The sequence below is a fragment of the Coturnix japonica genome, chromosome 2 (assembly GCF_054131305.1).
Source record: "Coturnix japonica strain WE chromosome 2, WE-NBRP24, whole genome shotgun sequence".
NCBI lineage: Eukaryota > Metazoa > Chordata > Aves > Galliformes > Phasianidae > Coturnix > Coturnix japonica.
The window spans coordinates 25,618,890-25,762,671 of NC_140664.1; the positions used below are offsets into that span (position 1 = coordinate 25,618,890).

Below are 143,782 nucleotides of genomic sequence, written 5' to 3' on the forward strand. Positions count from 1 at the left end.
TTAAACATGGTGGTTTTTGTAAAATTGCCTGTTCCATCTGGGATGCAAGTATTTGTAAAATTGCCTGTTCCATCTGGGATGCAAGTGTTTGTAAGATTCACAATTCCATCTGAGGTGTAGATGCCAAAATTCTGACCATACCACATCTCGTAAAAGTACCAGGCAGGTGTCTCCATCAGTATCCACCTTATTAGGCTATATATCTGCACAATTCCACAACACCAAATTATGGTGTTAATAGTTGACCAATACTTTAAGAAGATCATAATTGCTTTCAATCCCTTAAACAGAGCAACTGGGATGAAGAGTGGATTCATAGCTGGCAGGCTCTGTAAAAGTCAGAGCTAGCTAGCTTTGCTCTAAGGGAGAAAGAAATCCCTTTGTTTTCTACACAAAAGTTAGATAGCAATGCTGAGAATGTGCAGCAGCCCTTAATGTTGACAATTTGTCTGGTATTTCAAGGTCACGTTCTCTGTGAGCAGCTACGGAAAGATAACACTCCCAACACTCCCGTAACGAAGCTCTTTAAGAGCAAAGAGAGAGTTGTTCTAAAAGCTAAAAAGCTCTATGCCCGCATTCTCCACCAAAAAATCTGTCACGGGTTACTTAGATTTACCTATGCCCGTGACAGGGGAAGCCACCCCACGCCCCCCCCCCGGGGCCTGGAAAGGAGGGGGAAAAGGGGAGTGGGATAAAACAGCGACAATCTAAGGAGGAAAAACTTATTTTACTAAATATGATATCGAAATACAAGATAACACAATATAATATAATTAAGGCTAACAAATCGAACGAAACAGAGAGAGAGAGAGTCTCCGAAAACCGAGAGGCCTACTGTGAACTCTAGGCGACACGGCTGGAACGCTTCCCACTCTCCGAGAAGTTCGAGAGAAGAAAGAGGGCACTCCAGCCTGGGAACGAGATTATATAGAGTCCTGGTCCCGTGACTTATTGTTACTCCTGTTGTTCTCTGGGATATGTAGTCTTCTTCTGTGGACTGCACATTCAACAGAAGTATCCATACTTGACATGATGTTATGATGTGGAATACTGATAGCAAAATTACAAAATTACAAAACCATGACAGGGATGTAAACCTGTTTGGGAGAAGTCTAGCATGCAAGAGCTTCTCACTTCCTTCTGCGTCAAAGGTTTTGCTGTTTTCAGTTTCTTAACATGTTGTTTAGGTAAGTTGGGTATTAATAGAACCAGAGGCAGCCTCGTTGTTAAAGGGTGACCCAGAAGTGAAACAAGATTTCTCATTTCTCTTGTTTCTCAACATTTTCTGCTGTTAAAACAAACAAACAAAAATTACTAGAAATGTTAAGATGAATCAGTGAGAAAGTGAGAAAGCAATGTGGAAGAATGGGTTAATGGCCACACTGTGAAGGTGAAGGAACTTAATCTGTGCAACAGGAAGCACTGAATCACAAAGTCATCTTTGTTCATATCCCACTTTAGTTTATTCTAAGGAGATAATCTGTGGTTACAAAGTCTGGGGCATTGTGAGCTGACATGAGACCATCCTTCCTTGTCCAGTCCAGCTGATGTGTGACACTGAGGTGTGAGACCGAATATCTCCTGATCTGTCAGGGTGGCTTCTAAGGAGCCAAAACCAAAAGGCTAACTTCGAATTTTTGCTATTGAGACCCAAGGAAATGCTGACTTCAGTTGTCTATGGGCCACTGCACCCAATGAAAAGTCAGGTGTCTGCTCTCTTTCTAGTTCAGCAGTTTGAAATATGTGATTGCTTGTTAATTTCCAGCTCGAATGGTGGACACCATGGATGGGTTTTGAGAATGGGTCAGGTTTATTGAATGAAAGAAGCTGTTGGACTCTAGCTGCATTGGTAGAAGGAGCTGAAAGAAGCATAGCCAAGGAGACAGATGTTGTAATAGAGAACTGTGCTCTAGCCTTGGCTCACAGCAATCTTATACAAGCTGCTTAAATCAGACTTCTCAAAAGTTGCTGCTGGTGGTGTTTCTCTCTTCCAGACTGCCGGCTTGAGAGCTGGCTGCCTGATGTATGGAAACATTGTGGGCATTGATGACTATTTCTCAGCTGTCAGCTGTGAAATGAGAGATTCACAGCAATTCTCTTCTTCCCAGAGAGACACTGTGAAAAAGAAATTCATTTGTGTTTGTGATGTGCTTAAATAATAAGGCAGCTCTTCTGTAGCACAGCCTGGGAATTGATTATTAATTGTGCCTTCAGATCAGGGTTTCAGTAGTGTGTCATGAGCAAAGGAAGGAGGACTGAAAAGTGAAGATGGACCAGTTACTCATGGGCTGAGCCTCACCATCCCATTCCTAGTTAGGCAGAAATTCCACCCAAGCAGCATGTTCTGTGACTAGCAACTAGAATGCAAATGCACATTCTCATTTCTATCGTTATAGCCTTGCCTGTTGTTTATAAATATTTGGCTTTGCGGCCTTTAATGTTCCTTTTACTGTCTATTTTTTATTTTTATTTTTTTATGGTAGCTAGTCCTAAAGTTTTTCAAATGCATCAAAACAAAATGAACTTCCCATTTCACGAAGGAAACAGCAGCGCTATCGGTACAAGTGGCATCAGCAAATGAGATGGAGAGGAAACAAAATGAAAAAGGTAAGAATACATTCTGTCTCTTCGTAGCCAGCACTACTTTAACTCTTCTGCAAAGGGGGTTTATTCCATTTCATTTTGGTATCCTGGCTGCCTGTCCCCACTTTCAACAGCGACTCACGGCCACAGCAGAGCGATGCAGGGGAGGAGGAAATGAAACAGGGCGGTATGGCTTACAAGTGCTTTATGGCTGTAACTCATTAACGAGGAACTTGGTTTCCAGTGAGTGGAACAGCTTTAATGTTCATTTCGCCCTTGACATTCTTCTTATGCTGACACAGGCTGAAGGTAATGCCAACTATGGATTTCATTGCAAGACCGTTTCTGGTTTCTTTCCCCTTTCTATGAAGCAGGGTGTCTAGTTGTCAAGTAAGTGGCAGAAAATGGCAGATTCATCAGCTGTAAATCATTTTCAAGTTGAATCTTTGTCCAGTGAAAGAACCAAAGTAGCTGGTCCAGTTGTGTACTTGCCATGCTTGCTAATACTCTTAAAGACCTTGCAGAACCACCTCAGTTCACAAAATGCTTCAGCAGAAATGATGCATCCATTCACCTTGGAAGATCTCAAGTAGCCTGAGCTGAAGCTGATCTGTTTGCTTTTTGGTGATCTATTATCCACGTGTCTCATGTGGATGGTGAGAGCTGAAAAATAAGCAAATGCTATGCAAATAGTCACATTGCTCCTATTTTGTTAAATACTTGGAATATACATAAAAGGGAGGAATCGAGTATTAAGAAAAACACACAGTCACAAAGAAATGCATTTCAATTCACCTGGGGGCTCCTGCATCTATTCACTTCCTTTTGTATACAAGTAAACTAGATTACAAATCAAGGAACTGGAAACAGATATTTGCCCACAGACTGTAGCTAAAATGACACTTACCATTTCTAATGAGGAAATGTGAGAAAGGAATCTCTAGGAAAGAAGCCACACTGGTAAATATTTTATGGAAAATAAATAATAGTATGTTAAAACGGCAATAAGAGATGTTATTCTAAGCATTTTTCTTCTCCTAGTGCACGCTGTTTTTCAAAGTGGAGACACATATTGGATTCATCTATTTTTGACATGAACAAGATGAAAGACAGTGAGCTCTATAGCAGTGCAAGTCTTTAACAAGGCATTCTAAGGTGCACATGAGATTATCGTGGGATTTCATGGGTAATTCCGGACTTCCTTTTAATATAAATTTATCCACTAATGCAGGCTTTGCTGTAATAATCTGTTACAGTGAATTGCTGAGTGCAGTTTTGCCAGTAGTAAAACCCATGATGGTGTTTTATCCTCCAAGGCAAATGCAACTGCTCGTCTACCTGAGATGCGTAAGTGGTTACCTTGCCTGCTCGTGATGTAAAGTAAAGCAGTGGAGCTGACAGGACATCATGGGGGATCTACTGTTAGCTTTGTACAGAAGATGAGCAGTTCAGCATTTTCTTTGCATTTAAATGAAAGCACCTGGCTAAGATAGAGATACGGATGGCTACGAACAAGTGCCCCAAAGAACATAAAAGAGGAGCTGTATAATGCAGCTGATTCTGCCTGAACTGTCTTAAAGGCATATATGAGACTGCACTTGAAATAGATCATGACTTATGCCTCTTGCTGAATCCCCTGGGACCACTGCAACTTGTGTAGCTGCTGAATTGGGTTAAAGAGTTGGAAATGTCTCCTGTAAGGTGAACTTCGCTCTATTCAGCCACACTGAAATTCTTCACACACCTGAGTGCTGTGACGTCTTCAACACCGAGCTGTTATTGGAGTCCACCTTGAAATGAGCTCTGGTATGAGCCAGTTTTCCTTTTCCAGCTATGGTAATACCGTTTAAGATGACTTTGTAATTTTGGGGCTTGCGTTTCTGTTCTGCTGGCAGGAACAATACAAGTTATGAGAGATAAAGCACTAGATGAATAATGAGCTGATTGCTATCAGATTTCTTAGAAGGAGCTGAGAAATACCTGGGCACTAAAAAAAAAAAAAAAGAAAACAACAAAAAAATGAAAAAGAAACCAACAAACAGACCATATACCCAACGGCAAACCTGGGTTTTTGCTGTTTTGTTTTGTTCTTAATAACTGAATAACTGGAGGCAGATTCTCTTCAAGTGAAAGCTTCATTTTTCCCATGGTAAAGTCCTACACTGCAAATGTGGGGAAGCTGAGGATACTTAAGAAATAGTAAAGTATTCTCAAAAACACTGATAATGCAGTGCAATGGTAGTGGCTGCCCAGGGAGGTGGTGGAGCCATCATCATTGAAGGTGTTTAAGAAGCATGGAGATGTGTGACAGAGGGATGTGGTCTAGTGGGCAATATTGGTGTTAAGTGGGCGGTTGGATGGTTGATCTTAGAGGTCTTTTTCAGCCTTGATAATTCTATGATTCCAAGTAGAGGCCTCTTCTGTTCTGTGAAACTCATTTCCTCCCACATTGGAGGTCTCTTTGCTGTGTGTGTCGTGCTTCTTGCTGAGTAATAATGCCAGGTAGTGTGGGAGGTGAAGAGGAGAACCATTAGCTGGAGTTTACAGCACTAAATGGAGTGGGCTGAGAAGGTGGAAGAGACAAGAGGTGGCATTAGGAAAATGAGTAAGAAAATGAGGGAAAAGAGTAGAAGATGATAAAGAGCTAAAGAAGTGACCCCAGGTGGCTTCACCATACACTATGTGGTTTAAGTGTTTATTTTTCCTCAGTGCACTTCACTCTAGTGCCACTCCTACAAAAGTGGGATGGGAACCTCACAGAAGCTAGAATCCTGCCCCAAGGTCTGCACTGAGATAAGATGGTGCTTGTCTGTTTGGCCACCAGCCTGTGGCCAAGGGTAGTCATGGCTTCCTACAGAAACATATGCACTGGGAACCATTGCTTTACTAAGGGACAGCAATGAAGCCGCACTGTAAGGGAGCTTAATCCCTCCTGTGCTTTCATGGGAGATAAACAGGACTGACATTAAAAAACCACTCTGTTTCCAAAATGCTCCACTGAGCAGCTTGCTGAACAGGAAAATTTGCAGCGCTTACCACAGCTCCAGAGAGAGATGGGTACTTCAGCTGCAGCGTGATTGTGTTTTAGCCTGCTTTCGTGAAGAAACTGGGGTCCAGTGGGCTTCGGGTGGTGACCACAGGATGCTCACAAGACATCAGAGTGGCCCAGAAGCCGTGGTGAGACAAGCAGATATGGGAAGGAGCTGTGGGAAAGGGTGGTGGTGTCATAGGAGCCTGTTACAAGTGAGAAGTTTGGCTTTCAGGATGCAAATCTGCAGAGAAAGCAGGATTTGTTAGTTTGCTGCTTAGGGGAAACTTCTGTAAAGCTGTACTCATAGAATTTGTTGATCTTCAATGGAGGCTTCATCTTTGACGGGAAAAAGTAGCAATGATACAAACGAGTTTAAGGGCAAGGAGTCAGTACAGTGTCTGTTCCTAACCACAGCCCAATATTTTATACAGACATGAACAAGTCGCTTAATTTTTCCATGCTTTGGTCACCTTGTTTATACAATAGGAATAAAGATACCTTTTATCTCCAATTACCTTTTGTAGCTATAAATGAAATGTACTTAATGAGTGCCAAATACATGGCATCTGAAAAGTTTTAGATTACATCTTTTCCCAGGCTTAGTATCAGGTCCCTACTTTAGGAAAATAGTTTGTCTTTATGCACAGGTATTTAAAAGAATGGTGCCTAACATTGCTGTGGTTGGTTTAATGGCGTTTAAGCAGGCAGTGATAAATTAAAACAGCTCCTGACAAAGGCAGATTAGTGCAGACCCTACGATCAAAGCCAAGCACCCTTCTTTTATTCAGAGGAAGACTCCTCCCTGCAGAGATGCTGGTGATAAGGCCAGCAGCTGGAGGTGGCCAGGACCCATCCACAGACCCACAGGCAGAGATTTACCTCACAAACAGCTACTCAGAGCTGGCTCAGCCTTTCACAGGCATCACATGCAACTCGTATATCTCAAGAGGAGCCTATGGGATTAGTTCCCACAGCCTCTTAGCTCTTCCTTTTCCCTTTCTCAGTGCAGGGATTTCTCTATAATGTTACAGAGAATCATAACTCATTATTTTTCACGGTGTTTTCATTGAGGTATGCAGTGGTTTGGCTCCATCCATCTAGTCTCTGTACTGTCTCTACTGCAGTGAACAGAGACAGAGACGCATCCTTAGGCCTTCTGACTTTGTATTCATTATGTCACAAAGTGATGGTCCAATTTCAGCTCCTTGTTTCTGGACAACACCCGAGGAAATGGCTTTACTATCTTTCCAATGTGGCAAATAGGGAAACACGTTTCTTTTTTTCCTTTCCCTCAGCTTCCCCACCAGGCTTGCCAGGTTCCTCTTTCAGAATGAATAACTCTGCCTTTGGGATGGCAGAGAATTCTGTATTCTGGGAACTCCTTTTCTTTCCAGTGCCTTTCAGCTCACTTGCAAAATCTGAAACAAAGTTCAAAGCTGACTGACGTGGTTGGAGTCAGCACGAAGAAATGTGCCTGCAGATAAAACCTGCCTGTGTCTGGGAGGCTCCAGATCCAGCCAGCGACCTGCCATGTCCCAAGGTCAGCTCCATGTGCCTGTGGGGCAGGAACAGGCTGGGATCCCCGGCGAGGTGGCAGGTTGGCACAAGAGAAAGCTGCCAAGGGGAGATGCCCTCACTTCCCAATAGGGTGATCCTCTCTGTTCACCTTCCCAGATTTCCGCCCTCCAGCATTCATGGCTGCAGGGCGTGCTCTGCTAGGAACCCCTCTGCTTTCAGGTTTGGCAGCATTTCTGAGGCAGCAAAGCTTTGCAAACCTCCCTCACTCTGTCCCTGAGGCCCAGGGGAAGGAGCTCGGGTTCTGCCGTTATCCACTGCATTCTGCCTGCAGATCTCAGGGCTCTGATGCCCTGGTATCAGAACACTGACAGAAGGAGCCAACAGCCTCCTCTGGTTTGGGAGAAGGACACATTCATGAATATGCTTGCTGAGATAAGGAAAAGTGAATACGTGTCCTTTGTCTCCCCAAACCCTGTGCCAGCATTCCTTCCCTGTTCTGGCTTTTCTCATGCCATGCAGCAGGGATAGGGCAGGCTGAAATGCAGTGAGAGCGTATGCATGGCCCTTGACCCCATGTCCCGTCCTGGGTAACCTTAGGACATGCAAACATGGCTTGGATTTCGTGGTTGTGCTCACAGGATAATGACTGCACTGCAGCGTTAAGCTTCTCAGTGCTCAAGGAACACTAAGCCCACTGTAACTTGCATGGTCAAATGCTGTTTGTGCAGAGGATTAGCAGATCCCTCAGATAAATGTGTTTGTTTTGATTGCTTATCTGCCCTGAGCAGGGTAGAAGAACAACCCACATGCTTTACCCACTATTCCTACATGACATTTTCCTACTAAGTTTGTGGTTTTTGTCCATAAAGAGGCTGTTGGGTTTGGGTTTATTTTCTACTAGAGCTTCACTGGGAGTTACCTACGTTCATGTGCTGGACTTGTAATTTTTGTCAATTGATCAGTGACAGAAAAGAAAATAATTTATTCCAGGAGTCAGATCAGTATTTCCAGCATCACACATGACAGAGCTTTGCTTCTCCTGTTTGTGGCTGAGGAGTTGGGCTGCATCTGCCAAAGACACCGAGCTTGCTGAGGCTGGCATTGGCAAAATGGGTAGCTGTAGTCCTTGGCTCCCTGCTTATCTTGCTTGTGTTTGGAGATAAACCTGCTTAATGTAAGCCTGATTTATCTAGGTTCTCAGTCCCCTTGAGTCTTCTGTGTGGTGCTATGGTTTCTGAGGATTTATCCCAAGTTATCCAATGCCAAACAAAGCAGCTGCTCTGTGGCGTGATGAGGGATATCTTGCCTTCCTCCTGCCGAAGAAAGGTGTCACTTCTTGCCCTCAAACATGTTTGCTGCTTTACCAGTGCATGATCCCGCTCAGCTTTAAGCATCTGAGATGCAGCTGAGTAATTGGGGCAGCTGTTGGACATTGCAGTGATCTGTGTGTTGTGTCCTGTGTTAGAGGACAGGGAGCAGCAAGGGAACAGCAGGGCAGCTGTGGGGGCAGAGGTGGCACATCTGGATGGTGCCACAGCTACTGACTTCCCCTTCCACTGCCTTTCAAGGTGAGAACCAGTGGATGGAGATGCCTTGTGAGCACGGAATGCCAGAACATCTGCTTGTGCCTGAAATCTCCCCTGTGCTCTAGACCCCTGCTATTGGAGCACACAACCAAAGTAACACGCACCTGAGCTGAGCATGAGCAATCTGCTTTATGCAGCATGTTGAATTTTGATTAACTGAGACTGTGGACTAAACCAGCACTGATAGCTTTTGGCTCATCTTGTTTAGAAACGGAGCATAAATGATGCATTTACTGAGTGTGGGCACTACTGTTTGTTTTAACTCCAGTCTGGTAGATCTGAAAAGAATTGCATCATTATTTGAAATCTAGAGAGTTGTTTGGATGGTTGGAACTTCACAGTAGCTCAGGCATGACATGATTTTATCTGAAGCAGTGCAAAATGCCGTGGGTGGTGGCACCGACACCCACCAGAATATGAAAATGCCATTTGCAAAGTTGGTGTCTGAAAGGAGCTAAATGGTTTTTAGTTTGTGATCTTTCCATTTTTCCACAGATACACAGGGGTCTCCTCAGGTCTTCCACCTCAGTGGAGTGCACTGAGCTGCTGGTGCCAGCATGCCAATGACACTAGGTGCCAGTGACACAGGGTGCCAGCAGTAAAGCTGGCAGTCTGCATCTGAGCAGCTAAGTTCATGCTACAAATACTCCTTAGGCAACTCCTTCTCTTTAGGGTAAAAAATTCTGCTGTCTGTCTTGCTTTAAGTGCACCAGGAGTGCTGAAGGTGAGACTGATTTTGTGCTCATTCTAAAGGAGTCCTCACATGCTCCAGCTGACACAACATAGAGTCCCTTCCTTAATATGTCGCTTGCTGCTTTTTCCATCAGTCAGAAGTCTGTGGTCCCAGTTATGCCAGTCTAGGAGGTGGCTACTGGAACACTGAACAGAGGCTGTATCTTCTTCCCACAGCTCTTGATACTGAAAGAGAAAGGTCCTGGCTCCTTCTGTAGAGGCAGCATATGGAGGACTACTTATGACAAGGCATCACCAGTCCTGTCTGCTGCATCTTTTGTGGTTGCATTTCTTTTTCCCCACAGCTCAAAGCAAAACTGCTGCACAGCTGCATGCCCTGCACCCTGCCCTCATCTGGCCTCTGCAGTGTAGAGCTCAGCCAGGCAATGTGCGGTAGATACTCCAGCAGTAAATCTCCTATGGGAAGGGTGTGTTCAGCCCTGAGAGATGCTCGTGCTGCCTTTAAGGGTCCACAGACAATGCCAGTGGAGGTGTCACAGCTTGTGATCCCTTTACAGGAATGACAGAAGATGCAGTTTCCCAGGCTGCTGACATGCACACCTCACCTCCGTAGCAGTCAGTGCTGAGCCACAGGTGCCCATGCATGCCACACTGGAACACTGTCTGCATTCTGGCACTTTTTCCTCTATGCCTGGATGAGATTCCCATGACAGAGCTCCTACATCTGTGGCTGTGTCAGATTTGAACCCCGTTCTGGAGCCTATTTCTGTAAAGCTGAACATGGGAGATGGGCCTGACATTGCTGTGAGGTAAGTGTGGTGTGATGCTGATACATCTGAGGTGTCCATGGCCTTGAGGACCTCTGGCAGTGTCCAAGTATCAAGAGCTTCTATAGGAACATGTGAGTCTTGTCAGCAGGATGGCAGCTAGTCGCAGCAGGGGGATTTGTGACGGGGATCCATAAGCTGAACGGCTCACCTGGGCAGGCAGAGGGCTGAGACAGCCAAACGAGGGGAGGCAGCGACTCACCTTCTTGCCTGCTTAAGGACATGAACAGCTGAGCTTGTCTGCAAGTGAGATGTGGAGCTGTCTTTGTTCCCAGGATCCATGCAGGGCTCATGAGAAGAAACTCTTCCTCCTTTGGACTCCACATGTTTCATAGAATCATAGAATGTCCTGGGTTGAAAAGGACCACAGTGATCATGTAGTTTCAACCCCCTGCTATGTGCAGGGTCACCAGCCACCAGACCAGGCTGCCCAGAGCCACATCCAGCCTGGCCTTGAATGCCTGCAGGGATGGGGCATCCACAGCCTCCTTGGGCGACATGTTCCAGTGCATCACCCCCTCTGTGTGAAAAACTTCCTCCTAGTATCTAAGCTAACCCCCCACCCCTTGTCTCAGTTTAAAGCCATTCTAGGTTTCTCTGTGCACAGCTCAGGTGACAATCAGGAAGACCAGGGGCCTGCTTCTCTGCACTGTAGCCCTCATTTAGTAGCTAAGGACAATCAGCATGGGAGGAGGCAGCTGTTTTCTAATGGGTTGTTACAACTCAGATTCAAGGCCTTGTGTAGGCCTGTATGAAGGACCACACAGATGTAAGGGGTGGCTGTTATGTGCTCCAGCTATTCACAGCAGAGGTGCAAACACCAGGCATGTAGCTCCCTGTGTGGTGCTGGCTGCTGAATTTACTGACCCACGGAGCAGTCCCAATCTGCTCTGAATCCTACTATTTTTACTTGCTCTTGGGCATTTCTGAAGAATCAGTGGCAGCAGGTTATCAACCTCTTGTGGATAAACCTCCATAAAGTTTGATTATTTAGGCCTTATCTATCATAGAAACTCCAATGTTATACAGCTTAGGTAGCAATTCCTGCATAATAAATACAGCTGATAACAGCAAGAAGGCACAAGCATACGCTGCTTGCTGGGCTTGGTTTAAGAGCTGTAATAATCCAGCAAAATCTCCTTTTAAAAGCACTAACTGCACCCATAAACCACCTTTTGAGGGGCGATGAGGGGCAGGAGCAGGGCCTGCTGCAGGCTGCAGCACAGCGGGCCCCGAGCACTGCATTACCAGACCCTGAGCTGATTAGTCACACCACAACTTGGGCTGCATCCATGTGAGCACTTAATTAGATTGAACCCTGCTAATTTAAGAGATAACAAGATAAGGTTAGCCCAGTTAAGTTTATGTGGTGGTTTTATCTTTTATCAGCGGTAGGCTTCTCTTTTTTCCCTTGCAAGCGTTTAACAGGCAGATCTGAAGCAGCGTTTTCAGCGCTCACCTGGAATGAAAGGCCCAAGCTCTCTCCCTGCTCCGGGGAAGAGGCCTGGGTGCTTGAGCTGACTGCCTTGCAGTCCTTCAGAGGGTGACAAAGACCACTGTGCACAGCCCAGTGCACTTCACTGACACATAAATTATGCACGATACCTGCACTCCCTGTAGATGCTGACAGAGAACACAAAGATACAACACAGAATCAACTAAGTGTGAAAATACTTAATAATAATTTTGTCCCTTTTTAACTGATGCTGGCTGGTTTAAGTGGAATGGGCCTTCCAGGAAAAACTGTGTGTACCCTCATTCCTATGTTCACATATGTGGAACATGCAAATGTAAATAAGCTCTCATAGCCTTGAGACACATATGTACCTCACCTGAAGGTGATAGCTGCACAGGTTTATCAGTAGTTGCATCTGCTGTACTTGTTTGACGTGAAAAGCCAGTTGGTTTCATAATTTCTCACCTCAGACACCCCCTAATAATGAATCAGACCTCAAAACTGTTAACTAGGCTCTTAAGCATCTAATGAAGTACTGGGATGATTTGTTCTCATTTCTTTGAACCTTTGATGGTGCTTTTCAGAGTCTTTCAGTGATGATGATGACCAAACAGTTCAAAGAAAGCTGAGATTCTCATCTAATCACTTATTTTCAGGAACTGGAGACTTCAGTTAACAGGAAAAACAACACCCTCACCTCTCCCCCACCCAAATAAATAAATAAATAAACCATACAAACAAATCAGGGAGAGAGTTGGAACCTCCTATCTGTTCTTTACTGGTGGTGTTGAGATGAATAATGCAGAACCCAAGGTAAACAGTAAATGCTTGGCTGTAAGTGCCTCATTTCTGCCTGGAACTGCAGCAGAGCTGCTGTAAGAACAGTTTTGCCAAAAGCTATGTTTGTGTTTTAGGACTGCTGATTTCAATGCTGCTTCATGGTTTGAAGGCAAAACAGAGAGTAAGGATGCCAAGCTCATGAAATGCCGTTCCTGTGTCTTGTACAATAAAACACAGATGGAAGGAATTAGTGTGGATGGCAGAAAATCAATACTTAATTTGCTGATGTTGTATTTATTATATTTATGATTACTATTATAAGTATTAGGTGGTAAAAACACATCTGGAAAAAATTCCACATCTGGGCATGGCCATTTCAGGTCCAGTTATAGTGAGAAATGCAGACAGACTCCTCTCTATCCTCTCCTCTGTCTTGTAATATTATTTTGAAGCTTCAAACATAGAGCCAAGCCTCTCATTAGCTTAGCACTAAATAAATACAGAAGGGAAACCATCTTAGCACTGAAGTACCTATAAGCTGTGTATAAAGCATCCATCCCACACATCCTACCAGTATGACTTTGCTAGAAGCAACACATTCACTAAATACTTGTATTTTATTGTACAGTTTTGTCATTAGTTCAGGCTAACCTTGTGATGTCACCATGCTGGGATTCACACCGCTCTCTCAGCTCATTTAGAAACAAGTCCCACCTAAGATCAGCTGAGTACAATATTAGTTACCTGCAAATGTTGGCACCTCAGCTGTTATACATGAAATTTTTTTGCAGATCACTAACATATATGTAGCACCTCATTTTCTCGTGCTAAATCTCACTACTTGTTTCTACTTGGTTCTGTCTTTCTCAGGTTACAATGTGTAACAATGCGTGAACAGTGTAAGAATTGCTTTTTCTCACTTTCTTTAGGAACTCCTTAGCATCTATTTATTCTTACCTTTTTTCCAATGTGTTCTTTCCTTTTCCTGGAAAGCTAAGAAGACTTTGCTCATAGTAACTCACGCTATATTTAGGTTTCCTGGTCCACACCCAAAGAGCAAACTGATAGAGAGCTTGCTCACTGCTGAGCGCTCTCCATGCCCACATTGCTCACTATAGGATGCTCACAGTTTGCTCACCTATGGCCGTATTTCATGAGGGCAGCACAACCTTGGTCTGCCATACAATGACTTCTCATGTGCAACGCTGGCTCTTATCCAAAAAGGGCTATACAGCTTATCTGCCAAGTGCAGGGCTCATAACTGTGCTACAAAAGATCAGGTGAGGGAATAATATGGTGTAATATTGGTACTGGGCACAGTGTCTACTTCAGCAAAAGCAAACAGCAATTTCTGGGCCCTAGAGTGAATGCACTACTGAGTTTGGAACATGGCACAGGCAAGGTGTCCTCAGCACCAACACAGTGTGAGGAGAACCACTGAAGTAGCCATGACTCAAGGAGGACTACCACAGCACGGGACCTTTGTGGCTGATTTTAACAGAGGAAGACCAACAAGGGCTCTGGTTGCATTCCCAGACAGAAGCACACAGATCCTCTTCAAAAGGTCATCAACTCAGAGCCAGCAATGCTGGCTAGTGCAGTTCCTCCTGGCCATCTGTATCAGAAATGCTCACAAACAGTTCTGAAAATACCACATGCAGCTGCTGAGGGACAAAGTGAAGTTAAAACTATGATCTGATCTCCGCATCATGAGATGAGCACCAGCCCCTAACAGAAAGAAAACCCTTTCTTTGCTCCTCAGGCTGGAAAAGAAAACCTGAAGGCACGTTCACACATCCTACTATTCAAAATAGAGCCGTACACAAACTGTGAGGCGTGAGTAAGGGAAATGAAATCAGTAGCATGAGTCATCCCTTCAAGGCTTCTTGGACCGTGGCAGTGAGCAACATGTTCCAACATTATGCTTGCTGGGGTAAAGAAACTGTCACCACAACCTGTTTGCATCAAGTAATGCTGTGGGTACAGCCCCCAGGGAAAAACTGAGCCAAATTCATCCTGGAACTTGTGGTAGGAAATAGAAGTTAGGTAGGAGATAAAGAGGGTGGAAGGAAAACTAATCCAATGAATACCGTCCATTTCAATATGTATGAAATAATTCTTGCTCCACTATGCCTTCAGAGTAACTGAAAGCAAAACCCGTCTCTCCTCTGTTAACAGTATGAAGTGGGCAATGTTTAATTTAAAACAAAAGCGCTTATTTCTAGATGCTGCATTTCATCATGTAGCTTCGGAATGTTGGACTTCTTCAGTGAAGCCCAGAGTGCAGGTCTAAGCAGCCGGGCTTTATGGTCTGCCAGGAAAGCAGCAAAAGCATGTAAAAAGAAGAAACTGCGCACTGCTTGTCTTTGGTTTTTTGTTTGTCTCTTTAATGTCAGCTGCTAATGTCAAACAATATTGTGAACCCACAGCTTCACTCTTCCTAGGCATCATGCAGGAGTAACTTTGTTTCTGTTTGTTTAAACTGAACCCACTATTTCAATAATACTTTTGCATATCTGTGTTAGTGTTTTGGGTGAGGAATGTGCTTTGGGAACAAAGCTGTCCCCTGATGTAGGAGGCTTGGAGTCTGTCAATCCCACACTTTTCAGATTAAAATTAAAGTGAAAGCTTTTCTCCACCAGCACAGCACGTCTGATGCTCTTCAACTACAGCATGTGTTCAGTCCACTGAGCTAAACAAGCTCTTCTTAATTAACCTCCCTAAAAGGCACAGCATAGAGATGTGAAGCTTTTAGCGTGAGATGCTTCACTCTGTAGATCTACTCCTGTTACATCACATCACTCGATATGTAGGCAGGGCCTTTCCTCAGGTCACTGCAGGCTGCTTGGCCTGAAATGTTTTCTGCCTCCCATTTAAGTGGCCTGCAGCCAGCCCTCACCTTCTTCAGCATCCAGCTGACACTTTAGAAATCATCAGATGACTGCACACATACGCACACAAAAATCTCAAAGCAAAAGAAAACAAACAAAGCCCTAACCAACAAAAAGCCTCTAGAAAGCAGAAGTCCTATATGAGCAGATAGATGAGAATTAGCGAGTATTAAGTCCCCTGGCTATGAAGTAAACGGCTTATTGATTGGTAAGGAAAACATCTGAAAGACATGAGTAAATGTCTGCTTCACTTTCCCCAGGGAAAGTGAGTAATCACTAACACATCAATCTCTCTCAGCAGTCTGTTAATACAAGAATGGAAGAACATATCCTTACTACCTTGTATCAGGCCTTTACTAGATACCCATATACAATCAGAGGTTTATCAACCCACGCTTCCAAATGTCTTTGTTTCATTCTGAAAATCAGAGTTATGCATTTTGGGACTCATAGTGCTCCTGTCTCCTCCCTTGGCTGTTAGCTTCTTCTCTCCTTGACCCAGTTCTGCACAGAGAAGTAAGCCCAGGTGGAGCAGGAATGCCTTTGTACAGAGCTGTGCTGTGGGTGTGAGGTGTGTGCACAACAGATGGTGTCCTCTGGGCAAGGATGGGTGGGAAGGGCTGGCCATCCCAAACGTGGGCCCTTCAGCGTCAGGGAGGTGCTGAGCTGGTCTCCACTGCTGAGGCTAAACTGCACCGTGACGTGCTTGGAAGTAGCACTTCAGCTATCTGTGGCAGGATAAAATGGGCGATATAATGAAAGCCACCCTTGGCATTAGGAACTCCTTGGCTTAGGTGGAGCTGTGGGGTTGAACAGGTTGCAATTAATATCATTTTAGACAGATGAAGTTCAAAACTGGATACATTTCTTTGAACTCACTGCGTGTTAGGAGCAACAGAGGAGGAAGTACAGAATAATTAGTGTGTGGTAATGGATACTTCTGCCTATTTCACAATAGTTTTTCTCACCCGACTTCCTCCAGAGTCCTATTAGAGCTGGCTCTTTGTTACCATCTGTGCAAGTGAATACAAGTGAATCCTACTGCTCTGATAGAGACCATTTCAAGCTGACATCAATTAGCCTTCTACAGACAGATGGCACAGACCTCACCAAAAGCAGTGGGCAGTCAGTCTGTGTATGGTTTCTCCAGTTTGCATGGTAAGCCTTTACAGCTGTGCTAGCTAAAAATGGTGGGAGCTTACATAACACGTGGCATGAAGGACCATCAGGAACTAAAACAGCCTGATGGAATGAGTTGCAAATGCTGAGGAAAGCAGGTTGGCTGCTAGAAGTACATTAGAAGCTGAAAGCCAGGAAAAATAAGAAAAAAAGAAGTAGCAGAGAGCATTACCCTGAGACAGCTCTCCTGGAGACAGAGAATTTGGGCAAGCAGAGCTGAGAGGAAAAGCAGCCTTGGAAAGAGTGAGCAATGCAACCTTGCGCTGATTGTGTCCCAGTCATTTTGGCAACATAAGCATATATGCATTTCCCTGCAAACAAACAGGACTGAACAGCCAAGGATCACATTATACATATAATAATTTTCTCCTCCTGCTAGGCACAAACCTGCAATGCCATTCAATACAGCCTTATGAAAACAGACCAGATAATAGGAGTAAGTTGGAATGCTGCCTCCTGCTGCATCAGCCTCAGGCCGTATCTGACCCTTATGCAGAGGGACCCAGGTAAAGCAGTTGCTGTAGCAAACACATTGGGAAGTCACCAACACACCTCTTCAGCAGCATAGTAGCTCTGGAACTGGCTTCTGGTAGCACACCTGGGTCTGGGATTGTCTTAGGTAAGCAGGAAGCCACCAAGAAGCAATGTCTGAGACAGCCATACACCATTAGGGTCAACACTGAGGCTCTGGAGCCAAGCATGTGTTTTTATGGAGTGTCTCCAGTCTAAGTGAAGATTTTAGTCTTAAAAGCATGGAGCAAAGCCAAGAGGGTAATTTTCTGTGGCTCTTTGGAAATGTCATGTTTCTTTGGGGAAATGGATGGTGGAGGTGTTGTCCTTCTAAGTGTTATGATCAGCAAACTGTGGGAGACGCACAGTGATTCCTGCTGGAGGCTGAGTTTGTCTGAGTTTGCCTGCTCCAATGCATGACATGTAACATGTTTTACAACAGCCTTTTACAACAGAAGGGTGGGACCAGAAATGTAGCTAATTTAGGAATAATCTTGCTGAATTAGTGCAATGTTTTACATGATGTGCCTGTTATCATGGCAGGACTCAGCTTTTTTATTGCCCCCAAGGTTCTCTCATTGCAGTGCTTTTGTGACTAAGTCCTCTGACAGTCTACACAGCATCACCTTTTAAGACCACCTGAGCTAGCAAGATCTTGGAGGTTAGAAAACATGGAGGAAATTAAAGCTTTGTTTAAAAACAAGGGCAAAGCACTACATGCTGTATAGTCACACTGCTTGGGTTGTTTCAGGGGTGATGGTGCAAAGCGTGTGTTGGGCAACAGCTCTTGACAATCTCCAGCAAAGCATGTGGATATTCCAGTTTCTGATTCAGCAAACTGCTACAGCCTTTTTTCAGTTATGTGTTCTAAGAGAACATCACTGCCTATTTGCTTTCAATGTAACACTGAACATAACCCTTGTCATTTAGCTGTGAGTGTGTTATCTTGGGAAACTCCCAGCTGTTTCAAAGAAAATTCAAAGTAATGACCACTTGATATAATACCTTTAGGTAAGATAAATCAGGAAAAAAAAAAAACAAAGAACCCTTGGATCTTTACCTGGGACTATCTAGTCCTTCTCCAAACCAGATGTTCATTTTCCCATGGATGTCTCAAGTCATTTTCTCTCCTGCCAACCCTATTCAGTTCTATTTTGGTCAGACCTTGGCACGGTCACTTTATGCTTTGTGCTTTTCCCACCATAGCCCAACAGGGAGGAGCAGTGAGCAGCAAACTTACATCTGGCAGGCACGGCGGGGGGGACAGATTCTTAAAGTCAATGGCACAACGCAGTCCTGGTCTGTCACCTTCTGAGGGAGGACAAGTGAAATGGGATCTTGGAGAAGGACAGAGAACACTCCCCTGTCTACACACACATCTAAGGAGGACGTCTCTCTTTCACTAGATGAGCTTTGAGGAAGCAGTGTATTTTGAGCACTGCTAATGGAGGTTCTGTTCCCTGCTGGGTCCCCTGTAGAGACCCACTGACTCTTCAGATTGTTTCTGCAAGAATGATGGTTGTGGTGTTCGCTGTTCCATAAAGGTCTCTGGCGCATGCAGCAATAAATCATCTGTTTATAACATGAATAAACTCCGTTTTGTAATATGCTTCCTAATGGTACATTTATGGCAAAACGAATGACTGCTTTGGAGGATATAAAATGCTGCATGTAGTGACAGACCTGCCTGTCATTTGAAGGTCTTTGAGCAATGAAGCTGTCACCTTTAGGCTCTCATCCATCCAGTGAAATGGTGCTTGTATCAGACTTGCAGACGAGGGGTGACAAGTGGGGCTCTTGGCAGGTGGGCTTGGTCTCTTTTCATCTCTGGCTGAGGAACAAGGGGAAGAGAGAGAGAATTCATCCCTTCCTGCCAGAAGGCAGAGTGACCATAGCTCTGAAATCAATTTCGTTTCAAAACCTGATAGAAAGCAAAGCCATGGGGACCTCTAAGGCCGTGGATACAATGCCGCACCGTGGCTGGAGCCTGTTAGATCACAGTTTATCAGAGTGTTACGGGTTTAATTTGAAGTTCAGAAACAAAACAAATTATGACTGTTTGTACTGCAGGAAAAACCCTTGATCACAGGATTGCAACTCTTGATTGCAACTTGTGTATCTCGTGTAGTAAGGAAAGACAGAAAAAGGAATGGTATATTGCAGGTGATGCTAGAATTCTCATTATTAATAATGATAGGCCCGGAAGCAGAAAACACACATTCATTACCAAAGAAAAATCTAAATTCTTAGCATCACTGTTGGCCAGTCTGAGTGACAATAGCATGAGGGACATGTTGGATTTCATTGGAACAGAAACAGCAGCAACATAAGAAATGACAGAGAAATGAGAAAAGGAAGTACAGAAGGTCAAGGAAAAAAGCTCAATACGCTCCTGGTGACACATCCCATGTAAAATATGTTTTTGCCACAAAAAATGTCAAGCATGTAAGACTTGTACTGGCTTGTCAGCTGAAACAAAAACATCCTTTAGGCTGAAAGAACCTCTGCCAAAACAAATGACAACAGCGTAAAGCTTTAAGTATCTTTCTGGGCATCCTTAATGGCCACACATCCCCAGCAGAGGCCAAGAGTCTGTGTGTAGCACAGGGAAAGCTGCATTCATTAGCGAGGGAAACAAAGCTTTGATGTGGTGAACCTAACTACTGTACTGAAGGCATGACAGAGAAGATGCTTTCTGCTCTACCTTCAGAGGCGACCCACTGACTAAATAACCCAGCTGGCAGACCATCTGCCACACTATCAACAGGGATGGTGAATGATCCTCAGTGCTCAGGTCACCCATCGACAACGTCGTATGTGCTTTGGTATTGACAGAGGGTGTCACTGTACAGAGCAATTTAGACCAAGATGGTGGAAACTCTGCCTCTGTATGTTCTGAATTTTTATTCAGTTCGGCTCCAGATAGTTCAGCTTTATTTGAAGGCAAAGAGGACGAAATGCATCAGTTATACTTAGACCAGTTGCTGCCACCCGCACCTTAACAAAAAGCCCTGTGCCAAGCTGAGGGGATAGCACTGATCCTTGATGCCTTGACACAGGCAAGATGCTCTTCTTCTCTGTTCACCTGAAGACTCATTTCATACACACCTATGACACTTGAGGAAGGGTGTCACAGGAACTTTAAGCAGAAAGCCCCAAGCCAAGGGGCAGGTTTGGGGCTGCCCTGCCTGCTCCCAGGGTGTGTGGAACTGTGCTCACTCTTTCCTTTCCTCACCTGCAGCAGGACTTGAAGCTCCCAATGCATCTCCCCAGTGTAACCCTCACATGGGAAATATTAACATAATATAGAAGCTTAAGCTAAAACAGTGTAGAAGGAAATGGTGATCCGCCAGCACTACCTTGATCTGCTGTTCAAAAGCTGTTGAATCTAACAACCTTTGACACCCAAGAAGCACAGAAAGCACAAGTACTGAGTAATAAATTAAAATAAAGTTTTTACCAAACATTCTGACACACATCCAGTCAGCACCAGCTGTACATTTGTGTTTGAAGCCAGTCTTGGAAGTGAAGTAAAACCTAATCATTGTTATCCCAGAGAGGGAAGTTACATTTTGACTTACCACAAGGATTGAGAAATGCAAAGATAAGGGAAGAGCGCCCAGGAAACTGTCCAGACATAGTACAAGTGAAATACATCCTTCAGGTTTAGGTTTTCAGCCACTGTCAAAAATAAGATGTATAGCTGGGCACTGAAAGCCAAGGATCAAGAACCTTGGAACAAATAATGTATGATAAGTATGGTAGAAATGGACAACAAATCATGATGGGTTAACAGCAAGAATAATGCCTGGGGTCTCTAATGATGATCAAAATGTGTAAAGTCATTTTCCGTGAAGCTGCTTCCACTGTACTTCTGATTATCAAGTATGCGGTGAACTATATTGATTCAACACATATCTAAAGCGGTGGGAGCTAAAAGAAATGTTTCCATGCTTTGGGAATGTGGATTCTGTTAATGCAATACTAGCAAATGCCACTGTGGCATATGGGACAAAGATGGAGCAACCACAGCTTCTCTGGGCAGCTGTGCCAGTGCCTCACCACCCTCTCAGTGAAAAAGTTTCCCCCTGACATCTAACCTAAGTCCTTCCTCTTCTAGTTTAAAGCCATTCCCTCTTGTCTATCACTATCACTGTTTGGTTATGTTGGACAAATGTCAATACTTTTATTGGTGAAACTCATTTTGCTGGGAAAACTAGTGGCAGCTACTCTAATGAGATAACTCTTCTTATTTCCTTGCTTACATGGGAAGGGACTCATCTAGTTTCAACTCAGCAAACTGTTTAAATGTGAAAGCCAAAAGGAGACCTGACTAAAACTGGAGGCGTGGGAGTTCCCCTTTGGAGTGGTCATTCAGAATCATGGTTTGAATGCAAGCAGAAAGTATGAGATCGGTCCTTTTCTTCTGACCCAGCTTATAGAAAACCCACTGGACGTATCTTTCAGTTGCTGGGACCAAATAACAGCAGCTGTAAAGGTCAGAAATAGAAAGCAAACTGCAGAAGCTTTCTAATAAAGAATATTGTTGTGCCCATCTGCTGCACTTTGGGCACCTGGAAGCCAAAGCTGTTAAAATATTGCACAGACACACAGAACACAAATCCCACACTGGGAAATAAAGATGAAGCACTGTGTCATGCCTAAAGCCTCTGCAAATATCGACTTCTGAGAGGATTTATTCAGCTTCAGAATGCTGGAAGTGGTGGGGAGGTTCTCATGGAAAATACAGTCTCCACTGCAGCTCTGGTTGCTTGGAAGCCCTGGGGCCTGGCAAGTCAACCTCTCAGCTACATCTCACATCAAACCCCATCATATTAAAGCCTGAGTGCACTGTAGCAAGGTATGGACTATAACTTACCTCTGCTTTATCCGCTGCCTCTGATTTCTGCAGGGAATCCACTGCTCTGAATAGGATGACTTCTAAAGGATTTTCCAGCTTTGAAATGGATCACAGGGAGATGGGAATGGAAAAGCAGAGAAACATGACAGAAACATGCTCAGCAGTACTCACGGGACTGGAAACTGGGAAGAGGACTCACTCCTCACGCCACAGGGATGGCAGGAGAGCCAGACACTGCTGCTTCTGGGAAACAGGAGATTAAAGTGATCAGGAATGTGATAGGGCAGCAGGGCCAGGCTGAACATCAAATATGAAATACAGAGAAACGAAGGGCTTTTGTTCACAAGGATCTAATACTGTGGTTTTAGAAACAAAAGCCCAAGGAAAGGGTGTTGTAAAGAATCCTGTAAACAAAGAAAATGTAGGCAGAAGGGTTAATCTGTATGATTTTAGCATTTTCAGTTTAATAAAATCTCATATCCTTTAAGTTGCAAAAAATATTAAACCCCCTTTGGCACAGTCTTTAGGATGACTAAGCATAGAACCATAAAATTACAGAATGGCTTGGGTTGGAAGGGACCTCAAGGACCATCAAGCTCCACAGACAGGGCTGCCAAGCTCCATATCTAATACTAGACCAGGCTGCCCAGGACCCCATCCAATCTAATTATAGGATTCTTTTGGCTTTCTATGGAAGCAAAGGGTAAAAAAAAATCAACAAGAACCTGTGGCTTCAGTGCTGTAGATAGAGTGCAACTCAATTTCTGCAGACCAAAAGGCAACCAAAAAACACAGCCGGGAGCTCTGGGACACTGGTGCCTTTTTAGCACTTCTGTGAGGTGACAGAGCTGGAGAGCCCAGCCTCAGGGAATGCTCCGGATACAGAGACTGCTTTTTCTTCCAGTTGTTGCAAATGCTATAATAAAAAAATATCACTTCTTTTTCAAAATTTATGTAGAGAAATAATTGTCAGGTGGCAGAATGGGGGTGAAAGGAAGTGCAGAAAGGACACAGGAAGGGTAAGAGCTGCTTTCCACCGCACACATTCCTCCTCCCAGCTCCCCTCCATCTGTGGGTGCGTTTGACCTCGCCGCCCCCTCCCTGCAGCCGGGCAGTGCTGGGGGAGGGCCCTGCAGCAGGGCCTGGAGCTCTGGTACTGAGCTGCTTTCCATGGGAAGGGCGAGTTAATTTGTTCGCTAAACGCTCTCTTATCTCTGGCAGGCAAAATTAGGGAGTCGCCTTTACTGGAAGCCTTTCAAAGGGAACAGAATCTCAGCTCTGTTCTCTCCTAGTTTTCCTTTCATCTGAAGGCCAGCGTTGTAAAGCCGTGACTGTCTCAAGCAGAAGCAGCTCGTGTTACCTGTCTGTATGCTGCTTGATGGTACCAATACTGCCTCAGCATTTTCAACATAACTAAATCAGTCCCTTCTTTTCTCCTCTGCTGCTGTATTGCCAAGAAGAGTGCAGTCTTTTTTGTTTGTTTCTTTTAGCTATTTTACACGATAAATGGTCTTACCCGTGCAACACAACCAAAGTAATTGGAACAATTAAAACAAACCAAAGCAAAGCCTTAAGTGGAACCCACTGCCATCACTTAAAGACCTTTTACTTCTAGTAACCATGTGAAGAAAATGATGGTGATTGCAGCCAGCGCACAGTGACTGTGGAATATAATTTTTTTCATAGAACCAAGGAGTTGTGGGATCATAGAATCCTTCGAGTTCAAAGGGACCTTTGGAGGCCATCTAGTCCAACTCAGCTGTAGTGAAAAGGGACATCTTTAAGCTTCATCGCCAAATCAGGCCATAGAAGACGGACCTTCTGAGGAGCAACGTGGGTTTTTATCTGCTCATTTGTTTGCTTGGGGGGCAGCCTTCAGCTGGAGCTGCCAAACCCTCTTCTCTTGTAATTAAACGGTACGTTTGGAGCAAAAGGAAAATATGCGGCAGCTTGTTTATTCAGAAGGAAATGCTTGATATAATCTAACAGATTACATTCTTGGAAAGGAATGGGAGCAAAAATAGATCCCTGTGCCAAACTCTGCCTTTCGCTACATCTCGGAGCCCAGGTGCCTCCAGAGCCTTCAAAGTGTGGGGGCTGTACTGGGCTGAGATACAGTGCTGCTGTACTGCAGGCTGGGAGGGAGGCAGCTCCCTGCTGCAGCCAGCCAAGGCTCATCTGACACCGAGCCTGTAGCTGAGAACAGCACTGAGAAAATGCACAGGGCACCCACACCTGGGGCTGAGCATGGGAAGGTCAGGCATGCCTTCCTTCAGGGCTGGCTGGGATGCTTAAAGCCTAACGGTGCTCTTGGAGATGCTATGGATTGAGGTAACAGGCAGCTTGTTTCCTGGTGGTGTGGCCTATAAGCTCCCACAGTCCACGTTTGGTATGGCAAGGCCCATTCTGCCTTGGCTGTGGGGTAGCTCTGCAGTGCGGATGCGGACAGCTGAGCTCTGCCTGCAGTGAGGAGCACAGCTCTGCACTGCTAAACAAGCAAGGACAAGCCTCAGAAAGGGCGTAAGGTTCATAAAACATCATAAAATTTTAAAGACGTGCAGTCTGGGTGATTCTTTTTAAAGAAACAGACAGAATGTCCTGCAAGTATTACAACATCCCATCCCCTGCTCATCTCAGTTCTCAGCTCCGTGGCTCAGTGAAGGGGTGGGGACAAGGAAGTGCTCAGAACATCCGAACAACAAAGACAGAGTTTAAATGACTGCGGGACAGAGCTGCCTATTTCAGGAGTTGGGAAATTAAAAGGGGAAGGGAAATCAAAGAATTCCTGGTGTTGGTCATCTATGATACGTTGCCATGATTCAGCTTCTCCTATTTTTGGATGGATGAGGCTGATGGCAGTGGCCAGTACACCAGTGGGAACTTGGCAGCTTCCAAGGGTGCTTGTGTCTGTGCTCTGCATTTCTGTCATGGCCAGTGTTTCATCTTTTGACCTTCATCTCCATCCCTTCTTTACGAAAAGCAGAAATATACATAAAATGTTACTTTCAAGGCTTTTACTCCGAGAATCTATTTCAGGAAAGTATTTTTAATACTTGCAGCTGGTGTTTCTCCTTGTCGACTCTTCCTTCTTTAGCATCGCAGCTGCAGCTGCCTCTGGTTTTGGAGGGCTGCAGCTGTATTTACTGTGTGTACAAATGTGGAGGCGAAGGAGCTGCTGCCGCTGTTGTGCAATGGTTCTGCTGCTCCACCTGCAGGCCCGGGGCTTATCTTCATATGCACTTCATACTGGGTCAGGGACTTTCGTATTTAGAGGTGTGTTCCAACATATGCATGCCACCCCGTCTGTGGGATCCAACACTCAGTGAGAGAATAACTTTATAGTGGAGAAAGTGAAAACGTTTTGTTCAGCACCCATGAACCACGGTATTTTGAGGTCGAGCCCTTTCCTTCTATCAGTTCACAGTACTGGGCTGTTCTGGCTCCATCTGCAGTATCTGGCGTGATTTGGGAGGTGCTGCAAAGCTCCACCAGCGCTGGTTGCCCCTAAGCTGGGTTTGGTGTGGGACAGCGGTGTGGAATTGAGCACTGTTGCACATATAGGTGGGAGGTCATGGGCAGAGAGCAGGACAAGGCCAGCTAGGAAGTGTGAAACAGATCAACCCCAACACCCACACCTCATTCTGCTCAAATGGCCTTGAGATGTCCTCACCCTTGGAGGTGCTGTAGGAGACAAGAGATGGGTGGATGTGGTGCTGAGGCTGAACTTGTTGTGTGATGGCAGGATCTGATAATCTCAAAGGTCGTTTCCAACTTAAGTGATTGGAAAGCTCTAAAGAAAAGCACCCTCTAAAGTGCTTTTCTAAAAGTAAAGAAAGCTCTTGGGACATTTGACACCTGCTTGCAAACGTACCTGAGCACATCTCACCCAGATGAGTCTCAGGCTCCCTTCACTTAACCTGCTTAATTTGCAGCTAGGCAGAAATGTGATGCCAAGCAGCAGGCAGCTTGCATGCAGCCCTGATGGCAGTAGGTGCTTGTGGCAGTGCCCTCTGCTTTACCAGAGAACCCAAGCAGGACACCTGAGAAGGGCTCCCTGATTTCAGGGTGGTAGGTCTGTGCAGTGTCCTGGGGACACGATTTCCATAACAGGATGTGATGTGAGTCTTAGCATTGCCAGCTCCTGTTACTCCTCAGACCCGTACTGTTATGGGCAGAAAGTCCCTGCACAGCAGCAAAGAGAAAAAGCTGCTTGCAGCAGTTCTAAGACCTCTCCAAACACCCGCTGTTTGGATGTAAATCATTTCTGTCCACGAATTCAAATCTCTCTTTCCACAGCTGTATGTGTTACAAGTTCTTGCGCACTTACTGCTGTCTGCTCTTTTAGTGGGTGGATTTCAGTGATACTGAAATAGCATTTTTTTTTAAGCTCAGGAATGTTTTCAACTATATCTTTTTTTCAGAACAGTCTGGGTTTTCCATGTTGAATCCATTGTTTACAGAACAGCTTTTTATGAGGTATGAACTTACCTTGGCAGAGGCAATTGCTGCCCTGACAGAAGCTCAGCATGGAGACCTGCCTTGCCTGTAGCTGTCTGCTAGTGAATCATACAATTGTTTGAATTGGAAGGGACCTTTAAAGTCCATCTGGTCCAGCTCCCCTGCAGTGAACAGGAACATCTACTTCTACATCAGATTGTTCAGAGCCCTGTCCAGCCTGACCTTGAATGTCTCCAGGGACAGGGTGTTCACCACCCCTCTGGGAAACCTGGTCCTGTGCTTTGTTAGTGATATGAAAATGCCACAGCCCCTGGCTAGAAGGGGAGGCTGTGTAGAAGAGAGGCTTCAGCTTGTTCCATAGGTAGGTGTACCTGTGCCATCCATCTGCTGAACTTCTCAAGTGAGCCCACGGCATGCAGGGCTCAGCATTATCCAGTGCCCATTGCAACACTGCACATAGGAGGGGAAAATTCCCAGTGTAGTCCCCAGGAAGCAGCAAGAAGTTCCTTCCTGAATGGCTGTTGTTCAATGGAGATGCTCCATTTCATGGCAGGTAGTAGGAACCTGAAGGAAACAATTTCAAAAGCTGAAAGGACAACAACTTCATACTATTGGGAGGAGGCAGAGATGACAGAACAGATGTCAAGGGGCAGTTCCTCTTTGGGCCAAGCTCTATGTGGTAGCAGCAAGACTCCTGCCCTCAATATCCCATCAATTAAAAGAGGAGGGAAAAAGAAGCACAGCAGCCCTTGCTGCGGGCCCCACTCCTCCTCTGCTAATGTTTGCACGGGAGTACAGAGACATTAATGGGCTTTGGAGAACCATTAACTGCCCCTGCTGGGCCGGGTAACCTTGAGGTCATGGAGCAGCTGTGCAAGGCCACAGCTGCACGAGGCTGGTGGTGCTGGGGGACCCAGCTTAACTGCACTTCCAGGGAAAAATCCAGCTCTAGGTGTCCAATTGTAACTACCAGCTGCAGATATTGAACAGCACAGTCCAGTCACCTTGAGCTGTGCCTGGGCTCAACCTTCAGCTCTGCAAATCCAAATCTAGCACAACAGGTTATTCTACTCACACTTGACATGAGCAGAAAAAAGCACACTAGCCTTGAAGCAAGGCTGATGTGTTAATCTTACCACTCACAAGTTTAATCTTGTGAGTATGATACTCAGTTTGCAAGGCTTTCTCTCACCAGATTTGTTACGGCAAGGAGAATGCAGTCGGATGACGCTGCTGGCGTGCAAAGCCATGTAATTAACAGTCTGACCACTGGATGCTACTGTTGCTCCAAACATCTGCAAATGCAGGCAGAGGAGCTTCAAGTAGTGCCTACCCCTCATTTTTCAGCCCAGCTGAGTCAGCGACTGCTGGGTCATCCACTTACTGTCTGCCACCAGGCAGGAGGAAGGGATGGAAGTTGTTTAGCCTTGAGAAAAGAAGACTGAGAAGAGATCTGATCCAGGTCTATAAATATCTGAGGTGTGGGGGGCAAAGTGTCAAGGCCAGACTCTTTTCAGCAGCATGTGGAGACAGGACAAGGGGAAACGGACAGAAACTGGAGCATAAGAAGTTCTGCAGGAATGTGTGCAAGAACTTTATGGTGAGGGGGACGGAGCACTGGAACAGGCTGCCCAGGGGGGTTGTGGAGTCTCCTTCTCTGGAGATATTCAAGACCCGCCTGGATGCCTACCTGTGCGACCTGGTGTAGGGAACCTGCTTTGGCAGGGGGGTTGGACTCTATGATCTCTAGAGGTTCCTTCCAACCCCTACAATTATGTGATTCTGTGATTCTGACACAAGGCAATGTCTGCATCCAGCAACACAGAAGCAAATTATTAAATTCATGGCACTGCACTGAGGTTTTTGTAATGATGAAATAAGGCATTTTTAAAACATTAGGCTTAGGAACTCTTGCCCATTGCACAGAACAGTCAAATAGTTGTATATGTAGTACACAGAACCCAGAAGTAAACCACAATTTCAGGTACTTTTGACCCGTATGCTTCAGTCTACTCACTAATTCACTCTCCTCCCCCTCACCCAAAGAGTGTTTAACCTGCAAGCAGTCTTTATCATTACCAGGGGATGCCTAACAAGCTCACTCCTCTGTGTTTTAATTTTCACTCAATCTCTGTCCCTCTCAAATGTTGTCTCCCTTTCTGGGCAGTGCCTAGATCTATGATCACTTTTGCTCTCCTCTGTACACGTTTCTCCCCATCCTCTTTTCTGTATGCATCCCAAGCAGCTTTCTCTAAAGCAAAATTTTCCTATCAGAGCAGTGTGGTTGCTATGACTGGGATGTGCCCAAAGCAATTCATCATTTATTGATTGGCACCTCTGTGGGATATTTCCTTTGTGCATACAGTACAACCTAAGACCTCTTTTTGATCTTCACCAGATCAGGCAGAGAGCCTTATAGATACATGCAAGATGGTGCCCCTCTGGGTAGACAAAAGCATTGCTACACTCGACTGAAGTTGGCAAATCCAGTATGTGGCTGCTCACCGTGAGTCCATCAGGATGATTTCCTTTGGGTTCCTCACTCACTGTACTACCCATTTTATCTTTTTATGGTAAATGATTAATGCTTTAATTTGTCTCGTTTGGCTTTAGACAACACTCAGTTCAATGTTTTGATCATAAGCAGATCATGATAGCTCTGCTTTGTCAGTGGTAAAAGACAAGTCCAAGTAAGTGAGCCAGCTCATCTATAGCAGAAGCATAACTCGGGAAGATGTGGAACTCTCAGTGGAGATGCTGACTTCTGCCTGTTTGTGTGAGAAGTGGCCAAGGGAAAGCTCCACCACTGTGCATACCAATGCAGAATGGAGATATTCCAAGAAAAAGAGAATACATTTTTCTCTTTCTGACTCAGTATTGTTGCTTAAAAGTGGCTGTCCTCTTCTTTCCTTCCTTCCTTCCTTCCTTCCTTCCTTCCTTCCTTCCTTCCTTCCTTCCTTCCTTCCTTCCTTCCTTCCTTCCTTCCTTCCTTCCTTCCTTCCTTCCTTCCTTCCTTCCTTCCTTCACTACTTTTTCTATCTCATCCTATGAAATTCTGGGAGCCTTGATACTGACAAATGATTCTTTATCAATATTTCCCTCTGTTTTGTATACAGAGATGTCTGCCTTGTCGATAAAAGACTGTTGATGGGTTGATGGGATATCCTAACATAGAAAATGTGGGTATATTTTGTCTTATAAAGGTTTCTTCATGTTTGAACCTCCTGTTGTAACTCCGTTTCCATGCTAGGGCAGAGCAGTCTACACCTTTTGCTATGTGCTTGCCTGTTGTCATGATTTACAAGCAGGATTAATGTGAGGGCTAATAAATTAACCAAGTGGAGCTCTGCAGTGCATAACTCTCAGAGCTTTAAATGAAAAACGGTGTGCCGTGGGCAGGAGAGCGTTCTGTGCAGAACTTTGCCCTACAGGCACATTTTTCACCATCCCCTCTGTGGCCCCAGATGCTATGGATGAAAATACCCATTTTACTCATTTTTTGACAGCTTTTCCTTTGTGTTTTTCTCTTTTTTCTTTCTTTCTTTTTAATTTTTTTTTTTTCTTGAGACCTTAGGAAACTACATACAAAATTAAGCATTCAAACCAGGGCACAGAAGTGGAAATGTGTACTACAAGCCAGAGCAGCATGAAATATTCAAAGAATGAATATACATGTATTTAGGTCAAGTAAAATGAGGGATCCCTACAGTCACTTCCTTTCTGTGTCTTGAAAACATTGCTACACATTTGTAATGCTTGGCATCTCTTCTTTCAGGTTCCTCCAGATGAAGAGCTGACAGCCTGGCATTTGGTCCTTGGTATCTTCTCTGTGTGATCTACCTCCATTCCACTTCAGTTCTCTTTGTGGCAGCACGAGGAAGAAATCTTAGCCTGCTGTTGCCTGATATAAGGTATTCTGAATGCCCAAAGCAGAAGATGTCAAATTCAGTCTCTTGGCCAGATTAGCTCTGAAATGTTTGGAGAAGTGAGTTGAGTTGCAGCCCACAGAAGCATCTATAACAGCCTTACCTACAATAGCTTTGCTTTCCCCCCTCTCTCTCTCCTCTCTTCAGAATCATTATTTCTTGCCATGGGCTGGGATAGCATCTGCTCTGCGAGAAGAAGAAAACCAGGATGCTTTGAGTGACCAACATATGAGAGTTGAGATAAGAAAAGCTCAAACTGTACCTTCCCACAGGAATTTTACTCAGTCATGGAATGAAAACAACTGATGGCCATATTTTTTTCTTAACTTTTCTCCTTGAAATACAGGTCTAGCTGTGTGAATGCCTGAAAGCTATATGGCCAGACACTCTCTCACAGAACATGTCATGCAGCTTTTCATACATGATATATGATATTCCTGGAACATTCCTGAGCTTTATTATTTTACAGCTAAAACTTAGTTGTTTCTTCCAACCTCATGTAGAAATCCAACATGGACTAAATATCTACCTTGACTTGAACAGACACGGGATCCCTGGAGGATCTGAGTGTTGAACAGCCTTCAGCTTTTACCAGCTCAGGGCTGAGGGGAATAAGAGAGGGAAGACCATCTCTGGTTTTCCTTATCTCCCATTCCAGTCTGAACCACATCCACCACTGCATCTTGAAAAGAACCCTGGGCACTCAATCCTTTCAGGTTCAAAGGCTCAGACAGTGGTTGCTGGAACCTCTCCCTTGTGTGCTTCACACCCTGCCCCCCCCCATGGCCTTGCCTGTTGTCCTTTGCAGAAGTCCCAGAAGATCTCCAGCACAGCATGGCTGAGAATCTGCTCGCCAGTGGCTTCAGGTCTTCACAGATGCCTCTTCCCACACTCAAGGCAGATAAGGGATCACAGATTCCTTTTTAGCTCTGACTGGAGTGGTGTGGCTCCGTGGGCTCATAAACAATGCTCGGTTTCATTTGCAACATTTAGTATCTCTCTTGCAAATCATCACTATTCAAATAATAAGATTAGCACTGAAAAAAGAAAAAATAATAGTATATTTAATACTCTAACTGGGCCATTTGTCTGCTCTCTATCTATCCATGTGCCTGTTGCCTTCTTGATTGTTTCTTACCTCCACTAGAATCCAGCCTTGAAAAACAGGGTTTTGGGCCATGGAGCATCACAAACATTTATGCCAGCACATGCTGTAAAATCAATAAAATGAAAGCAGCTGCATCAGTAAGAGATTTCTGGCAATTTGTGTAGATGAACAGGGTAGCAGAGCCTGATCCATGTGCATTCACATCACAGTATGTACAAGGGTTGCTGGATCTGGCCCCGCCACTGTCATGCACAGCCATTCCTTCACTCCTCCACACATTCCAAACAGGATGACATTGAGCTTAGTACTGGGAGCAACAGTAGTAGGAACATTTATTTTCTGATTCTTCTACTGAGTGCAGACCAGATTCTCTAAATGGACTTTTTTAACGTACAGAACAACCTCCTGGGTTTTCATATTCTCTGCAAAGAGAAGTGAGCAGTTTATTAAAAGGCTCTTCCGAGTGGCTTATCTAAACCTGTCTTCTCCTAATCCCTGTTTAAGTCTGGAAATTAAAATACTTTTTCTTTCTCCTTTTATCCTGAAGTCACTCAGCAATCACCCTACTGAAGACTCAGAAAAAAGTCTCATTCATGCTAATGAGATATAGCTCTCTCTGGACTAATAGCTATCCAAGGACATTAGCAGAAGGTGGCAGCAATAACACTGCTTTGTGGGGTTGGAAAAGTCAGGATCTCTTGCAATGACATAGGGCACTTTGCCCTGCGGAGCATGGCTGGCTGGGCTGAGGCCCACTACTGGGCCTTGAGCTTGTGCCACCACAGTGTAGGCCTCACCTGGCCCAGCTCCATCCCTGTCTCACCCCTACCCTGCCCCAGCACCAGGGGCTGGTGAGGTGACCTCTATGCTGAGCAGGGCCATGGCTCCTACAGGCCTGGTCCTGCCATGGCGTGGTGAGGTTTGTCCTCCGCAGAGCTTCATTTGGGAGGCCTTGGTCTTGTGTGCCCACAGGCTCTCTCTCTTTCTCTCTGGCTCATTATTTCCAATGACTAACAGCAGACTTGCCAATATTTACACTGCACACCTGGGGAAGGACATCTTGTTGAAGCTGATGTCAATGTCTGTGTTTTCTAAACATTTTGGTCAAGGTGAAGCCCCCTATACCTTTACAACATTCTTCACATGCATTGCTGCTCTGTATTACTGTTTCCCATTATGGAGATGAGAGACTGGAGAAAAGGCATTGGAACTTTCCTTTGCCACTGCTGCCAGCCTTTGACAGCTTCCTGACAAGGATAAAGCATGCACTGAACAGCAGTCAGCAGGCTGAGACAGAGTTATGTTGTCGTTCAAAGTATTATTCAGCTGTCACACAATGTCACATAATGAGCATTTGGTGAAGCAGTGGCACACACGTACACATCTGCCTTCACAGGAGCTGTGAGACAGCAGTGAAAAGAATCAGAATGACACCAAACACAGTTTTTCAGACAGCTTCATGATTTTGAAGATTTTATCTTGTCTTCATTGGCAGCAATAAGAAAGAGGCAGTTTAAGATAAGCATATGGGCTTGGACACTCTGCACTGTCTGCTTCTCCAGCACACTGTTATACTAAGGCTGCAGTAGGGTACTGTCTTCCCAATTCCTTTCAGTATTTCCAGTCCTGAAGAAGAAAAGTCAAGTAAAGAAATATAATGTTAATTGATTTGTTGTCATTTCCTCCTGCTTTGCTCTGCAAATAGATCCATGCGGTCTGCAGGCAAAGCAAGCTGCAAGCCAGGAATATGGAGCAAGGAGATGGGAACCTGCTGCCAGTTAAACATCCATTGCCCAGTGCTTGGAGGGGCAGCATGCTAGGAATGCTCAGTGACTTTTGCAGCCACGAAAGGAACAGGATCATTAGTGACATCAAGTCTGTAAACAGGATTTATACCAGAAACACAGATTGTTTATTTAGTAAAGTAATGGAAATGAAAAATGTGAATTGCTAAAAATACAGTTGCAGGTAAGTAGGGGGAAATTTGAGACACACGGGTTCCTCGGCTGTTTTCCAAGTTGGTGCTTATTTGTGGATCCAGAGAGCTGCTGCTGTGGAGAGGACTGATTTTGTAGGGCTATTAGAGTGTGAAGCTGGAACTGAAAGGAATAGCTGAGAGATGCAATTTTGGAATGGAGATGTTACACATCCATTAGTGGTCCAGCTGGTGCTGCAGGGGGCAGAGTGCCGCTCCAAGTGAGGTTCAGTGCTGCTTTGGGCTGCCAGGCAGGTAACTGCGGGTGTGCAACCAGCAGCCTCCTCTGTCACAAGGGCAAACAAGAACACCCTCATGTTTGCATTTGGCACATGGGCTGATGTACCACTCAGGCACAAAATACGCAGGCTCTCGCAAACAAAACAACTGCCGAGATTTTCTCTTTGATGAGAAAAAAACCCGAAAGCTATTCAGGCAGGGGATGCCAGGTGGTTCACTTTGCATAATCACAGCTATGTCTCGTTTGCTTTGGAACCTGGAAGTGGGTGACCCATTTTCTGTGACCTTCTGGTAGAAGTTTGGGTTTGTTGAGATATCAGGTGATCTCCAGGCTGCTTTTGAGCAAACAGATAAACGGTAGGAAAGGGTGGGAGGAGGAGGTTTGCTTGTTGCATTTTGTTTGATCTGAAATCAGAAGTCTGTTTGCGATGGGGGAGTTCTGAGACTGGATTTTTGCAAGGAGTTTCAAAATGAGCTTTGTGAGAGCAGGTAGGAGCTGTAGCAGAGCTGCCTTCCCAGCAGCCTGAAGGAAAAACTGGATGAGACAAACTGTAGCTATTTGTGTATCTCACGTTGGAAGCATATTTCCAAGAAGGGCTGTGATGGAAGTGTCTCCTGCCTGGTGCTGGTGGCAGGAAGCGGCAATGTTGCTGGTAAAACATTTATGAGTTAAATGAATCTTTAATCTCGGTGTTCATGGCTTGATTTGTTGCTTGTATTTTCACATAGTGTTGGCTTGCATGGTGCGGTGCCTTAACAATGACAACAACAAAGTGCTTAGAATCTCCAAGTGAAAATAGTCTCTCTTAAAAAAACTAGATGCTATTTATTTGCAAAATAAGGGAGGAAAAAATGTTTGCTGAAGGAGTGTAAAGGCTGAATTTCTATGGCTTGCGTTATGCCAGTGAGCAGGCTCCTGCTATAGCCTTTTTCTCCTTAAAACATCCACAAACGTTTTGCAGTACTTCTTGTTAATTAGGCCATTGCTCTTTTTTTCTTTTTCCTCCTGTCCTTGTAAGCTTTTACTTGAATTCTAATGTATTATTTTCTGTTTCTTGTCTGCTTTTAGCAAGTTATAAATAAGCCTTTTAGTTTTGGTTTGCCGGTAGTAAAGTGGACCTGGCAGTACCTGGCTGTCTCATAGGAATACTCTAGATGTTAACTACGGTTGGAAAAACAACCCTAGATCCTCTGGCTCTTAATTACCAGCAGTAACTGTACAGCACTGCAGCCTTAAAAATAGTCTGATAATGAGCTACTGAAGACACGACCTCCTTTTATTCCTTGTATCAGTTTTTAGAAGGTGAAAATGCTGCAGTTAGCTCCTGTTCTGCAATGGAGCACTTAAGACTGCCAGCAGTTGGCTGACAGAGATGTAGTTTAACAAAAGCTTTGGCTACGATATATTTACTACAGCAATAAAGGTGATTGTTGTGGATGGTAATGCATGTGGGAAGAAAGTATTGTGTTTCTACCAGCAAGATATTCATCATATCTGGATATAGCTCAGAGGCAAATATTATCAAAGGGAAGCTGTAGTACCAAAGCAGTGGGAAGTTAGAGGTGCTTTCTTCTCTTCTCGAGAGGAGGTAAAGGGTGGGGATGGAAAAGTACAGATGTTTCTAGATATACGTGAGTTTTGGTAACTGGCAAAGCAGATAAACAGTGACATTAACATCAAATTAATTAGATTATATTATTCTTTCGTGTGATAAAGGTCGTAGCGTTCTTGTATCTGTATGTACATCTACGCCTTTTATTTTTGCATGTGAAATAAGCCCTGTTAGTGGTTTTGGGCTTCTAAATAAATTAGGTACGCCCGTACCACTCCTTAACTAGGAGACCACAAATCAGCTTGCGGGTGAACTCCCCCACCCACAGGGGCTCAGGCGCTCCCTCTAGCGACCCTGCAGCCCGCTTAACGCAAGCTTTATTTATTTATTTTAAATAACATTTATTTATCCTTTCTCTTCCTCCCTCCCCTCGTGTCTATTTATCGCATGCTTGCTGGCAGCTGCATAGAGTGGGTGTCAAACACTACTACGGAGGGGAGGTTTGAGTTCTCAGCTAGCGGTGTTTCGCATGGGATGCTACATGAAATGTGGTGTTTTGCATGTGGGATCAGCTACATGAAATGGGTTTCAGGCAGGTTAGTGTCCTGAAGCACGGTCTGCTGTTGGTTGGGTTCCTGTAAGGGTTTGTTCCAGAACTATGCTACATCAAAATAACTATTGCATAATAGTGAGGGTGTGGTGCAGTGCTCCACTCTGACTGGCTTTCAGAGGGGCCTCCAGGTCTTCAGCTACCAGCCGTGCCCTGGCTGTGCTGATAGCCGATGATCAGGACCATAAGGTAACTTTCTTCTCGAATTCACTTCAACTCCTGTTTGCAAAAGTGACCTTGGACTTCAAACTGGAAAGGCATCTGCAGCTGTTTTCAGCAAGGTACAGCACTTCTGGTGATGGAGGTGGAGCTTATGGCATTTGTAGCATTCCACCAGGAATCTGTTTATCTACCCCAGTATATATAGAGGATCTTGAAGTTGACCTGTAGATGCTAAGAGGTTTGAGAGGTTTATTTTCCACCAAAGGCTTTTGGCAGGACATAAATAACATGTTAAAAAAAAACATAGTACAGACCTTAAAAAGACACATGTGAAGTGTCTGTTCTCAATGATAAAGTCAATTGGGCAGATGGAGTTCTAACACTGCCTGAGGTGGGACATACCGCAAGGGATTTCTGACTTGATCTATGCTCCTCTGTCTGTGATGACTTTGATCTAATAAGTGCTTTTGGGGTATGATTGATGAGATATCTGGGCAAGAATGTAGTAGGAGAGAAGCTGCTTGCTTGTCTGGTTTCCTTCCCCTAATACCCAAGTGATAATCACTTTGGATACGGCAAGTACAGGTTCACTGAGTATCTGTAGTTTTTATTTGCCCATAATACTTACAGTTCAATATGCACTTGTCTACTCTTTTAAGATGATGTTAATGAAATCCTTCTGTTTGGGTAATCAAATCCCTCTAGGCGCTGCTTTACGAAGGAGCCAAGCTGACTGTGCTCTTTTGCAGCAATTTGAAATAAAAACTTGGATGTGTTCCTTAAGACAGATTTCTTCCAGAAGATGACTCAAGGCTCTGAATGAAAGAAGGGCTTGTTTGGTTCCAAGTGAAGTAGTGAGCCTCAGAAAGGGAAGGTATTCAGGACAGATTTCTTTAGCACTCTGTACTGCTTAGGTGAGGAACCTCTGTGGGTCTCATTCACCTGTACCTAACTCTTGAGCTGGCAACTGAAGGGACCATGTGAATTCTGCAAGCTGCAGCACACAACTCTGTGCTGCACTGCCAAAGTGCATCTATAGATGTAGGTCTTAAATGCGCTAGGACTCAGCCCTCTTGGTAGCTGTGGCTAGCTCAGTGCCTGGTTGCATGTTTATGGCGGTGCATCAGCATAACAGCTACCTAAAAATAGTGCAGCTCGTTGTTGGACTCAGCTCTTTGTACATGGGATGGTTTATTTGGGGGTAATCTCATCCGCGATGGCAGATGAAGAGCCAAAAAATACAGCAGCATGTTTGGAAAATAATTGGTTGTCTTAAACCTGGATTGAATGAACTTGGATGTATTAACTCCCTTCTGAAACCTTGACTTTTTGGCACTTCTGACTGCTTTTCTTGTTATACTTGCCCTAGCTCAGATGTTACTGTGAATATTAAAACCAGGAGCTGACTCTACAGCAGGAGATGCATCCTGACTGCAGCCCCATGGCTGTGCAGTGAAGCCTGGTGTGCAGCTGCCCCATGAGCTGCCTCTGGCTTTGCTGCTGCTCTTGTGCTCTTGCGCTTAGTGGCACCTGTGTAGGATCCAACTGCCTCAAGGGAACAAGAAGTCAAAGCACAAAGCGTAGTAGTTCAATGCACTGCTGGTCCCACTGCCCTTCAAACTTCCCTTTCAAAAGGACAGTAAGGCCTTCAGGGAAGGCTCAATCTTTTGAGTTTGTTTATAATCTGGGGTCATAATTGGAGCCTTTAGGCAATAGTCATACTATTTTTAATAGGCACTGGTTACAGACGCTTGTTAAAACAATTCCATCTCCGTGTACACAGGACTGTGTAAAAAGGAACTACAACATCATATTTGGAGATGGGTTTGAGTGTCCTTGCATCTAAAACCTATGTGGAAAAGACAGCTGGGGATGTGAACTGGCTGAGATCCGCAGGTAGCCCTTTCTGCCCTTTGGATGGGCTCCAGCTGCTAAGGAAACCCAACTGCTGGGTGAAATGGAGGATTTCTTAACTTGTAATTCAGCAAAAATTGGTGCACTTGCACCTAGGTTGAAGAGGACATTCCTAAGTGGGGTGGCTGTGGGAGCAGCCTGGAAGCAGCCCGGAAAACAAATGGGATCCTGGGCTCCATCGGGAGAGGGGTGGTCAGCAGGGATAGGGAGGTGATTGTCCCTCTCTACTCGGCTCTTGTGAGGCCCCATCTGGAGTACTGTGTCCAGGTGTGGAGCCCTCAGTACAAAAAAGATATGGAGATTTTGGAAAGGGTCCAGAGGAGGGACAGGAAGATGATCAGGGGGCTGGAGCACCTCCACTATGAGGACAGGCTGAGGGAGTTGGGTTTGTTCAGCCTAGAGAAGAGAAGGTTGCGGGGTGACCTCATTGCAGCCTTTCAATACCTGAAGGGAACCTACACCCAGGAGGGGAGTAAACTCTTCAAAAGGGCTGATAATAGCAGGACACGGGGAAATGGTTTTAAGTTGAAAGAGGGAAGATTTAGGTTGGATGTTAGGGGGAAGTTCTTCACTAGGAGAGTGGTTAGGCCCTGGAACAGGCTGCCCAGGGAGGTTGTGGATGCCCCGTCCTTGGAGGTGTTCAAGACCAGGTTGGACGGGGCCCTGGGCAACCTGATCTAGTAAATGTGTATGTTTGGTGGCCCTGCCAGGCAGGGGGGTTGGAACTACATGATCCTTGAGGTCCCTTCCAACCCAGGTGATACTGTGATTCTGTGTGATTCTGTGGGTGAGGCACTGCTGTTTGCTCAGTGCCAGACTTCTGTCAGCTGTACCCAGCTCTTGGAATAACACGTATGTCCTCACTGCTGGCTCATGCTTTTTAGGACGTGTTGGCTAAGTATTCCTAGCCCCTCAAGCAGCAGAGAGATGCTGACAGCTTCCCTGCTATGCAGGTTGGCTCCTGGCAGGCATTTGGTGCTGCTAGGTTGAAGCAGCTGCAAAGTGAAGGGATGCAAATTGTAATGCTCTTGATGGCTTCCTCTGTGATATAGATCCTGTAGGAAATAGCAGCTGCTCAGTGGGGAAGCCTGGGGTTTCAACTGGCATATCATGGGGGATATATATATATATATATATATATATATATATATATATATATAAGGAAAAAAATTACTAGTATAGCTATTTGGAAAGAAGTATCTTTTTTTCTCAGTCGTAACTGAGATAAGCAGGATGAGTTTTCTCTGGTGATAACCATGCTTAAGTTACTTGCTGTGCTATGAGACAAGAGTATATCCCTGTGTATTTATACCTTGTTTCATCTATTTGCTATTTTTATAGCACCATTGGCCTCCTGCTGTGACTGTGTGTACGCTCGGACATACATAAATGTCCCTTTATTGTAGCAAAAGCTTATGTCCTTAACTGCCTCGTGCACTAAAAAGTACCTGGATTTGATGCTGTTTGTTATCTGAAGCAAGGACATCCTGAATTGGCACCTCCTGACTCTCCATTGTGCTCTGCTTCACCATGTGACTGCACGCTCCGTGTCAGGGACAATCTGGCTATTCACAAAAAGCCATGCCAGGCATGCCTTGCTGCTGGTTCTGTGTGCACACTTTCAAACAAACACTGATAGATATCACGGCCTGGCGATTTGAAACGGATAGAGCAAAATATTTGGTGGTTTAATGTTCTTGATAATGAAGCTGTGAAGGTCTGGAGCACAGGCCTTACCAAGAGCAGCTGAAGATTGCTGGGGTTATTTATTGTGGAAGAGGCTCAGAGGAGACAATATTGCTCTCTACAACTCTGTGAAAGGATGCTGTAGCAAGGTGGGGATCAGTCCCCTTCTCCCAGGTAACAGGGATAGGATGGAGGTAATGGGCTTAAGTTGTGCCTGGGACATTCAGGTTGGATGTTAGGAGGAAATTAGTCTTGGAAACTGTGGTCATGGGCTGCCCAGGGAGGTGGTGGAGTCATCTTCTGTGGAGATGTACAAGAAACATGGAGATGTAGCATCATTAGTGGGCAAGGAGGGGACGGGCTGACGGCTGGACTTCTAATCTTAGTCCAACCTTGATGATTCTGAGGCAGGGGCTGTGCTCCAGCCTCAGGGCGGCCCATCATGTAAGGGCACCTCAGGGCGGTGGCTCCCGGCGCAGTCAGTCAGTGAGCAGTCCCAAGCCAGGCGGGTGTGCAGGCGGGACGGCCGAGAGCAGTTGGTGTTCAACTCATCTTCCAGCGTTTAGTGCTGTTTTTATCCCCAGGCGGTGCTCTCGCTCCCCTCACATCCCTCCCGCGGGCGGCTGAGCGCTCTGAAGCACCGCTCCGTCCCGCCGGGGCCGCCCTCACCTGGCGGGGCCGTGCCGGGCAGGACGGCCGCTGAGTGACGCGATCCCGCCCCGCCTCAACAGGGCGGGCGGCGCCTCCGCCGGCAGCAGCGGCGGCCGAGGGGGAAGGAGGTGGCGGCGAGCGGTGCCCCGCGGCTGGGAGACGGCGGAGGAGCCGGGGCCGCCATGGAGCCCCACGGGGAGCCGGGTAGGGCTGCGCTGTCTGGCGGGGCGGCGGGCTGCTGGGCCGCCCAGCACGGCCCTCCCGGCCGTGGCTGCGGGCACGCCGTGCTTCGCCCGGGGCTGGGCTGGGTTGGGCTGCGGGGGAACGCGGCTCCTCGTGGCTGTGTCGGCCGTTGGTTGGGTCGGCGTGGCCGGGAGGTGCCGGGGTGCGTCAGGAGGCGGCATCCGGCTGTGGAGATGCGGAACCGGGCTGGGGGTGCCGGGCTGGGGTCGCGTCCCGTGGGGGGATGTTCGGCTGTGCGGGGCTCCTGAAAGCAGCGGGGCGACCGGTTGGGAGTGGAGGTGTGGGACGGGAACTTCCGCGGTTCTCAAGTTCTCTCAGGAGTGGTTATAGTAGTTTTAGGGTCTTGGCCGGCTTCTAGTGGAAAAAGGGTTAAATCCTGGGCTCTCAAGAGCTTTATTGATAATGCTGCCTCTTCCTAGAGGCGTGTTTTGTTACTGAACTCATTTTTGGTTTAAATATGGCTCGGAATAAAGAGAGTGCTGCACCCCAGGCTGCACATCAAAGCAGCATATCTGCTGTGAAATAAGATTGCTATGGAGCAAACGGAGTATAACACCCTCCTCCGCTGCTTTCATTTTGGGGGAGTGTGTTAAATACGTTATTTTCTCATTCTGGTGAGGTGAAGATCTGTAAGTATGTGGAGGAGAAAGTAAAAAAAGACAACGTGCTTGTGCTCATGCAGTTAATGGCTTGTGCTCAGCTGGGCAGCCCTCAAAGACTTGTCTCTAGCAAACGGGAGTGCTTGTTCTGGAAGTCCTGCCTGATTATACAGTATTACTCACCAATGACATGCACTTTGCTGAAACCCAGGCTGCCTGCTCATGTCCCCGGGGCTGCTGTGAGCTCCCTGGGTTGCTTCTAGTAGCCAGAAATGAGTTTAGAACCAAGACTCGGAGGTTGCATGTGACTTCTCGTTGTTACTTGCATGGTATTACCATAGGACCTAGAATTATGAAATCATTTAGGTTGATATGAATACATCTTTCCTAGCAAGAGTTTGGAGATGAAAGTCTCCACAGTGGGAGTGTGGCCAAGAAAGCCTTAGACAGGGTTAATCCTCTAGGTGTGCAATGTATTCAAGTCTTCCACTTTTGTTGAGTGTAGGCAAGGCAGCAATGCTTAAACAGCTGTTAATATATGTACTTCTGGTGTGATATTCTGGGATCCTGGACTGCGGATACTGTGAGGTTTAGGGCCAGCAGCAGCCTGTGTGAAATCAAGTTTGCTATGCATGTATGTAGTAAAGCTCCAAAATAAGCCGGTGGCTGAGCTGGACGCCACAGTTGCAGAATGCTTCAGTGGTTTCCTTACTCCTCCCACCTCCTGTATGTGTGAAGAAGCAGTCTGTGCTACACTTCTGCGTGGAGTCCTCATGTCAGGGATGAGTGGAAGGGGAGATACTAGCTTGTGATCTTTGTCTTGGAGGGGCTTCGTTTCCAGCAAAGGCATGTTTGGGCTGGCTGTGTTCCTCTAAGTGGTGCTTAGTGGACATTGAGGGTCCTGGTTCCTTTGCCAGCCCCTCTGGTAGACTGGAACTCCAAATGCTTGGAGTCTCTTGCTTTGTGATTACAAGCACTAAAATGGTGCTGCCAGTTCAGGCTGAAGGGTTGTAGTATTCTCCTGAGGAGACCTGTCTTGTATCGCTATGTGTTATGATGCCATGAACAGAAATCCCATCTTTCTCTACGTGGGCTAGTAACTGAAGTTGCATGATTTCTTTTATCTTCAAAGTGTATATGTCTTTGTTTACAGAAGAGCATCTCTGTGCTACTGTTAATGCTGGTTCCATATGCCACTGGAGAATGAGGATAAAGCAGCACCAACGGTACCGACACAACGTGCTGCTGTGCTCTGATTAGACTGTACTGCTGAAAGCCTAACAAACACAGGGCACAACTGCTGCCTGGTAGTGTGGAATCTAAGTTGCTGATAAGGTGGTTCCTCTTATATTTCTGCTGTTCTTCACTTAGGTAAACTGATGTCTTTGGAAATCTCTTGTTCACAGAGTTTCTAAACAGCACATGTGATTCCATAAGACAGCATATAAGCCTTTCCTTTAGTAAAGCCTTGCCTTGCATGTTTGGAGCTGATAATGTGTACTTTAATATTTTGAACTCTCTGCTGGCAGTAGGACAAAACTTCCCTCATTGTCCTAATGAACAAAGGAACACCTTTTTCTCCTGCTTTATTTGTTTTCTTTATCACTAAGTACTTGTAGTGCTGGAGGAAAGAATATTTTGGTCGTGCTGTTGTAAAACCAAACACTTGGTAAGTAAATAAAAGAGAACAGAGGGCAGTTTGAACTGTAAAGGAGGAATTATTTCACTGAACTGGCCATCTGCAGCAGTGAGTTGAAGAAGGAAGATGGAAAATAGAAGACCCGTTACATCAGTAGGTCCAATGAACAGAGACAGGTCTGCCTGAAGTCTGTGAGAGGGGGAAATTGTTCAGATCCACATTGAGGGTCCTGGTTCAACCGTGCTGTTACAGGAGTTACTTGATGACGTGGTTGTCCTTCCCTGCTCAGCTGGTGCGTGGATGAGTGCAGTCCTTGAGCTGCTGGGCTCAGCACACAGTGTTGGAGGGGCACTTCAGCAGCTGCCACGTGTGCTTTGGCACAGCGTGGGTGGCTGGAGCAGCATCAGCTGTTCTTGCTAGGTCAGAGGCTTGGGAGTTGGAGGGTAACTGCAAGCTGTCACACCCTTTTCAGGAGGAGGGGGAGCAGGTGGAGTGGTGACGAGGCTAGAAGGAGGCTTTTGTGTGTGCTGTGCACAGATCTTTGTCCTTTTTCCCTGTTGTAAGTTCTGTGGCTTACATGTATCCTATCAGGACGATCTTCACCCAGCTAGAGCGAAGCCTGCTCTCAGACCATTCGGGGGTAGTGAAACTTAGCTTACAGACTGGCTTTCTCTTAGCCTCTCCAAGGCCAAGCTGTAACTGTTTGAGCTTTGAAAATCCCAGCAGTGTTAAATTAGTGCAAGCCTTCTCTTCTGCAGTTTCTCATGCTTCAAAGCTCTGCAAAACGGCTTTTGGGTTCCCCTTTTTCCCTCTACAAATGCACAGCTGAGAGCCCTTGGAATCTCAGTCTAGCCCTGTCAGTTCAAAACAAAAGCCTGGACCAGAGCTGTAGCAGTGTGAGTGAGATCAGTGCCTTGCTCTGCTTGATCCGGGTAGCATGGGCACAGCTGACTCTTATGCAGTCGGGTGCTTCTTAAACGCTGTGGAAGAGAGCAGAAAGCCTTAGTCATGGTTGTCTTACTTCCCCTTGGTTTCCCCCCTGCCCCCCTCCTGTTATGTATGCAGTTGTCAGATGATGTTGCTTCAGACCTTCATCAGGTGCCTCTTGAGCAAGAGCACTGTTGATGAGTCGAACTGGACTTCCTTGCACCTTCCCTCTTGTACTTCACGAGCCAGATTTCAGCTCTGTGACCCCTTCCTTTACTAGCATTTGTTCCTTCAGCAGGAAGAGGTACAGATGACTTTCACAGGGAAGGAGCTCCCCATCTCATACATAGAAGTTTAGCCTGAAGATGAGGGGCTAATTGTGCCGCATACTGTCAGCACATTGTAGATTGCAGATTTGTGATGGTGGTGGACACTGCTCCAGGTAAAGGAGGTTATCAGCTATAGCTCTTCAAAAAGTGATGTTTCCATGACAGCAGAAACAGTGCAGGGAGTCTTACTGAAAGCCAGCGTTTCGTTGACCAGCTTTCGAAAGGAAGGGAAACAAGCTCCATTAATTTTACAGGGAGAAACCAGAGGTGGTGGTTGTTGAGCCCATCACAACACACAAGGATACATCTGGCAGCTTTAAGTTTTGTGGTGGTTTTTAAGGGAACCTCGCCTCCAGATAGACTGCTGATGATCCCTGTTACTTCTGCTGGAGTCCTTGTAGCGTGGGCTACATAGAGAATCTCACATTGGAGGAGGGGATGTGTTTACCCTTGTCCTTTTAATATCCTGCAGTGAGTAAGCAGAAAAATGTCAAACAAAGGATGACTGAAAGGGAAAGCAAGCATTAAGTGAGGTGAAGCACAAAACTGAAATGCTGTCGTTCAGCCTAAATGATCACTGTGCTTCAATTTCAGACCCAGAGGGAATACTTCCTCTCCTGTTAAAGGTAGTGGGTGTCTTTGGAGTCCCTCATATCTGAATTTGTATTAGCTATAGAGGGTGGGAACCCTTGTTCCAAAACCTTATGCCAGAGACTTGACTTCCAAGCTCAGATGTTTTCATATGAAGGTCAATTGTAGCATACAAGCTACCCATAGCTTTCTAACCTGGTTTTCTCCTAAGGGTTTGGTGTTGCTCCTGCTGCTTCTTCCTCCTCCTGTTCTTCATTCCCCTTTCCCTGTGGTTAAGGGGCGTGCAGCACCTTTGGCAGCAAAGGGTGACAGCATGAGCAATCACAGGTATTGAATATGGTTGTCCTGCTATGAAAACACAGCCCTCTTCTGTACATGTAGGCAGCTATATTAATTTAATGTTAATTCCTTAGCTGCATTGACAAAAGGTGGCAATTAGAGTACACAGTCCATTGCCCTTTGGAGAAGGAAAATATAAGGGAGAGTACACAGGCTATCAGCAAATGGTGGTGTGTGGAAAAAGGCATGTTGTGCTATTTCTTACCCTAGCAGAAAGAGCCGGGCTGATGCTATCTCCTGAGAAACCAGTGCTGCTGTGGTGTGAGCGCTGTCACTGAAGGTTGCAGCTTTCCTGTTGCACAGGTTGACTTCTCTATGGTAGAGTCCGAGGGCAAGCAGGAAGTGTCCTGTGCTGCTGAATGGCTGGGCTGAGCTGTGTCTGCACAACGAAGGTCTTTTGCATTAAGGTGCTGTGCCACAGACAGCAGCAGGGTGAACTATCTGTGTGTGTCTGGCCTGCCAGCTGCACAGGAAACGTGTGCTGTGTTTAAAACCTTCCGAGGCAAAGAGGAAGCACACGCTGTGTGTGTACATTATGTATGCGCCAATAATTAATTGTGACTGTAATTGAAACTTTTAATTTGAGAATAATTACTAGTTTAGATCTAATTATTACTACCAAAAGACTACTTATGCAGATGGAGTACTAGTTGTAATAAAGCTAATGTTCTTACATGCATATTTAGTTTCTCCACCTTCTCCAGGTGTTCCTCTCATCCTGCTCACCCACCTCCTATGGCTGGCAGGGTGGTTTTAGTGGTGGCAGGGCTACTGAGAGCAAGTTGTTAGTATGGCACAATGGCAGTTCTGTGGCACTTGTGCTGGGAGCAGCTTGATGACTGCTTCCTCACTTGAGGATCAGCTGGAGTCACACAGAATCACAGAACAGACCTGGGTTGGAAGGGACCTCAAGGATCATGTAGTTCCAACCCCCCTGCCTGGCAGGGCCACCAAACATACACATTTACTAGATCAGGTTGCCCAGGGCCCCGTCCAACCTGGCCTTGAACACCTCCAAGGACGGGGCATCCACAACCTCCCTGGGCAGCCTGTTCCAGGGCCTAACCACTCTCCTAGTAAAGAACTTCTCATGAGTTTGCTAACATGCTTTTCCTCTTTTGCTTTTCCCCTCGTTGGACTTCAAACTCCACTATATCTAAATTTACAGCATGCAGTGCTTTTTATATAAGTTAGCTATAATTTCTTTGCTGTTTTTAGTATTGCTGAAATCTAGTTTGGTCCACCTGTGGATCTCCAGTGATGACTGACTTTGAGCCACAGGGTCTCCATTCTCAAGCAATGGCAGTACTATGTTACAGGATTACAAAGGCTGGGGAGCAGCTCGCTGCAGGTGGTGGGAGAGGTTAGAAGCCGCAGAAAGGCAGACTTCTGTTTTGCTTTCCCTTGTGTATCAGCCAGAGGGGGGTGGAGTTTAGTCAGAGACCCCTAAGCTTGGGATGTAGTTGAATGATGCACCGAGGGAACTGACTTTGGCTGATGATGGTGTTTTCAGTCAGGTGTTTCCTCTGAACTTGGCACTGATCCCAGTTGAAGAGAAAAACCTTGAAGGAGAAGCTTTCTAGGTAATGCTTTGTAGTTGTAACTTAGCATGGTGAATCAGCATGCTTTGTGTGTGTGCATGAGGGTTGTTGTTCATATCTGTTCTGCTTATTCTTCTTTCTAAAGTACCTTAAGCCAATAGGAGTCTGAAGCTGAGCAGAAAACGATCCATCTCAGCCCTCTCTTCAGCTGTTTTCAGACTACACACATGTTGCATCGTGGCATTTGAAAGGCTTGATAAACTTGATTATTTCAGCACACTTCATGTGTTTTGCGAGTGTTTTAAGGACTTCTGAGTATTGAGAAGCAGCAGAGATCTCCTGCCTGAAGCTCATCATTGCTGTTAGCCAACCCGCCGATTCTTCCTAGCACTCTGATTACTGTTTACAAAGCTGAGCTTTATGGCTGAGTGCAGACATGCTGCAGCGCACAGGAGTGAATTAGGAACTGCAGCCTGCCATCTCCATAGCACTGCTGGACCTGGGTGAGGGGGTCCCTGAGGTTCAGCTCTGATCAGCTGTAGCGCTGCCGGAGATGTGGAGCATCCCCAGCCTTTTTCACAGCGCTGGGGAAGGAGCCTTGATTAAACACTGACTTTCCCGCTGCCAGATGTCACTGTCTTGGCAGAAGACAGACAAGCTGTTTTCTGCAGTGTGCTTAGCTTCGAGCCTTGAGGTTTTAAAGCCCCTGTCCTGCTGTCCTGCATCTCCTCAAAAGCCACTTGTGGACAGAGCACAAAACTACAACTTTGTTTTAGAGAGGATTTGCTTTCAAGGATTTTTAGCTCCTTTTCTTTCCTGCCTCCCAGTGCAGTGGCACCTTGATTTTTAGCTTATGTAGGTTGCTTTGGACAACACTGGGAGCCTTGAACAAGGTGGTGAGAGGTTCCAGCTAAGGCTGGAGTGCCGGGATGTCTCCTGTGAGCTGTGTGATGTCCTGGGTGTTGTGCCTGTGGTGTGGCTTGCCCTGATGCAACGTGCAGCGAGCCCTTGGCTTCCTCTTCCCCTGGGACCGCCCCGGTGCCTGTCTGGCCTGCATCTATTCTGAGTTCTTGTCATTCCGGAAGCTTTTCCACTGGCTGTCAATTAGACCATTCCTGAAAGCATAAGGGTTGAAAAGTTTACTAGACTAATCCATTAAGCAGAGAATTGATCCCTCAGACTGTAGCGTGGCTGTATCTCCAGTGAGTGAGAGTAGTATTTTTCTTTATTTACTGCTGTGAAATGCGGCATGTGATGGGTGAGCTTGTGTGGTAGGACGTGATGCAAAGCTGCAGTTAGTTGTGAAAAGCTGTATTTTAGGCTTTGTAGTGATGTTCATGTCAAGCTGAAATACTGTGAGGCTCTCGTGTGTCAGTAAAATAAATGGTTTAGCTTGTTTTACTTAATGCTCTGGGGGAATATAAGTAAGGAGCCTAGAGATCACTTTATCCAAGTACGTTGATAGGAAAACTGAACGCCAGCATTATTGGATGCTTTTTTAAATGGCTTATGTGGGAACGGAATTATGTCCTACATAAATATAAGAACACTGCTTGGAAATCTTGAGGCTTGAGATTAGTAATCTGAAGGTGTTTCCTATGTAGAATGTGAAAGAGTGAATATAAATTGCCTGTAACGTCACCCAGAGGCGAGAAGTGGTATCTTCTGTCCAAAACCAGGTATCAGAAAAGGGTTAGTCAAGTTCTTGTAGGGCATAGAAATCCTTGAAAGCTTTTCCTCTTGATGTGAAATCATCTCCAGACAAGCTTCCTTGACCCTTATCTTCGTCTTCCTCTGCTGTTGGAGCAAGTGCTGTTTTGTGGCTGTCTGATTCACGTGACAGTAATATCTCTGTCAGCTAACCATTTCATGTAATTGATTGTCCTAGTCTGACTTGGAGTAAGAGCAAATGTCTCTTAACAGGATTTATTCAGCTCAAGCAGCATTAAAAGTCATTCAAGGGCATATCAATCATAAAATCTCAGAGCACTTATTAATGTAATGGAAACTTCAGTGGTAATATTACTTTAAAGGTAGATGGATTAACTGTATTATATTTAAACAAAATAACACTGAAAAATCAAAGCCAAAGAGAACCCTGAGTAGACTTGCTGCTTTTGTGACTGAATTCTTCCCGGCTTATTGTATGCACAGTTATGGGATGCTTTCATATTTTCTTAATAAGATTTAGAGTAGTGCAGGATTATTCAAGCCCCATATTTTGACCATAAGCAATGAGCAGCAATGGCAGAATCCATGAGAAGGGCTTGGGGTACTCTACCCACTGACCTGGAAGTCTTGGATAGCAAGCAGAATAAACCACCTGCTGTTCAAGTGGAAACAGTTGGAGACGTGCTACTCTGTCTTGAGTTCCACAAGTCCATGGTGTTGGGTGAGATCCACCCAAGGGTACTGAAGGAGCTGGTGAAGGTGATCACCAAGCTGCTTTCTATCATCTATCAGCGTTCCTGGTCAATGGGAGGAGTCCCAGAGGATTAGAGGCTTGCCGGTGTGACTCCCATCTACAAGAAGGGTCATAAGCAGGATCTGGGGAACTGCAGGCCTGGCAGCCTGACCTTGGTGCTAGGAAAGGTTATGGAGCACATCATCTTGAGGGAGATCATACTGCATGTGGACAAATGGAGGATCAGGTCTAGCCAGCATGGGTTCATAAGAGGCAGGTCCTGCTTGGTCACCTTGGTCTTCTTCTATGATTGAGTGACCCACCTGGTGGATGAGGGAAAGGCTGTTGATGCATCTACCTAGACTTCATCAAAGCCTTTAACGCTGTCTCCCTCAGCATTCTCTTGGAGAAGCTGGCAGCCTATGGCTTGGTCAGATACACTCTTTGCTGGGTAAAGAACTGGCTGGTGATCTGGGCCCATTGAGTGGTGGTGAGTGGAGTTAAATTCAGCTGGTAACCGGTTGTGAGTGGTATTCCCCAGGGCTTGGTATTAGGGCCAGTCTCCTGTCCAATATCTATATTGATCACCTGGATGAGGGGATTAAGTGCACTCTCAGTAAGTTTGCAGATGACACCAAATTGGCTGCAAATGTTGATCTGCCTGAGGGTAGGGAGGCCCTACAGAGGGATCTGAATAGGCTGGATCACTGGGCTGAGGCCACTGAGATGAAGTTCAGCAAGACCAAGTGCTGGGTCCTGCCCTTTGGCCACAACAACCCCAGGCAATGCTACGGGTTTGGGGCAGAGTGGCAGTAAGACTGTAGAGGAAATGGATCTGAAGGTATCAGATGATGCTCAGCTGAACATGAACCAGCAGTGTGCCCAGGGTGGCCAAGGAGGCCAATGGCATCCTGGCTTGTATCAGAAGTAGTGCTGCCAGCAGGGTCATCCCTCTGTACAGCACTTGTGAGGCTGTACCTTGAGTGCTGTGTTCAGTTTTGGGCCTCTCACTATGAGAAAGACATTGAGGCTCTGGAGCGTGTTCAGAGAAGCTGGTGAAGGATCTGAAGCACAAGTCTTATGAAGAGTGGCTCAGGAGAGACCTTATTGTTCTCTACAACTACCTGAAGGGAAATTAGGATGAAGTGGGGGTCGGCCTCTTCTCTCCATTCTAGGAAAGAGTGGTCAGATGCTGGAATGGGCCGCCAAGGGAGGTCTTGGAGTCACTGACCATGGAGGCATTCAGGAAGCGTTTAGATGTTATACTGAGGGACATGATTTAGTAGAAAATATTGGTGATAAGTGGGCAGTTGGATGATCTTGGAGGTCTTTTCCAACCCTGGTGATTCTGTGACTCTTTACCAGTAAAAACTGTTGCTCCAAAGCAGGCTGGAAGCATTACAGGAATTTGTGCTGCCTGGCTGGGTGTGCTGTGTACTATATGGGCAGGCAGCAGCCAAAGCCTTGCTAGAGTTGGGAGACTACTTTTAAAATCCCAGACTTGTTGCAAAGAGAACAGCACTAATTAGTGTTCTCTAATGAGGGTCATCCAGTTACATCCAGTGATCGTGAATGGCTGTGCAAATTCCCAGGGGCAGTGCAGGGAATCTCTTGGTGCTGTGTTAGTGTTCCTGTGTTTTCTCATACATCTGGGTGGTGGGCTCACCGGAACTCTGTGCCAGGTGAGAAATGTAAGTAAACAATATGGGCTTGTCTTCTGTCTAGGCTCTTTGGCACGACCATGCTGTGTAACTGGCTCTGTGTCAGTTGTCTGCCCTTATGTCCTCAGTGGAAAGGCTGGTTCCTGCAGGGGTTGTGGCAGAAAGCATTACAGGACTGAATATGTGATTTGACTGCTTGATGAAGGGGATCATTAGATCTGGTGCACGTTCTTATATCCTCAGAGATTCTAGTGCATGTTTAAAACATATATGTGGGCTATATTGTACTTCAGCTGCTGGCTAAAAGGGTTTTACAATTTCATGGGCACTTAATGCTATCGCCTCAGACAAAACAATAGCAGAAATGTTAATAGGGTTTCTCTACAGCTTGTTGCTTGTGGTTACTTGTGTTATGGACATTAAACTTGAAGCTTTATGCAACAAAAATAACTGGATTTCACTTACTGGATTTTGGAAGTTTAAACTTGATGTTTGTTTAGGCAAACCCTCTGAAGGGAGTAGAAAACAGGTAAATATGTTAACTTGGTGATTCCCCTTATTTGTTTTGATTGTTTTATGTTGAGTACGGTCAGCTGTAACTGTGATACATGGTTATCATCTGTTTTAAGCCAGCTCTGGAGGAAGGCGGGATAATGCAGTGAGGGGATTAGACAGAAGATATAAGGTGTCAAAAAATCTGGTAGTGGCTCTGTTATGGATGCCATTGAGCTCTTTGTCTAATAGCAGCATTCAAGTGATGCTTCTATTAAGACCCATCAAACCTGCATTGAGGTTGCAAGGGATGAGGATACCTAAACGTTTCCTGCCATGTCTCCTATTGAATGTTCTCATAGCCGCTTTTGTCTGGACCAAGGATGTTTGCTAGGAGGCTGTGACAGCAAGAACTGGGGGATGCTGCTGGAGAAATAAAGGAAGCTGCAGTGGGGCAAATGCACTGAGCTGGCTGCTCGCACAGACCTCAAAGCTCATGTGGTGTGTTCTCATAGATCTCCTGACAAAGCACCCCTCTGCCATCACACAGGGCCAGGCTGCGTGAGAGAGCTGTGCTCACTGTGAGCATACTGAAATGAAGCGTTAGAAGCTGTGGGATCCCACCAGACCAGGTCTCCATGCCTGGGGCTGAGCTGTGGATGTGGAGTCTCTCTGCTTCTAATATGAAGCTCGGAACCAAGATGCTCACTTGTTGCTGTGCTTGCCAAAGTAGGTTTGGTAGGCTGTTTCACCTAAGCCTTGTTGTTTGCACACACTTGTGCGCTGCTTGGTTGCACAGGTGCTTCAGGTACTGTCACCTGTTGTGCTTCTGTCCTTCTTAGTGTAGTTTACATCTTTCCACTGTGCAGAATCCAGGTGTGAGCTTGCTAAATACATACTGGGAGTTAGTCCATATCCCAGGCACTGAAAAGGTGTTTGCTGGTGCTACTAAAAAGCAACGCTGCAGATGGTGCTTTCCTGATCTTTTCAACTTTCTTGGTATGTGATTCGACTTCACTTGTAACTGTTCTGTGGTCTGACATGATACTGTAAGGTTGGCACTAAGAGCCCAGGAGATCAGAGCTGTCTTCTGAGGCAGCTGGGAATCGTTCCAATCAAACTCACTTTAGTAAAGCTTTTAATTAGATTGAGAAATAACAGACTCAAACTTTGTTTAAAACAGTCCTGTTCTGCACCACGGCCTATTTTCTTCCTAATCACTTAACTGTCATCTAGCTGCAGTTCAGCAGTATCTTCCTGAAGTTCTGTTTCAGTCTCTGAACAAGGATTGGAGTCTCTGGAGAATGGCCACGGAACTGGAATCACCAGCTAAAGTCAAATAGTTAAATACAAATTCCTCCTGGCAGTATTTTGACTTGATCTTGTTTGGAAATGTTTCTCTCTGCTGTCAGTTTGACCCTGTGTCTCCAAAGGTGATGCAGTGCCCTACCTGATGGCTGATCTGGGGGTGCTGCTGCTGTGGGCCTGGACTGTTCCTGTAGACTGGAAATGCTTCTCACTTTTTATTGCTGGATTGGGTTAGTTCTGACCTCTGCTTGAGATGCAGCCTTGTGATGAGGCAGGGATTTCTCCCTAATAAAATCCTTATATATATATCTTATAAATCCTGGAGGAGGTGGCTTTTAAAGATTGTGGAGAAGCTTTGTGAATGCAAAGCCTTCTATCTGATATGAAAAGGCTTTGGATCTTATTGTGGTGTTAGCTTGTCTGGCTGCGAAATATGCTGAAATGCGGATCTACTCCTTCACAACATCTCCGGAAATTAGTCTGAGTTTGTAATTGGATTGGGAGGAAGAGAGATGAGAAGTGCTGCTGCTGTAAGACATGCCTCAGCTGTTGGAAATGCTGTGGGTTGAAACTCAGCTTCAAGAAAAACACACCACCTGCAACCCAGTAATCCTGAGTACCAGCGTCTCTGTTGCACGATGGTACATCTTGGGAGGATACTGATCATTCTAACTGAATGCTTGCTTACTTTTTGGCTTTGTCTTACTGTTTCACAGCATCTTTGTATCCTAGAGCAGTTTTAAAGCCTCAGATCAGGTTCTGAAAGGCTTTACGTGTCTACAAACTGGTAAGGCTTTGAAGATCAAATTTATGCTTTAGAGCCTAGATTGGCTTAGGATTCTTAAGTGGATTTTTAGCTCTTAAAAATGGCTTAGGCCCTGCAAAACTCATCTAGAGCAGGGACAGAAGCCTGGTTTGCTGCCTCTTTGAAGACCTACTTGGGGGAGATGGAGGCAAGGGAAGGTGTTATTGGAAGTCTTTACCCTGGATGCTGGTACTGAAAAGTCTCTGCAGTTTTGCCTGTCTGCAGAGTGCAGGAGCTGTGAATTAAAACCAGCTGCAAGCTGAGTAGGCAGTCATCCTTGAAACAGGAGATAATCTCTCTTGCTCTGCTCCCTATAAAGCCAGCTCATCTTTCCCTTCTCTGATGGTGCACTTCACCCCTCCACCCACCCTCCATTGCTTGCAGACCCAAGTGTTAAAGTCATGCTTGGCTTGCCCAGAATACGGGTTCTGGTGCATGTTTCACAGCTGTGCTTATAGAGTACACAAAGGTAGGAAACTGGGATGCTGCAGGTGCCCACACAGTGCAGGATTTGGTTTCTTCAGGGAAAGGAGGATGTAACTTTTTCCATATGTAAATAAATTATTTTTCTTCAAGGACTAAACATGCGAAAGCAGTTTATCTGCAAGACTATTGTAGTGTCTTAGCCTTAATTAGCCATCAAGATAGAATGCTTTAATATTACTGCTTTACTTAACTTGTTGCTGGGTCGCCTTGGGCTGAGCCTTGGGAAGCTGTAGAACTGGGTAGCTGGTGGTATCAGAAGGAACAGTGCCTGACAATAAGCGGGCATGCAGCCAGTTAGTTGTGTTTACTCGGTCTTAACAGCTCTTCTAGCTGTGCAGAAAGTTCCCTCCCCTCCCACATGATTAATGACCTTTGCAATCTGCTACATTGGTGCTCAGTAGTTACATGAGAAAGCTCCAAATGGACTTGAACCTTGAAAGAGCAGATTACAATAGGGTTAATGGTGGGAAGCCTGGTGGTAATGCCTTGCTGAGCCTTTTCCAGCCCCTCTGTAACATTCAGTCGAATTTGTCAGTAATTGGTTCAAGCGTCCTTGACAGAAGTAATCTACCTTCCTGCCAGTCTTCTGAACCTCAGCTTCTAACATGGTGTAGATGCCTGAAGTGCCAACTGCTTCCTTAGCCTGTCTTGTTAAGGACAAAGAAGCGTAAGTTCTGAAGCAGCAAAAGTACCCACAGCAACATTTTCAGTTTTATTTTCTAACATAGTGAGCAAAACCCCACTGTTTCCTGTCTTTGGTCTCTTACACTTGTCTTGAGGTCTCTCACACTCCTCAGATATGGGCTTGCAGCTGATAGTTGCAGTAATATCTAGGTACAGATGTAAGAAGTGGATTTGATATGCAAGGCAAGCAGCAAAGATACTGAAGCATGCAGAATAACTGCTCTAAGCCTTATAACATATATCTGTACTTACCCTCTTACAGCTCTGAAATGTATATGATTGCGCCAGGAGGTACATCTAATAGAGCATGGCTTTGTGGCCTCAATTCATCCTGAGCTAGCTCAGTGTGCTGTGAATTACCTTGAGGAGTGAGGGGGAGGAAGGTTGTGCATTGGAATGTTTTGGTAATTGCAGGACACTTGAGAAAGGCTGCAGGAGGGGAATCTGCCTCTGTCTAGCAGTGCTTAGAGCGTGGTGAGCCACTAACCTTGCCCAAAAGCTTCATGCTGTATGTCAAAAGGCACCAAGATGAGAGCTAGCAGGGCCCAGCTCTGCTAGCAGTCTTGCTCTGCTCTGCATTCCAAGCTGCACTGGGGAAGCAGTGGAGGAACAAGCAGGCTCCTGTGGCTGATGGGAGTATTTGCCTTCCCTGAAGTGGGGAGCTGGGAATGGTAGGTACATAGAAGTTGTGCTGTCACTGGCCTGGAATGGTGGATGCAGTCTTGTACTGTTTTAGGGATGCAGTTCTCCTTGCAGCCTAACTGTCTTGTACTTCATAGATCATCTAGTTCCGACCCCTCTGTCATGGATAGGTTTGCTGATCTGGCTGCCTAAGAACCCATATAACCTGGCCTTGAATACCTCCTGAGATGGGGCATCCACAGCTTCTCAATGAGTTCTGTGCATAAGCCAGCGTGGAAGAATTCAGACTTTGATCTGGGAGCTTAGATATCTACTGTGTCAAACTTCCCCTGAAGCCTGAAGTGACAGTGTAGTGATGGGCAGTGCCTTGGACTCATCTTGGTTTACGGTGCAGGTGAATGGCAGTGTTTGGCTCATACACACCACTGCCTGTGGTGTAACGGGTTACCAGGTCAGCGAACTGAGGCTGTCGATCTGGATGTCAATGGGGATATGAAACCAGCTTTGGTGCAGTGGAGATACAGGAGGAGTGTCAGATTGTTTATCCTCATATTCTTCATTAAATAGCAATGGGGGGAGTTTCCTGTTAGTGACAAGAATGTAAGTATAGACTCTTATTAAACGCCCTTGTCCAGGAAATGGTATTCCTGGCTGCTAGTGTGCATGAATGAATCTCCATTAGAGGTTCTTTTTCCTGCAGTAGCTATTTCTAACAGTCATAATGTGCTTGCAGTGATTAGTTTACAATGAATGATTCTCTGGGGTGGTTAAATTGTAGGTAGTAAACTCACCTTTGTGCTTTCTGTGTTGGGAGAATGACAGCTGATAACATTCAGCTTTTCCACCTTGCCACATCTAATAACTTCTCATTTGTCTAATCCAGTTAGTGCAGCTCCTGCCTGAGCTTTCGTGCAGGATAGGATGAAGAAAGGCTGTAAAACAGTGTGGATAGCTCTTCATGTTGATGTGTTTAGTTAGCAGCCTACGACTGCTGCAGCTATGGTACTCTTCTCTACCATTTCTGGATGCTTAAACCAGAATATGTGACCAGAGCTTTGACCTTTGGCAGATAAATTTAGTGATACTTCCTGGCTGGTGCTTAAGTCACGTGTCAGCAATGCAGAGGGACATCATGTCCTATTATTTTCTTTTGAGTGGATTTGGGCAATAGCACAGATCTGTATTTTGGGCTGCTGTACTGTCATTGTTAGGAGCCTGCAGGTTGCCTGCTCCAGAAACCAATGTAGGTCTGCAGCCAAAAGAACTGCTCTTTAATTAGCCCGGAGGTCTGTTCCTGCGGTGGAAAGGAGTTAAAACTGAAGTGCTGTGCTTTTCTGGTATTCCTCAGGATAACATAGACTTGAGAATGCGGCAGTGCTCCTTTGCTTTTATGGCTGTGCAGGGAGTGGCGGAATGGCTGTGGTCAGGTCTGCCCTACAATGTCAGTTTTGGGGATTGTAGGGGGAGAAGATTATCTTCCATCTGACTGAACTCCTGTGTGTGCAGGCTGCGGTTCAGAGCACAGGCACAAAACGTGGAGCTCAGTGAAGGAAACTGCTTAGCTGTGAAGGTGCTCTGTCATGTTAGTGAAGCTGTGTTTGCAGTGGAAGGAGCTGACCTTAGGGGGGAAAAGTAGCAAAAAGCTGCAAAAGTGGGTTAAGTGCCTCTTCTAAGGAAGAACTTCTGCTTCCCAGGGCTGGATCTTTAAGTTTATAGCATGAAGTCAGATGGCTTGTGCAAGCTGGCCTTTCTTCACGGTATACGTGTCAAAACAAACACATTTCATCACGGCTTTGTGTTCCGGTGTTACCGGTTCCTGGCATAAAGCTGGCTGCTACGACTGACTGCAGCTCCAAGGGCACAGGGCAGTGTGCTTCTATTTATGTTAAGGAAAGAAAAAAACCAACCCAAACACGTCTCATACACGGGTATGCTCAGCCTCTTGGGTGAATACCATAATGTGCATCAGCACCTTCCTAAACAAAACCAGGCAGCTGTTGGATGCAGTTGCTGTCACCTCTAGACTCTCCCTGCAGAGTGATGCTGGGCAGTGGGGCTGGATTTGGCCGCTGGTTGCTGCATCGCTGGGAACTGCTGGGGAAGCAGAGCTATGTGGGCAGAATTTTCCATTAATCAGAGGAAAAAGTCCTACACAGATGGTATATAGGATAGATTACCACGGGTAATCCTTTTGTGTCCTAGAAGATTAAGGAGATCCTGGTGGAGCCGCTGTCAGCTGACCTTTTTTTATGTAAATGATTGGAAATTGGTGATGCGGTCCTGCAGGAAGGAGGAAGGCTTCTCCAGGAGCCTGGGAGCAGCAGCACACCGTGGGTGTTTGTTAAAGGCACGGTCTGTTTGAGTCCCGTTCTGGTTATAAATTGACAGGAACTCAGTTTTGTGCTGTGTAAACAGCAGAAGCTACGACACGGTTAAGAAATTACTTGCTGGACGGCTGTGTTGAATTCATGAGAGGTGTTGGCTGAATTTGATGAGGAGGTGCAGTGAGAGCCGGGTGAAGAATCAAGGGGTGAAGAAAGCCCCGTGCTCTGGTGTGGCCTCCCAAAGAGAAGATGCCTCCTTCAGCTGAAGCAGATGGTGGCGGTGCTCTCTGAGCTTCCTGGCATGGATCTATACGAGGATTACAAGTCGCCCTTTGATTTCAATGCAGGAGTGGACCGAACCTACCTTTACCTGTCACCCGGCATAAACCTTACTCCACCTGGGTCACCTACGCTGACCAAGTCTGGTAACTTCTTTTTAACAACTTGATGTGGGAAGCTCGGTGGCTGAGATCTGTAGAAGGGTGATTTGGCTGAAAGATAGATTAAGTGAAGGTCAAAGTCCTGCTGGTAACTGTGGCGATTTGTTAGCTTTGGTATGTCGTGTAGGTCTTGTCTCATTTACCAGCTTTAGCTCCTTTTGTCAACTCTGTAGAAAGGCAATTCTAGGGGAACAAAGTAAGCAATAAAATTAGGAACAGAAGGGCAGTATCTGCAAGGTTGATGTGGCCAGACTAGTTTGACTGTTAGATCTTATTTTTGCCAGTTCCTGGTTCTCCAGGGTAATTACAAATACAGAAAGCTTAGCTTTTTTTTTTCTTTGTTGCGGTCTTGCTCTTTAAAGTTTTAAAGTGTGTCCTCTGAGAAGCCTCTGCTTGAATGAAAGCAAACTTGTGCATGACCTAGATGAGCTGCAGGGCGCTGAGGAGCAGCAGTCAGCTCTGCATCTCAGCCCTCCTGTAGAGGGGCCAGCAGCTGTCCTCAGTGCCTAGTGCTGATGTGTTGCAGTAAGCACCAACCTTGACTGTTTTCTTATTCATTTGCTTTGATCTTTGTCTGGGAGAAACCCAGGTTGGCAAAAGAAAAGTGTGACTGCTATTTTCACTGAGCCAAATGAGTTGTACTTCAAATTCGATCTTATATATTGTGAAATAAATATGCTCTGTATTATCACATTATTCAAGTCTTAGAAATTCAGGATTGTTCCAATAGCTTGTTCTTCTGAGCTCTATAAGCACCTTTGCCAGCTGTGTAGTGATAATCAGGCACTCATCTTGAGTATGTTAGCACAGCCTGTATCTGCCTGAACACATGCTTTGGAAAGGCTAACCCTTCCCCACCCCAAAGGCTGCTGCTCATCTGAAGTGACCAGTGGTCCCTTAAATGGCTTGTGATTACCACTTATCTCCAAATTCAGGCCAAGAAGAGGTGGTACTTTAGGTCAGGATAAGTGACAAACTTGCTCTGAAGATGAACAAAGCAAACCCCAGACCAAAACCTGAGTGCAAGCTGAATGCTTTGTCTACTGTGGAAGAATAATGTGGGCTTAGATTCTGTTTTCCTGACTGCTTGTGATTTGTATAAGATTCAACCAATGAAATTCTCAATGGCTCTATTTGATTAATTTAACTAGATTTAGTAAACTTTTTAGTAAACTTCAGTCTTAGGAACGCAGTCACCTTAATGCTGACCTTAAAACTATGTAAGTTCTCCCAATACAGGATATTTCCAACTATTGGGTTATCTCTATAGTATTTTCCCTTTGCTTAAGAGACTAGGAATGATCAAGCTAAACTTGGTTGTAGCAGAGTGTCTAATGTGTTTGCTGTTTTTGCAGCTCCTAAAAATGAAAGTAAAGCACTGCCTTCTAGTAGTGCAGATGCACTGTGTCCTGCAAGTACCGAAGTGAGGAATGGGAATAGAACAAGTGTAGGGGTGATTGGTAATGAGAGCACAGGTGGCTGCATAGACATGATCAATGGGAGGGGGATAGAGAGCAAGGAGGGGAAGGTGATGTGAGATGAACTGGGTGAGGTGTGGAGGAGCCTCAGTAGCAGTGATTTGCTATCTTCCTAAAGAATCCATGAATATACAGAGCTCTTCCTGCTTCTTAATGTTTTGCTTCTCAGTGTTGAATCTCAAGTTTGGTGATGTGCTGCAACAAGCAGCATAAACTGCATTAATATACCCGTTTTCCAAAGGTAGGGTGCATTCCCAAAACAAGCTGTTGATGTGGGAGATGATCCAGCACGTTTTGCTGCTGCTGAATTCAGTTGATCTATTTTTGATGAGCTAATCCAGATGACTCTTCATAATGAGATTGAACAACCTCTCAGCGGGATGTGCTAATGCTCTGTAGTCTATAGATGTGCTCTTTAGTGCCTGAAAAGCTTCTGCAGTTTGCTTTTGAAAGGGCGAGCTCTGTAGGCCCTGAAAGGACTGCAGGCTTTGAGTAAGCTGGCAGTCAAAGGCCAACACGGGGAAAAGAAATGCATTTTAAAATGCTTCCTTCAGTTGAACATATGTCATTAATAGCATATAGATAGCAATCAGATAAAGAGTTATGGTGTGCTTAACAGCTTGATGCTAAGAAAAGGAGATACGTTCATGTCCCACAGCCAGATAATTTCTTTGTAGAAGAGCTGTCATCCTTTGTGTTCAGCATTGTAGTGCTCTGCTTTGATTTAGACATTCTGACTTTCTGACTTGATTGTGATAGATCTATTTGATACCGAGGCTTACAAGGAAATCAGAGTAATGGTCTCATTGCTCGTTAATGAGAGTTGTTGGATTCCCAAGCCAAATAGCGTCATGTAATGCCATCAAAAGCTGCTGAAATGAGAGCGGAATTGCATCTGGTTAATTACTGTGGTGATTAGTAAGGGGAATGTTAAATAACTTGTCCTCAGCTTGTCTGAATGAATGTATGCTTTGAGCTGTATGAAAGGATAGAGAAGGCAATTGTTCTCAGGTTACCCGTAGCACTGCAGTGCCAGGCTGGCTGGGGGAGAGCCTTGCCTCACTGCTCCAGGCCTGATGTATTGCTCTCACACACACCTCTCTATCCCTACAAACACGATATTCCCCTTGGGTTAATTTGTTGTATTTTAAGATTTGAGTGGTAGTTCTGGGATGCCATCTCTCTGCAGATCCGTCTTTTGCTAATGAGTGCAGATCACCTCGTTGTGGTGAGCTGTGTGTTTAAGTATCAAGTGCAGAGCTACGCAATGGGAAACCTTTTGTTGTTTGCTGCGTGCTCAGAGCAGAGGAGCTCATGGAGGCCTGATGGCGGCTGCAGCTCTTCACAGGGAGCTGAGGGGCAGCGCTGAGCTCTGCTCTGTGTGACAGCCACACTAAGGACAGAAAGTTGTGTAGGATATAAGGGACGAGTTCCTACTTGTGGTGTAACCCTTTTCTAAGCGCTGCTGAACTTGCTTTTGTCTATGGCAGATGATTTAGTGAGAAGACGGGGGAGGGACTTATTAGAAGAGCGTGTAGTGACAAGACAGGGGAAATGGCTTTAAACTGGAAGAGGGCAGATTGAGTCTAGGCTTCAGGAAGAAATTCTTTACTGGTGAGACGCTGGAACAAGTTGCCTGGCAAGGTTGTGGATTCCCCTTCCCTGGAAGCATTCAAGGCCAGGCTAGATGGGACTTAGAGCAACCTGGTCTAGAGGGAGGTGTCCGTGCCTATAGCGGGGGGTTGGAACTTGACTTAAAGGTCCCTTCCAACCCAAACCATTCTGTGATGATAGTGCTTGGGGAATGTGACTCTGATGTCCTCTCATTAGTTGTGGCATAAAGGGGCTGTACATCAACTGCTGTACATCCATCTGCTGTCTGGGCAGCACATTTTGATTAGGCTCTTAACAGTTTCTTCACCACTAGGGCTGCTGAGAACTGACTCTATACCTGAGGTTGGAGAGGATGCTGCTGCTACAGTCGGCATGTCAGAAACTCTGTCTGAAGAAGAACAGAATGAGCTAAGGAAAGAGCTTGCCAAGGTAAATCTCCTACAGGTAGTTCTTCAGGTGGTAATGAGAATGAAAATCTGGTGCAATGATGCCTGTGAATGCACAGTCAGTGTTCTTTGTATTCCTTCTGAATCTGAGATTCTTCTGTATTGCAGCACGGGGAGCAGTGAGAAAAGGAAGATGTCAAAGAGAACGTCTAGTTAAACCTATGGGGAATTAAGCTAGGAGTATCTAGCATACAGCATTTGCAATAGAATCTGTGTAGTGTTTTTCCCCTTATGTGAGGAGCAGGTAAATAAGGCTGTCAAGAAGAAAATTATTTGAAGCTAAAACCGAATATTGTCTTAACTGATGTGGTGTGATTTAAAACTGTTATTTTCATGAAGGATGCTCAGTGTACCGCTTTGATGACAGCTAATCACATAACTATGTTTGTCCAGATTTATAGTAGCAGAAAAATTCAAAGCAATAGAAATAGCTCTTGTTGAGGGACAGCCAAATTCAAGCCTGCTAATTACATTTAAAATATTGTCAAAGTCCAGCTTCATTGAGTGGCTGTTTATTTTTTTCCTTTGTAGCTCCTTGCAAACTTAAGCTTACATTTGGCTTACCGACGTTAGCTGTGAAATAAATTCCCTCCTCCCCCACTCCCTCCCCAAGTTTTGTCAAGCAAGGAGACAAACTTGTGTGGAGCAGATGCTCTGAGCTTCCTTGTGCTGCTTGTGAACTGGTTTCCCTTCTGACGTGGAAGGAGCATGTAGGCTTGGCAGCTGTCCCGGGTTTGACTAATCTGCATGCTCCACGTAGGCCAGTGCTGTCAAAAGGTACTGATTTCTAACCGTACAGTCTGTCAGGGCTACCTGCTTCCTTGTGTGTATTGAACTGATAGAGCTAGCTGCAAATAGTCTGCTTTCTGACTAACAAACTGCAGGATTTCCATTTTAGTAGCCGGAAACAATGATGAGGCAATGCTGAAAACACATAATCCCTTCCGTAACTAATGTCAAATAGATGTTTTCATAAATACATGGTTTAATGGCTGTGTAGATCACTTATTAACTCAGTTCTCTTATCTCTGCTGCAATTAGGTGGAAGAGGAAATCCAGACACTCTCACAAGTGCTGGCTGCCAAAGAGAAGCACCTTGCAGAAATCAAGAGAAAGCTGGGAATTAACTCATTACAGGAACTAAAGCAGAATATCACCAAAAGCTGGCAAGATGTGACATCAACTGCAGCGTATGTACTGCTTCCTGATGATTGTCTCAGCTGTTGAGGTGAAAACTGTGCAACTCATACATCTAAATACTTGACTGTTGCAAAACAAGCTGAGTGTAAACAGTGCTAAGCTGTGCTAACTTGAACCTGCAGAAATCATCATAGGTTTCTCCCAAAGAGGGCATAGCCAACCCTAATAGCTGCATCATCTCATGAAAAATTATCGCCTGTAATATGGGCAGTTCTAATATATTTGACTAACAGAACTGAGGTACGACTGCTGAGATATCTGTGTGTTCCAAGTCCAGCAGAATATTCTTTTCTGACCTGAGAAAATGTTGTAAACGTGGCTCATGCAGGAAGGTACAATGTCACAATATTCCAGCGAAACAAAACCTTTACCTTGTAGTCCTGAGTACATCTCACTACAACATCTGTTCTGGTGAAGGTATTTTTGTTTTACAGAACCATTCAGTACAAATTATAGACACTTGGCACCAAAAATAGCATCTGTTGTTCTTTGTGTGGTGGTTTTTCCTTTTTGGAAGTCCTTACAATAGTAGAAAATCACGTGGGTGGGGTGGTAGATGTATGTTGGTGAACCTCATTTGAAATCTGAGGTTGCAGAGATGCCATAGCCAGGAGGGAAGGCAGGAACTCAAAATAGCTTCTCAAGTGGTTCGTCTGCTCCACCTAAAAGTGGAAATATACTTCTGGGTTTGAAACAAACTTAAAGTACCTTGAAAAGTCCCGTATGTCATATTGAAATAACAAACTGAATTTTCTTTGAATGCAGGTACAAGAAAACATCAGAAACCCTGTCTCAGGCAGGTCAGAAGGCTTCTGCTGCATTTTCCTCTGTTGGTTCAGTCCTATCCAAGAAGTTTGAAGACGTCAAGTATGTTTCTTTAGCTTTTAATAAGCAGTTGCACTTCTTTATGAGAGTTGTGCTATTAACGTACCCAGCACTTCTAAAAGTTCATCTATCATAAACTTAGGAATCTATCGTGTCTTAGGAATGCTGATCGATGTGCTGCAAGATCTGCTTTTATGTCCTCACTGATGCGGAATAGTTGTGTGGTGTGTATTTCATATATGTGAGAGAATCAACAGAAGCTGTTACCTACACTGCTGCTCTGATTCTTCTGCTGGGGTTGCTGATGGCAGCATTCCTGCCTGCTTCTGTGTGCCCAGTGCACATAACATCATCACTTCTCAGCTCATCGAATACCACCTTTAAACAACAAATGTCTTTATCTGTCTTTTTTTTGCTTTTTTTTTTGTCTTGTGTTGTCTTGGGTGTGTGTGTGGATTCCTTTTAAGGTACTTCTTTGTTAGCTGTTCCACCCTACAGCAGTGGCCTGATTTTATTACCTTTTAATAGACTATCGATACTTGTTAATGCCTAAATGTCGGCATCCAGCAGCATATTTTGACTGTGTCAAGCGACACAGCCCTTTCATGCAAATTAGGTAAGTTTGGTGGTAATTTTTAGCATTAAATGTACTGTTAGCTGCATGGGGATTCTTCCTGCATGCAAACTAATCATACGCTTAGCTTAGAATTCTTTGATTATATAATTTCTACTACAGGAACACATAATTACTCACCTCCATTTGTAATTTGCTGTGAATAGCGGATCAAGCTTACTTTCCAATTACTGAGCAAGAAACAAAATCACAGTCTAACAGAATATTGCTGCATTGGTGGACAGCGGTGTAATAAAATCAGCCATTGGATTTAAAGTGCTGCCATTAACCTCCTCCTTGCTTCTTGAAGCTTAGTGAGAACCTTTAAGGTGCAGCTACGCAGTTCAATTTTTTGCTTCAGATTTATCAGAACCTCCTTTCTCTCTTTAATGCTTACTCTGGCATTGTGCAGACTACAGGCATTTTCACATTCCTTTAGGTAAGGTGGGGCACAAGAATGTTTTCTGAAACTAAGCATGTAGTCAGACTGTCTCCATAAAAAGCTTTAATGATTTTTATCTGTAAAAGGTAACTTCTTTTTTTTCTCCGGTGTTAATGTAAAACTGCAATTTATCTGATGTCAGGGGAGATATTTTTTCATGTTCACCTCGTAACTGTCCTAGAACATGAAATAGCGATGATACATAATAATCAATTAGTCTCTATTTCTTATTAAAAAAGAAAAGAAAAAGGAATCTGTTCAAATGAGCCGGCATTGTTATTCCTTTTAGAGATTAAATATGTCCTTGAGGTCAATGGCGTGCAGAATTCCTCCTTTGTCTGTACAATGTTTGTGCTCTGACAGTAGAAATTTTCCCTTTTCGGCTTGTATTACAAGAACTGTTTGGTATTGTGGTTTTATTCAAATCAATGGAGTCTAAGTCTAAAATAGCTCATGAATTCATTGTTCACAGTTTGTCTGATGAAACAGTCTTTATCTTTGAGCTCATTACTGTAATAGCTCCAGACACAGGGTATTTTAATTACCCCACCTGCACTGTGTTTTATCTGCTTACTGTAAGCAAAGACTCAGTGTGAAGTTTTCAGTAGCTCACTGACTGTGTAGCAACTTCTTACCTTGTGTTCTGTCTTTTGTGCAACTCTGGGTCTGACTTCATCTTTTTGACTCTCTCATTAAATAGCCACAGGCAATATTAAGAGATGTAGGTATCTGGCTCCTACAATACTAGTGAGGAGTTCTAGTCTGCAGTGTCTGGAGAGTTGAATCTATTCAAGCACAAGAATAGCAGCCCACCTTAAATCTCATCTTTGTCATTAGTAAGACAGAGTGAGACCGGGAGATGTCTGTCTCTCAGCTGCAGGGCTTAGCTGCTCAGTTGAGAGTTCAACATTCTTCCTTAAGGTTGTAGTGTTCCTGTACTTGTATTGGTCTGCTCATTTGATGAGGACAAGCACAGACTCAGAGCTCTCTTCTGGCCTGAAGAATTTAATACCTCACTATGCAGCCACCTGCTCAAGTTTGAGTACTCACTGCCAGCGGAGCTACTATCAGGAACTGTGCCACTGAGAGGGACTGCGATGGGGCCAAAGTAGTAACACTTTTCTTGCATTTCTTGGGAGAAATCACAGCAATGGAAATTCAAAGTGTGATTATAAATTCAGGAGCAGGTGGATTTTAAATAAATAAAAATAGTGCTGTTTTAGGTCTTAATTGTGCTTAAACAAGATAGAAGGTCTGAGCAAACTTCCCAAGCAATCATGACTCTGCTACATCCGTACTATGGAACAGAAAAACTTATTCTAAAACCTGAAAACAGGGTAAAAATAATTTCCTTTGCTTTCTCTGGAAACAATTTATGATCATGGACTTCTAAATGTCGTAGCTTATCAGCATATCCATTGGAAGCCTAACTATTGAGCAAGGAAATAACCAGTGCTTTTGTTTTCTAGGGAGGGACATTGACATACCTCCCTGTGCATTTTCAAAGTGTGAAACAGTGCAGGGACTGTAAAAATAATCATTTCTAAAATAAGACAAATCTTTCCATGCAATACAATATATATGGAAAATTAGAGGGCAACTTACTACACCGATTTGTTTCTATAGGGACTTGATGATGGGTGTTGTAAAAAGGGTTTCTGGTCTTCAAACCGCCCAGCTTCTTGGACTAGCTGAGTGCTTTGTGGCACTCTGTGACTTGTGAAAAGAATAAATGACTTGTTTTGCCAAGCTTTTCAATATTTTACCTTGCTTCTTTGCGCTAGTTGAATAAGTGATTTGATGTTAAAGATAAACTTCACTTATCTAATCCAGTTCTCTTGCGAACCAAATCATTCTGTGCCAGAACCATTTACTGCAGTGACACTTTGCACATATTCAGGATGTTTTGTATATTACATAACAGGTTAACATTTTGGGACCTGAATAGTTCTTCCATTAAGTGATCTCTGTGGGACTGAACTAAAGTTCTCTAGGCAGCTGTTAAAAGACACGCAATATACCACAGCTTGCTGCTTTTCAGTGCAAGCAGGTTTGCATGTTGTCAGTGTGGAGAAACAAAGGTAATTTTCACCCTCTTTAGTCTTTAACTTTGCAAGTAGCCAGGCATTTCTTGTAGGCTAAGTGGATGTGGCTCAGTGTGACTGCATGAAGATTTGGGTAATATCAACCTAGTTCTATGCTGAAACTTGGCAAAAGCAGCAAAACCAGAATTTCTAGTAATCTGTGTCAAAGAGCAAAGAATGCAGATGGTGCTTGTGGAGATCGTCATCTACGTGTGCTCTAAAAACAACTTGGCTGAAGCTGCAACATCAGTGAAGGTGAAAAACAGCAGAAAAGGGGTGTAGGGTAAGGGGATAAAACGTGGCTGCACCTTGCTGATGTGTCAGGACAGCATCAGGCCTCTGTGATTCTGATTTCCAGTACTGTGCACCCACAGTATCCTTCAGATGTGCATCTGCCTTAAGGGGTCCCAACCTTAAGGCAATTTGTTAGCATGTGTTTCATTCAGCGCATGAAACTGTTGGTCTTTGAAGTTATCTTGGAGCTCCTTAGTATAACTCCAGTCATTTAATAGGAATAGGTACATGTTGTCAGTATGGCAATGCTGGCAGGTTACACAAATCTTCATGAGTTTCAGATCAGCATTGGAACTAGGACTTTCTCCTTGTCCCCACCCAGAACCTTTGAATATAGATGGGTGGATCTGCTCTCTCCTGTTAGTTGATTTTATATTGATGAGTGTGAAACGTGTTGTATCGAAGTGGGAACACAAAGTGGGCTAATCCTTGGAGTAGGAGGACTTGACCGATAACTCTTAAGTGTTTGCTTTATACTTGATATCATCACAACTGTGAATGCAGCATGTCTCATTGCTTGGAAGACTTAACAGGTAGACAGACTGCAGCTAAAAAGAAGAAAAGAAAGAATATGTACTCTCTAACAAGCATGGCACCTCAATACATTTGGAAAGGAAGGAGCTGCAGCTTTTGCTCTGTTGTACTCATGTGTGCATGGCTAAGCAATTTTAAAAAGCAAACCCAAACTGTTTTTATATGACTATTTACCAAAGGTGGTGTCCGGTAAGTCATCTTTCTAAGCCAGTTTCTCCTCTGTCACTTCAACTAACTTCTTGCTTTCTTTTTTTCTTAATGCTGGCAATTTAGTATACGCTCCATACAACATTCGATTAGCATGCCTATTATGAGGTAACGTATGCGTAATCCAGCTGTTGGGTGTATTTGTTGTCAAGTGTGGAATCAAAAAGGAATTTAACTAACAGATAAAAAATGAATGGATTTCATATACTGATGTGTAGGGTGACATTTATTTCTGCTTAACAGTGATGGTATTTCACACCTGGAATGCGACTGAGTGTGCTTTCCTGCTCTTTAGAGAGCTGTAACAACTTCTATCTTCTTGTTAGACCTGTAATATTTTGGAAGTTTAAAAGACAGTTGCTTGGTGTTACAACTGTCTATGAAAGCAAGTAAAAAATTTAGTCTTGGTCCAGCAAAGGCAAGCATTTGCCACTCTACACGAGGCAGGAAACTGTACGAGCTATTGTACAAACTGGAAGGCAGCAGTGGCAGCTAATTGGAGTATTAAGGCACTCTTTTGATCCTAGTAATAACAATACACTGAACCTCAATATTGAACACTGTGAGCTGTCCTGCTCTTCTCGTGCATTTATAATCACAGCTGTCTCTAGCAATTAAAAGGCAAAGGGGAGTCTCCATAAACTTACGTTAGCACTGTGAACTGTTCTGTTAATTAAACACACAACCTGTTAAAGTTATTTTCCTATGACAAGCAAAAAAAAACCAAACAAAATAAATCCCCCAAAGAACCCAACTCAGCCAAGTTTTATTCAGGATGGCAAAGTGTTCTAACCCATAAGCCACAAACCTGCTGTTTTCCCTTCCATCTTGTCATTAAAGAAGCTAGTGTTGATACTGGCAATTGCTAATTGCAAAAGGTGTGAATGAGCTGCAGCTTGAGTGTTGAATTTTAGTTTCGTAGTATAAGTAGAGATCCAGTTATAAGCTATTTTGGGCTATCCTTAAAAATAAGGAAAAAGCCCCAAACAAAATGCATGTTGACACTGGAAAAAAAAACACTGTTTGCTTGTTCTCTGATGTTTATACACTGACTAGATGTGTTTTTAATTCTGTGGTTCCTTTTTGTCCCCTAGAAATTCTCCTACTTTCAAATCCTTTGAGGAAAAAGTTGAAACCTTGAAGGTAAGTGTGACTTGGTGATTGTGGAGCTGTGAATGTGGAGAAAAGACCTTTGTGAGCTCTGGGTGACTTTTTTTTTTTGCTTGAATTTTAAAGTTATTGGTAAATTGTCAAGGGCTCTTAGGTGATGTCTTCTTAAGTACAGGGGAAACAGTTTCTCTGCCTAATGACTTGAGAAGAAAACAAATGTGGAAAATGGCTTAATCAGGTGGGTTTACCTGTATCTAACCTCCACAGACAGCTAGTATAACATAGCTAGTGTTATATACTGAAAATACATAGCACAGCTTGGGATGCTTGCCTTGTTTCTGATGTGCAAGGTCTTCATGCCTAAATTTTGCAGTGTTTGTAAATATGAATTGACTTCGGAAAACTTTAAATGCAAGAAATAACTATAAGTAGCTTCTCCAAATTAAGCAAACAAAGCAAAAAGCAAACTCGCCCTTTAAAAATTACTACTACATTTAATTAGATTCGGGTTTGACTTTTGGGCTCACTGGCTGGGTTAGGTGAGAAGCATGCAAAAAATAGCATGTGGATCTAATGCTGTCTAGCAAGCTGAGTGTTGCTAGAGCTCACACCACAGCACACAGTACATACTGCACAGAGAAATAAAAAGGTAAACATGTTGCCTTGTAAAAGTATCATAGCTGCTGGGTTTCACTGTGGTACTCGAGATGTGCTCTCAGCCTCAACTGAAAACCATTCCAGATCCTTATGATTAAGATCTTGTCCAAATAACCTTCAGATGTAGCTCGCTCCTGGAAGAGTTGAGCAGAAGAGGGTTATTAAGCCGCTTTGTGCAGAGGTGCAGCTAATCTGCGTGCCAAATAACTGCAATTTTATACTAAGGCTCTTTCTTATGGTTTAGTCTAAAGTTGGAGGAAGCAAACCTGCCAGCGGGGACTTTGGAGAAGTTCTGAACTCAGCTGCCAATGCCAGTGCCACAGAAACGATTGCAGAAGAGACACAGGAGGAGACGCACTGAGATTTCTGCCTCTGTCCTGCTACCCACTGCCAGATGCTGCAAGCAGGAACCAAGCACACTTGTAACATCGTCTGTGCTCTTTCCACCAGATGTGCTTTTCTTTAGCACGTAGCTGTTGTAACATATGAATTGATACCAAGCTTGTTGTGGGTTCAGATTATTTTTGAAACTAAAATATGTTGCTTGTTTGGGGTTTTGCGTGGGGAAGGGAATTTTTATGCCTTTCAAGCATTTAAAGGACTTATCCCTTATTTGAAGGCAGCCTTTGAAATACAGCGATGAAAAACTCTTTGGAGAAGTTAATTATACTGTACATACGTGTGGATACATAATCCTTTTTGAATCTGTAGCTACTGTTCAACTTAATCATTTTGAATCTACCACTGCTGCCAAACTGAACCTTGCTACTGCACTCCCTTCTCATTATTTCAGTTAAGTGTTGCCTGCATGGGACACCAGACTTAGAAGGGACACTCACAGCTTCGAGAGGCCTTCAGCAGGCTTTAAAAATGTTATTTTTATCAGGCTTACAGCCCTGTGGGAATGTATTGAGTTAAAAGCTTCCAAGAGATGCGAGTGGGGGGTAATGCATAACATCTAGAACTTGGGACTTGTCTGTGGGTTACCCAACTAGGAAGGCTTTGTTAGCAAGATGCCTATTAGTGCTGGTTTAGTTCAGTGATGATGATGCTTTCAACACTGCATTTTGTATGAAATGTTGGGGGGAAAACATACTGTTAGGATCTCCTGATCAGCTGTGAGTCACCTTAATTTACACAGTAGTGTCACATTTACACCAACGGGAATGTGAGGATAAGTCTGGGCGTGAAAGTGGGTTTTCTCTTAGGCATCAACTTGCTTTCGAGTGCTAATGTTATTTTCCTTGTAGTCTGGCCATTGATAAAATGCCACATCTGTTTGTAGCTGTGAGGGCCCTGTAGGAGCAGGGCACTGATGCTGTTAACACCTAAAGGCAGTGCCCAGTGTCCGAGGGCTGCTCTCCCGCCTGTTGCTTTATGCCATCGTTCTCTGCAGATTCTGCTTTCTGTTTCTGACACAAGATGTGGGTAAGATCATTATTTCTGGCAAAAAATGTGTTTATCGCTGTTCTTAGAACTGGAAACCAGCTTTGAAACAGCTGTGTGTGAAATCTGTGCTCCTTCACCTGCTGCAGATGTATAGAATAAAGGTTCCCCGCCTTTATTAGCATGTCAGTTGCAGTGTATATACGCTCAATTACATGCCCGAAGTTCAATAAAACCATTATGTGTGTAACGTAGTGTCTGTGTGGTGTTGCTGTGGGTCACAGGGCCGATGGGCCGAGCTCGAAGCGTCACGTCCGCCAGGTGCCGCTGGCGCCATCTCTCCCTCCCCTCTAAGATGGCGGCCGGCGCATGCGCCCAAAGGGGTCATGGTTCGTGCCCGCCCACCACGCGGGACAACATGGCGGCGCCGGGCTGGAGCCGGGCAGCCGCGCGGGCGGGCGCCCAATGGCGGCTGCTGACGGCAGCGAGGCGGCGGTGCAGCGGGATCCCGCCTGACGAGACGCCGGCCGCCTCCATGCTCCGGCAGCAGCCGCGGAGGCGGCCGGGCAGCGCTGGAGGCACCGCGGCCATGGATCCCCGACAGGTGAGGGCGCGGCGAGGAGGGGCGGATTGTGCTGCCCTCAGTGCCGCGCTGCCGCCCCGCATCGCCGCCGTGGCGGCTTCGTGTTCCCGTTTGCTCCGATCTGTCGGCTCGTCTCACTTTGTGGAGATTCTCATTATCAGTTATGACTTTTGATCGCTAAGAAGCGCAGCTCTTGCTACATCAGCTTCCCAACCGCTGCCCTGACTGGCGCTTGTATGGCCGGCAGGGGGGAGCCGCGCTGCGCCGAGCTGTGGGACTGCCCATGGGCTGCGTATTTCTGTATTGAGAGTGGTGAGCACTGGAACAGGTTGCCCAAGGTGGCTGTGGGTGCCCCATCCCTGCAGGCATTGAAGGCCAGGCTGGATGTGGCTCTGGGCAGCCTGGTCTGATGATTAGCAGCCCTGCACATAGCACGGGGGTTGAAAGTACATGATCATTGCAAAGAGAAGAGATACAGAGACACGACTAACATTTATATAACATAAAATCCAGACTCCAACACAGCAGAGCGTAGTTTATATAACGTTAATAAGGGGCAGATTTATGTGTGAGTCAGAAGTCACCTGGTCCTGGAGGATATGCAGATACTTGGGCCTCTATAGCTGTGCTGCTTGATGCTCAGTCTGTACTATTGAATAAAAGCAAGCAGCCAAGGTTTTAAAGAGAATACCTTACAAATCATTAGAGCTGCACAGTGAATTAGTTGCCGAAAATCCTAATATCTTCAGTGAAAAGTAAATGATGCTTTGCCAGAACACTCAGTCGCTGCTTGGAGGTGTTCAAGGCCAGGTTGGACAGGGCCCTGGGCAACCTGATCTAGTAAAGGTGTATGTTTGGTGGCCCTGCCAGGCAGGGGGGTTGGAACGACATGATCCTTGAGGTCCCTTCCAACCCGGGTCATTCTGTGATTTTCATAAGGGATGCTGAAGCATTTCATTTCAGTTTTACTTCCAGCCTTTTTGGCTGAAGCGATTTGTTTATTTTGCTTCCTAAACTGAAAGCACATTTCTGCTTTGTGCTGGGGGAAATGTATGGATGTTCCTCTTTTGGTTGGAACGGCTGAAAAAGTTTGTTTTGCTTTTTGGTGGTTCTTTGGGGATACGTTTAATTTTAAGGTTGTGATGGGAAATACCTCAGGACAATTAAAAGCCTGAATATGTGAGTTTTTGAATGAATAAAGATTTAATAAAGATAAGAATGGAAGCATAGCAGTCAATTTCCTTTATCCTGTTCTAGGCAAATGAGCTGTTTGCCTTTTTCAGTCATCAATTCTGAGATTTACTTCTACATTTTGAGGTGTTGTGCTCTTACATTAAAGATCTCTGCCAACCCAAACCACTCCATGGTTCTATTGTCGATACATCACCTTATTTTAATGAAAAAAATACGCTTTATGGATATGTTCCTGCTGGAATTTCTCTGCTGTTGTTTGTGCCTTCAGAAATGCTGCTTTTCCCTAAATGTCCAAATCCCTTTGTCTTCAGGACATTATGTGCAGAAGAGCAAAGGAGACTTTAAAGCTGGGAAGATAAATGTTTGGCATCTGCTCCGTTGTGATCCCACATAGAGCTTTCTGTTATTTCTTGTGCTGGGCTGTAGATTCTAAATGATTAATGCTAGAAGATATTGCATTCCCTGCAGCTAAAATGCTTCCCCCGAAGAGTTCAGATCATCATAGTGTGAGATGGTTCACAAGCCTTCTGTACAGAGTCTGCCCATAGAAATTCTTTGCGAAGAAAGGAAATTGTAGGAATCTTTTTGTTAATATCTTCTTGCTTTCTGTCAGGGAAGTTTCCAGTTTTCTCCTTGATTGCTTTTAGAGCTGTCCTTTGTGGCTTTACAGTCATTAATCAAAGATTTTTTTCCCCCTGAATCACTGCTTTTATTTCTGCTTTGAATCATGGGTCCTTTTTTAATGCTTTCTCTTTGGGCTGTTTTCCTTCAGTAGCTTTATTAAATAACACAAATCTTGCTTTTGTTTCAGTTTTTCTATGGTAGTTAATTTTCCAAACCCTTTATTAGCAAGAATGATATGCTGCCTTCTTACCATTGTGTTCTCATGGGATTAAATGGAGAAGTCTCTTATTTTAGGGAAACTGAAGAGATCTGTATTTGTGGCGATCCAGTTTGGACTCTGAGTTGAATCTATTGGCAAACAGTCTGAACTTCATTTATTAAATTCTCTGCAATGCTTATGTCTGCATTGCTACTCACGTGAATGCCCAGGTGATGGTTTGCAGTTGTACTTCTGATCTCATAGACTCACAGAATGGCTTACGTTGGAAGGGATCTGTGTATGACAAGTGCAATCTCCCATCTCACTTCTCCATGTTTCATCCATATCTCGTGCATTCTGACATGCGAGCTGCTTGTCTTTGCAAGCAAACACAAAACATGTCACTAGGGTTTAAAGATATCTTGTGCAGTGGGTGGGATAGGACCACCCTGCTTGTATAGTCACAGGCTTTGCTCCAGAATCTGTGTGCTTCTTTCCTCCATTGGAGTGAGTCCTTTCATCTGGACCTCACTGGCATTTAAATCTATTACTTTTTAAACTCTCTGCTTAGTATTTATAATAGTGCAGAATGTTTTATGATTGAAAAAGCTGCATTTTTATCACTATAAACTATGTGCAGAGCGAGCGGAAGGCATCCAAAGATTTATGAATAACCTTCAACCTTAGGAAATTAGAAGGCACATTAAACAGTCTAGGAGTTTAAGGGAAGAAAAAAGTCTTTACCCTTCAGGTTCTTGAAAATAATGTTCTGTTTGAGCTTCTGACTCTTTCATGATCTCCAGCTTTTGTAACTAGATGAGTGATCAATTCATTGCATGTATCCCAGCTGTATGGGTAATGCTCGGTGACAGTCAGAGAAGAGTACTATTCTATTACCTTACTGTTTTTCTCTAGCTCCATTGTGGGGAATGCAGGTAAGGAGATTTAGGAATTGTGAAAGAAAGGACTCCTCAAAACGCCATTAAATCTCTTTAAAAATCTGGGGTAAGTTCCTTCCTGATGAAAGCTTCTTTAGATCCAGAATCACAGAATTGTAGGGGTTGGAAGGGACCTCTAGAGATCATCGAGTCCAACCCCCCTGCCAAAGCAGGTTCCCTACACCACGTTGCAAAGGTAGGTGTCCAGGCGGGTCTTGAATATCTCCAGAGAAGGAGACTCCACCACCTCCCTGGGCAGCCTGTTCCAGTGCTCCGTCACCCGCACTGATTATGCAAAGAATTGGAAAAAATACAGTGTTTTAGCTTGTTCTTTGTTTCTAGGCTGTTCCCAGCAGTGTTCTTCACGGGATGTTTCAATAGAGTCTTTCCATGATTCTTGTAGACTTAATTAAACCTTCATGCTCCTGAGAAGTTCCTCTCCTGGGAGCAGAGTGAAGAAAACTGGACGTGTAGACCAGTGATACCATTGAAGTAGATTGCACTATTTTCTTGGAAAACTGTCCTTAGTGAAGAATGACAACTGAATTCTTGGTACAAGAGCTAAGTTGGGTCTCGCTGACTTTATATTCTAGGAAGGAACCAATACATCTATCAGTGTATAAATACAGCACTTGTGTGTTGTGTACAGAGATTATTTCCCAGGCGAGTTTGCATGGGGGAGGAGATCTTTGGGCCTATGTTTTTTCCTGCTGGGGAGACAGAATGATGTTATTAACTAGAATCTCATCTGGAGATATTCAGAACTTGCTTGGGTGCTTTCTTGTATAACCTAATATATGGAACCTGCTTTAGCAGGGGGGTTGGACTGCATGATCTCCAGAGGTGCTTTCCAGCCCCTGTGATTTTGTGGTACCGCATACAGTGTGCCATTGTATGAAAGGAGCAGGAAAGATATGGATGCGATTTATCAGTGACACAAGTCTAGTTGCAGGCCAGCATTTGTCTCTGTCTTCAACATCATGTATACTGCCATTCTGGATTTAAATTATATGTATTTTCGAGTCCCTGCACACTTTAAATGCAAGCTTATGGCATCTGTGTGGGTCTGCTTCTTCACTCCTACACCTGGTCTGGTGGTTGGTGAGCCTGCACATAGCAGAGGGGTTGAAACTAGATGATCATAGTGGTCCTCTCCAACCCAGGCCATTCTATGACATGATCATAGTATCATAGTATCGTAGTCTCGTGTGGGTTGGAAGGGACCACAGAGATATTCTATGATATGTTGAATTAAGTTGCATGTAGATTATTACTACAGCCCCATCCATTCGTATGATACATCTCGTGTATGTACTTCCTCTTATTGATTCATCTGTTTTGCATTCATTCTTGAAGCTTTCACAAATGTGTCCCCTGCAGTTCATTTCTATCAATTTGAATTTCGACTACATTGAAAATTCCTATGCTTGAAACTGTGTATGATAGTAACACTTGTGTATGAAATCCTACTTTGCTAGTTTGATTCTTTGGTTTAAATAACTTGCAGCCTGATGTGGTGGGTGGTAACCCTGCCCCTGGCAGGGGGTTGGAACTGGGTGATCTTTGAGGTCCCTTCCAACCCAAGCCATTCTGTGACAAAGGAAGAAAATGCCTGATGTGCATTACCTCTGCTGTTGTGTTACACGCTACAATGTGATTGTTGCCCACTTCTCTGCTCTGTACTACAGTGTTGTGGAAAGCCAGGGAGAAACAGTCAGTGCTAGCCTCTGTTCTGAGGGCTTAGTAAGTGTAAAGAGAGTTTATACTGCCTTGTTTACAAATTCTAGATTACTCTTGCTTTCTTACTGGTAAGAGGGGTGTGATTTAGTTAAACTTCATCCCCTGAATTAATAGAATCATTAAGGTTGGAGAAGACCTCTAAGATCATGTAGTCCAGCTGTCAACCCATCACCACTATTCCCACTAACCACGTCCCTTGATGCCACATCTCCACGTGTTTCTTGAACATGTCCAGGATGTTTTCCTCACCATCCCCCTGGGCAGCTTATTCGAATTCATTACCACTCTTTCAGAGAAGAATTTTTTCCTAATATCCAACTTTTTGGGGCAATTTCAGGCCCAGGTTCCTCTGTACTGAGCAGGGCTTTGAGGGGCCACAGATTCTGAATACGCTCATGAATTTGCCCAACCAGTAGTAGAATATGTTGTAGTCTTAGACTTAGTCTTCAATATGTGAAATATTTTGGGTTGGAGAAATTTACAGGTGTCTCCCGAGAAGTCTTAATAAAAATGCACCAGAGGCACGAAATCTTTACTTGCAATGTAGTGAATGAAGCCTTTTTCTGTGCTATAAGTTTGATTTATTTTCTCCTCGAGATAATAATCTTTTTTGAAATGATACTTTTCTGTATCTGTAGGTTCCTTCAGAGAGAACAGAATCCTTTGCATCCATGTTGAGACGCTCACCTTTGATTCAGATGGGACCTGCCAAAGATAAAATCGCCATTGGTCAAATATTCCAGATTGTAGAAGATGACCTTTATATAGATTTTGGTGGCAAGTTTCACTGCGTGTGCAAAAGACCCGAAGTAGATGGAAAGTAAGTAATAAATCGTGGTAAGCAATTAAAATAGGTGAATAACAAACTGATGGGTGATTGGATTTGATGATGTTCGACTTTCATAGCTTGTATGAATTATGTGGTTTAAACTAGGCAAGTTAAGTCACTGTGCAGAACTAATATCTGTGTAGCTCAGGAGTCGTTCTGTTGTATCCATATCTTTTGTGAATTTGCTGTATTGATATCTACATTATTTATGGGGACCAAAGGAAGGTGGTTTTCTTTAGGGTGTAGATTGCTTGCAGAACACTGGTTATAGTTCTACAGTAATTTGTTAATATTTCTGTTTTGTGATAACTTGTGTATTCAAGTTAACAGAATTTTTCTTCGACTGAAATGCCTGCTGGCAGAAAATTGGTAACGGACTGATGAGTTTTGTGATAAAATGACATTGTGTTTGTGTGTGATTATGGTGGGAGGAGGCCCGAGGAAGCTCTTATTGGAGCAGAAGCTTCAAAGCTGTCTGCTTGGCTCTAGGAGTGTAAACCTGGCTTTGAGAGGATCTGGACTAATAATAATTTTGCCTGTCCTAGTGATAAAAGCAGGTAGACCTACATAGTGTTGTACCTCCCCCTGCCTTGGAGTGGCAGTAGAGTCTGCATGTTTTGGAACCGAAGGCAGCGCTTCACCTAGCGATACAGGCAGCATCCCCAGCATCAGGAGCGTGGTGTCAGTGGAGTAGCAGTATTGATCCTAATACATCCATATGCCCCCAGCTGCCATTTGAGATGTAGGAGGCCTATTCACTTACCTTTTCCTGTCAGTTCAGTCCCAGAACCTGAATTTGTTGATGCTTTCCTAAGTGTTTAAATGTTCTATGGACCAGATCCTCTAAATAGAAATACTTGCATCAGAAAAGAACTAATTTAAGTAAATCTCACCACCTTTTTGAAGTTGATTATATTTCTGTAATTGGAACTTAAAAAATTTTCTTGAGGTTTATCAAAGAACTCAATTATAGGAAATCTTCTGTTTGTCGTTAACTTGTCATAAGCTACTGTGTCATATAACATAGTTGTTCCAGTCCATTTCTGAGCGGGGTTGTAATGTGAAATTTACAGAGGTACTTTAGAATGAGAAATAAGCCCAGCAAACTGCTTAGTTATATACATGTACCATCAATACTATTGAGATGTTGCTGAGTTGGGATCTCATTGCTTATTAAAATGTAGTAGAAAGAATATGCAAACACATATCCTGTACTATTGCTTTCATCTGTGTAATTAGTGAAGACAGCAGCTCACTGATTTACTGTGTAAAGTTTACCTTACCAAAACAAATAAGATCTTTTCACACACTGGCTTCTGAGTAAATACAAATGCTTAATGTTTTCTGCTGCTTATGCACCTTAAAATAAGAAGTTGTTTCCTTTGGAAGTGAATAACTGTTTTTGATCACCAGAGAAAGGGTCACAACAGGGCTGCAGTACCTTCTTCCAAAAGATGAAAGGAACTCAATAGAATTTGAGGTGTATATTTAGTGATACACTTATATACCTCGATGGCTGCCTTAAGGCTTTGTTGCTGTTATTTCTGTTCATTTCTTTGCTGATGAAAATGACTTTCAGTATCTTACTGGCATGTTATCAGTAAGAGTATTTACTCTTTTGTGAGCATGGATCTTCTAGTGCTTCTGCTCTTTGGCATTAATGTATTGGCTTGTCAGTTCTTAGCACCTCCTCCAGAATATTACTTCAGAATCTTCATGGGGAAACCCCATTCTCTTGCCATTTATGTAAGGAGATGTTTTAGTGAGGATGAGTGGTTTTGGTGCAATTCTTTCTTGTGTTTGAAAAAGAATATCTTATCAGTCTTGGCTATTTGGAAATTGGAAGCATAGATCAGCTTGGAGATCATAGGTGCTGGCTGGTGAAATGCCAGTAGGGTCAGGCAAGGATGCATTTGGTTATAAATACCGATGTGGGATTTACTTCACGTGACAGGAATATTTATTACTGTTATGATTACAGGATCTTATTTAATATGCACTTTACTTATTTAATATACACTGTAATTAATAAGTATATATTTTCCTGATACACACTGATGTAAATGCTGTATTAAATTTGACTTTTATGCCAACAATATAGGAATTCAGTAAAGAATGCAGATACTTTACAAGTGGCAGAAAGGGTCTGTAGGAAAGCCAGTGTAAGGTAACTTTTCAGCTATAGGAAGCACTTGATATTTTTTGCTCCTTTCTTTTAATACACAGAGGAAATGAAGTCCTGAAGAGGAACGTGTCTCTATTATGTCTCCAAACGAGCAGCACTTTAATCCGTGGCAAAAAAAATTGCTGTTACAACCTGCTTCTGCCATTATCAGATGGAATTCTTAAGAGCCAGAGAATGTGGGAAGGTGTTATGCTGACACTGCCTATTGCATGCTCTGCACCTGTGCTGTTAATGACCAATTCCCATTGAAATCACAATGGCTTTCAGCAATTTTCTGAAATGTAGGATTGTAGGATCAGCTTCTAAAGAGGATTAAATGCGCCTTTCCATGCAGGTGTAATGAAGCTTTATTTTCAAAGATTGCTATAGCCCTCCAGCATCTCCAGAGTTATCAGGCTATAGAATCAGAAAGACACTTCCTTTCTGTTGGAGTATGCAGCTGGTGCAGGGATTTCCAGTATATCCTGTGGCGATTTTACTTGACACCTTTCATATACAGCGCATATTTGCCAGACTTAAATAGTACAGGAGTGGAAGAAATCACTTGATGCTGGCTGTGATTTAGAACATGATAGCTTAATGAGCACCATAAAGCATTACCTAATGTTGTTTCTGTAAGTTGTATGAAAATGTTTATGCTGTTTGAATGGTTGCCAGGGTGAATTTTATTTGGGAAACATCTCAGATTCTTCTCTTTTTGTTCTATTTTTAAAACATTTTATAGATAGGGATGGTGTGAAATCCACTTTAAAATAGCTTCTTTTTAGGCTTGGTGGTGTGACCAATGCTGACTGTTTTCTAGTGAAATCATTTATCAAGGCTGTCTTAATTTGAAGTTAGTTGTGATAGATGACACTTTAAAGAATCTCAAAAAATGAAAAAATAAAAAAGTCCAAAAAGAAGTCCATGAGAAAGATGGAAGGATGTCAGTATGACAGCATTTGATGTAGTTCCAGTTTGAGAAGGGGTATTTAGCACTTACTGTGTGTTGAGCTAGGGGTGAGTTTGGAGTCATCTACTCCAAAGTCATTCCATGGGAATGTGCTTCTTTCAGCTAGAACCAACAGTCTTTTGTACAGCAGAGCACAAAGTAATCTGCCTCATAGACAGTGTTTGACAGCTTACTGCACAAGGAAAGGTGTTGCTATACAGCAGATTTCGCCCTTCACTTGCTGAAGCCACGTTTACCTTACTGTTGAGTGTATAGCAGTCCAGGATGTCTGTAGCAAGGTTTAGGGAGACAGTGGTGAAGACATAACCTCTCCAACTCTTTTCTTTAAAAAAGACCAGACAACTGGCAGGACAAAGCCTTTTCATAGCTAAAAGAGTTCTATTAGATCATAGAATTCTAAAATCCTTAGAGTTAGAAGGGGCTTTTAAGGGTTATCTAGTTTAATTTCCCTGCAAAGAACAGGGACATGCACAGCTAAAATAGGTTGCTCGGGGTTTGATGCAGCCTTGTCTTGAAAGTCTCCAGGGACAGAGCATCAACCATGTCACTAAGCATTCCAGTGCCTTACCACCCTTACTGTAAAGGACATGTTCCTTAAGTCCAACTTAAATCTACTCTCTCTGAGTTTGAAGCCATTTCCCCCTTTTCTGTTGCCACAGATCCTGCTAAAGAGTCTGTGCCTTTCTTTCCTGTAGCTCCCCTGTAGATACTGAAAGGCCTCTATCAGGTCACCTCACATCTCTTCTCCAGGCTGAACAGCCCCAGCTCTCTCAGCCTGTCCTTGTAGGACAGGTGCTCCTTTCCATGGGTCATTCTTGTGGCCATTCTCTGGATGCCCTTCAACCAGTCTACATCTCTCCTGTACTGAGAACTTCACATCTGTACTCCAGGTGAGTCCTCACCAGTGAAAAGCAGAGGGGCAGGATCACCTCCCTCAACCTGCTGGCCACTTCTTTTGATGCAGCCTGAGATATGGTTGGCTTTCTGGGCTGTGAGGGCACATTGCTGGCTCATGACCAGCTTCCCATCCACCAGGACCCTCAAGTCTTTTCCAGCAGGGCTGTGCTTAGTCCTTTCATCCCCCATCTTGTATTGGTGGTGAGGGTTGCTGCAGCCCAGGCACAAGATCTTGTATTTGGATTTATTGAATCTCATGATGTTCACCTGGGCCCACTGCTCAAGCCTGTCTAGGTCCCTCTGGATGGCATCCTGTCTCTCAGATGTGTTGACTGCACCCCACAGCTTGGTGTCATCAGCAAACTTGCTGAGGGTGCCCTCAACCTACTGTCAGTGTCACTGATGAAGATACTGACAGAGTTATCACTCCCAGCACCGATCCCTGTGGGACACCTCATCACTGATCCCCCATCCAGACACTGAGCCATTGACCTGTCCCACTCTCTGGACTCAGTCCTGCACCCATTCTTTGTTCACTGATCAGACCATCAAATCCATACCTTTCCAATTTAGAGAGAAGGATGTTGTGGGGTGCCATGTTAGGCCTTACTGAAGTTGAGGCGGATGACATCATTGGCTCTCCCCCTTATGTGTTGTCACAGTGACACCATCATAGAAGGCCACTGGGCTGGTCAAGCAGGATTTGCCCTTGGTGAAGCCATACTGCTTCTTCCATATCACAAGGAGGGCAGAATCTGTTTGGAGTGAGTGAAGGAAACCCAGGAAAGTCGCAGTGCTCTGGTAGCCTATGAACATCCTACAGCTTTCATGTCAAACTCCTAATGCTGATGGAGCTACTACTGCGTGGAAAAAAAAGTAATAGTGATATATATAAAGGAAACTTTTTTTTTTTTTTTTTTTTTGCTACGACAATGCTGATTTTAGCTTTACACATTTGTTTTTTATGGGAGTCTATTTCCTTTTTACTGTCTGCTGCCAGCAAAATAACATCTATGCATGGTGTGTAATTCTCGAGGGGAAAGAAGGAAATTGCTAACAAGCTGTGTGAGAGTTACAATACGGGTGATGCATTTGCAGGTACCATTATTGAATTCCTCCAGATGCCCAAAAAACTGGGGCTGAAAACCCATAGAAATGTAGTGTTGGGATTTTTATGTCCATGGTGTGGCTCTGGTGTAGGAAGTACTCAAGGAGTGCTAAGGAGGATTCCCACTGCTATGAAGTAAGGATCATGACAACAGTAACTGTGCTAGCAGTATTTTCCCATTCTAAGTGGGCTGCTACAAAATAATGCCTCCTGTTTTATTTGGGTGGCCCAGGCCGTCAGAGGTGGATATTGGTGGGATGGCAGCAGAGGTTGAACCTTCCCACTGATATTCCATTCCATGTTGTTGCTGCGTGGCAGCAGAGGGGCAGTCTGACACCATGGTGGCTGACATGGAAGCTTGCATAAAGCAATGGTGTGGCATCGAATTCCTCTACGCAGAAAAATGTGCACCCGCTGACATTCATCAAGACTTGTGAATCTTATGATATCTATTCAGTATTACAGAAGTTAGTAAACTTTTGTAGCTTACGTATTACCGCTCATCTCTTTATCAGTGAGTTTTCCAAGTGAACCGGTAGAGTTTGCAGTCTTACTGTGTGATTTGAAGCAGCCAGCATGTCTTAAAGGTTGCTGTGTTGTAGGAGTGTGTACCAGTAATGTGGAAATGGGAAATGTGAGAAATCCATTTTTTCCCCTTGATAAATAATTGAAGCAGAAATTGCATAGTTTGCTAACGTACACGTTAACATCGTCTAATGTAACCAGCAAGACCTGCCTGAGTTAAAGCTTTCTCTATACTTTTGTCAAGTCTCTTTTTTTTTTTTTTTTTTTTTTTTAAGTATTTCTTGTCTATTTAAAAAGAAGAACAAAAACAAAACAACCCAAACTGAGGCAACAAATACGTGTTGTGACATAAGAAAACAGCCCGGGACAATTTGGTAACATTGTGTAACAGCGATTTCTTTTGTGCTTATATAACTTTAAGTGGTTTAAGTTCATCAGTCTATCAGTGCCACGTTGCTGATAATTTTGCAGTACCAAAGAGCTCCCTGTAATTAGAGCAGTCTTCAGACTTGCCTACTCGCCCCTCAGCTTCCTCAGCTTGAAAGTTGTCCTACCCATCAAAGTAAGCACGCACTTACTGGAGGGCCAAATTCCTCTGCATTTTAAGGGATGAATGTAGACCAGCTTATTCTTGACTTGTTGAATAATCATGACCCGGTCAAACTTGCTGAAGTATAAAACGAAGTTCACACATGCTTTCCTGAAACTCTTCCAAGTTGTATCTTTTACAGCAAACATCATCAGACAGCCAGTCTCCAGTCTGTGAAAACCAGTCTCTTGCTGTGATTAAAAGTACCAGAATGCCATGTTGAAATCCTCTGAGGACCAAGGTGGTTGGCACTGCTCATCGGCAAAATTAGCTTTTGGCACTCTTACCAGCCCTCGGTCACAAACTCTGCCCGAATTCCAGAGAGAAATGGTAAGCAGGACTGATCTTGTTGTCCTGTTCCCACATACCAATACTGCAACTTGAAAAGGAAGCCTTATTGTTTATATTTAAGACGGCTAAACTCAAGGAGGTGGCACGAACTCCCTTTTCCACAAAGCTACCATATAGCAATGCACCATTGCTGCTAGCCCGAACAATGCAAGCGGTGCCACTGTGTCTGCTGTCGAACAATTTCAGCTTTCTTTTCAAAAGCGTGCTCACAGAATAGCCATGTGATTGCAAACCTAGGCTGTGTACTTCAGTAAATAACCTCTCACTTATTTATGGCAGCGTGCAATTCTGAAATTATAGCATTTCTATTCCCTATGGACACAGCTTATTATTTTCTTGGTTACTTTACAATTGTGACTGTTCTTGCCACCCACTGCAGATCCTTCTTTGGTGGTTGTACTCAACCACAAATTAAGGTGCTGGCTTTATGTGGTTCTGTAATACACAAGGCTCTGCTGCCAGAGTTCCTGGAGCCCACTGTCTGTAAGCTACTTTTTGGACTGCAAATTTTTCATCGCAGATAGATGCTTTTGGCTTTGGTTAATGTAATAGCATGAGGCAGGTGTTGCTTATGAAAAGAACATTTCAGCATGGACCTGGGATTACTTCCACAGCAGTGCACGCTATCTTGCAAATCAGTTTTTGTTTTCTGACAGTAATTCTTAGATTAGTTTAAAGTAGCAGAGAGTTATGAGATTTGATGGACTCTGGAGGAACAAACCGAAAACAAAGCAAGCAAACAGGCAAACAAAAAGCCACAAAACCCAAACCCAAAAAACTCCAGCATTCACTGGTGAAAATGTCGTGCCAGTTGTGTCTTCCCATGGCACTATGATAAATGGGAGATGGAATATGCTGTATAAAATGTCTTAGGAGAACAAAGCAGTTCATAGGAGGCCTGAGGCTTTTCTGGCTGTGTCAAAGCTGTAAATGCTCATTAAGCCACACATTTTCTCATATGTGGACGTGCACACACACACACACACTAGAAAATAGAGCTTGGGAAATGGACTTCTGCATTGGAATGCCTGAGTGTTGTCTGTAGAAGGTGAGATGGGTTAACTCTCTTTTGCTCTAATTCAGTTATTGGATGTCAGAAACTATAGAAACTAGAATTACAGACTCGTCATTTGGCAAAAGAATTAAAATTGTTTCTAGTATTTTGTTCTGAAATCCATGGGAATAAGTGACTTACATCTCTATACGGAACCTATTTGGAAAGTATTGTCTTTCAGAGAAAGCCTTGCATCTGGGGAGTGATTCTCTTCATGAAATACTTTGAGTAAGGTACAGTTAATTTCCGCAATAGCCTGGTAAGGCTGTAGGAATCTCAGCTGCTCCAGACGTAGAAGGCTGCAGTTCCTGCTGAAAACCCCATCCTCCTCAGCATGAGGGACTCTGGCAGTGCTGGTAGGTGCTGTGTACTCCTGGGACACAGAGAGCAGTGCTTTACTCAGCACACAGCACATCAGTGTTCACATGTTCCTGGCTTAAATCCTCATCAGTGCCTTCCATTCCTGTAGCGCAGGTGGAGGAGAGAAGGAAAAATATCCCAGATTACAGAAGCAGCCTACCTGCTGTGTGAGGCTGTGTGCCTCTGCTCTCAGCCCTCCTGCTAGCACAGCAGGCTCAGCTGCAGCTCTGTGCTTCTGTGGCCTTTCCCTGCAGTTTGGCAGCCAGCTTCACCTCATCTGGCTTGTGATCTCTGCATTGCAGCCCGTGGAGAGGTGTGTAGGCTTGCCCAGAGACACAAGCTATTTAGTTTATAGGTTGAGAAATTGAATTAATTACTTCTAGGACCAAATGTGAATTATAAGTCTTCATATAACATAAATCCTACTCAGGAAAATAAGTGCTATCATATAACACTAAGCTGAGGAGTGGTCATTATTCATCCCTCTAGAATAGATACAGTCAGAGAGTCTGAGAAGGGGATTAACACAGCCAGGGGAGTGTGCTGCTGGTGATAGATCAACCTCACGTTGTTCAGAAACCATGAGTCAAGCCTCCCACAAATCATCATAATAAAATTGGGCTTTTTTTGTTGTTTTGTTAGTGAATTTATTCCAGTTTCTTTTTGAGTTCTTTAGTATTTTGGGTGTTTTTCAAGAGAAATGTGGAGCTACCAGAGGGGGAGTCCAGAGAAAGGCCATGAAAATGATGAAGAGCCTGAAGCACCTCTAGCGTGAGGTGAGGCTGAGTGAGCTGGCACTGCTCAGCCTGGAGAAGTGGAGGCTCAGGGATCTCATCAGTATCCATCAATACTGGAAAGCAGGGTACAGAGAGAATGGGGCCTGGCTTTGTTCAGTGGTGCTCAGTGCCAGGACCAGAGGCACAGCCCGTGGGCACACTTTGGCACACACTGTTTTACTCTGAACACAGGGATCAATTCTGTGCCCTGTGGCTGCTAGAGCACTGGTTACCCAGAGAGGTTTAGGAGTCTTCTCCTTGGAGGTCTCCAGAAAATACCTGGACATGGCCCTGGGCAGCATAGTCTGCGTGAGCAGGGTTTGGACCAGACTATTTTCAGAGGTATCTTCCAGCGTGAGCTGTTCTGCAGTTCTAGGATAACAACTTGATAGAAATCTGCCTGTGTGACTGCGAGCAGTCATGCCACTGGTGCTTCAGTCCTGCATTTGTATTTGTAGTCAGCTGTATGGAGGGGGCTATTCCATCAGTGAGAGCTGTGGGTGCTGACTGCCATTTGGAATAAGCCGAAAGGACTGATAAAATTAACTCTGTCAGTTACTCCTACACACAGAGTCCCTGCAAGGTGCTTTTTTTCCACTGTCACTTTCTGTAACTGTCAGCCTATTCACGTGCCATTATCCAACATGGGCACAAAGGCAGGTAAATTCCAGTAGGAGGGGTAAGTCTTGTAATGCCGAGTGTTTCCAAGCTGTGTAAAGGATTCAGTTTCTTTGCTAATATTATTATATTAGCAGTTATTGTATTATATGACAGTTCTGCAGATCTGAATAAAAAAAAATGTTATTTATAGATAAAAATACCATTCTATTACATGCCTGTTACTTCAGAGCCATTTTCTTTTCATTTCTGTTCACTAATATGCTAACAAAGTAACACAGTTGTTGCTGCCTTTATTTTTACATGCATTTGTGTGGGACCGGAGGGGGAATAGAAATGGAATATAATTTTTATATCAAATGTTGTGGTGGAAGAAGCAGAGATAATAGAAGCACTGCAACAACACCTAGGTTGTAAGCAATTACCCATACTGTGTAAAGAGCTGCTGACAGCACAGCCCCCGCTGTTGTTTTTCCTTGCCTGTGTTTCCTAAGTGGTCAAAACTAAATGAAAAAGCTTTGGCAGGTATTGCTGCAGTGCTGGAGGAAATGCAGAATATATAAAGACTCATTTATTAAAAAAGCAAAGAGTACTGCTATTCTGAGAGCACTCGGTAGCTGTTAAAACTTGCCCTAATAAACTGTGGAGTCTGTGTGGTCACTGCTGCCCGGGCTGTGTCAGCAGCTTGGGAACGGCAGCAGCCAAGCAGCGGTGCAGGTTTCTGTGCTTCATGGACACTGACGTATCAAGTAGGGTGATAGTCAATCACAGGACTTATTTTCTAGCAAAACAAAGCTTTTCACTTCTCACTTTCATGCTAATTGTCAGGAGGCAACTTTTGTGTTTTCCTTTTTTTTAGCATTTCACAACAATTTATTATTTCTATCTTACAAACTGCATATCCAGCCACCCAGTATGGGTGAGAAATAATGCCCCACTTCCCAAGTCCTCCAAGTCTTGAAGGAATTGTTCTGAAAAATAGCAGAGATGGGTTTTTTTAACTGAACTGCTTTGAGACTTGGCTGCCTCTGCTGACACAGGGAAGTGCAAGTCATTTGGTCACAGTGCATGAGCACATACTCACTGAACTGAGAAACTGAAGTACGACTCTAAAGGTAGAGATGTAACCATTGGGTACAACGAAGCTTGTATCTCGCTTACCAGTGTTGGTGACTTCACAGTGGTAGTTCAAGTGGAAAAGAGCTTAAGAAATTTTACTTCTATTAATGATTTTTTAAGAAGGAATGAAAGATGAAACCTCGTGTTCTAGTCTTTATTTTCACAGTAGCTTGTGGGTTCTTCTAGAGATAATGGGATCTCATGAACCGATTTCACAACTGGTATAGAGCTACATAGAGTGTTCCTATACACTTCCCTCTACAGCATGAAATCCCAACCAGACATTTAGGACTTTTGCATGTATCATAGGGAAATACAGCATACAAGTTTAATTTATTTGTAATTTGTTCTCGTTAGTTTCAAATACTCATGTAGAGATCACAATCTGAAGGGTAATTGTATGTTGATTGCTAACCTGTCCTTCACTTAGAACTCACGGAATTTTTCCTATGACTTTGTACATGAAAACATTTTAACCCTTTGAATAGGGTAGTGCTTCCTCCCTCTCACTCCTCTTCAGAGTGCCCAGCACCACACCAGTCTCTTTAGTGAATAAATACTGGAGTTAGCTCTCTCTCTGAAGCCTTTCGAGACTGTTCTTGGCAGCTGCCTTGAAAGGTCTGCTGGAGATGGGAATGAAATGCACCCTGCTTCCTCCAGACAGAGCTCTGTAAACAAGTGGTGAGCCTCTGCTTGGCAATGCATCGCCTGCCCATGGCTGCCAGCGTTGTGGGGATACAAAGCAGCAGTGATGCATGGCAGAACACACAATATCCCCTTTTGGGTCTTTCCGTTGCTTGAATTACACATTGCTGGAAGACGAAGGTTCTTGAAATATTCCTTTGCTTCTGCAAGACATATTAAGAGTGTGCTAGGCTTTGGTCTGATGTGCATGTTAATTATCAGTGGTGCATTTAGCTAAACCTCTGGGTTACGGTAAGCCAGTGGGAAGGACTAACGTGTAGCTGGAGTAGGTTGGTATACATCCAACGTGCTCTGCTGTCACTTAAGCTAAACAACAAAAACATTTTGCAGCAGTTTAGAATCACTCTTTTAAAAGAATCAATGCAGCAGATTATTTCTCCTTTTTTTTTTCTTCTCTCACCATAGGACAAACCTGGATTTGAAGGTCTATCTTTGCTGAGAGTTTTGAGTTCATTATAAAAATGGTGCTAGATATTCCCGTTTATCAACCTTTAGATCTATGAATCCTTTTGTTGCAGTAACCCTGATAGTAGTTGAATGGTGAGGATTCTTCTTGAACTAAAAACGGGCCATTCAGGATTGTGATCAGATTCTCAGTAGGATCACGGTGTACTTCGACACTTGTACTAACATTTGCGTGCTTTACATACAGTGCCTGTATACTCAAATACAGCCATATACAGATAGTGTTCAAAGCAGTCGTGTCTGTTTCATTTAAATAAAACCACACATAAATAGGAAATGTAAAACTTCTTGTGCTCTTTTAAAATTGAATATTTTAAAACACAGCGATTGTGTGATTTAATGATTTAATATTTCTTTTCCCCAGCATTAAAGACATTGTGTTTTTAGTATTTTAGGGCTTTCTTCTGTAACTAACTGTTTAATATTTTCTTATTTGATACTAACAAGATTACAGTATTATGAGCTTAAAGAATGCATTGAAAGAACAGCAGAAAGAAAACTTGTACTGTCTTCTTGGCTATTAATGCTAGAATGAGGTGTTCCATTTATGGAAGTTCAAGGATTTGTTTAATTTAAAACATTTAAAAAAGGTTATGTTTTCTCTGCTTGTAGGTAGTTAGTACAGAGTAGTATATGCAACAAGGGTGTTGTGGTTTTGTTTTTTAAGGAGATGAAGTGCAGCTGAGTGGTGGGAGGCCTCACCATGGTTCCATACAGCCATGGTGCCAAGCGAGCTGGGCCTGGCGGCTCACACCTCCCTCCCCATTGGGCTGGATAATACATAGTTAATAGAACATCATGCAACTTTCAGGGGCGGGATAGACAACAATCACTATGGAAAATATGGGAGAGGGAAATGCTCCCCATATAGGTGACCTCCGTGGCACATCAGAGCTGCGAGCTGCAGTGCCTTGATTGCAGGGCAGTAGATAAGCCCCCACTTCCAGCCATCTCTTGCAGGAATGACTGGTTTGCTTCTGTTCGCATTTGTGTCCTAGTGTTAGTCCTTAGCATCTAGTTATTTAGAAGAGCTGTTTCAATCTGGAATGCAACATGGAGAGCAGATACTTGAAGGCAGCATTATGGCAGAAGTATATAGTCCTTCATCACTGTAGGAGGACTAAAATCACTCCAAGTGTTAAACTTGCTTCTGCAAAGGTGAGTTTGCTGGTCCTGAGTAGAAACTGGCTCTTCATTCACAGGGAAGAAGCAACGGTGAAAACGCCAAAATGCATCCAGAATAGATTAGCTGTAGCACCTTAGACCAAGGAAAGAGCAAATCCATCTACCAACAAGAGATAGTTAAATGACTTATTAGTGAACCGTTACAGTTATATTACTCTGAGGCTGTTCATTACTCATTCCTGTAGAAAGGAATAAGCAAATAGTGTTCTCCTCAACTCTATAGAGGACATATATGATACTGAAGATCAGTCCTAAGTCTGTAAATGTCTTCCACTCTTTAAAATATGTCATGTCTTAAAAAACCCACCTCTTTGGCTCCAAATAGAAAATGCCAAGAAGAACTTGAAAATTCCCAACAAAGAATAAGAGCTTCGTGGTTAATTCTGGGTTGATTCTATGTTTCCCTCATTTGTTTTCTATGCAAAACGTCAGCAGAGTTTTAACTTAGGTACTCAGATTTGGATGCCATTTGCATCCTGCACAATCTCGGGTATTTTGACTCTTCAGGTAATTTAAAAGAAGTTACAAACTGTATTTTTCAAAGAAGTGAAGATGGTTTCTTGTTTTCAGCTGCATCCCTGGACTCAGCAAAATTCATGTTAATCACAGTGGGATTCTTGTACCTTTGAAAGGTTCATATAATGAAAGGGAGGTTGAAAACTGGATGTAGATATAACTGTGCTCAATGGTTTGGATCACTGAGGTGGTAATATGTAAGTAATTATGGTAGTGTAGTTTCTTGCTTCAACAAATAAGGCGTTACAGACAAACTTCTTACAGTTTTAGACAGCAAAGAGTGCAGACCTTGCATATTCACTGCAGACTGACTGCTTGGTTGAGAATCAGAAACAAACAGGTTTCCTGATTACACGCAATGCACTAATTTAGCCTCCTGGCCCCTTATCTCAGAGAACAACCTCAGTGTGGGCTCTTGGGTTTTCCCCAAATGAAAAAATCCTTAGTAGTAACTTCATTGGTCTAATTCATTTTCTTGGAGCAGCAGTAGCTTACAGAAATAAAACCAGACAAATAGGCATAACGAATTTCAGTTGGAATTAGTAACAATTCTTTTTTTCTTAGAGATGATAATGCTTCAAGTATTTACTCTTAAATAGAAAACAGGGTTTCTCCGATCACCACTTGGCAGCTTTTCCTTTACATTTTGTGGTAGTAGCATGAATCAAATGAAAAGCCAGTAAAAATTCAATATGCCTTGTATGAAGAATTCTGCTTGTTTGTTTTTTGGTGGGGTTGTTAGTATAGTGGATTTGATAATAATGAAGTTTTAATATATCTTTTTTCAGTTTTACCTCGAGTTTGCCTGTGTGGGTCTTCAGTCATAATGCTTCCCGGCAGTCTGTCTATCAGTATCTCTCTTTGCACATTGGAAGTGAAATGAGTGATATTCTTTCTGAAACTAGTGTGCTTTCTGGTAAAATCAGCCCAAAATATGATGCATATGTATATACCATTTATATATGATGTGTATGTAGCCAGAAACTAAATGAACATGATTTGTATGTCTTTCTTAGAAAGAAAATAAAGTGTGAATCAAAGCAGGAAAAAAGGGGGGAAAAAATGTTTCTAACATAAATTAGTTGGCTTGTTTCTACAAAGAGTCCCAGGATATTGTAAGCTATGTGCAAAAACAGCAGTATACACAGCAGTATACATGGCACACATGTTGCACCTGTGAGGTCAAAATAACTTTATGGAAACTGAAATAACCGTTCTAAAAAGAAATTAAAGGGCATCCCTTTTGAGTTCTGGAAGTGGTGTTCCAGTGGTGCAGTGTGGGACAGCCCTTTTCCAGTACATAGCTACTGTGGATCGTGGTGGTAAAGATATGATAGCAAGAATGGGAAATGCCTGTAGATTAAGGCCAATCTGTGCTCCTTCTGTAGAATCACAGAATCACAGAATTGTAGGGGTTGGAAGGGACCTCTAGAGATCATCGAGTCCAGCCCCCCAGAAACAATTCGTGGTGCTGTTAACAAACTTTCCTATGTTTTTATAAGTCTAAAAACATTAGAACAGCTTGCTTGTCAGTGTTGGTTTTATTGCATGCAGGCATTTCTCACATTCAAGTTCAGCTATTTTTTCCCAGTTATTAGAATGAACTTATTTCATCACTCAGTCACATAGTGACTTACACTGCTTTTCATTAGGGAAGGTTTCTCTATATAGGCAGGATGCAGCGGCTAAACAGGCTTTTGGAACATGAAAATATAGATTACAATCGGTATAAGTCAGCCTTGACATGAGCTTCCTTGAACCCCCTCTGACTATTGTCACAGCTTCCCCCCATTCAGCTTGGAGGTTGTTGTTCTTTGCATGCAGCCAATAGATGGTATTGATAGATCAGCAAATGCTGTTTTTCCATTTCATCTCTGCTAATACAGCAATACCACTCAATTCCATAATGAAAAGATTGCTGCTGTTCAGCCTTCAGAAACGCAACAAATCACTACTTGTGGGTAAAGTTCCAGCAACCTATTCTTTATTTTGTTAAAGAAATTATAAGCTTTTGAAAATCTGATACTCTTAGAAGGAGAATAAACACTGCATGCCAAACTTACGCAGGAGGAATGCTCATTCAAGTTTACAAATGCTATTAAAAACAGTGCTGCCAACTATCTGCTTAATTCTTCTTCACTTACAGAATTGACAGTGTGAAAGTGGAAGTTTGGAGCCCTCACAGTATTGGTAATGTGAAAGCTCCTCTGCTATTTCTAGGAAGATGTTTATGCCTTCATTGCTTCTAGAGAAGAAGTAGGTGCACTAGAGGGTTAACACTCTGACATGCTGAAGTGTCTTAATTAAGGCCTGGCAAAGAGCCACAGGCAGTAGAAAATGCTTGTGCCTGAGACAGCAGCAGTCCCTGGTAGCTGGAGCCTCTGGCGAGGTCTCATGCATTCAGGAGCACTGTGTGCTTGTGCCTACCTGTTGTGGGAAAGCAAGATGCTGTCCAGACCTGAAACAAAGCCCACAAGCACTTTCCCATCCAGCTTTACCATTGTATCCTTAAAAAGAAGGGATGCGGGGATGCAGAATCAGGGGAGATACCTGTCAGTAAAAGCTGTCCTTTTCAGCAGCTGGATGATACAGGTTAAATAAACACCAAACTTGTTATTTAAAAACCAAACCATAAAACTGCTTATAATTTCAGAACTTGCTTGCTGAATCTTACAGTGAGAAGTAGAGAGATGGAGACTTGTGATAGGAGCGAGCCAATAACACTGAGCGTGTACAGGCACATACTCAGAGAGGCAGCAGGAGTAGTACTGCTCCTCAAGTTGGTATGTTTGTAGAACACACAGTTAGGTACATATTTCACCACCTTTTTTTTAGCAAACAGATACTGTAAGATTGTACCTTGGGATCTGTGTCAGTGTGGGTCAATATGCCTCGATGCCTCATGCCTCTATTTGAAAAGAGGAAAAATGTGTTCAGAGGGGTTCTGAAGTTGCAAACAGTAGGGAAGCTCTTCGACCTATCACTGAATTTCACTAGAAATTCAGTGCCTGTACCAGTCTGTGAAGGCCTGAACATCATCTCCTCTTGAGGTATGACAACATTAATTACATAATGTAGTCTGACTCTACTGAAACTCATAGTTAACGTTTAATAATAAGTCACAAGGTTGAATAAGAAACATGCTTATGTCTATCTTTAAGTCTTCGTCTGGAGCCTCATCACCTCAGGGACTGTAGTGTGTGGTAGATTGTGTCAGTAGCCACTGCAAGTCACAGCAGTAGAAGCCCGTCTAATTAGTTAGGTGCTGAACAGTCATTTAATCCCTGCCAACAGTAGCCGGCTCCAGTCACATCTCACTGCAGTGTTTCTCACGTTTCCAACTGTGCAATTCCCCATTGAGGAACTGCAGAGAAATGCCTTGCCTGGACCAGTCTGGTGGGTGCCCTGTAGGCCTGTTCTGCACTGTTTAAGTAGGTTCTGGTTGTATGAGGGGAAATCTTAAAAAGTCAGATGTGAATTACATCCTGTGGTGTTCTCTGGTCAAAACTGCTGGACGTTGGTAATGACCCTAGAAAGATTATTTCCTATTGTATGTGTCCTATGGCTCCTCTTCGTGAGTTTCTTTGGGATCATGCACTGTTCCAGGGGAACCCAATGAAACCTTCCATCAAATTCATATCTGGGAACTAGATTTACACATTTTATTTTATGTATTGTAGTGAAACCATTTGCATGTGTAATATTAGAATTGTGTCTGAAAACGGTATGTGTACAAATAGATATTTATATGTAGGTCTGTTCAATTCAGATACTATTTCGTGGATTATATGTTTTATTTCCAGTTCAGCTGATCAGAGGAGAGTGACAGCCAAATTGTTGCTGACTATAAATCAGCTGGACTATTAAATTGTAATGAATGTTGCATGTATTCGTATTTCTTGTTTTGTGGAGCTGTAGTTGTATAGTTTTGTTAAAAGTAACAGTGAGTGAGAAACACGTCTTACTACCAACTCCAGGTACCTTCAAAAACAAAGTGAATATGTATTTCTAGAGGTGTGAACAAGTGTGGTGCCATTTTAGACCAAACTCAAGTACTTTAAACACTTACAGACACTATCTTTGTACTATGATGTAAATGCTGTAGTGCCATTTTGACTTTAGTGAGGCTTCGTAGCATATAAAGCTCTGCAAATTCGGCCCTCACACAGATCTCTGCTTTGTGTAGCAGTATTATATTCGGGTGACTTCCCCTTCAGTTAAGGGGAAGTGAATTCAAAGGTAGAAAATCCAACACTTGATCTTTGGCATTGTAGTATAATTGCATGGTATTTTATATAGCACTTTTGCTGCAGGCTCCTGTCCACAAAGAAGGCAAATTCTTCCATGTTCAGGGCATTTTCTGTTTAAAATCAGATATTGAAGCAAAGAAAACAAAATGGCAAGGGCCGAAGTTTGAAAAGACAAATAAATCCATCTATATTTAATTCATTTTTAAATAGAACAGAAACTCAGCCAAGCAGTCATTGGTTACAGTAAAGTTCTGGAGCTATAGTGTCACTTACTGTGTGATAACTGCAATTTGTTTTTGTTTTAGGAAATTAAATTATTTCCTTCGTCTTATTATATCTTGCAAGAACTTGCAAGACAATGAGATGAGGAACAGCCTCTGTGGAGCTATTAAAAAGTGTGTCAAATGAATTTCATTTTCTTTAAAACAAAAAATAAATGGAGGGTTGTTTGACAGGCTTTGTGGACAGGAGAGAAATTGTACATATCATAAGGTTGACATCGGTGTTTTCTGCCATCTTCGTGGCCATCCGATAAGAAACCATGGACTTTTTGGTCCACGTTGTCTTTTTCTTTCACACCATTTGCCTGCTGATGGTTTATGGAGCTCCTTCCTTTCCATCATCCCTGTCCATTATTTTGTTCAGAGGATTTTGCAGGCCTGGTGATGAGACAAACCAATCTGCCTTGGGCATCGTAACATATGCTAGGCTGGGAATGCTGCCATGGCTTACCTTCATCTTGACAGGGAGGGCCACAGTTGCTACCATTGCCTTAGAGTGACTGTGATGTGCTCCAATTCGGTGACTGGGATGTCACTCAGAACAGTGTCAGACACTGCGCAAGTCCAGGTAGATGGCATCAGCTGCTCTTCCTTTATCCAGTGATGTTGTAATTCCATCATAAAAGGCTACCAAGTTCGCCAGGCACGACTTGAGCCCTTGGTGAAGCCTGCCTTTATTTTCCATGTGCCTTAGTAGGACCTTCTGGAGGATCTGCTTCATGATCTTGCCAGGCACAGAGGTGAAACTGATAGGCCTGCAGTTCCCTGGATCACCTTTTTTTCCCCCTTCTTGAAAGTGGGGGCTATGTTTCCCCTTCTCCATAGTGTGTTGTGTCTGAAAGAGAGATATACGTCTTGCCATTCACACTGAGACATCCTTATGCACATCTTTAATACCCTAAGTGTGAAATTTTACCTGTAGCCAATGCAACAAACATTTTTCTTCCAGAATTTAGCATTCAAGCCCATATCTCTCAGCATCATGCAGCAACAGGAGTCTTAACAGTTGGGAAGTGAATAGGACCTACATCTTTTAAATGTCATTTAACCTTTTCTGAGCTGCTGTTCTTTAAATTGCTACTACGGTTACTTGATTTCCTTCCCTATTTACTTATTTCATTATGTAATTATTTCTTCTTGTGAGAGATAATAGCCATGTCATAGTGATGCCTTAGGCCTGGTGATGCCATGGCCACGTCACTGCAGGCAGCCCCCAGCTCCTACCACCACCCTGTGGGTGCAGTGCACATGTCACAGTGGGCAGAATGTTGGTGGTGGCCACTATCACAATAGGGTGGGTGGCCTGGTTGGCACAGGAGAGGCAGCCATCAGGCAGCTGTACAGTGGCCACATCTAGAGAGGGGAAAATGACCAGACCATGATCTCCAGCAAGTGAGTGTTGTATGGTTATGCAAGGATGTTGAGCCTGAAATCTTCCTGTGCTGCTGTTTGTAACAAATGCTGAGCAGCTCGTTTTCATGGCACTCTGTAAAACCAATTTGTCCCAGCTTTGTCCCAGCCAGAGGCCTGTAGTTTTGCACCTTGCAGCCTCACAGCAAGCCATCTGATCCCAGGTAGATCATCTCCCTTTCGTGCTGCAAAGAGAGGCTGGAGGGGATGTCAGTGCACCATCTGAAACAGGCTGGGTCTCTCTTCTCCTGTATGCAGTACCCTGGGAAGGGAGAAAGGAAACCAAGATTTGAGTTAAATCCAGAGAGTATGAAATATGTGAAAACTTTAATGGATGGTGGCAGTCATTATAAATGTTCTTTAAAAGCAGCCTTTTTGCTTGGTAACTAAGATATTCTTCTCCAGAGTTTGAGCAGTAGTTGTGTGACGGAGTACAGTGTGGGGAAGCTGGAGGAGCTCTTTCTTTGGATTTGGCCCTTTGACTCAACTGGAAGTTTAATGATGCTGCACATTCTAGATCACTAACAAGTGAAGCAACTCTTTCAGGCACTGGACGTGTACTTGCAAGGGTGCAGAACACATCTATAACTTTTAATTTGGGATTTGATTTTAAAACTAATCTAATCTTCCTTTATCTGTTGTTAGAAACTGGTTAGATACCCACTCTAGTCTGTGTGGGGGTCTAATTTGAAGTTAAAGTAAAGCTTGGGTCAAAGAGAAGGACCGCAGGATATGACACAATTTATGAGATCAGTAATGTGATATCAATGATATAAGTCAAAAGTGCTCAAAGTCATGATGTAATAAATAAAAATCGATAGCATTGCTAACAGATTTCCAGTTTGAAGTAAATTTACTCAGAAGAAGTTTGATTAAACCAGCAAATTCATTGCTGTCATAAAGCTCAGGTCATCACCTTCGTATTTTCTGTCTGATTAGTTTTGGGATTATTTCTGGTTCTGTTATGTCTGCTTTCACTTCATTACAGACACAACTTCATCAAATATTAATAGTAATGGCTGTAGGATAAAACCTTTATGTCTATTTCCTTGTTCTTCTTACTGCCTTACCAGCACTGCGAGTATTGTGGAAATCGTTGTCAGCTGCTGCAGCGGTGCCAGCAGATGGAGAACAAGAACACTACTCTGCCTCTGTGTGACCATGAAGTAAAAAGTCGCTATTGTTTGTCAAGGAAGGGAGACAAAAATGTAATTAGCCAGTCAGTACAATGAATAGAAAGTCGGGTTTTGGAAGGTTGAACTTTGTAAAGAAAAGCATGCAGATATCTCTCCTAAGCCCGCTCCCAGAAAGGTCAGTTGCTCTCCCCCTTAAAATATTAAATGTACTCAAAGATTTCTGACTGAGCAAATGGGCAGTTAATGCATGTAACATGCAGTCTGTGTGGCTGGCATCTGCCTGAATAATTTCATCTTTTTGCACTCTGCAGCTGATAGAACAATTTCAGGTAAGAAACAGGTAAGAATGCTTTTGTTTTGACAGGGCTTGGAATTGACATCTGTCAGCTATAAATTGACAAATGTTTGTATTTATCTGAACAGTTATATGGCCTCTTAGTGAAGGCAGACACCTGGGCTAGTTGGCAGTATAGCACATATAACATTATCAGTCTATCATTATAGGATTCTTTCTTTCTCAAGTTGGAGGTACAGGTTCTGATTTCACTGAAGTTTGTTTTGTGACTGAATTTAACTGCAGAAGAAAGTATTAATTATAAATTCTATAGTGAACTGTGTAGCACATACTGACAAAGGTGTAAAACTTTTCCCTGACACTTGTATCAGTAAATTAATTAACTTCTGGGATAAGAAGAAACAAAATAGAGACAACATTTTGATACATAAGGAAAAAAAGCATCTTGTAATTCAGTTAATAATGGGCTGTTAAAGATCTCTGGTTGGAAACTAATAGTCTGCATGTTTAACTCAGGATTCTCACGGCAAGAATAATTATTTAACAGAGCTCATCTGTGCTTGCTGTTGCTCCCAAGCCAAAAACTTTTTACACAGAGTTATGATCAATATTTGATGGGCTGTTCATAGCAGTGAGCCTGATGTTGTACGGTCACTGTATTCAGGCTTGGCTTCATAGAGTTCACAAACCCTATTTTGCTAAGGTTTGAGTCATCTTAATATTGGCTGAGTAAGGTGGTGTAATGATCCAGACTGCAAAGTTTTGCCTGTTTGCTTTTATAGGTTAAGGACAGTGGAATTGTTTCCTGTTAGATCCCATCTCCTGCCCCCATCACCACATACTTGTACACATTACAGCAGTGACAGTAACATCTGTCACATGCAATTCTTCCTTTGTTTCCTTTTCCCAGGGGTAATATTTCATATAAAAATTGTTTTTTACAGAGTTAAATGTATATCATTGGTGAAGTTTGCTTCATAGAGGTTGGAGTAACACAGCTAGTACTGGAAATAAAAGAGTGCCTCAGTGATTCTTGCTTGAGGAAGGTCTCTTGTCATGTGTATGGAGGGGCCTCAGGAAGCAATCTGCGTCTCCAAGCCTTAGATTTTGGTTTCTGAGTAAATAATTCCATGTGTTTCAGCTGCAAAATACCTTTAAATAATAGAAATTTGCTACCTAGATATATTGCATATCCAAGTCTTGTATCTTGAAATACATCTTAAGTCCAAGGGACAAAGATTGTGGATTTCGGTGCCTTGCTTTCTGAGTTAGTGTGCTGCTCAAAAGGAATCGTGGCTGTTGTTTCCACAAGAATAGCTTGATGGCCATGGAAGAGATGACAGTGTTATCCAAGAGCCTGAAGCCTTCCTCTCTCCTATTACTCTAAAAGATGGAACTTGAGTCTTTGGCTGGTTGGATGCAGTCCCAGAAATGAAATGGAAAAGGCTGTTCCTGGGAAGAGAGAAGGTGGAATTCACACATTATCCTCAGTTCCCACCCCTTAGAGGAAAACTAACCTTTTTGCTGTCTAAACAATAGTACCTTTGACAAACAGTAAGAAAGCTGCGGGTCTGAAAATGACTCAGAAGTCTATAATCCCGTTGTCTAATGTATTGAAGATATGGTTATGTATAAGATGTGGTCACGCCTTTTTCTTTTAGTAGCCAGTCCTGGGTATCAGTGTGTATTCTTTTAAATGTTGTGTTAGACCTTAGTGCAGATGTGACCTTTGTACCTGTAATGAAGACTTTTTTCTTCACGGAAACAAATACCAGCTCTTCCAATTGGGAAGTGCCCCACTCGTACAAAATCTGGGAAAAATCTGGGTCAGATCAACAAAGTTGGATGAAATCACTTTAGGATTATTCAGTATTTCCTTACATACGCAAGTACTGAACAGATGGAAACTTGACAACTTGTTTAATTGGTGGCAGAAGGTGAGATCATGTTATCAAAGGCAGTTTTAGGGTGCATGTGTTGAGGATGGGTCTTTGCAGAGTGTGGTGTTAGGTCCTGCTCTGGGTGATAAGCAAGGCTGAGCAAGCAGTTTGGTATGCTGAGCGGCACAGCCTGCACAGAGAGGTTGTGGATGCCCTGTCCCTGGAGGTGTTCAAAGCCAGGCTGGATGGGGCCCTGGTCTAGTATTAAATGTGGAGGTTGGTGACCCTGCCTGTGGCAGAGGGGTCGGAGCTTCATGATCCTTGGGGTCCTTTCCAACCCAGGCTGTTCTGTGATTCTGTGATTCTTTCATCTGAGCAGCTGTAGGGCTGGTGAAGAGCTATTGGCAGCTCCCACTCAACAGGAGCAAGGATGTGCAGGCATGAGCATCGTGCTGCATGAACACTGAGTGACAGATTAGGTAGGAAAAAGGAGAAAAAGAGCTAAAAAAACAAACCAGATTGTGGCTGCAGCCCTCTGAGCACTCGCAGCTGCTGCTCGCTGTCTGTGCTGTGAGAGCACCTTTCTGACAGGTTCTCATGCTCAGCTCTGAGGTCAGGGCGGGATTAGGATGGGAACCCTCTCCTGACAGCTGCAGCACTGAGTCACTGCACGCTGACTTCAGCTCCCTGGCTTCTGAGGAATGTTTAATTAGTTCGCCCGCTATCAGAAATTATCTCAGGCAGAGACGCAGACATATGTTGGAATTGGAGAAGGTGCACTGGGGGGCAGTGAAGGGTGGCATCCGAAATATGAATCATTTCTTACATGTGCTGATGTGCTTTGATTCTGGTCTTGTGTTTGCCTGGTTTAGTACTTGTTGTCTTTTATAAATATATATATATATCAGCTAATTTAATTAATGATTAAAGTCTGCAACGAATGGATATAGATTTAATTTTGATGTTTTGAATGGTGCTCTGGGCAGCGTATCTGGTGTTATCCCATTCTTCATGGTTTGGGCATATGGAGGAATAAAGTTTTCATAGGTAATAATCCCAAACTAAATTGATGCTTTTGTTTCCTATAATCATTTCTGAGACAGCCACCCAAATCCAAATTTCTCCTTTAATGAAGAATCATGCTTAGGAGAACAAACGCGCCCTTGTTCCCTGCTGCAGAACAGGGCTGCTAGGAGCTCAAGGAGCCGCAGAGACACAAGTGCTGTTGTGCAGCCTGCCCCATCCCGCTGCTCGCCCCGCCAAGTCCGGTGACTGCATTGCAGATAAAGGCATTTGCTCTCCCCTCTCTTCCTCTGGGACTGGCAGCATCTCATTGAACATCGTGACTCGCTGCACCCTGAAATTGTTTCTGAAAACCCAGTTACTTTGTGAATAGCTTTGAAAGCTGCACAAAATGTATACACATCCCCTGCTTTGTTTGCGAGCTTGCTGGAAGAAAACAAACTGTGTTTGAAGTGTAAAAACCTTTTCACCCGTTTAAACACGAGGCTGCGTGGTATGTGGTGGGAGCAGGGCTGGGTGGGAGGGTTGCAGGAACTGCGTCCTCTGCGTGGTTACCTGTGGTCTCTTGCAGACCCTGCTGCTCCTTGCCAAAGGCATTTCGCAGCAGGAGGCCGGATGAGGAGGCTGAGGAGTGCTGGCCGTCCTGTTGCCAGGGTTGCTGGGTATTTAGGTCACATCGGCTGTCAGAGTTTGCAGGGTGCAGTATGGGAGTGTGTGATGCTGTACGCACAGTCATAGGAACCCTACAGGCACATGCCCTGCAACCCTGGCTGTGCACACATTGTCCTGCTGTTCATATCCTTATCACTCTGATCTTTTTTCTACCTTTCTTTTTCTGGCTGTGCTTCAGAGCAATGTTTGTTGGTTTTTGTTGTTTTTTTTTTACCATTTTGACTGCAGCCTCTTCACGGTGTGCATAATTCCTGCAGTGAACTGTGCTCTGTATTTTGTTTCAAATAGTTCTGACTGATCAAGGTCTGTCTTTTTTCACGTTTTGTCCCTAGCGACATCATTATAAATTTTCATAGCATTTCATAGAATTGTATAATTAAGGTTATAAAGACCACTAAGGCCATCTGGCCCAACTTCAGTCCATCACCACTATGTTCTCTAACCATGCCCCTCAGAGCCACGTCTCCACATTTCTTGAACACCTCCAGGGACAGTGACTCCTCTGCTTTCCTGGGAACTACAGAAACAAAATAGGCTTTTAAAAGCAAAATACATTTGGAACAATTTTGAAATGCTCTTCTCCTTTTAATGTATCTGTTGCCTTGGCACTTCCATTCCAAGCATCACATGAATTCCTTTATTTGTTTTTTCACCTTTTGTTACAGTGGAGATGTCACTTTTTACATAGACCTGCATTACCCAAACCCAGCAATAACCATTCATTTTGAGGACAGGCTTTGATTTAAAGTGTTGGACAAAAATATGGAGAAGCACATTGAAGAGTACAAAGTTTTCTGCATCTGACCTACCCTGCTTATTTCTATCACTGAGGCATGTATTCAGTAAGAGAGGAGTTGCTTTTAAGGACTTCAGTCCCATCTTCCTCCTTCCATCAGTTCACTTAATTATAACAAGCTAGACTCCAAGGCTGTGAAATTCTTCGCCCATATGCAGGTTCATCTTCATCTCTCCTTCTTCCATCCTGCTGTTTTGAAATCAGTTTCTCTTCCATTAAAAATAAGTTTATAGACTTCTCATCTTGCCTGTTTGTTGCATCCCTGTAACACGGTGCCTTTCCTTTACTAAGCTCCTCACTCCTTTTGCCCCTAAATTTGCTCCCCATTCCAATACTTGTCCTGTGCGTTGTCCCTCCTTGTGTATTTGAAGTCCTCTCCAAGGAATCTCTTGTGATTCTGGGACACCTCCATCTCTTTTAGTTCTGCTCATCTCTTCCAGCTGTAGAGTTCTGTCTGTTCCTTTCGCCCTGTAGTTGCCCTTTCAGCAAGGAATGGGATATGAAAGCCCCTGGTGCTAGGAATGCTGTGCAATTTCTTCAGCAGTCTAAGAGGATGTAACCTGTTCAATGTTTGTCATCAGTTGCAGAGTATCTGTGGAGGTGGCTTCTTCCAAAACTGGAATGAAAATCTGCCTACAGATTTTATGTCATGCAGGGAAGTATAGGCTACTACATGTGCCCACTGAGTCACAAAAGAGAAACCAAGGTACATTTCTCTGGTATATACATGCTGTGTATATGTGCACTCCTTTCTCTTGCACAGGTATGTTCCTGAAATCAACCACAGGGGAAGGATCCCCTTAGAGCTGTTTTCAAAGTCTACCCAGCACTCAGAAGTTGAAGAGTGCTTAGGTTACCTATCCATGCTTTGTTTTCATCTTAAATTTATTAAGTCTTTAGTGTTGTTGGGTGCATAGAATGAATGGTATTTTTGTAATGAACAGCTATGCCCTAACATTCTCTTTATTGCTCATTATATTTTCCTGTTCTTTGGATAGTTTGCAAAGATAGAATTCCCTAATTCCCTGTTTCTCCTAAGTATCGGTACAATACCATCATCCTGATATGCTTCACAGTCACAAATGAATTCATTTTTTAGGACTGGCATCTTTATCCCCCAGTTCACAAATGGGCAGCCAAGGATCACAGATGAAGGTTGCAAGCATCTCTTATAAATTCTGGGAATTATAAGATGCTTTGGCCATTCCATCGTACATTTCTCCTCTCACTTTGATACCTAGCTCTCTTCCTGCAGCTGTATGAGTCAAGCAGCTGCCTTTGCAATTAGTGCCAGCATTAGACACTGCCTTGTGCCTCCAGCACTTCTCCTTCAGCTGCATGGGCAGGCAGGCAGCTGCTTTTATGTATGAATATGTAGAGTTGGCATTGGTTGTGAAGGCAGCTGCTCGACTGTCCTTACAGCTGGAGGAAGGGTGTTTCCTATGAGCAGCAGCTAATAAGAGCAGAGGGACTTCGAAGCGAGGAGGGCACGGCCTGCTTTTTCATCTCGCAGCTAAATTGCTTCAGGCTGCAAAACTGTTTGATTTCATTAGGAAGTATAAACAATTAATGGAAGTAATTGAATACACTGAACTTCTCTACCATTTTTACCTCTGCACTTTATGAGTTTACATTGTTGACAAAGTGACTGTGTGACTTGATTTATTCTTTATAAGCAGAAATGGTTTTGTTGCTTTATTTTCGCCAATTGAATTGAAGATTTCTGGAGAATTTAAGATCTTATAGCATTATTTTTTCACTTTACAATTAGAATCTGTTCACAAAAGTTTTAACTTTTGAAGTCTGCATACAGGTAGAGATGAAATGGAAAGTAGATCACTGCCACCTGTGCTTGTAACTTGGCTGTTTGTTAAATATATGTCTGTGGGCTTTAATGACCTAAATGAATTTGAACTTGGAGCTTTCTCTTCTGCCTTTATGTACAGAAAAAGAATAAAGGCTTGTGTTATGCTTTGTATTTTATCTTCTGTATTTGCTCCGGTCACCACTAGCACATAGTTTTTGGAAGGCCTTGTCCATATGGAACTTTCTTCTGTCAAATTCTCAAGTTGAACGATGCTCAGGAGAAGAATGGGGATGAAGGGAAAGCCTGGAAGTGCTGTGTGTGACATAAAGTCATGCCATCATCAGTAAATGACACAGGGCCCACTACAAAGCTACTTCAGACCTCGTGACCAGTGCTGAATGAAGCAGAAGAATTCAACATAGAAACAACAAAGTTGTTCTTGAAAGAGGAAAGCAGCAGAGAAAAGGCGAGCAAGAAGTTATTTAGTATTTTGTTGTGAACGGGCAGATCAGACTTCAGTGGTACAATAATGTAGACTTCTTGAGTCTACCACAAGCATCAACATAAGGCTTGAGGGATAGGGAAGATATATGAGGAATACATAGGAAAACCTGACAGAATCTCAGTGCTGATGGAAGTGTGTCTCACCGTGAGACCAGGAGGCCCGTGCACCATAAGCTGCTCCAGGGAACATCAGCAAACACCTCTTGGAAAATGTGGCATGCCATCCTTTGATCTTGCTGAGAAGCTTTGGAGTATGTGTAAGAAGGAGTTGTCTTTTTCACGCCCACCTCCTTGCACTGCATGGTTAAAATTAGTTTCCCCTCTTTCTGATGATATTTGTAATACATGGAGTGAAAGTATGTTCTTTCATTTCTTTGACTGTAATGAAGATTTATTCCCCTCTCAGAAGTCTTCAGGCCAAAAGTTAAGTTTGTCCCAGGCTGTTTTTAGGTGGCAATTCAAAGAAACATCATCAGGCATTATGATTGAACATAATTTCTACTTTGATGTACAAATTAGGTTCTTTTGATGTGGTGCGGTTGTTCCCATAGCGAAGCGATTCTTCAGTGAAGTTCATTATTAGCAAGCAATTATTAAATAAATACATCCATGTATAGTATGTAGGCAAAACTGATGGTGAGGCCTAAGTAAGCCTTCCTTATGCTTTACGTTATACCTGCTGTTTCTGGTCTGTCAAAGTTCTGTCGGATTTTGCACGCTTGGAATTGAATTATCCATCGTTGTTTTTCCTTGAGTCTGCTATTTATTCGTTCTACTTTCTGTACTGTAGAAATGTTTGAAATGTGTTTCCAGAAACACGTTGCTTTGGGTGTTCTGGGGGGAGTTGTTATGCTGCCCTACTTCAGGGCAAAGCCTTGAAATCTGGAAAGGTAGGGAGGTGTCTGATACCAGAAGGGGATTAGAAACTGAACTGAGATTAAGAAAAGTTAGAGTCTATAGCAGTAAAAACAGCGATGTTGAGTCAAACTCCTGTGTGTTTCAAAGGGACGGAATTGGCAATGTTGGAGAACCTTACATTGCATCTTTAGCTTTTGAAAGTTTGTTTTTGCCACCTTAGCTTTCGTATGGCTTTCCTTCATATGATAAATACCAAAATGAACCAAATATTAAAGGAAGTGTTGATATCTAAGATATTTGTATTTATCAAAGAGATTTGAAGATGGAAATATTCCATGTGTGTATTTGAAATGCTTCCAGTACATAGAAGGTTTGTCGTATCTGTTGATCTTTGTTGGAGGAAGAACAAAAAAAAAGTTGGCTTTGTTTAGACAATTAGCGTAGACAATTAGCTTAGATGTTAAGTAAACAAACTCAGCTGTTATGATGGTGAAACTCTGAGCGGGCTCACCTTGGGGCTGTTGAAAAAACCCTTTCCTTCATCGAAGTTTCTTAAAAACAAGGCAGGTAAATATTTGGCGAGGGTGACCTTCTGCAGTGTTGGTGGGACAGGAGATCTCCTTGATTTTAAGACACTTTAAAGAAAGCATAAAATCCAGCTTTCTAGTGGAATAGATGCCAGTAATCACTTCGAATTTCCCCAGACAAATAGTTGTACAGGGCAAATAGTATTTACAGGATATAACGTACCATCTTTTATCCCAAGAATTTGTGTTTCCTTCTAAGCGACCCAGATAGCTGAGAAGTATTCATTAGCTCAATTTCAGCATAATCTGCTCAACTTCTTTTGTAAATGACTGTGAAATAATTAGGAGCAAATGGGAAGCATTTGAGTGAAATATTGGTATAACCCAGAATTGATTCTGTTCCCTCAGTTTCATTTGTGTATTCTTGGCTCTCATTCCTTTCCATTTGCTAGGTAATCACTGGAAAAAGCTGAGGCGATCAATCATATCATCTTATGTCCAAAACAAGTTAGTAACAAGCTTTGCTAAGCATTAGATTGAGAAAATACATATTTTCTGGCTCACAGAATCACAGAATTGTAGGGGTTGGAAGGGACCTCCAGAGATCATCGAGTCCAACCCCCCTGCCAAAGCAGGTTCCCTACACCACATCACACAGGTAGGCATCCAGACGGGTCTTGAATATCTCCAGAGAAGGAGACTCCACCACCTCCCTGGGCAGCCTGTGCTCTTGCTCTATTTAACAACAAATAACCTCACAGTGTGTCTTCTCCACTTCTCTCCTTCAAGTTCTTGATTCCCTTACAAAAGAGTTTGTTCATTGCAGAATGAAAATACATGTTATAGCTTTGTAGTTGCTCAGAGAGGTTGTGGAGTTTTCTTCTCTGGAGATATTCAAGACCCACCTGGATGCCTCCCTGTGCAACCTATTGTAGGGAACCTGCTTTAGAAGGGGGTTTGGACTTGATGACCCCCTGAGGTGCCTTCCAACCCCTGTGATTCTGTGATTCTCTTGTCCCCAAACATTGTTCTTGTTTGAGCAAGCCCAAGTCACAGATGATCTGAGTCCCCTGCTAGGGATTTCCAGATTATATCTAGCACTAATTGTAGTTCTGGCTGAACTGCAGTCTGACAGTGTAGTCAATAAAGCAAAGCCATCATTCTTGCAATTTTTTGCTGTGGTAGTGGTAAATATGGTGTGTTGATTAACTCCTGTGATATAAATAAATAGCTTGACTTTTCATGTATTAAAATGATTCCTAAGCAAAAAAGTGAAATTGTACGGCTCAGTTAATTACACTTCACTATTTTGTCACATCGTATTATCGGAGTGATTTATCTCGACTGGTTATTTAAACACCATAACTGTTCTTCCTGTAGGTGAAAAGCTAAACAAATTGATCACATGTTGGAAAAGGAACATTAATTAAAATATATACGCATATCCATTGAAGATGTACAGAGCAAAATAAGTACTGGCTTTTGAACTGAAATAACTTTCTTTATTCATTATTTGTACACATCCATCATACTGGGGTTAAATAACTTCCACTCAAGCAACCCGCTTTCGTCTGGGTTTCTTCTGATGTTTCTTCTGATGTTCTTCTGGGTTTAACTCCCCAGGTATGGACACTGGTAGAGTGGGGCAATGTGGGAGGTGTCTAAGGCAGAACACACAGGGGTGTGTGTCCAGCAGGACTAAAGAAGCTGTCAGATTGACAGCATTCAGTTCTGCAGGTGCTAAACTGCTGGGCAGATACTGAGCATCAGTCCTGTAACAATACCAGCCTGTTCCTGCTTTCCTGCTGCTAAACCATGCTCTGGTCTACATGGGTGTGTTATCACCCGGGTAATCTGAGTTTATTCCCAAGCATAAGTGAAAATTAATTTGACCTCTTTGAATACGGACAGGTGACTGAATGCCTGTTTTTGTCTGTACACGCATTATTCCTTCTCGTTATTACTAACACCGTGAGCTTCAGAAGCGTTTTTACTACAGGCGCAATTAAAATGAGTGCGCAAATGCTTTTATTTGGAGTTACTAAAGTATTGCAACAGGATCGACTCGTTAATAGACAAAATCACTTACGGGTAGTTATTTTTCCTTTTCTCAGTGTGAGAAAATTTCTAGCGTGATTCTTTCCACCCTCCACTATTACAGACTGCTGGTACGGTCAATACTTCCCTTAAATCTTTTGTTGAGCACAATGAGCCTCCCTGTCCTTTTTATGGAGAGAGTGGTAGAGTTTCACCCCCCATTTAAAATGTAGATAATACATTGTTTGGAGAAGTTTGTTTGAAAAAGTGGTTTAGGTTGGAATGGGTTGTCACCTAGGCACTCTGTGTGTGTGTGTGCTTATACTGGGAACTCGATACTGTGGGAAAGCTGCAAGGCACCTTATAAGATGATAGAAAAGAAATACTGTACCACAATTAGTTTTACTCACAAATTAGATAGGATTTTGTTATCGTGATTAATTGTGTCTCACCATATTCCAGGAGAATGTAAGCAATAGTAGGAGCTGAAATTCTTGAACGAGAAAGAAAAGATTAAGAAGTAAAAGGTACAGCAGCAATCTTGAGATCTCTGCTACTTTTGCTAGCAAATACAAGCACAGGCTCTGAATTCTTGGATAGGTCAAAGTGATAAGCAGCTCCCTTTTCAATGACCGAGTTGATTTGAACATCGATTGAGACAAAACAATTCTTTGTTTTGTTGATATTACCAAATCTTTAGGAAAAAGATGACATTTAAACCAAAAGCTACCTTTACTGCAAGACTAGCTTCTAACATTTCAGGTATCCTTTTTATTCTAGGCTTCTAAATCGTGAATTCTCTATTGATTTCATTTTCTTTAAAGGATCCTGCTAATATGGTAGACCAGCACAGCGTGTTGTCCTTTCCCCTACTCTCCACCTGGTTCTTCTTGATCTCGTTCAGTAATGGAAAGGGAGGCAGAGGAGTCTAAAGCCCCTTTATGGCGCTGTCCCCAGCTGTGAGCAGAAGCAGGTAGGATGCTGCTGGCACCGTCCTCAGCTGCTGGCACTTCCTTGTGCAGCTGCATTCAGAGCTGTGTCAGGGAGCTGGTGCAGAAGGAAAACGACCTTATTTTTTTACTTTGGTTAGTTCTCACACGGATCCAGTTCTCTGACCCGGTTGGCAGTCAGAGAGCTTGTACTGTCATGGGGATGGCCTCATCAGAGGATGGGCTTTAATTCTGTTCCTGTGATTTCACACATCATCTAGGGAAAACTTTCAGAGCTTCAGTGAAAAGAATTTCTGATGGATCAAGTGCAGACCTTGCAGAACTGCAGCATACAAAGATGTGGACTTGTGCTTCACTTGGTAGCAAACAGTTTGGCAGTGGGCTTACAGGTCAGGAATTGAGGGCACTGCAGAAGAACAGCAGCGATGAATTGGGTTGGAGGTATGGCAATAACAATGAGGAAAAGTGGAAAGTGACTCACCTCTTTTACAAGGTGTTTGCAGTGGAGGTTTGCGTTTTATTCCAACCTACAGGATCTCAGAACTGCTGGGACAGCACAGAGGGGACACCTGAGTAGTTCCACGCTGTCACTGGGCCCCATCACACATGCAGTGGTTTCATGCCTGAGCACGTTCCCAGCCGGGTGAGCACTTTGGGAGCTGACTGAAAGGCTGAGCACCACTCCAGATTTACATCTCCTGTCTCCATTTTCCCCAAAGGGAGAGATGTAATTTCAGACCCTTGGTTAAAGAGTTACAAATATTTAGGGAAACAGATAAGTCACTGCTAATTGATTCCCTGGGCCACTTGCTCCCGGTTTTGGAGACAATGCTGGCATTAAAGGTGAGTCATGAAACAGGCAGAGTTACTGATATCTGTTGAGCTCTGGGATTGCACCACACAGGCAGGAAGCAGAGGAGGATGTGGCATTAGTAACTGTAGCTCCAGAGAAACTTTTGAGTTTCTTCTGGTTTTCATATGTAGCCTGGAACTTGAACATACTTAAATGTCACTGCTTCAAAAGTCCACACCACTGGGGGATGCTTTTAAAGCGAGGAATAAAGCTGTATATTTTAGTCCATCAGCAAAATATCGCTGGATTATTTAAATGGCTGACAAAGTAGATCTGAACTGAAGCAAAATAGAGATGCTCTCTTGTAGGCAGTGGTCTTTGCGCTGGGTTTTTCCTTGCTTTACAACTTTAATTTCTTGATAGTGTTCCTAGCTCACATTCTCTTGCACTGCTCCCCAGATTATCGACCCCCCCATTCAGAAAGGCAACACTGTTTTGTTTTGTTGTCTTTATTTCTTCTTTCTAAATGTCACTGCTTGTATTCATGACAAAGCCATCAAAGCCATCCATATTGTACTGAATCACATAAACGTACAGATTGGAAGGGACCTGTGGAGTTCATCTAGTTCAGCTCCTCTGCTAAAGCAGGTTTCCTACAGTAGTAACACATGGAAGTATCCAGGTGAGTTTTGGCTATCAGCTCCAGAGTAGAAAACTCCATAACCTATCTGAGCAGCTTGTTCCCATGCTCTCTCACCCTCTCAGTAAAGGAGTTTTTCATCAAGTTTGTATGGAACTCCATCACTGATGGAGATGATGTTGAACAAGCCTGGATCCAGTACCAACCCCTGGGGAGCACTGCTAGTTACAGACCTCCAACTGGGCCTGCTCCCTGATCACAGCCCTCTGAGTTTTGCCAGTTCTCAGTCCACCTCACTTTCCACTCATGTATCCCAGACTTCTTCCTAAGCTTACCTGCAAGGATGTTACGGGAGACAGAGATATTCTGGGAGGCATTTGACTGCCTGTACTTGAGCATTTAATAAGCTGTAATAATTAGTGCTAACTGGAAAATTAGACCCAGAGTCCTCAGATTATACGCTTAGCATTTAAAGAAATCCTTTATGGTGAAAGAAAGTCCAAGCTATAAACCAGTAATGTGGGAAAAACTTAACCCTTTTCCTTAGGCTTGGAGAAGTAGTTGATGGCTGCAGCGGCTGTTTGACTCCCTTGTTCAGATTAAAAAATAAATTAAAGGAGGGAGGAAGGGAATGAAAGAGCATTTCCTTACCAGGCAGTCACACGAGCTATTGTCTGCGCGCTCCCACCCCCGGCTCTTTCACACGGGCACACGCACACAAAAAGCCAGTTTTGTGTAGTTCTGAGCACACAGATGTTCCTCTTGGCATCCCTGCAGTATGGATAGGTTTTTTTTTTTGCAGACGCAGAATGTGAGGCTTCTTTGTTGGAGACAAAGTGTTGCCTGTGGTGGGAACTGCTGCAGTGATGGGAAAGTATCGTAATGTATTGTTGGATAACTGTGTTATTTTTTTTTTTCCCAGTAGAGACAGTACATTAAAGTAGCTTTGTGGACAGTGAATTGTTTGAGCCAAGCCTGGCTAATAACACTCTCTCCTTGGCAAGCAGGCTCACAAGGTATGGTTGGCATGGTTTGCGTGGTCACGAGTTTGTCCCAGGCATGTGCAGCAGTGCTGGTGCATCCAGTAGTTGTTTTAACAGCCTGACTTGATGAACTAAGAAAAGTGGCCTGACTCTGCAGGTACAGGTGATGTACTTTCAGGTATTAATTGTTTAATTGTACAGAGAGCTGCAATTATATGTGCCTTCTCTGAAGTTGCTTCTGGGAGATCTATTCAGGGTCTTCCGTATAATAGTTCTAAGAAAAAGTCTTATTAAAGTAAGAAACAAATAACATTAAATGTTTGCCTTAGCTTTCACAGAAAAAAGGAAATAGCCAATTCAGATTGTGTCTCTTGCTACAGCCTGACAGAGAACCCTGCTCCTTTGTGGGAACTGCTGAAATACGCACAGATGTGTCATGACTTTACCTGTTCTGGCTGGCAGTTCTAAATACAGTACAATGAGGTGAATGGTGAAAATTACATTTGTCTCCACTTCAGAACAGTTCAAAATCCTTGAGGAAGCTGCTTCTCAAGAGAGTTTGTAGACAAGACTGTGTCGGACTTGTTTTTTCAGTTTGTGTTTGCCTCAAGTTGCGCCAGGGTAAGTTTAGGTTGGATATTAGGAAGCACTTCTTTATGGAAAGGGTAGTCAAGTACTGGAATAGGCTCCCCAGGGAGGTGGTTGAATCGCCATCCCTGGATGTGTTTAAGAGCTGTTTGGATGTGGTGCTCAGGGATGTGATTTAGCAGAGGGTTGTCAGAGTTAGGGTACTATGATTAGGCTGCAGTTGGACTTGATGATCTTCAAGGTCTTTTCCAACCTGGGTAATTCTATGATTCTATTATTCTGTATCGCCTTAATGAGAATTTATCAGTGTTTCTTTGTTGACCAGAAGACACATAAGCAGTCACCAAAGAGCGCATAAATCAAAATATCTTAGAGCCATAGAATCATAGATTGGTGTGGGGTTAAAGGGACACTAAAGACCATCAAGTTCCAACCCCGCTGCCATGGACAGGGTTGCTAAGCACGAGATCAGGCTGCCCAAGGTCCCATCCAACCTGTTCTTGAATGCCTCCAGAGGTGGGACATCCACAGCTTCTCTGGGCAGCCTGTTCCTGTGCCTCACTGCCCTCTCAGTAAAAAATGCTTTCCTAGTATCTAATCTGAATCTCCCCTCTTTTCATCTGTCAGGACCCCCAAGTCCATATCTGCAGATCTGCTCTCAATGAATTTTCCCGGTCTGTACTTGTATCTGGCATTGCCCTGATGAAGGTGTAGTGCCTTGTGTGTGGCCTTATTGAACCCCATTAGGTTCACGTTGCCCCACTTTTCAAGCTTGTCCAAGTCCGTTTGGATGGCATCCCTTCCTTCTGTTGTATCTGCTGCACCGCTCAGCTTGATGTTACCTGCAGACTTGCTGAGGGTGCACTCGATGCCATTGTCTGTGTCATTGATAAAGATGCTGAAGAGCACCAGTCCTGTCATGGACCCCTGGGGGCCACTGCTCGTCACCAGCCTCCACCTGGGCGTGGATCCATTGGCCACAGCCCCCTAGCTTACCCACTGAATAGTTCACCCTTCAAATCCAATTTTGAGACAAGAGAGATAAGACATCATGTTTCATGTCTTAATTATGTCTAGTCATACCTTGTTTCCCACTGTTTCTTCAAGTTTTTCCTCCTTTCAGTATTTCGGGATGCTGCCCTAGCAGTCTATGTGCACTGATGCCAGCATCATCCTACTCCTGTTTGGACCCACAGTGTTCTTTACAGCTATTTTTATGTTTGCCTGTTCTGTTTCATGAGCTTTGTGATATATATATATATATATATATATATATATATATTTGGTTAATGGTAGTTATTTGTAGCAGAAAGAGAAATCATCAAATACCACGTTATCTCAGACACAGCTGCACAGCATTCTGCTGGATTTTTCTAAGTATTTTTACCCCATGCTTCGCGCTCTTCCTTGCCACTTCTTGAAAATCAAACTGACAGTGTCAAAGCATTCTTATTTATAAGGTGCCACTCCCCTGTAAGATTTTCATGTTGTCCCTGAATAGGCTTTTATTAACTGTGAAAGCCATTTGAATGAATAATGCAAGTGTTAGCATGCAAAGAAATGTTCCTGACGGAATCTGAAAATGCCCCTTTTACAGGAGCATCGTGACCTCTTTTTCATCAGGAAATCTGTTCTGTATTTGTATTGTTTATTCATAATATAAGTAGCCGAGATTGTTCTTGAGACATTCGGATTAAAGGGACACTGACAAGTAATGGAAACTTTAAGAAGTGTTACTTAGCGCGCTTCAAATATGGGTAATGTTCTCCCGTATTTAAATGCAGGTATGCATTCAAGATCCGCACACTCCGTGATGCTTCAGGATAATTTGTGTGCAGAGAGAACTGCGAGGCTTGCAGTCTGTTGTTAGAGCAGTACTTTCTCTCCGCATGATCCCATTTTCCTACTGTCAGTTTTCTCAGGCTCTTACCATGACGTTAATACTGTCAGATATTCATGGCTCAAATCTTCTGTTCCTGCTTCTCCAAGTGACTTGTGTATGTCTGTGCAGTCTGCATCTTACAGGCCAACTGTTGTGTACGTGTGACTTGCCTTTTGCCATAAATGAGTGCTATAAGTGTCTGAGCAAGCCAGAGGGTAGTTGTTATGGATGGTGCTATTATGTTGGTCCCGGCAGCCAAAAAAGGAGCTGGACCACCAGTAAGCCATTCTAGCTTCCTTACCCATCTTCTGCATCGAGCTGCTCCCAAGAGACAGTAGATCTGGTTTATAGCAACAGTGGACTTGAAAGCCAAAGGGTGTGGGAATTACTATCAACTCAGATGGGAGCAGGGCTGATAGATATGTCTGCAAAAACCTGCTGACAGTACGAGAATTATCCTGCCTTGCCGATGTTTTTTTCCTGTGTGTCAGCTTCTCCGAGCTGTACAAACCTTGAGGGTTGAGCACCAAGGTAGAGCAAGTTTTTAATGCAGTGCCGTTGCTCCCATAGCTTGTGTCATTACCCAGAAGGTAAGGGGGGAAAAAGAGTCTGATTTGAAATCTCAAAAAACAGCGTCTGTCTGGTTCATCAAAACCTGCTGTTTTTAATCCTTTATGAGAGACCTGCCAGGATTGCTGGTGTAATGGGACTGGAATTGGCTGAGAGAACTGAGAAGTGTTGTAAGAAGAGGAGGAGGCAAAGTAAGAGAGGACCAGAGAAAATGTCTCACAGTTCTTCCCAGGACAGAAGAAAAATGGGAACACTTGGTCAGAGATCCTGGGGAGACAGGGAACAAATGAGGATGTGATTAGGGAAATGGTGAGTATAGGAAAAGAGAGATCAAGACTGCATGTATTAAGAGGAACACAAAAACCAGAACTGTGGAAACAGGTTACGATTTGGAAGGCTGCAGACTTAGAGCATGGAGATATTTGCCTAAGAGGAGGCCTCAGCATGGGGGAGGAAAGGGACAGAAACTGTGACAGGGCTCAGTTATAGAAAGATGGACAGAAGAGTGGCTGCTAGAGCGCGCTTCGTGGGGATCCTTTTTGTGGGTTCCTTTTGCTGTCATCTTCTGAGCTGTTTGCTGAACTTCTGGGGCCTGTAAGCATGAAGAGCTATGCTTTTTAATATGGTGTAGCCTAAATGAATATATTCATTACACCAAAGCATATAATCATCTTTATTTTTTAGCATTTTATAAGTTATGAGTCAATTTTTTTTTTAGTAGTTCATTACATAGTATAAAAAGGAGAAAAAATGTAACGATCTGAGCGAGAGACTCAGATTCCTTTAATTCTATTCCTTTGGAGTGATGTTTCCCCTCAAGTTAAAAGATACGTCATATGTTATAGACTGACAGAGTAACTGGCATAAATTATTGCGTGAAACCATAACTGTACCTGTTGCACATTCTCAGCTGACAGCAGCCACCTTTTGCAAGCTTCTTTTGTCAAGTTATCTCACTTGCCTTAGAGAAAAGGTTATAGCATTCATCTCTGATGTGATGTGAAGTGCATTTTACAAGACATTTTGCAAGGAGGGCAATCCAGGGATTTCTTTGATTTCACTTTCGGAAAGCTAGAATGTATGAGGAAATGTTCAAAACAAACTCAAATCAAATTCTCTACATCACGCCCTCAGCACAGGAGTGTCAGACCAGGTTTAACAGCTGTTTTCTTCTTCCCTTCAGATAGGCAGCCTCACAGGGGTGGGATGGATGGTGTGGAAGAATGGATGGTGGGTCAGAATGGTTGTAGTGCGCCCTGGGTATTTCATTTAGCTTTGAATTTCACCACTTACCGTTCCGAAAGAAAGCAGTGGAAATTGAAAAACAGCAGTAAGATAGAAGGTGTGTAAGCTAAAATCCCCCATTTGCCTTTCAGAATCGCAGCCCTGTATTTCCATGACACAGAACAGGAGATATCTGAGTGAGTTCTTAAGATGAGCAGTAGTAGGGAAGACCCAGACTCAGCCATTTCTGTAACTGTGTTCTTTTTGAAGCACCTTTCTCCAGAATGAAACGCTTGTTGCTTTGAACTTTAAAATAATAACTTGAGCGGTTATAATGGAAAAAGGACTGCTTGCTAATTTGAGATCACACGCAATATTAAATATCGGATAGTTTAACAAAACGCTTTAATGTTTGCACCTATAATTTAGTGTTTGAATAAAATTCTTGCTGCTGTTTAGGAAGGAGGATGCTTCCTCAGCATGTGAAATTGCATACCTGCAAAGCTGCTCTCCCATTTTCCTGGTAGCAAACAGTATAATTACGATCAAACAATATTTTTTGGTTACAGTCTCCTTATTTTCATATGCTCATTGCTTTCTAAGTTAACTCCTTTGCTGTAGCCTGAAATGTCTTTGATATTAAAAAAATAACATTTCCCTCCCCAGCCTTCTTGAAAGTTAACAAGAGCAGAAATATGCCGTGCCATACCCTTCCTCTTCATTGTCACTGTGTAAAGATACATCTTTTTACTTCTTGTCATTGTAGTTTATAAATACGTTTTAAGGGGACATATTAAAATGATTTATTTTGTGAGTATTATAAGCTGAAAGTCTTGACTGAAGAGTTCTGGGGCCTGGGGGATGTTTCCTTTAATTTATTAAGATGTTAAGAGATGTAAAGCTTCATCAGCGGAAAGGGGAAAGGATTAGGGTAAGGACCAGGTGGCCATAAGAGAGGCGTAGTTAGTCAGAAGGAAGCTGCCATGTTGCTTGGGTTTGAAAGCACGCACTGTGCTACTTCTGAACTGACAGAGAAAAACACCACGCGCTACTTTTAACGGAATAAAAGGACATGGTTTTAAGTTGAAAGAGGGAAGATTTAGGTTGGATGTTAGGGGGAAGTTCTTCACTAGGAGAGTGGTTAGGCCCTGGAACAGGCTGCCCAGGGAGGTTGTGGATGCCCCGTCCTTGGAGGTGTTGAAGACCAGGTTGGACGGGGCCCTGGGCAACCTGATCTAGTAAATGTGTATGTTTGGTGGCCCTGCCAGGCAGGGGGGTTGGAACTACATGATCCTTGAGGTCCCTTCCATCCCAAGTCATTCTGTGATTCTGTGATTCTGTGACATAATTGTTAATTTTTCAGTTTGCTTTTAAAGTGTAAAGATTTTTCGACTGGTCCAAGAAAAAGCACTGAAACAGTGATGTGAGTTACCTCCATTTGAAGTCATACTCCGTAAGTGGACACTTGTGGAGAGGTGTGCCTTTATTCCCAACATTTTGCCCACACCAGAACAGATGGAGAGAAGCCTGTGAGTACTTGTTCAAACTACAGAAAGCTTTTTGGAACGCTTTGATCCATGGCTTAATTTCAGGTGAAGGTTTCTGGTGAGTGCTTCAAATGGGTGCCCGCATCACTACCAGTGCCGGTGTGGGTCGGGACCATGGCTTGGTACCAGCCATGGTGAGTTCCTACCTACTAGCTGGAGTGCCTCCTGCCACAACTCAGAGAGTTAAAGATGATAGCTCTCATGAGGAAAGGATTATTAGTGGAAAAGAATAGGCTGGCTTTCAGCTCTCAGTATCTGTTGATATTTTGGAGTATGTCTGTGCAGGAAAATTGGGCTATTGTTTGTGAAAAGAAGCTGCTTGTAGGTGGTTTGGATGTTGATAAAATATAATTGATAGCAAGGGGATTCAGAGAACAGCTGTGCTCTGGGATAGTGCCATTTAGGAGGAAGCAGAGAAAATAAATCCTTTCTCATGAGGATGCGTGTTACGTGTAGAAGAGTTGCAGGATAGAGGGGTCCGAATGAAATATCTGTCCCATGTGCTTTATCTCCATGAATTCAATTCTGTCATTCCCTTCTGATGGCTGTTGCATAAAAAAGTCATATAGAAGAAGGGAAAGATTTGACTCTACTTGCAGAAGAATTTTTTAGCATATTACCATACCTTGTGTATATATATCTTTCTTTTTTTGCTTCAAAGTGAATTTAATACTTCCACCTGTAGATGAGGAAAAACGTGTGTATCCTTGACAAACTCCTCACGTGGGCGCTGGGTGATGGTTAATGGTTCCTGCCAATGGTCAGGAGATAGGATGGTCTTGAATACCAGCATTGTTACTCAAAAATAAAACAAGTCCTCTTGTGGCATGGAGTAGACAGCTTCTTTCCTTTTATGCTGGTGTTCTGTGTCTACTAGGACACTTTCTGAAAGTAATGAAATGCCTGTGTTGTTTCTGGGTCCTCCTTAAAGCATCGGCTTTAAATGTAGCCTAGTTTTATCTGTTTTAAGATAAATACCTTTGTGGATAGAACAGGATTGCTATGCATAGAGCAGCCTATCATTTCATCTTGTCCTAAATGTGGTGGATAGACCACCACTGCAAGTTGTATTGCTCTTTCTATTCTTTCTACAACTTCTTGTTTATTCTAAAGCTCTTTAGCTCCAGGGGACATCTGTCATAAACCTAAATGTTTATATTCACACAAATTGGCAGTTGTGTCAGCTTCTTAAAGCGATGTTCTTCAGGATCTCTGTAATCAGATGTGCTGTGACTGGGAAATGTTCCTTAATAGATGAGTTTAGCATGATTGAAGTTATCTGGATGGTTGTGTTTTTTACAGAAATAGAGTTGCTTGGATTTTCCTTACAAATATATGCAAAAGTCATGTCTGAAAACTTGAGGAGAGCCCTGTATGAACTGTACAACAAAGTTTTCGTAATGCTAAAATGGGGGTGTTGTGCTTAATATGTTTTATTAAATCTAATTTATTTATGAAGTCTGAGAAGTAAGGTTTCTGCCCAGCTTTCCCTCATTGGCTTTCCTGATTCTGAATAGCACTTTTAAATTTTTGTTAAGAATAAAATAATTCCATCTATTCTGTGAAACACTCCTATAAACAGAGCAAAAGGAGCTGTTGAACGATGAAAATAACATTATGTTATGCCAGTTAGAGATATGTAACTCGGTATCTTCTTTGCTTTGCACTGCCAAATAGAGTGAGGATGCCCAATTCCATTCTAAGCCTCATTCCGTTCATATTACATAGAAAAGTATTGGACTCCAAACAGCTTCTACAACTGCATCTACTTTACACTATTAGTGAGCTGCTTTTCCTGTGGAAGGGAGAAAGCAAAATGCAGAGGGATTACTGGTCTCTAACATTTGTCACAAGCCCACTACTTTCTAGTATTAAGTTTCAGGAGGTTGGAAACATATCCTTCATCTTCCAAAAACAGCACAGAATGCTGTAGTTGATGGCTCTGAACGTAGTGTCACTCAAGCTTGAATAATTTCATGTACCATCCATCTAATTTTCAGTGCAGTTCCCTTCATTTCTAGACTGTTTGCCTTCTGTCAGGCTTCATCCAGTGCTCACACACATCGATAAATGCAGAAAGGTGTGGTTATCTATGCCAGAGGTAGTATCAGGACTGAGGGTAGCTTGATGGTTGGATGCTAAGGCACCCCAGCTCACCAGCAGCTGCTGAAGAAGGTAAAGTTTGGATTAATACTACAGAATCTTCTACAGATTTCGCCCATTTTCCCAAAAATTAAGAATCACTGGCCAGCACGTATCTTCATTTAAGGCTCTTCAGATGTTGGCTGTGGGAAGTAGTGAGGATCTTTCCTCTTTCTTCGCCTTATCTCAAAACATCCTTTCTTTTGGGAAACATTCTCTTTTAAGTGAGCCGATTAAATCCTGGCAGATACTTTCCATCCTTAGAGGTCTTACACATTGTCTTTCCATTTTGTTTTGCCTTTGCATTATTATTCTTGAATGTCACATGTTAGCTTTCATGGGTTATTACCATCACTTGTGAAACCGTTCTCTTTTGAAATGTGAATTGACAAAGGGGTAGAATTGATGGTAACCATCATCAAATGTTCTCTGGCTCTGGTAGCTGTGCCATACTCTTCACCACGGCAGTTCTTATTCACATTTTGGGCAAATAAATGTCTTCACTTTTAAGAGCATATGTGGTATTTCAAGTGTGTTGAGTGGAGCGGAGGGGCAGCGCTGAGCTCTGCTCTGTGTGACAGCGGCAGGGCCCAAGGGAACGGCATGGAGCTGCGTCAGGGGAGGGGTGGGTGGCAGGTAAGGCTTAAAGAAGACTGTATGTGTGAAAGTAAATGAGACACGGAACTAAACACTGACATCTTTGAGAAACTCAGCATCTAGTTTATCTTTACACCAGAAGTTCACTCTTTTAGAACTGATGCATTACGGTTCAGACTTAAATTCCTTTAGAACATGTTTGCTATGGGGCTGGTACTTCAGTCTGCAGGCAGGAGAGCAGGTGTAAGGAGATGCAAGACCATTGCTTAACCAAACTTACCTTTTTCTTTTTCTCCCCTTTTATTTGCAGCAAGTATCAGAGAGGAACCCGAGTGCGCCTGAGACTTCTGGATCTTGAACTCACATCTCGGTTCCTGGGCGCAACAACCGATACAACTTTGTTGGAAGCTGACGCGGTGCTTTTAGGGCTGGTGGAAAGCAAGCAGACAAAGCAAAAAGAGTAAATTTTGTGTAAATAAACATACTTTGTGCTTTAGAACAATTTATACAAATGAAATGTTCCCTTGGGAGAGAAACAAGAAGTTTCTTTCTGGTTGGTTATGTAAATAGTGAGATCAATAAAAGAGTGAGCACATTGTACCTGATTCTTGCTCATTTTTTATGCACTCACATTTCTAGCTATTTGCCTTTGCATTTAAATGCGGAAGATGACCTAAACTTCTTCAGGTAATATTAGCTGAACGTTAGTCTTCCCATCCCGAATGGATGTTGATCTGAGCACTGTGCTTCCTGTTGCTGTGCTCCTTCCTGGTGCTTCACGCAGAACAGCATTAAGGGTTCCTCAGTTCCAGCTTAACAATACAGGATATTTACTGCAGATATTAATCTTCATCTCTGTTATATTACATCATTATCTTATCTGCATTTGCATTAAGGAATAGAGGTTATTCATTGCTTTAATTTGTTTTCTCGTTTCCAAGGCATGTTATTAATTTTTCTCTGGTTGTTAATGTAAATTAAAGAAAAAAAAGGCCAAACAGTGTTTCAACATAGTAGACCAAATGCCTTAGATCTCTGCAAGGATAGTTAAGATAAATATAACCAGTATTTGAATGCACAAACAAAGAACCATACTATGTTTCAGATATCAAAGACCATTTTTGATTTCATGTATTTGGGTCTGAATTGTGCACAGTCATTTGCAGTCTGTGTAGATGTGTATAGATCCCAGCAGATGTGCTGAGGGCAGGTCAGTTTTACAGCTTCACTGCTGAGTGATATTTTAGTCACATCAGGGGAGAGGAGTCTCCAAACAAGCTGGATAGCAGAGAGCCAACTGCAGGCTGCTGCAACTCGGGGACCTCTTTCATTGTCCAGATCTGAGGGAAACTTGGATGAGATGCCATCAGAAAGCAGAAGCTGGGAGTCATTCAGTTAAATGGTAGCTGGCCTGGTGGTCAGCTTTGCCTCCCGAGCTCTACAAGTGTTCTTGCAGTCCAAGAAAATTCAGGACACAAAGGCCTGAATCTAAATCTGTTTAGAGATCTTTTCCAAAAGCATTGTCATTTTCTTTAATGGTTGTCTTCTTTTCTTCTTTCATTTGATAGCATATGAAAGGAAAAGGGAAAGCAAAGCTTTTTGTATCTAGTTCCACAGCCCCTGCTGCCACGTAGTTTGATTCTTCCTTATTCCTCTACCTAAAAGAGACTTGACAGAAGAAACAAAACTCCGTTCCTACCTGTACTTATTTGTAATAAGAAAAGAGTTTTAAGTGTAGGGTACTGAAAGTCTTAAAGAGCTTCTCATGCATGATCTGTCATGAAGAATGCTGTAATATAAGGTATTTATTTGCTCAAATTACTGTGAGGGATCACATGGAAAATGCGTGATAGTTCTGAAGGGAATGGATTTGTTTTCACAGGTCATTTTTATAGTTCTGCAAACTGAATCTGTATTTCTGCAATAAGCAGGGCTCCAAGTACAAGAGGAAGCAAGCAGTATGAGCTGCATCTGTTGCATTAATGTGCTCACTCATCTCAGTGAACCTACAGAGGGGAGTCCGAACATGAATCATCCTGTGATTCCATGATTCTGTGGTTGGGTGTTAACCTCCGGATACCTCTGAAGTAGGGAAAGAAGGCCTTTGTAAGGAGCCAGAAAGGCTTTAAAATATCAAAGAGAAACCCTTTCGAGTAACTCAGCCTTACACACTTGATCAACCTTCAACAAGGAAATCTAGGAGATACGTGTGTGAAATTTCCGGGGACACCCTATGATGTTAAAGCTTGCTGTACAACAGGGATGACTTTTAAACACCGTACAGGTTGCTAAATGTACAATTTGCTTTTTCAATATGAGCTTTTTAGACGAGCCTCTGCTTGGGGTAGCCTATGTCCTTTACAGGTTGCCTTGGTTTTGTACAGCTCCCACATAAAGAATTACAATGATAGAGCAGGGAATCCTGAAATGTCTTTGTTGTGGGCTCTTTGTTTAGTTCTGGAATACCTACATACACCAAGAGCATGTGTAGACTGCTTGTCCTTAATGCCAACTAAGGAATCACCAATGTTGGTCATTAGAGAACAACCACGATAGTCTCCGTTGTACGTAGAAGCACATCATTATGCTGAGAAGTCTTAGGCCAGTGAAGTGAAGGTCTGTGACTATGTTCATAGGACTGCCAAAATCAGGAATTTCTCTACAGAGCGTTTTGTGTTTTACATCTTTAATTTTGACTTACTTTGTATCAGCGATCAGATGGGTGTTGAAAGATAACGACTAAAATGCCTCCTCAGCCGCCATGTCCCACCCCCACCCAGTGCCCTACATTCATACAGGCATTGGTGCTACCAAGAGAAAATTAGTGTCTTCCCACCAAAGCTTTGCCAATGAACTTGTTTCTGAAGAAAAGAAAATGTCCTTGGGACATTCTGTAAGGCTGGGGCTCTTTCCATTTCTTATCGGTGTCCCATTTCTAACTGAGGCAAATCATTGTTCAACCTTTTCTCTGGCATCATTATCATATTATGCTAGGAAAGTGTTCCAGTCTGTGCTCTATCCAGAGAGCATTTCTGCTGGGTGCAAGCACGAACTCCACACATGCCTTTTAGTAAATTATGCATTCTGGGAAGTGTATATCACTTATGAAGGGTCTAGACTACCCAGCTGAGACTATTACATTGTCATCTGGCCATAACCCAAAACAAATATTATCCCTGCCTTGGCTGCATTAGCCTAACATCACTAAGTCCTTAAATACTCCCAAGTGTTCCTGTTTCCTCCTGGCTTGAGTCCTGTTCGATCAGGATGAATCAGGCTCGTGCACCGTGCTGAGCTCTGATGAAGAAATGGGCCATTTAGTGGCATTTCAGCCCATTTGCTTCACACGGGTGAGACATGCAGCTGAGAGCTGCTTTCCTATGGGCAAGTGGATCCAAGCCATCTTCAGCTTGAAGCTGGCATCTTTGCTTTTCTTCTCAGCCTTGGGCATGGTTTAAGACATGGCTCATGCAGGAACTTGTGTTGTTTCAAGGTCCCCATACAGAAGCATTGAAAATAGACCTGAAGGCCCTAAGACTTTTATTACCAGGCAGAGGAGCGGTCATCTTCTCTTCATAATGACTAAACTGAATACAAGTAAGATTTAGTACTAACTGAAGTTGAAGGCCAAAATCTAATGAGCCAATCACCAAAACTTATAACCAGGGATGTCAGAGAATAGAGTTCAGGATGCAGCCTGACCTACCTCGCAGATGAGCATGTGGACATTGTGTGAAACATCTCTGTACAACTGTGGCAACCTGAAGAAGTGCTGTAATGTGCACATAGCAGGGAGTTGAAACTACATGATCACTGTGGTCCTTTTCAACTCAGGCCATTCCGTGACTCTATGACTCCATGATTCTATGACTCTGTGACTTCACTTTGTCATGACAGGCCCCTCTGCCGTGTCCACCCTGGTGTTCAGGGACAGCCAGGCAGGGTCGTGCTGCCTTAGGGCCCATCGTGGGGCACGGGGAGGGCTGGAGGTTCCCTCGGCAAGGCGAGCAGCCATGAGGCAAGACTGGGAGCTGTGAAAGAGCAGCGTGGCCTCGGGCCGCGGCCCTCTGCGTGCAGCACCTCCGGGGAGCTGGAGCTTCATTCACAGCCTAAACGGCTCTGAAAAAGGTCCCTGTTCCCAATTAGCCCCGCCGGTCACCCAGCAAAGCGGCGGGTTAAAGCTAGCTGCAGCGGCGGGCGCGGGAGGCCGGGGAGGCCGGGAGCCCCTCTTTCATGGCCGCTGGCCTCTTTCAAGCGAGCGGCAGCGCGCTGGGTTCTTGTGTGAAAAACAACCGGCACAATGCTGAAGTCGTAACCTCGTCACCCCTGACGGCATGGGAAAGTGCACTCCTCAGCTGTTGGGTATAGAAAGGCTGCTGTACTCATGAGAAATGGCCATAAAAACGCAGTTCAGAGCCTGCCCTGCTGCTCGGCGCTTGTCATCTTGCCTATCAAGCTGCCTAATTGGAAAATTGGGCTGGCCTTCATTTAGAGCCCTGAAAGTTCACACCAATAACTTCCCAGAGCCTTTTTTTTTCTCTCTCTCTCTCTTTTTTTTTTTTTTCCCCCTAAGTTTTATTATAAATGGCTTCAGCCACTTACAAAAGCTGAATTGAAATCTTTATTAAAAAATAAAGGAAAAAGAAAAAAGAGGAAAGCTTGAATCTTCCATTCTGTCTAGATCCTTGATTTCTGCTTGTGAAGGTGTATCAGTGGGCATCACATGCATGACCACTCCTTCACCCATGCAAGCCCCCATTGCTTTCTTGGCACTGATGCTCCTTTGACTGCACCTGGCACACTGTGTGCTGCTTACATTACATGCGTTACAAACTTGTCTCAGAGCTCCATGCCCTGCTTACTTCCTTCCTGCTTGGCTGCTCTGGAAGCAGCAGCAGCCAGGAGAAGCTGCCCTGCAGCTGTAGGCGCTCCCACACTGCCTCTTGTGTCAGGCATTGCTGATACCAGGTCACACCAGGAGACCTGAGGTGGCTCCTGTGGGAAAGGGGGAAGTTCTTTACAGAGAGTGGTGAGGTGCTGGCACAGGCTGCCCAGAGAGGCTGTGAGTGTCCTGTCCCTGGAGGTGCTTAAAGCCAGGCTGGATGGGGCTCTGGGCAACCTAATCTGTAACCTGATCTATTACTTGACCTAGCGGTTGGCAGCCTTCCCTACCCGTGGCAGGGGGTTGAGGTCCCTTCCAACCCAAGCCATTCTGTGATTGGGCTGGTGGTCTGAGTCCTCCCAGGCAGTGTTAAACCTTGGTCTTAACTGCTTCTACCCAGCTGAAGCCTGCATCTTTGAGGTCTCCTTCTCAGACTCTGTTTAGGTCACATAACAAAGTGCTGTAGATCTTCAACTCAGCACCGGGATGCTGTCTTCTCAGATCTCCAAAGGGTTGGTGGCAGCAGCGGTTGAACACACTGTGACTCTCTGATTATCTTGGGATAAGGAGAAGGATTTTAAGTGGATTCTTTTTTTGCGTCTGTGTGCTATTAGCAACTGGGTGAGGACACAAGGAGACACCCAGAAGGATGTACTTGTCACTCTTGCCCTGTGCCCCAGTAGCAGGCTGCACTCAGGGCTGAGCCCTCTCACTGTGCCACTTGCAGCAGTCAAAGTGGCAGATGTTTACAGCAGGGACTTGTGCATGACTCGATAAACCTGTTAGTCTTCTGAACTGTCTTGCTGCTGGAAGCTCACATGCGAAGCATATGAGCAGGTAAAGATTATATCTAAGATGATGGTGGGTGAGGCCATCAGGCACAGGGGCACAGTGCAGCCCAGAGCTCAGGACATGGAAGGTTCAGCCCTTCTTTTGATGGAGCACAGAATAAGTGTGAGCAGGACCCTGAGTCTTCGTCTTCCCCTGATATCATCATTCGGAGGCAGGGGTAGAGATCAATCTCTAACATAAAAAGAAGGGGTCACCAAATGAACTGACATCACCAGTTCCTAGGCTGATTTCCCTTGAACTATCCTGTTCATCTGAGCTATGACAGCCCAAGCAGCCTTGGCTCAGGCTCTGGCAAGGCCATGAGACTTAATTTTCTGCGAGTTACAATCATGTCAGTACAGCTCTGCACATTTCTGTAACTGACCCATAAATCAGAAAGGAAGCGAAGGTTGGAATTTAAACCCAAAACTTGATGGCAAAGAAAATATAGATAACAAAATGAACACAGAGGAAATAAACCTTCTGCTCAACTCACACTTCATTCCCCCTTCCTGCAGGTGCAGTATTGCACTGTGCAAGTAGTATGAGAGGCCTGGGAAGTGTCCCTGTGATAAAGCATGCACATGTCCCTGAGAGCATCACTGTCCTCCCACCCCAGCTAAGGGCAAAGCCAGGCCTACATGCAAAGTGCAGAGCAAAGGGTTCAGGAGAAAGAAGTTCCATTATCCTTCCAGTTTCTTAAAGTGGATTTGAAAGGCTGTGTGATCTTCCTGCAGCAAGATTGGGTTTGAGGTGCACTAAAGTGAATGGGACAAGAGCATGGTTTCCTGTGTAACCCAGATATATAGTGTAGAGTATATAGTACAACCGTGCATGGTTATGGGATGCAGATGATAGGATGTAAATGGTGGATAATTCTCCCATTTACATAGACAGAAGAAAGTGTGCAGCTGGCAGTGCCACAGCAATGCCTTTGGCAGCACCTCACTGTGTCTCCTTCCAACACGGTAAGATCCAGAGCTTAGTTGAGCCCTCAGAGGGTTGGTTGCAAAGTCTCTGACCTTATTCTGGTGTCTCATTTGCTGGTAGCAGTAGGACACCAGGCTGGAAGGAGATACACCTAAGCACCGTGATGCTCTGCTGATGAGCTTTGCAGAGGGGCAGCTGGGGAGCACCTTTCCCAGTGGTTGGCCCCAGCTGCCATTGCACGTTATGCACTGAAACACATAGTTGTACATACAAATTATTCTGTTCGATCTCCTTGAGACAGGACTTCATTGCTGGGCTCGGCAAAGATGTGCTCTCTCTACTGCTTGTCCTCAGGGCAGCCCCACGCTTCACCCGCCCATGAAAGGAGTTATCCTCCCTGCCTTCTGCGGCTCACAATGGAAATTAGTTCAACAGGATGAAAGGTTGGTGGTGGGAAAGCATGTCAGAAAATACAATGCAGAGAACACAATTCTTGGGAGAGAGCAGTTTGTTTTGTTATTTGAAAAGGCTCGGGATTTAGCCAAGGGGGCATAGTTATAATTTACTTTAAGGGATGCTGACAATTGCATTTGTCAGGTTGGATTATGGTCATACTGTCATAAAGGATCACTCTGTTGTTTTACTGCTAGTGTATATATGCATAAGTACTTTGGGCCTCAATGAGGATAAAAATATGGCTGTGATGTGTGAAAACCCATACTGCTGTCTGAATTTCCATGCTGCTACATGGCCCTTTGGTCACGATGGGACTATTCAGTGCATGCATTTGAGCAGCTGAATGGATTTGAAGTCTTTGTAGATGTGAAATAGCTTGACCTGCTGACAATCACACTCTCTTAATTGCTTGTCCTAAATACAGGCAGCCCGAATGGGATATACCCAGACGTTTTCAAATAGGTGTGATCTCAGTGCTGAGGGGATTGGACTGACACAGACACCTTGATCTGCCCGTGTGTTCAGAGGCAGGTAACCCTGAAGCAAAGTGACAAGCTGCCCTTAAACTTGAGTTTTGCTGTTCATTATCATGACTTTTGCACCAGTTTGCACTCTTACGCTTCTACAGGTTATTCCAATTTGCCATTCCCCTTCTATTTCTCCTCATTTTTCAGGTCAAACTCTCCATGCCTGAGGATTGAGCTTTGTTTGTCACTGTTTCATATACATGTCGCTACTTGTATTTCTAAGTCAGATTTTTCCTTTCTACCAAAACCCGTCCTATTTGAAAGCCCCAAGCACTCACAAAGAAAGCTGCCCATACTGCAGTCCATCGTGTTGCTGGGAAGGCCATACTGAGCCGCATGGGGCAGCTGTGAACCACTTCAAGATCCTGACACGAAATATATTCGCCCTTAGGCTGTTTACCAACGAATACACGTTGACTTCAGTGTAAAGCAAGTCCCTTGCATGAAAATGAATGGGCTTTGCTGCAGTTGTCCACACTGAGGTGCTAGTGAAGAAACAGCTTGGTCACTGAGACCCGGAAAACACACTGCCTATTTTTGCTTGTGTCAGAACCACGACTCTCCCCTCTCCTCCGAGGGAAACAGGAATGAAGAACTGGGTGAATTTGTGTGTAGACAACAGCTCATGATAATTCTTTTTCCCTAGCACTTTTCACACTGCTTTCTTCCTTCTTCCTCGCATTTACTGCTCACTGTGCTGCGCTCCTGAAACACAGTATTTTAGCTTGGGAGAGTTCACAGTTCTCTTTCTGCTCCCTTTTCTTCATCCTCATCCTCAGGGGTTATTCTGGAATGATTATTCTGTGCAGGTAGCTACATTAAAATACCCCTATTGCAGTTGGGCTGATGGGGTTCTGGCTGTGCGTATCGGCTTCACCCAAACCAGTCTGCGGTCACTCATACCAGGGACCTGTTGCATTTTCCCCTTTGGGGAGCTTCTGGTGCCCTTTGAATCTTCAAATATTCTTCAGGACTGATATTTATGCCTGCTGCAGCTGTTGGGTTGGTGAGTATAAGCATTGCTGCCTTATTGTCTCTGTAGCAAGGTGCAGTGTGAGGCAGCAGCTGCTGCTGAGGGGCATGAATGGGACAGAGTTGGTGCTCATGAGATCAGCCTTCCCCAAGCCCCTGGGCAGTGACCTTCACTTATCACAAGGCCAAGGGGACACAAAGCTGTCCCAGATATTTATTCACATCCATCCGCACTCTGAAGACAGACACAGAACTATATGAAAATCCTTGTGGAGCCCTGCATTTGGCTCTGTGAAGTTCTGATTTAGTTGACAAACCCTGTGTCTACAATGTGGTGCTATATTGTTGGTATAGGGGCACTTTAATTTCTGATCCAGATGTGCATTTTCCTGTGGTGAAGCATCTGTCCACGACCACATGTGAATGTAGGTGTAACATTAGGGTTTACTCACCAGCATCCAGCTTTCCCTCCCATTCAAGTGCACATCTTCTTTGCCCAAGGAGGCTGTGGATGCCCCATCCCTGGAGGCATTCAAGGCCAGGCTGGATGTGGCTCTGGGCAGCCTGGTCTGATGGTTGGCATCCCTGCACATAGCAGGGGATTGAAACTACATGATCATTGTGGTCCATTTCAACCCAGGCCATTCTGTGATTCTAGGAATATTACCTTTATGAGATGCTAGTGGGCTTTGCAGGTTTTCCAGGGGCTTTTAGCTCAAAGGATGGCACAGATGAGCTGTGAGCACAGAGGGCACTGTCCCCTCTTGCAGGTGGCACAGCTGTGATCAGCCATCCCAGCACGGGGCTGATTAGTGGTGGTACCAGACCGGATGGGCGCTCCTCAAAAGAGCCATGTGGCGGGCGTTTAACCGCAGCACCGCTTAACCGGTAGCCGTGGCTCAGCCCGATGCCGCCCGAGCAGCTGACAGCCTGAATAATTTACTGCACGCAAATGGTGGGACCGGCCGTCTCCGCTAGTGCCGGGGTCTGATTGCCACAGCCCATTAATTGTAATTGCTGGTTTGTGCTGACAGGAGTGGGGTTGTCACTCTGTGAGTGATTAGGCAGCTACTAGAGGCTGTTCCCCTCCCCTGTGCCCTGTGTGGGGGATAGGGCTTTATTTTGTTATTTAATTGAACTACAAGACTGAACAGAGTGACTCCCATATGCTGTTTCCCCCCAAAAACCCAGCAGAGGCCACACTCCTGGGGTCATTGGAGCAGGAGGGGTTTTGCAGGCACAATGTGTTTGTAGAGAAAGGGGTTCCCCAGCACAGAGCTTGCTGCAGGACACCAAGGCTGGCTGCCCTCTGGGGTCTCCCCCTGTCTCTGCGATGCCAGCATCTCTCTTTGATCCAGGTTTAAACAACTACAGAGAAGTAGTCCACACCTCTTATTGTCTCATGCCTCATCTCACAGATTTATTTGCCAGGAGGCTTAGCAACGCAGCCAAACTGGAACAGGTTGCCCAGCGAGGTTGTGGATGCCCCCTCGCTGGAAGCATTCAAGGTCAGACTGGGTGGAGCTTTGAGCAACCTGGTCTAGTGAGAAGTGTCCCTGCCTATAGCAGGGGCTGGAGCTCAATGATCTTAAAGGCCCTTTCCAACCCAAACCATTCTATGATTCCTTTTTTTTTTCTGTCATTTGCAGTTAACATCCCTATCCTTGGCTGGGTCATCCTGCACCATTGCTCAGGTTCCCTCTGTAAAACCTTCAGATTTTTCTGCTCAACAAATAGTTTTTAGGAAGAGGAGGAGGAAGGGAAGAAAGAGGAGGAAGCAAGTTGGGGCTGAGGAAAGCTCCTCACCAGAGCTGGGCACAAAGGGGAGCTCTACAGAGTAGGGTGGCTGGTGTTGAATGCAGTGACAGACAAACGATGGCTTTTAAAGTCATTTTCTACTCGGTGGTGGCTACTGCAGACTGCAAACTAAAATGAGCACCTGCCCTTTGAATGGCTGAGGAAAAGCAAAAAACAACCCTGTGGAAATGGTGCAGTGAGCTTCTTTGGCATCTCCAAGTATGTGAGCTATTTCAGGTATGTTTGCTAAACTTCTCTGTTACTTGCTAACACATGATACAGCTATGCCTGTGTGTGCGTGCATGCTGCACAGAAGGGAACATGTATACTGGTGCAACGTTACACGTTTCCTTTACATCTATACTGCCAGCACCCCATGTGTATCAGAGGAAAACAAGATGTGCTGGACATTTTCTACTCCTGTAGCTACAAATGGTATTTAGACTTGGACAGCTCTTGGACATCTGAGAAGCGGGAATCATTTTCCTTGCTCCTTCTCTTATTTATTCTCCAGCACAAATTGCAAGTAGCACAAATGTTCTTTCCTATCATCTCCCCTCCCTGCCTATCCACGTACTTGGAAGTCACTGCTCTGAAGGTGTTAGAGAAACATGAGGATGTGGCACTGAGGGACATGTGGGCATGGTGGGGATGGGTCCATGGTTGGACTGGATGGTCCTACCGGTCTTTTTCAACCTTTACAATTCTGTGATTCTGTAATTCTATTTCTCTGTCTTGAAATATGGAAGTGTTAAGGAAATCCATGTGAATCTATGTATGTAGCTCTCCTACTCACTCAGTTTTCGCAGGCACGTGAGCAGAATGAGGTGCAGCAGTTTGTGCCGTCCTGGTGCTGAGAAAAAGAGAAGGTCAAGGGCGGGTGTGTCAGAGGTCTGTAGCATTGTTGTGTAATAGGGATTGGTTAGTCTAGAACAAGAGCAGGGGCAGCCAGCAAGGGGCAAGCTCAGAGCCTCTACAGATGCCAGTCTCACTCGGTACAGCTGTTCATGTTGCAGTCATTGACCCCAAACGGAGGTCTGCTCTCAGATGAGGCATCCAGCCCACATCCAATGTGTGTGTGCATCAGCAGCAGCTGGCTAACTGCTCAGTCCTCAGCATCCATCCAACCCCATCAGTGCTCTGCAGCCACTCCAGGAGCGCTGTGTCCTGGTAGGTGCCTACCTGTGTCTGACCTAGGGGCAGAGGCATGCCTGAAAGTTCAGTTTGCTTTTACTGGCTTGTTAAGGAGAATGTGCACCTTTTTAAACAAAAATCTAAAGATGGCAACATACTGAATATGGCATAGAATCATAGAATTACCCAGGTTGGAAAAGACCTTGAAAATCATCAAGTCCAACCGCAGCCTAATCAGAACCCTAACTAAAAACCCTACACTAAATCATACCCCTGCGCACCACATCCAAATGGCTCTTAAACACAACCAGGGAAGGCAATTCAACCACCTCCCTGGGGAGCCTATTCCAGTACCTAACTACCCTTTCTGTAAAGAAGTTCTTCCTAATATCCAACCTAAATTTACCTTGGTGCAACTTGAGGCCATTTCCCCTCATTCTGTCACTTGTCACTAGTGAGAAGAGACCTGCCCCACTCTCACTGTAAGCACCTTTCAGGTACTGGAAGAGAGCAATAAGGTCTCCCCTCAGCCTCCTCTTCCCCAGACTAAACAGCCCCAGCTTCCTCAATCTCTCCTCGTAGGGCTGATTCTCCAATCCCTTCACAAGCCTCGTTGCCCTTCTCTGGACCTGCTCCAGCACCTCCATGTCTTTCCTGTGCTGAGGTGCCCAAAACTGAACACAGTACTAGACAGGCATCATGTCAACCTGGACAATCCACTAAGGGTCTGGCACTGGGAGAACAATTTTTTCCTCAGTCAGAGCCATGAGATCTCCTGGTATTTCTCTGGCTGAGGTAATTGCTTTGCCCTTGCTGGTGAAGGATATCATCCCTAAAGCCCTGATGCTCCTTGGGGTCTGTGGTCTAGAGGAGCTGCATGGAAACACAGCTTTGCCTCTACTCCTGTGTGGTGCTGGGAGCTGCTGGATGGCCCAGGATTCAGGGAGGCCCTCAGCAGCTCAGCAAGTGCCCAGGTGCCTACAGGGGCAAATCATTGAACAAGATTAAATGGGATATTTTTCTCTCTTCCCTTAGCAGCCATGCAGCACAGGCTCTGAAAAGTAGCTCATACCCACCAACTCTGTATCGTGCCACTTTCTACACTCCAGCACCTTGCTCCCAGTATTCCCTTTTTGCGCTCAGCTTTTATAAGAAACTGTGCAACATAACAGCCTGGGGGCTGGGCAGGAAGGAGTGACACTTTGATTGACCATTTTACATAATCTTTAACAATAGTGGGGTTTTAGTGACTTGGTACAGCCTGTACTCAACATTAAACTGAGCCTGTTATCTAAAAGTGCTTCGATGGCAAGATAAGCTGCTAATGCTGGTAGAGGAACATTACTGAATAATAATACAATGATGTTTTTTTTTAATTATTTTTATTTTTATTTTTTTACTTCCACTCTTTCTTCCTTATTTAAAACATTCCCTTGAGCATTACCTGATAGACTTGCATCAGGTCATTGTTTTGGTTGGACGCGCTTAGATCTTTTCCTTGTTTCAGCTGATGCAATGGTCACATATTTTTTTCTTCTTTTTGCAGTAACTCAAGATACAAACTAACTAAGGCGTGTGTGTTCCAATCTGATAGAGATGGCTTTTACATCCTAAGAAGTAAACCCTTGTTCTAGATTACAGGAATAAGTATTATCTAGTAATATTAATAGCTAAGTAAGAGAAAAATTATATAATGGAAAATTCCCTCTTCCCCACACCCTTTTTTTCCCCCCTGAAACACTTGCTGCACTAGCAGCTGTTATATGCCATACTAGGCTGCGTGAAGATGGATGGATGATGCATGGGGATTCCTCCTCTTTGGAGGAAGTTTTTCACACAGAGGGTGGTAACACACTGGAACAGGTTGCCCAAGGAGGCTGTGGATGCCCCATCCCTGCAGGCATTCAAGGCCAGGCTGGATGTGGCTCTGGGCAGCCTGGGCTGGTGGTTGGTGACCCTGCACATAGCAGGGGGTTGGAACTAAATGATCTTTGAGGTCCTTTGCAATCCAAGCCATCCTATGACTCTATGATGAATATCTCTCATATGAGAATGACACAGGACACCAGAGCAGTCTTTTTTTTGTGTGCATGATGGAGGCATTTGGAAGATGCTCACCTTCAGCTGCTCCAAGGTGCTGACTGATGTTGGAAGAGCAGAGAGAAGAGCTGTCAGCTTCCTTGTACACAAAGGTGAGGGGAATGCTATCAGCCTCCAGCATCTGTCCTTGATTGTGCACCTCCATTCTCAAGTCTGATGGTTGCCTCGTGGCCTCAGTTCTGCACAAGGATAATTTTCTCCGAGACTTGTCATGTCTGTGTTGTGACAGGACTAAGAGAAATGGTTTCAAACTAGAGGTGAGGTTTTGACTGGATATAAGAAAAAAGTTTTTTACAATAAAGATAGTGACACACTGGAAAAGGTTGCCTGGAGAGCTGGTGAAAGCACCATCCTTGGAGGCATTCAAGATCAGGCTGGATTTTGACCTAACTGCAGGTGTCCCTGCTCATTGCAGGGGAGTCGGACTATATTGCCTTTGAGGGTCCATTCCAATGCAAATTATTCTCTCATTCTACAATTCTGTGTTCTCCAAGACCTGCCATTAATGGAGGGATCCTGTGTTGCTCTCACTAAGTTCCCTCTTCCCAAACAGTCCCTCCCTCAGTGGGGGCATGGACACTTGTGTCATGCAATATTTCTTTTTCACCAGACATATCCAGGCCTGGAAGATATCTAATGGGCTTCTGCAGATGGGTTGTGGTTGGGCTGGGTGGGAATTCATTTTTGTGGGGCAGAGAGAGGTCCCCATGATGTGAGACCGTGTGTGCTGGGGAAAGACTGGGGGCAAGAGGCTGCCCCTTGGAAACAGCTGGTTTGAAGGAGTCTGGCCCAAATCCTCAGTGCTACACAGGGTTCACGGCAAAGCACATGATCCCAGCAGCTCTCCCACCCAATGAGATGGTAAAGGGCAGAGGGAATTTGTGAAGCTTTTGTTACCAGAAATCAAACATCCACTCCCCTGCTCTTCTGCCCCAAGAAGGGGAGCATGTGAGATGACTTCTTGAACTCCCATCTGCTCTGAGACCTGCTCCATGGAGGGCCTTAAACAGGGCTTGCATCAGGCTGAAGTCACTGGCTTTGTCTTGGCTGGGATACAAGTGTTATAAAAAGTGTTAAAATTGATCCATATTCAGGAAAGCATTAAAACATACGAATCGTTTCAGATGTGTTTAAGAGCCGGTGGGTTTTGTCTTGTGTAGGAAGGAAAGGGCTGGTAACAGAATGTCTTAATTAACACATTTCAAAACTCCAGTGTGGCTGCAGTAACGCAGCTTTCAGCATCTCCTTGCTGGCCAAGTTGAAACCAGCGCTGCCAAAACTTTCCAACACATCTCTAAATCCCAGTCAAAGACCAACCCAGGGGGCCTGAGCACATACTTAAAACAAAGCATTTGCTTGTGTAAATGCTCCCTGCAAAGCTGCCAGGAGTGGAGTTCCATGCCCAGGGCTGGTGCTCTTGCAGTGGGAAGACATGTCGTGCTGGACACCAATGGGGCACGCAGAGGTGTCGCTGATGGCCTGTCACCCTGCACAGTGTGGTGCCTGGGGCACAAAACCACAAGCAGAGGGGCACAGGCTGACCATGCTTCTCAGTACTGGCATGCCTCGCACTGTCTCTGCTGTGCCCGATTCTCCTCTTCCTCACATGATGCATCAGAGCAAGAGCCATGATTTCTGTCAGGCCTGGCAAAACAGCACCCTGTGTGTTGCTGAATATTTTGTCCATATGGGCACCACTGGGATGCACAAGCATTCATCAGGCTGGGCCACTTTATGGTCTCCTCAGAGCCTTTTCTCCGGCAGGCTTAAGAGCCCCAGCTCTCCCATCCTGTCCTTATAGTGGAGATGCTCCAGCCCTCTGGTCATCTTTGTGGCTCTCCTCTGGACCTGCTCCAACAGCTTCATGTCCTTTATGTGTTGGGGGCTCCAGAACTGGGTGCAATACTCCAGGTGAGATCTCACGAGAGCAGAGTAGAGGGGCACAATCAGCAGCCTCAGCCTGCGGGTTTGCATCATTTAATACTGAATTAATGCACAGATGTTATTATTTAGGCAAAACCAGTGAATGATGAGATTTGAATTCATATTTTCTTTTTAACTATTTCCTTTGTGCAAAAATACTGTATAGTTGGACTAAAGTATGTGCAAAATTAATGGAGGAATAAAAAGTAGTGTGTTTGTATTTTGAAACACTGTATTTAGAGGACAGAGACTTTGTGAAACCTTTGACCAGCTTCATCTACAAAGGAGATACACTTGATATACACGGAGAAAGCTTTCTTCCACCTGTGGAATGAATGGGAACAATTGCTTCATACAGAGTGCACTGGTGCTTTTCCCTGTCAGAATATGATTTGTATGAAACAGTTGTTGTGTTTGTGTCCTATCTGATTTACTACTTTTCATACTTGTTTTCCATACCGGAGACTGTCTTCTCTCTTGCTTCATTTAAACTCACTGGCATTCTTCCTTACTGCAGCTCTGTGTGTACCACCAGTACCTTTGCTGACCTCCTGGACTCTGCAGGATGCATTCATTTCCTCTGAGAAATTGCAAAAGCACATTGTTTGCAGTGGGACTTTCACGCAATGTGGAATGTCAAACCCAGACAAATGTGTTCACATTTAAATACCTGGTGGATCTGCTTCCTTAAGCCATCTGTAGCACTGCTAAATAGAAACCTGTGCAACATCAGAAAGATGTTTCCAGTTGCAGCAGGCTCCCTCTTTTCAGTCTTGTGATTGCATTTGGTCTTGGAAAAGTCTGAGATAAGGCTTCTGACAGCAAGTGACCCCATCTTGCCCTAAACTAATGCTATCCAACTTCATCACCACGTGGGGGGTTTTCTGGTTATCTGCACACACAGAGGCTCTGCCCTCTGCCATTTGATCCCAGAGTGAGGAGAACAAATGTGATGGCCCTTCTGTCTCTGCAAAATCACCACTGAAATCCCAGCTCAGTTGCACAGAGTGGCAAAACCTGTGTTAAAATCACTGGAAGCGATGCTTTTTTTCCCTGTGTGTTTTCTGTGATGCACACAACAAGGGAAAGTGTAGGAAATGCTGTCAATACGAAGTGACCCGGTGTAAAGAAAAGAGTTTGGGGATGAGTCAAATCTTTATTCATTTTTAATTCCAGGGCTGACGGGCAGCTGCTGTTCTGCCATCAACCTCTCTTCACCCCTCAATATTTTGATTCCCAAAAAAGAGACTAAAAACAATAACTGCAGTTTCTTTATAAACAATGTGAATAGATGAGCACCGCGCCGCACTACCCCGCCAGTTTAAAAAGGGTATTTAGAAGGCTCCTTAAGTTAAATGAAGTATAAGATCTTTATTGGTCTGTGGGCTGTAAGCGCCTGTGGCAATTCCCCCCGCTCTGAACCAAGACAAACAGAAAAAAAAAAAAAAAAAGTCCCCTTTGATAAATAACCTTTCCATATTAAATGCACATCAATCTGACATAAACAATTAGCTGTCAGGTGCTTGGCTTTGCTCGCAAAGGCCAATTTTCAGATTAGCACTAATTGCAGAGCGGGCTGACACATCAGCTCGCAGCCCGGTAGCTAACAGCGCGGGTAGGAGCAGGCTTCAATGGTGGGAGCAGGGAGGGCTGCGGCTGCCTGTCTCCAGATTGCTGGCAGTTTGACTGTAGGCTAAAGTAATGGAGCTGGCAGGGTGGAATCAATTACTGGCCAATGAAGATTTTCCCACAGGTCGAGGCTTGGGAAAAAAAGGACGTTCCTGCTGCCGAGACAGCTGGCATGGACTGTCCACTGGGAAAGGAGCCTGCAGAGTGAGAAAAAGAGGGGCAGCTCTCTGTGATAAACTGGTGACAGACTATAAATTATGAAAAGGGGATTTGGCAGAGGATTTAGAGCTCGCTACCTCTGCCTTTCCCTCCCCCAAGATTTTAATGCCAGCCATGTTCACTGAGTCATTCAATTATCTTAGTTAGAAAATAAGAAGTGTTAAGGGAAAAGGCTCGGAATATATTTTGCTTAGCAGAGTATGCACGCCAGCTTTTAAGAGCCTCTCAAGCAGCACATTCTCCAAACAAACCTTCGGACCGATCCATTCGATGCAAACCTCGTTAATGATGCTGTGCCCCTTACAGGCGTATGGATGCATTTCTGCAGTGTCGTTTCAAAGGTCATGAAACATTTTGCCCTTTGGATCAATTCAAACGCAGCCGCGTTCTGTCCAGAAGAAAACAGTGGTGATGGAGGAATGCAGCACCTCCTCTGTTTCACTACGTATGGGCAGCAAAGCCAGCAATGTGCTTGCTCTGAAAACACTGTCCTTCACCAGCAGAAGGGCCGATGATCGTGACTGGGAACAATTGGTCCTTTCTGTGCCGAAAGTAAGATATTTGTGTTTTGAGGAATAGAATATAACAGTTTAAATGTGCACTGAAATGAAACCTGTTTATAAAACAAATGACGGAGATGCCAAGCAAAAGATATAGGTCCTGTTCTTCCTGCTCCTTTAGGATGGAGATTGATTTTTTTTTTCTTTGTACCTTGTTTTTTTGTACTTGGAAGAGTTCAGTGTTTATAAAAGTCAGGAAGCAATGTGTAAGCACTTGTCATTTTGTTTTTTTGCTGTGAAACATTTCTTCCCATTATTGTGAGCAGAAAGCTCAAAATCTTTGAATATTATTATTATGGCCTCATTGCAAGCAGACAGTATCTGCACCGGGGTTCTTGTGGGGATGACAAGTTTGGGTTTTGCCTTGGTGAAACACCAGAAACTCTGACATCTGACTTGGGTATGTGTCTGTGTGCCTGTGCAGGTGCCTAGAGAGTCACAGAATGGGTTAAGGTTGGAAGGGACCTCTGGGTGTCACCTGATCTACACTGATGAAGTTGTTTCAACCTTTACGCACATCAAAATGCAGTAAAATGAAGGTGTCCTACAACCACCAAGCAAAAGTTTATACAGTTTTGTGGTTCTTGCTGGTGTGAGGCAGTAATTATTTCCACTCAGGAGCTGGGGGTTTAGGAAAAAACACCTGTTAGCACAAGGCATCAAGTAAATCATAGGAGAGATAGAAGTGTTAAGCTTGGGTTAGTACTGAAGGGCTTTGTTGAAGGTTTGAGGAAAACACAACTCTTGTTTAACTGGGTCTTCCTGAAATTTCTTTCCAATTACGCATGGATGGAAAGGAGCTTGATTGGTACATCAGCTTGCATAGTCTGGAAAGGGTTCCCTCTAGGCTGAGCCCAGGAACTGGGAGAAAGCCAGCATTTCTCTTGGCTCAGCCAGAGCCTCTTTGTCCTTCCTGGCTCTTGAAGTGGCTGACTCTCTTTGCACCTTAACTGCCTTTCTCTTTTTCCAGCCTCTGGTACCAGAACAACTTCTTTTCTTACCTCTTGACATGACAGGGCAGAACTGCTCATAGTGGCTTTGCTGATTGTTTTACTACGCACCCAGGGAAGTGGTTGAGTCACCATCCCTGGATGTGTTTAAGAGCTGTTTGGAAGTGGTGCTCAGAGATATGATTTAGCAGAGGGTTGTTAGAGTTATGGTACTATGGTTAGGCTGTGGTTGGACTTGATGATCTTTGAGGTCTTTTCCAACCTGGGTAATTCTATGATTCTGTGATTCTTGTCACTCTTCTTGGCATCAGCTTTGGCATTTGCACCAGCCCTGCTGTTCCCACCAGAGCACCCTGGCTCCTACAGTGATCACACTCAGGAAACCCTGCACTGTGGCCACCACCACTGTCACCACAGACTACAAGCCCATACACAGCTTTTCAACCGGAGCCTGCAGGACTTAGGGGATTTCTTTCCCTTAAAGAATGTTTTCTGGCCTTTGGACCACGACAAGAGACTTGCAAGGGATGGGACGGGGTTCCTGTGCCAGATGAGGGCAGAGATGAGGAGCAAGCTGTGACCTGGTAGGATGAATGCATCACCTTTTTCCTTTCTTGCTTCAAGCTACTGATACTTCCTACAAGACTAAAATTCTCCCCAACTGCATCCTTCCCCAGTGCCAAGCACTGCTGCCATTGGCTGATGGTCTCTTCCCTGATTCACAGTGGGTGTGTAGAGGTGAAGAAACACATTGCTGTTTGGGCAGGTAAGACAGCTGATATTGGAGTCAGATAAGGCGATGCTACAGGAGGATGAATGCTTTTGGACTTGCCTTGCCTTGCCTCCTGTCTCTTCCTCTCCCTCCAGGGCTTCCTTACAGCTGTGCCCACATGCAGACTGAGGCCAATATAAACGTGTCAAGTTTGACACACAGAGGTTGGTTAAGCAGAAAACTAATTTGAGTTAAAATGGAGTCTCACGTGTCTTCCTGGCTGCACTGAGCCCTGCGTGTTGACTACAGCCTCCCACCAGGCCCAAGAGCCACGCAAGAAGCAAGGACTTTAGGTAGGTGATGTCTCGCCTGCAGAGTAATGTGGTGAGGATAAAAGAGAAAATCAGATCTGACTTATGTCTTGGCTATGATTTTTCACTGTAATTGTTGAAGACTCTCTTCCGTTGGCTGCATCTTGTGGCCATTGCTTGTTAAGGGAATCTCTATGGGTTTTTTTAGCTTGATCTTGGCTGTTTCATGACTCACCTTGTAACAGACTCTCCTTCTTCGTGTGACAAGTAACATTCAGAGCAGGAAAGGCTCATTAGCGGACGTGAATATGTAGTAGATATAGGACCAACATGTCAGGAAATTCCGAAGCCATAGACTGGTGGCTACAAAGGAAGAAGGATAGGATGGCCTCTCCTGATAGCTTCAGAGGTGGAAATCTGTCATTAGATGCAGTCAAAGTGTGCTGGAAGGTGAATAGGTGGTACAAAGCTGATCTTAGTATGAAACAGGCAAAGCAGGGCTATCGTACTGACTGTATTGTCCATTTTTGTATCCAGTTCAATCAGATCCTCAGGGATGGCATTGCTTCCACATCAGATCCAGTTAGTAGCAAATTGTTGGGAGTTTTAATGACTCTTATTCAGCCCTGGCAGAAGCCTCACAGGCCTAAGAGGAGGTGCAAAGCTCTTCCAGTGGATAAGGAAATTATTTTCACAATCCAAAGTTCTTTATCTAAAGCCTCCGGTTGCAAATTCCCATTTCTCTCCAAAATAACACAGAGCAACTCCAATAGAGCAGGGAAAGCAGTCAGACCAGGTTTTCTTTGAGGCATGACTCCTAGTGATAAGACAGAAACATGTCAAGTGATCCAGAAATCCTTTAGCAAGAGCTGTGGCAGATTTTGGAGCTCTTAGAGGCTTTTCCCTTGCCTTCCTCACACCTCCCTCAGAGGGATGGATGAGGAACTGTTTTTGACTGGAGGAAAGCAAGCCAAGAAGGCTACAAAGCCTCCCATTGCTTTTGCTTTCTTTCATGCCCCCAAATCCCTCAGGATGCAGATGTCCACGTACACCCATGGCGGCTCTGGCAACACTTGTGCAGCTCTGGGAGGCCTGCTGGGTGTCCCAGCAAGTACAGGGGGACAGGGCAACAATACCGTGGCTCAGAGGATATCTCCACCCAGCGACATGAGCTGATTCCAATCTTGAAACGTTGAGGAAACAATTGAAAGTTTTCAGGCTTAGGTAAAAGGACTGAAAAAGACTCCGAAAATGTGGAACGGTATGAATTAAGTGTGAGCATCCTGAACAGATCCTGTTTAAGTGCTAGCACAAAAGACTTCCCCAAAAGGAGCCACCCTCTCCATCCCCAGGGATGTGTTCTAGATGAAAACACAACATGACAAAAGAAAACTACCCCCAAACTTGTTGCTAGCACCAGATCATCTCCCCCTCCCTGGCTGGAGTTTTGCATCCCTGCTGACATTGGAAAGCCGTGTCCCTTTGGTGTAATGCAAGCAAGGCTCATGCAAATGTTAAAAACTCCTGTGGTGGATATGGCTGTGATGCTCCAGCACGGTGACATCGGCACTGTCTGTGGCAGTGGAAGGGCTGCAAGTTTCCCTAGTTCATGCGTGTCCTTAGAACGACTTGAAGAACTGGACCTCTGACAGAGGCTTTCCGTGCCCTGTGCCGAAATGTGAGCTGTTTAGAAGGACTTAAACCAGCTATGACTCATATGAAAATAAAGCATTTCTGGAAATGAAAAGACCATTTATCCTCTCTGCACACAAAGCCACTTTTTTTCCCATTTCCACACTGTAAGCTCTTTGGGAAAGAGGACTTGCTATCTCTCTCAGTTCAGGTCTTTAAGACCATGTGGTATCTGATCTTCTCCCAAAAGAAAATAATGGAAAAGCAAATTTCTCCCTTTTTTTCTCTGCAGCAATTCGAGCTAGAAGAAGATTAAAATTATCATAGGATTTTCTGCTTTGTGTTTGCTTATGTAAATGCAGAAAATACCATGTCTGAGTGGACTGAAAAGTTGCCCGTGAAACACTGTTAGCTGACAGATAAGTTTCATACCCTAGATTGTGTTCTATTAACCTGCTCGTCTTCTCAGTCGAAATACCATTTCTAAATTTTAATACAATATAGAGTAAACCTGATTTAATCTTTGTGTCTCTTATTCTCATTATTCCACTATTGGTCTTTCATTCCAATGAAATCAAAACCTGACTGCTTAGGAAACACCTCTCTTCCATGATATCCCCCTTTAGCCAAATGCATTCCTTGAGAGCTCACATAACATCCTGTAGAACCTGCAGCACTTGCAGAGCTCATCCTGCTCTGCTTGGATGCTGGGCTACATCCTGCTCATCATCCAGCTGGGCCATGGGGAACATGCTCCAGGCTGTGTGCCCTTCCCTAAGTGCCAGTGCCACGTTACAGGGCTGCTGAAGAGCACTCTCCTTCAGGCTGCACTCAGGGTTTATTTTTGCTCCTCCTAATATCTTTTTAAGTCCCTTCTGCTTATTTGTACAGCTTTCCCAGCATCCTCTTTTCCCAGCTTGTTTATAGCTGGGAGGCCTTCTGCTTATTGCTCATCCTAATCTTACATCTTTACTCAGCAACACTGAACATACTGCTCTCATGCCTGTCTCCACTTTGCTACAATTAATTTTCTTTCTCTTTGTGGATCTTCTCTGTCTTTGTGTATTTAGCTTTTCTGACTATTCACAATGTGTTTTCAGTTTCCAGAATCACAAACACTCTCTCAGTGTTAACTCTTACCTTCCAGGAGGATCTGGACTGCCCAATCAGCCTCAGGTCCCGTGGCATCACAGAATCACAGAGTATCCAATATTGGAAGGGACCCACAGGGATCACTGTGTCCAGCTTTTGGCTCCCCAAAATCAAACCACGTGAATGAGGCAGACATCCTTCTGTTTGCTCTTCAATGAGGGCAGAGTTCCCCTTTTTGGCCTGGGAGAAGATTGTGATGGTGTTTTACCCAGTGAATCAAATCCCCGTTCTTAGTCCTCCTGTGATCTAAGGGCTTCATAAGCTGTGGCATTGCTTTCTATCACAAAACCTTCTTTCTCACTTTCTCTCTCTTCCCATCCAGCCAAGGCAGTTTCAGCAGAGGTATCACAACAGTGTCTCTGGCCCACAACAGGGCATGATGCTGGGGCTGGGCTATGAAACAGGATACCTGAATTAAAACTCCAAAAACAACGACGCTAGGACAGATCAAGAGTCCATACATCCCACTCCTGTCTTTGAAAGATAATTGTTGAAGATATGTAGGGAAACAAGATAATAGAGAGAAAAGGAGAAACACTTACTGTATCCTACCTGCCCAGCTTCCAGAAGCCAGCAGCTCAGGAAAAAACAACCCCTTTTTTCCTTTTCCTTTTCCTTTCTATTTTTTCCTTTCCCCCTTTCCTTTCCTCTCCTTTCCTCTCCTTTCCTCTCCTTTCCTCTCCTTTCCTCTCCTTTCCTCTCCTTCCCTTTCCTTTCCTCTCCTTTCCTCTCCTCTCCTCTCCTCTCCTCTCCTCTCCTCTCCTCTCCTCTCCTCTCCTCTCCTCTCCTCTCCTCTCCTCTCCTCTCCTCTCCTCTCCTCTCCTCTCCTCTCCTCTCCTCTCCTCTCCTCTCCTCTCCTCTCCTCTCCTCTCCTCTCCTCTCCTCTCCTCTCCTCTCCTCTCCTCTCCTCTCCTCTCCTCTCTTCTCCTCTCCTCTCCTCTCTCTTAGATGTCCTTTTGAGCCACCATTAGATGTTCCCACTCTTCTTTTCCATGGGCCTAAAGGCTGTCAGTCTTATATTCTTGGTGGAAAAATATCTTCTAAACTTCTCAGCAACTTTGGAGTTCTATATAGCATCCATCCCTACATTTCTTGACCACAACATCAGCATAATATCTACCCTTCCTCAATTTAGCTGAAGTATTTTCTTCTAATTTCTACCCCAGCACAAAGTTATTTGCCTCACATTCATCTAGTTTTATACAAGAGGCAAACACAAGCTCTCTAACTCCTTATGTCTGAAATACCTGAGGAATTTTTGAACTTAATCCGTTTATGTCACCTGCACAGTTACAGGTATTTTAATGAGGACAGTAACGCTGCCTCAGCATTTTTTATATATTCAAGTAACGTGCAGTAAATCATTTTCCTAGTCTTCGTTCTCCATTACAACACATTTTCTTGTCTGCCAGCTGCTAATTGGGGAGCTCTTGCCCTATCATTATTTTTTTCATTCCTTATAAATATCTAAGGTGCAAACCAGGTTGATTTTCTGTAGCAGCAGGTAATTTATTTGTCTCCATGGAGATAAACTGTTGGAACTTTTGTTCATGCTGTTTTATCATTAAAAAATACCAATTATCTCAGAAATCTTTAGATTCTTGCCTGACTCCTCGTCT

At 44.0% G+C, this 143,782-nt stretch overlaps 2 protein-coding genes across 14 annotated transcripts; both read left to right on the plus strand.

Annotated features, from left to right (window-relative positions):
- The first annotated feature begins 33,998 nt into the window (after positions 1–33,998).
- Positions 33,999–70,792, plus strand: TPD52 (tumor protein D52). 13 transcript variants are annotated; one of them, XM_015855837.3, is made up of 8 exons: positions 35,955–35,974; positions 61,058–61,173; positions 62,232–62,380; positions 63,156–63,257; positions 64,241–64,267; positions 67,456–67,497; positions 68,484–68,532; positions 69,401–70,792. In XM_015855837.3, the coding sequence occupies exons 2-8, from the start codon at positions 61,117–61,119 to the stop codon at positions 69,515–69,517; spliced, it is 543 nt and encodes a 180-aa protein (XP_015711323.1). In that variant the 5' UTR covers positions 35,955–35,974; positions 61,058–61,116; the 3' UTR covers positions 69,518–70,792. The 13 variants fall into 13 exon arrangements, with proteins under 13 accessions (XP_085393386.1, XP_085393385.1, XP_085393387.1 ...); XM_015855833.3 differs by lacking the exon at positions 35,955–35,974 and adding an exon at positions 40,298–40,402; XM_015855826.3 differs by lacking the exon at positions 35,955–35,974 and adding an exon at positions 56,909–57,637.
- Positions 70,793–70,816: 24 nt separating this feature from the next.
- Positions 70,817–120,046, plus strand: MRPS28 (mitochondrial ribosomal protein S28). Its single transcript, XM_015855839.2, has 3 exons — positions 70,817–71,146; positions 76,459–76,640; positions 119,757–120,046. The coding sequence occupies exons 1-3, from the start codon at positions 70,832–70,834 to the stop codon at positions 119,908–119,910; spliced, it is 651 nt and encodes a 216-aa protein (XP_015711325.2). The 5' UTR covers positions 70,817–70,831; the 3' UTR covers positions 119,911–120,046.
- Positions 120,047–143,782: the final 23,736 nt, after the last annotated feature.

Bases quoted from the DNA above. Each gene is read 5' to 3' on its own strand.
- TPD52 (XM_015855825.2), top strand. From the start codon at position 57,484: ATGGTGGCGGTGCTCTCTGAGCTTCCTGGCATGGATCTATACGAGGAT. The intron at 63,258-64,240 runs GTATGTTTCTTT...GGCATTGTGCAG, and splicing joins AAGAAGTTTGAAGACGTCAA to ACTACAGGCATTTTCACATT. The intron at 64,268-67,455 runs GTAAGGTGGGGC...CTGGCAATTTAG, and splicing joins GCATTTTCACATTCCTTTAG to TATACGCTCCATACAACATT.
- MRPS28 (XM_015855839.2), top strand. From the start codon at position 70,832: ATGGGCCGAGCTCGAAGCGTCACGTCCGCCAGGTGCCGCTGGCGCCAT. The intron at 71,147-76,458 runs GTGAGGGCGCGG...CTGTATCTGTAG, and splicing joins CGGCCATGGATCCCCGACAG to GTTCCTTCAGAGAGAACAGA. The intron at 76,641-119,756 runs GTAAGTAATAAA...TTTTATTTGCAG, and splicing joins AGACCCGAAGTAGATGGAAA to CAAGTATCAGAGAGGAACCC.